Below are 135,959 nucleotides of genomic sequence, written 5' to 3' on the forward strand. Positions count from 1 at the left end.
GACCCCAGCCTCATCATCGCTGCCCTAGAAATGCGTCTAACAATAGTCAGACGGGACTAACAGAGGGTTCCTCTGGCTTCAAACTGTTTAAATGTGGACCTCTCTTTATCAGAACCCATCCCTGCTATCTAGAATAATGTGTCACCAATACTGTTTTTTTTGTTGAGTGGACGCTTTATTGCACTTTGAGAGTCTCTTGTTAGCTTAATGTGATATTTATCATTATTATATAACTGTGTCAGGCAGAAAAAGAGGCCTTGGGGGACATAACAGATCAAAGATTGAAATGAACCGTTATCAACACTTTTTAGCGTAGCGTTATACAGCCAGAGGAGCCATGTGATTGTCCTTTGCACAGAGGGACATGTGCTCTGCGTCTTTAGTTCTGCCCTCCACCAGCTGGACTCTTTTAAAACAGTCGCTGACGTTCAGAGTCTTCCTTTCATTTTAAAAACACAGATGCTTTTAAAGCTCCGTCTGATCTATCTGAAGGTTTGAACCGCCTGGTCTCCTTCTCCTGATGGGCCGTGTTATTTGTGGAGGGCTGGGGGATTTTATTCTTAATATTCAAGGCTAATGTTTGCCTTTTTGCCTCAGCGGAGTGGTAAGTGCCAGCTGGAGGAGCACCAGCGCTCAGTGTCACTGAAAAACTCTCTCATTCTTCTCACCGTGAGCGTCGGTGAGGAGTTCTCCTCGGCCAGCCTCCCTGTCAGCTGAGCAGCAGCTCGGTTAGAGGCGCGGCCTCCATCCTCCTGTGGCTCTGTCAGGCTCCATCCAGCCACTGCAGCGGGAAATGGCGGACCCCGGCGAGTGCAGCATCAAGGTGATGTGCCGCTTCAGGCCCCTGAACAGCGCCGAGGTGGCCCGGGGGGACAAGTACATCCCCAAGTTTGTGGGGGACGACTGTGTGCAGATCGCGGTGAGTGTGTGCGGCTTCCCGGGCAGATTTGGAGCATGGAAGTAGCTTTTTATCAAGGAAAAACCAGCCTGCTACATGGTTAGGCATGGTACCTGTTGGAAGAGTTGATCTGCTGTCCTCCTGATTTTAATTTTTTTTTTAAAGTAGAACTTCTATATGTTGGGTATTTTTAACAAAAGAAATAATATTTAGGCCTCATTTAGTCATATTGTTTCATTAAATGAATTTGAATGTAACTTAATCAAAAACCTGTTCTTGAGAGAATTGATTTATTTTAACTGCCATCAGTGCTTTAACCCAGAAGTTTCTCCTGGGAGGACCGAGTGTTAGACTAAGTTTACTGGATCCTGCTTGACCAACTCTTAATATACCCGCAATCAGTGCATGCTGTAATACATGCTTTTAATGCTTCAAATGCACAAATGTACATATTTCAATACAACAATCTCAGAATAATAATTTTAGCTGTATGTTATATTTCTTCAGTCCATTCATTACAGCTACAGTACCTTACAAAAGTCTCCATAACCTTTGAACTCTCCACAGTTTGGTACTTTACGACCAAAACTGTCATTGTATTTTACCGGGAACTTCCATGACTGGCCAAAACAAGGAGGTCGGTACATGTTTTTAAAGCTTTCTACTAAAAAAAAAAAACATTCTGGTTTACATTTGTGATCAGTCTGTTTCATTCAGACCAGCTGTCCCCAGGAGTGATCTTGTTGGAGAACAGAGTCCAGATGTGCGTACTTTAAACGCTGTTTAAATCCAGCTGTTCTGTGAAGGCCTCAGAGGCATTTTTGGAGAACGCTGGTGAACAAAAAGGATGGCGAAGATGAAGCAGCAGAGCAAACGGGTCAGAGAGAAAGCTGTGGTTTTTAGCAGGGTTAGGTTATAAAAGGAAACCCTAAGCTCTGAACACATGGAGCTCTGTTCCAAGCCGTCACCTGAAAATAGAAAGAGTACGGCGTGACTGCAAGCCTGCTCAAACTTCGCCGCCCAGCGGCTGGGCAAGGAGACTATTCGCCAGAGATGATCAAAAAGGAACCTACGGGAATTCTGGAGGAGCTGCGGAAATACACGACTCAGATGGGAGGGTTGCTTGTGCTCTCCACAAATCTAGGACCTTTTTAATCATCGCAAAGAGCAACGCCATACTGCAAAAACAGAACTAAAAATAAGTAATATTTTCTTAAAATTAGTGTATCTGTCCTTTTGCACTTAAAATAGGAACAACTCATTTCCATCATCTTGTTTCAAGTGCAGGGTATCTATTTATCTTATTTTAGGGGTCAAAATACTCTTTCCGTTGGCAGATAATGTTATTTACCTGCTCAAATCTAGGACAAAAACACACAAAATCCAAGAACATTTGACTTATTTTTAGATCCGTTTTTGCAGTGCATAAGATGGCCCGTTTAAAGACTGCCACAAGCCATGTGGAGGAACAGCACCCATGTGGTAACACCACATGTGTGCTGAACATTCTGACCTACAATCAGGACAGTATATATGGAGACCCTGAACATACAGCCAGTTTTACTGAGGAATGGTTTCAATCAAAGTATATTTAGGTGTTAGAGTGGCCTAGCTAAAGTCCAGACCTAAGTCCAAGGGAGAAGTTATGACAATAAAATAAAGGTAGTGTACTGGTTTGGGGCACTAAACATAAATGTGCTCCTTAACAGAGTTTTAATAGTAAAAAAGACAAAAAAACAAGTGAAAACATGTAGAATTTTTGCTCTGTGTGGGAGAGTGAATGCGTTTGGATCATTTTGCAAGTCACCATATGCTGTTCAATTTCTACTTGCTCATCCTGAAAATGAACAGAATATCAGAGTGTTCTTAATGCTCTTGGCAATTCAGGATGGGATCCATCTGTTTAATGGTATAAAGAAACAGAACCATCTTCTAAGTCACACCAGTATTTAATGTTGGTTTTAATGGTTTTAACTGGTCCAAAACCAGCCAGGATGAAAACAGGCCAGAACTCAGCAAAACAATCTTTCAACAACCCTGCTACAGCTTTGTGCATCACAAGGTTTAGAATCAAGTCATGACTCTTGACTGCAGCCACTCTAGCAGGCACCACAGTGTGAAAAACGATTTTTACCATTACAGATTTCTTCTGTTCATGCTTCCTTCTCCCACCTACATGTCCCAGAGCATCAAAGAAGTGTCTATATTAAGATAACCCAAAGATAACCCGATTTAATATTAAAAAAGCAGTTTTCTTCATCCATCCATCATTTTCTAACACGTCTATCCCCTGTGGGGTTGTGAGGGGTGCTGGTGCCTCTCTCCAGCTGTCAATGGGCGAGAGGCGGGGTACACCCTGGATCGCAGAGCAGTTTTCTTATGATGATCAAATTTATCATAGGAATAAACCAATCCAAACCAACCTGGACCAATACGTAGAAATAAAACCTAATACCAGGTTAGGCCTTCTCGGCGGCAACACCTTTCTTCATGCATTATAGTCTTTGCCATCACAGTGGAGCTCATTTGGCCCAATCTTTTTTGCAGAATTGTTTTAATTTGGCCACAATGGAGGGTTTATGATAATGAACGAGCTGTGGGACGTCACGTCACAGGATCCCAATCAGATTTAAGTCCAGAGCATGGGGCTCCAGAGGGCCGTGGCTTAGTATAAGAGGGCATGGTAGAAATAGATTGGATGGGGCTAATGTTGATCCAGTCTGTCAGAGGCTCAATCTGAATACCATTATAGAGTTAGGACTCTTTAACCAAAATGTGTCAGGGGTCACCATGATAAGTGCTGTCCAAATAGTGCAATCAGTAAAGAAGGAAGTAGGAAAAGCAGCCTGTATGCTCCCTCCTGCAGCTAGTTATGCTCTGGAACCCCGCCACTTCCCTTACCAGCACTAAGATGCCTTAAGGTATCAATCACAGTCATTTGCATAACATGACATAGAAGCTCAGCCTCCTCACAGAAATCAACAAAAATGTCTGGATAGAAGAGAGCGCACACTTTGTAGTTCATTTTCGGAATGCCGTGGGCCCGGATATGACCCGTATCATCCATGTGTGTCTCTGTCACGTAAAACGTCGGAGTTAAAGGCTGTCGGAATTCAGCACAGCAGTCCGAAACTCCTTTCCTCCTCACGATAGAGTTCTTACTGTTTACCCTGTTAACAGAAGCTAGGAGCTATTATTAAGGGTATTTGAAGGGAGCCATAGCTTCCCCAAAGCTGGACCCCGGCGAGCTCTCTCGTGAACTTTTTAAAGACATTTCAGACCAAACTAAGGATATAGAGGCTGGAGTTATTCAACCAGTGTGTGGTAAATTTAAACACGTTATTGAAATTATTTCTGCACTTTCATTGAACTTAGAAAGTGAACAAAAGCCTCCCCTGCATTCAACCAGGAAGAAGTTGTCTTGTCTTTCTCAGTGTGAAGCAGCCAATCAGGCATCCAGGTCACTTTATTCCCGCCCACTGAGTTTGATTTGATTTCAGGATTGGTTTGCTGCACGACGGCATGATATAAACAAACACAGAGTGAAATAATGAAATATATATTCAAATGAATTTATTGAACAAAAATGTCATAATTTGAAAGGCATATTTAATTAATTAATGGCACATTTAACTATATAAATTTTACAATTCATAATTTAATTATACATTTAAGTATTCAATGGACCATTTAATGGTGCATTTATTTATTTAAATTTACATTTCATTATTTCATGGTACATTTATTTATTTCATGGTATATGTAATTATTTAATATTGTCCCCTTTAACCCTCCATAGTTTGGCATTTTGCTGTTTTCTAGTTTTGCTGGGCTTTTCTTCTCCCTTGGATTGTTTATATGACACAAATCTCCACAGAAGTATACCTTTGTCTTGAATTAACTATTTCTAAAAAAAATAATAATAATAATTTTTTAAATCAAACATTTTTTTAACTATTGGGATCGAAACCGTTGTCACAAGAGAACCGGACCAAGAAAGGCAGCAGCACACATCATAGTGGAGAAGACAGACAGCAGTAACAAATCGAGCATTAAAAAATATGCCAATCTAAACTTTAACACAGTAATAATTTAAAATTAAAGCAGAACTCCTGGCAGCAAAGAAAGGGATAAGTTAGCTTGTGCTTTAATAAAGTGGCCTGAGTTGGACTGACACCAAACATTTACAGCCACTAATACCTTCACCTCTCTCCTAACAGTCACATGTCAAACATCATAAAGTTAAACAGTTAAAAAACATAATCGGTGGCTAAAATAATGTGCAGTAAGCAAAGCGGGGCAGCCAATCAGACTGACAGAGAATAAATCTTTATATTTTTGCTGTGCTCTACTAAATTACGCCAAAGAGAGACATTTGTATATTCACACTAATCTGATTCAAAACTATGGAGAAAGAGCTTGGTTAACCAAGGTTATAAACTGCTCCTTGACATCCACATAAAGTGACAGTCAGTGGCTGAGCAGGCTAGAAGATCACTTATTTGGCCATAACAGGCGGAGTTCCACCTACCTGGCTCGTTTTAGATAATGTTAGAAGCCTTTTTATGTACATCGAGAAGATGAATTTGCTCAAGACCAATTATTTTACTGGCCTGGCCCGACTCAACTTGTTCTTGTCTTTGACTAAGAGATTTCCATACCGAGATATTTAAAATCGGTGACAATAGGCTGCTCCCAACCTCCCCCCCCCCCCCCCCCCCCCCCAGACTTAACTCACCTAACGTTAAGAAGCAGAAAGCTATCACTGAACCAGGAGGAAAGCTGGTCAGTGTGCTAAAAGTAAGATGGACTGTCAGCATCTTCCAGGCCAGCTACCATGCCACATCATCAGCATATTTAATGAGTGAAAGCAGGTGTCTCTATGGACAGAATACAAATGCAAGTGATAGTGTGCTATCTTAGGTGGTGGCACAGCTGTTAGCACTGTTGCCTTGAAGCATGAAGGTCCCAGGTTTGAATCTTGGTCTGGGCTCTTTCTGCAGGAAGTTTGCACTTACCCCCTGGGTCCTTTCCAGGTACTTGAAGTCCATAAAACATGATTGTTAGCTTAATTGTTCTCTCCAAATTGTACTTAGTGTTGGTGTGGATGGCTATATGTCCTGTGTGTGTGTTTTATGGTTGTCAGTATGTGAAAAAGCTCAAAGGGTATGGATCATTTTGCAGGGTACTGTAAATTATATTACCGTCTCTAAAGTTATGCATCACAATTAACTGAGCAGTATCTACAGCTACCATGTCATGATAATAAAGAACAAAAGTCTCCCCTACTGATGTCACTTTAAACATGCAATGCCTTTACATGGGGTTTTCCTGGCTTCTCCTGACTTAGAAAGTAGTTCCTCACTTCATTCTCTGTTTTTTGGCAACCAGGGTAAACCGTACTACTTTGACCGCGTCTTCCAGTCCAACACCACTCAGGTGCAGTTCTACAATGCTGTGGCTCTGAAGATTGTCAAAGGTAAGCCCTTGGGCCTCATGTACGAAAGAGTGTGCAGCTTTTATACTAAATGTTGGGGAGAAATCCTGAGTACGGAAACGTGCGTAGACGTGTCACCGCATGCGTTGTCTTGATAAATCCCAAACTGCATGGAATTGGAAGTGTTTGAAGGTGTGTTTCTGGCCACCCTTTCCCCCGCCCCTAATTACATAATGCAAATCAATATAAATAGCCCGAAGGCACCCACCCAGTGTCCAAGTAACTAGTGACATCAGCGACTCATTAAAGAAACTGGCTGAACATGTAAAGTTTGTCTGATTGTACCAGTTTTGTCCTACAATGTTTATCATATTCAGCAGCTGCATTGAGCTTGATGATAGCTTGATGCTGTTCTTTGTAAAGTACACCGAATCATTGTAATGATGTGAATATCCCTCACATAGACGTCCCAGTGGCTTTCAAACCCCAAAACGGATGAGGGCAAACACTGGTTCACCTCCAAGGTCCGGTGCCCCGGGACAAACAGAGCAATGTTTTCTATGGTGTTAAGTGCCAGGAGGACTGTGACCAGTTCTACATCGGGGACACAAAGCAACCACTGGACAAAAGGATGGCCCAGCACAGAAGAGCAACATTAGCAGGAGGCCAAGAGTCTTTGATTTATGCCTGGTTCAAACTGCGAGATTTTAAAACCCCAAGAGACACCACACATAACAATAAAAATTGTAGATATGACAGGTTTGCTTGTCCAGTGTGTGGTGTCTGGCCAAACGGTAAGCACAGCACACCACACAAGAACAGATTTCACTCAGGATCATTCAGGTGTCAGACAGCAAATCTCGTGAAATGTCTCAAGATTAAATGTGAGTTCAGAGTAAATTAATATGGATGACATATTAGAACAATGGCAATAGTTTGTGGATTATTTTTAACAGATTACATATGGAAATCTGCTTCTTGCTGCAAACAATCCACAGTTAAGGGGAATTTGATGTACCTGAGCAACATTAATGAGGCGGTCGCATTGGGCTGTCTTGTGACGGCTCAGGGACGACGGTGAAATACCCGACCTGTCAGTCAGCTCCCTCTGAATAGCTCCGGTTGCAAATACCACTATATTGTTGAAAGAGCACCGGCAACACATGACTCTTCAGAGTTTCCCTGGTCAACGCTATGACCATTTGAATGAAATAACTACCCTGAGCAATCTAAACCCGCTACTCATCATCATGTCTCAGCAGGTCAAGTAGGATCTCTAAACACAAGCTCTGTGGAGTCTTCCATCTGCGATGTCCTCCAGCAGCACCAACAGTGCCATTGTTCCAGAATTGCAATTATTTGCAACTTTACGCAGCTATTTATGGACATGTGTGGTTGTCTCCACTTTAGGAGTCATCAAGCCTGACTTGTTGGGACTTAATCTGCTGATTCCACACCATTTTATTCTCAGTGGGAATGAAAAAACCCCTTTGATAATTTTCATGCATTTCATGCTCCTCAGCGCACAGACCGATTTGCATTAATATCTACATGTGACCAAAACAGTAATATTCACAGTTTATATATGATTGAGGTTCTTTCTATTGTTTGTGTGTATCAGGTTGTTGTATGAGGCTAAATGTGATTATATTTCTTTGTACAGGTTTAACCCATAACAGCTCAAAGTCATGAAAAAAAACACTGAGTTTGATGCTCCTTGAGTTAAATATTCCTGAACTATATTATATTTCAGTGTATTTAGGTGAGGTTTAAAGGTTTTTACTTTGTTATTGTCGATTGAAGAAGTTTGCGTGGCTGCTGCTAATTTTCACTGCAGGTCATAATATTTGCATGGATTACAGTGTCTGTTCATGCAACATTAATCTTTGTTCATGATGAGTTGTGCGTTAAACATTGCGCTACGAGTTCTTTGTGTGTACGCATGCTTCATACATGAGGCCCCCGGTATTCATACAACACAGTCTTGCAAATTCAAGTTCAGACCAGTGTGGAACGGGTTTTATAATTGTTGCAGATGTTCTGGAGGGATACAACGGGACAATATTTGCTTATGGGCAGACGTCTTCTGGCAAAACACACACAATGGAGGTAATGTAACGTGAGACAGTGTTGCAACAATGTTGTTGGACTCCAGCTGGTTTCTTCTGTTTTTGCTTTTCTCGTCACACTTAAATGTCGGAGATCATCCAACAAATCTCAGTGCCAGACCAATATAACCTGAGTAAATACAAAAGGCATAGCAAAGTTGAAATCAGTCTGGAAATGGCAACAACGCCATTTCTTGGGCTTTAAGGCTGCATAGAAGTGAGAGCTATTGTTGATGAAGGAAATATGGAACAGTGGAGAACCTTCTTAGGAGGGGCTGACCTACCAAGATTACTCCAAGAGCAGCGCCTCATCCAGGAGGTCACAAAGAACCCTGGGTAACATCCAAGGCACTGCAGGCCTCACTTGCATCAGTTAAGGTCAGAGTTCACAAGTCCAAGTAAAGAAGGAAACTAAGCAAATATGGTGTCCATGGGACACTTCACTGCTCATCTGAAGAAACACAACTTGTTTATCAAAAAGGTATCTTGATTATCCCTGGGACTTCGGGGAAAATACCTGTGGACTTATGAAACAAAACTGGAACTTTCTGGAAGGCATGCATCCTCTTAGGAGGCACAAAGCTAACACAGCATTTCAGAAAAGTTGAGCACTTTTGCATGTTTTTAAGTTATTTAATGTTTATTAAATAACTCTCAATCTGTTAGGTATTGCCTAGTGAATATCAGCCCAATCAGCTAATATTAGTTAAATAGTTAAAAGGGTGATTCAGGCACTCGCATTCTTTTAACAGCAACTCTGCACACATATAGAATAAAGGAGTGACAACTTCTCTTCAAGTATAATAATTTATTAACAGAAATAAATTCATATTCACAGAACACCGTTTTACAGGGTTAACCTGAATTAACAATTTATTTCAATCAACTCTTCTTTACTAGGCTAGCAAAACTTTATTAAAACTACAAAGCAAAATTAAGATTAAAGATATTAAAGAACTGCGTATACACAAAAAAATCAGATGGATCCATAAAAACAGTTGGAAACCACCATCATAAAAATTATTCAGTGAATCTCAGCTAAAGGTTTAAGTTAGAGAACCTCAGTTTATGTTAAGGAGTACAGAATGAGGTTAAATTAGATTAACTAATTTAGAACAACATTTGGATTATGTTAAACCCATTCACAATGCAACTCTGAGTTAGATAAAATTTTATTTGAGGAAATAACATTTTAAAGAATGATTTTCTAAATGAAAATCAATAACCTTTAGGATACTTGATTTCTATTAATGCAATTATTTCTCCAGAAAATAACTAAGAATCAAATCGGTAACTTAAGAATCCAGACAGAGCTGTAGGTGGAGGAATGACAGGAAATAATGTGTTGGGGCACATCTGGGCCATGTGACCATTAGCTTGATGAGTTTCTCCTAAGTTCCACAAAACATCATTAATCGACATTAATGTTCCCTATTAACGCTGTACTAATGCTCGTAGCGCTATCGGATGGTGGCGGAGCGAAAAACAGGATAAGCGTTATCTGTAACAAATCATAATTATGTTTAACTAGGGTTAGTAGTGCGTTATTAAGGAGGCTAATAAAGGCTAATGCTAGCGGACATTCAGAGCTTAATTAAAAAGACTTTTAGGCTATATTTGGTATAATGAGTGGACCAGAAAACACAAACATTAATGTCCCACCGGTGTAAAACCCTTGTGGAAATAAAGTTTGTCATAACCTCAACACGCACCCAAAGCACATCACATCAGCATGGTTTGTTTCAAAGGTCGCTAGCAGGTAGCTTAGCCTGTGAGCTCCAGACCTTAAACACAGTAAAAACACATTAGAAGTAAACCATTTAAATGCTGTCATCCCATACTAACTTTACCCGTTTAACTCTGCCAAGCCTCTGCTTCTGTTGTTAATTCTGTTGACGTTTGGGCATCCGGTTGGGATGAATTACTGCAGGCTGAAGCTAGCTCTTAGGCAGCGAGGAAGTGGCTAGTTCAGGGTGAAAGCCTTCATTAGGGAACCAGGCCTGGCATCACAAGAGTTTACTTAGGCTTCCTGTAAGGGCCTCTGCACAGCTTGCAGAGGGGCGACTTTCAGGTCAGCTGTTCTACTGCAAAACTGAGATAGATATCACAAACAGCCTATTTTTGTGGCCGTTGGCTGCATAGGATTCAACAATGACTGAGGAAGATGAAAGGTGGTGGGGGGGGGGGGGGGGGGGGGGCATGGCTTTATAGCAGTGGACACCCTTATGTGAGGGGCAGTTTCTAAGGGAGTGACTTTGCAGCAGTCTCATTTTTCTTGTGACTTTCAGCCACAGTCTTTATGTTAGGTTATGTTAATTTATGTTCTTTCCTGGCTTAACCCCAAAGGGAAAAAAAACATAATGATACTGACAGTGAAACATGGAGGTGGTAGTATGATGATGCGGGGCTGCTTTGCTCTATTATGACCAATACAATAATACTTGATAAAACTCTGCTCTAAAGGAAAATGCTGAAGGAGATTGTCCAGCATGCACCTCGTGATCTTAATGTTAAATTCATTTCAGTTATGCAACGGGACAATTAGCCAAAGTACACCAACAAGTCTACTTCTGATAATGGTTTGAATAGCTTTATTTATCCTTCGGTCTACATCCTGTTATTTGTCTTTGTCTAATATTAAAATGAATTTGTTCATCTGAAACATTTGAGTGTGATAGAAAAGCAAAATAAATCTGTGAGAAGGGAAGCACCTTTTCAAAGAACTTTATTCTAAATTTAGCAGCCGACAAAGTTAAGATTCTGCCATCATTCCTCACATTTTATTGAATATTTTCCTCTGAAGGGGAAACTCCATGACCCGGATATGATGGGAATCATTCCTAGAATTGTTGAAGACATCTTCAACTACATTTACTCCATGGACGAGAACTCGGAGTTCCACATCAAAGTATGTAATCGCACAGCCAAACAACCCGCAGCTCACATGAACACAGTTAGTAAAGGTTCTCTTATAGAGCTTTTGTTTGGCAGGTTTCATATTTCGAAATCTATCTGGACAAAATCCGAGACCTGTTGGACGGTAGGCGTTTGAGTTTCTTGCGCTCCATTTTTAAATAAGCGTTCATCTTCTGATGCAGACAGCACATTAACTGCAGACATGTTTCATTTGGCTTTTCTGTACAGTAACCAAGACAAACCTTTCTGTGCATGAAGACAAGAACAGGGTGCCCTTTGTCAAGGTGAGACATTTCCTGGATTCATTTTCCTAGGAATAGTTTGGCATTTATCAGATCAGACAATAAACACTGATAAATACTGCAAAGATGAAGTAATTGGGTCTCTTCTATCTGAGAGTGTGCACTATGTCATTGGCTTACGTTGATAATCATGTCTCTGCGCAGCCCTCGCTGTGCTGTGCCGGGGATGAACACAGCCTTTCCTTGTGATGTGCCTCTGTGTCCGCAGGGATGTACCGAGCGTTTTGTGTGCAGCCCTGAGGAGGTAATGGATGCCATAGACGAAGGCAAAAACAACAGACACGTGGCGGTCACAAGTGAGTTTGCACATTGAGGGCCTTCAGAGCTGCTGGTTCTCATGGGTTCAGCCTCAGTGAGTCTCCTGACTGCCACCACACTCAAAGTCAAGTCGCCGCCTGGCCTCATCGCTCCCACAGTTGGATTCTTTTAGTTTTCCTGACGTGTCATGAATTTGTAGAGATAACCTGGTCTTTTAGATAAAAATGGAATCCTAAAGTATTCATACCCTTCCAACTTTTCACATTTTGTGTTAGAAACACATACCTCAATCCTTTTAGGAGATTTTACAATATGATGGACATATAATTCCCCCACATCATGATGCTGCCACCATTCTACAGTAGTTCACAGTGAGGAGGTATGTTCAGTGCAGTGTTAGCTCCCTACACATGGCGTTTTTCATTTCCTTCACTATTGTGCACTGTTTGTGTTGGTTCAATGTAAAGAAACCACTCGTAGTATTACCTGTGTAGAGTTATTCAGCTGTGCTTATTTTATACACTCATTGCAAACAGCTGCTAGTTGGAGCATAATGCCAGTAACACCTACTTTGCAGTGAGGGTTAAACCGTTTTACATGCAACACCTACTGGGTGGTCAGAGGTTTATTCAGTTCCTCCAACAGGATCCTGAGCGTCTGTTATCTTTTCCACTACTGTTCTTTTAGTTGTCTGGATGATGCTTGTAAGCAATTGTCTCTGTGCACCTCAGACATGAATGAGCACAGCTCGCGAAGTCACAGCATCTTCCTCATCAACATCAAGCAGGAAAACACTCAGACTGAACAGAAGCTCACCGGCAAGCTGTACCTGGTCGATCTGGCTGGCAGTGAAAAGGTACGGAGATTCTTTTTTTTTACTTTTATTTCTAATGTGCCTCTGTCTTCTGGATGTCTCTGTATTTATAATAAACTTTATTTCAGGGTATTTTAGACAGGTTATGGCCGCTGCTAATTAGGCTTTTTGGGTTTGCTTTGTTCCAAGGTGGGAAAAACCGGAGCAGAGGGCACGGTTCTGGATGAAGCAAAGATGATCAACAAGTCCCTGTCGTCGTTGGGTAACGTCATCTCTGCTCTGGCAGAGGGCTCGGTGAGACAGCTCCAGAATCCTTCCATGAAAAAAAAATGGCAGCAAAGTGGTCCAAATGAATGTCATGAGGCTAAAGTGACTCTTACTAACACATGATAGACCTTTTTGGGAGCATATCAGCGAATAGTACCATTACACCATCTGGCATTTGATGATCATGCCCAGCATATATGCACAGTTTAGAATACCAGCAAACATGGTTCCTCAAAAATATATTTTTACCGCTTAACCTTTTCTACACTTTGTATGTCTGGAGTCACTATTGGGGTGAACCTCCTCCTCTTTCTCAAGGATTTTACTGCATCTAACAGGTTTTCTTCCAGGATCGTATGGTATTTTCCTCTCAACTCTAACCAGCTTCCCTGTTCCTGCTAAACGGGGGTGGTGCGTTCAAGGTTTAGTTTTAGTCTATTCTGACCAGAGCACCTTTTTATACATGTCTCCTACATATTTTGGGGAAAACTGAAAAGGGGATGTCCCATGTATTTTGCTCATACAACAGCTTTCATCCTTCTGCTCTCTTATAAAGAGCAGATGTGTGGAGTGCACGCCAGATGCTCCCACCTGAGCTGTTGGTCTCAGCAGCTCCTCTAGAGTTATCATGAGCTGCTTTTCTGAATACTGCTTTTCTGGCTTGGCCTGTGAGATGTTCAAAGCTTTGGATGTTGTTGTAGAACCCAACCCTGCTTTAAACATCCTCACATCTTCCTCCCTGACCCGTCTGTTGAGCTCCTTGTTCTTCGTGAGGCAAACTTCTGACCCAGAGTGAAGATTTTTATTTGTAAAATGAAGCAACATACCAATTTCCTTCCATTTTATTAAAGTTTGTTTGTGCTATTGATGTGACATAATAGAAAAAAAGTTTAAGAGGTATTTGTAGGGCACTGAAAAGAATTTTACCTCCTAAAGATTTCTTCTACTTTTGCTTTATTGTCACATCTACATGTTTCAAGTAAAACAACTATTAGACATAGATATCCTGAGACAATAAAAACATGTTCTGTGTTTTCTCCATTTACATATAATGGCTCTGACTGTAGTTTGCTGTCCTAAAACCTTTAGAGATGGCTTTGTAACCCTGTCCGGACTGATAGATGCAATAACTTGGGGCAGCCTGGGGCAGCATGTGTTGCTGTTTTTCATCATTTCATTAATTTCATGTTGTCAGACAGATTGTGTTTAAGTGATTTCTTGATTCTACAGGCTAGACACCACTCAGGCCTCGGTGTGAAAATGAACTCGTCTGTCCAAAACATTTTGACTTTAGAAGGTAATTAGCTCTTCACATGAGGCCAGGTTGGGTAGCTTTTTTTACCCCTTAATGAACAAAATTGTCATTTAAAATTTGCTTTTTGTCTGACAATAAGATTTGTTTGATGAACTGAAATATTTAAGTGTGACAAAAAGGCAAAAACAGAGGGGCTCTGCAATGGGGCAAACACTTTGGCCTTTAATGGATTTAGAAGAAGGTTTTCTTGTAACTAGCTTCTTAGCAGCTAAAGCCTTTGCTATCAGTAGGGAACTATCAGTTTGTTTCATGTTTGGTTAAAAAAGCAACACTATCTTGTTGGTGGTGTCATTTCATGTCTGCAGCTCTTTTTTTTTTATTTAAATGTGAGAACAAAGGTCCAGCTCCAGCTCCAAGACCTTCCAATATGTCAACATACAAGGATGTACTTCTGGACATATTTATCTCATTGTTATTAGTTGCTTTAAAAAAATTATGCAGGATAAGTGACCTCCATATTCAATGACATTTAAAGTCCAGAAATAATAGCTGCTTCATATTTGCATTTTCTGCCAGACCTACGTACCATACAGAGACAGTAAGATGACCAGGATCCTGCAGGACTCCCTGGGAGGAAACTGCCGGACAACCATGATCATCTGCTGCTCACCGTCTTCCTTTAATGATGCAGAGACCAGGACGACCCTGCTGTTTGGACAAAGGTACCTAGACACACGTAGAAAAGATCACATGTACTGCCTGTCTTGTGTTGTTTGAATGCATCAAGAACTTCGTTTGTTTGCTCATCATGCAAGAAGGTGCTTAGGGAGGATGAATTTTTGGATAGATTTAGCAAGATATTCCCCTTACCCAGAGCTAGGTACTGTCATCACAACCATTACAGAGCTATGTCACTTGTAAGTTTGGCATTAAACCATAAACAAAAGCTATGAAAGCTTTTGACTCAACAGGGCAAAGACAATCAAAAACACGGTGAGTCTGAACGTGGAGCTGACCGCGGAGCAGTGGAAGAAGAAGTGGGAGAAGGAGAAGGAAAAGAACAAGACTCTGAGGACCACCATCACATGGCTGGAGAACGAGCTCAATCGCTGGAGGAATGGTGAGGGCCGGCAGCTCCAAAACACACTCTCCTGTTTATATATATATATATATATATATATATATATATATATATATATATATATATATATATATATATATATATATATATATGCTGCTGTTGGTGTGTAAAACAGGTGGATTAATGAAAGTTAGCATTCATTTATAATTCCTGCATCTCTGTGCCTTTGAAAACATACGCTTTAGGAAATGCTTAGTTTAAAATAACCCAAATGTTAATTTGGAAATGTCCATCAGTAAGTTTGTTGATCTTCGTCACAGAACATGCAGAGCAATCGCGTAGCTTTGTGTTGGTGTTAAGGCATCGTCTGGGAATGTGCTTACACTACCGTTCTGTAAGCTCTCTCAGGATCTGCAGGTGCTCTCTACGTCAGACGTGAATAGGTCAAAGAGCAGTTACAGGCTATTTCTGTGCCTTAGAGTCATGCATAGCATGCAGACTTGGAAACACAGCAGAGCTGAGATGGTTTCTCATTTCATGGTATCATCGTGCAGCAAGTTTCCTGAGTCTGACTCTCTGACAAGTATAGTTTATTTGTATCCATGCCTTGAACCGCAAGTAGCTGTTCCAGTGCATTATGGGATATGTAGTGTTCTTGGTGTGGCACTGGCCTTGAGCCTGACATGTCTGATCTGAACCTAGTCATTGAGTATACAAATAAGCAAAATTAGGAACGAGTGGAAATAACTGTTCGCTACATGGTGGCAAAGGGCTTCCACCACTGTACTTGGTATGTAGAATATGTGCATCAACAGACATCAGTGGTATGCATATTCCACCTTTGCTATGTGGTGGTTTGATGCAAATGTGTCACAATAATCTATGAGTGGCAGAAATTCAACAAAGTCTGTTTTTTGTAGAGTCCCTCTGTGAAGAATGGGGCTCCTTGCAGTCCCCTCCCTAACCCAACAAACTGGGTCACAATGTGTGACCCTATGTTTGGTTAAAACTGCCTAATTTCTGTCTAACCAGCATGAACCTAGCATCCTGGTTTAAGGATTAACCCAGCAGGTTTTGAGGGAGAAGCTCTTCTTCAATGCATTCTAGAGCCGAGTCACACAGTGGTCCTATTTTAGACCCAACAGAAAGACTCCTTTGTTTCCAAGTTAGCAAGTGTCATGAGGAATATCACAGTGGTTGTCCTTAAAACACAGCCGAGGAGATGATGGGGCCAATCTTATCCTCAAACAACAACACACACACACACACACACACACACACACACTTACTTACTGAGGACATGACTTGATTTCCATTGACTTCCGTTTATTTTCAACCTTATCTATGGCCTAATCCTCAACCCTAACCTTTACCAGTATATATCTAACCCTAACCTAAACCCAACTGTATATATATATATATATATATATATATATATATATATATATATATATATATATATATACATACATACTTTGTAAGATCCTGTGGAATCTTTCACATTCCCTTAGTTACATGAGGGAAAGGAAGACTGTGCATCCCAGTTTATGTCTCTGCTGCCCCCTGCAGGAGAAAGCGTGCCAGTGGAGGAGCAGTTCGACAAAGAAAAGGCTAAAGCTGAGGTGGTGGCCCTGGATGCTGCACTCAACAACAATGATAAGGCTGCACCGCAACCTGCCCTGGGCAGCCTGCCTGGTGTGGCTCTCACAGGTGCAGAGAAGGAGAAGTATGAAGCAGAAATGGCCAAGCTCTACAAGGAGATGGACGACAAGGTAACAGCTCTGCTTCACCTGGTGTCGACTACTCATTTAAAACAATCAAAGACCATTAATGAACACAAAACATTGTTTTTTGCACAGTATGATCAAATTAGTAAAGCATGCAGTATCTCTTTCTGACAGCAGATGGCGCAGCTGTTAAGTATCTGTTAAGTAATGGGCTTATAAAAAAATAAGTGAATCACTTGTTTTATATTTCTGCCTATCCTTCATGTCATCCTTTCTCCCTACCAGGACGATGAGATCAACCAGCAGTCCCAAGAGGTGGAGAAGCTGAGGCAGCAGCTCCTGGACCAGGAAGAGGTGAGATATCTCTCTCTCTCTACCCTCTCTCTCTTCAGCACAAAAATATATATTTTTTATCCTCCCCTTATTTCCATCTGTTTATAAATCCAATGACATCTCAGTGAACGTCTTTTTCCTCACCCACCAGCTGCTGGAGTCCTCCCGCAATGACCACGACACCCTGCAGACAGAGCTGAACAGGCTGCTGGCTGAGAACGAAGCCTCCAAGGAGGAGGTGAAGGAGGTGCTGCAGGCCTTGGAGGAGCTGGCCCTCAACTACGACCAGAAGAGTCAGGAGGTTGAGGACAAAACAAAGGAGTTTGAAGCCCTTAGCGAGGAGCTGAACCAGAAGTCTGTAAGGCAAATGTGTTAAATCTGCTCCATGCTGGGACACATTTTACTCCTATTTACTTTCAAACAAGAGCTTCTATCCATCCTCAGAACTCCTTGGCCTCCATTGACTGTGAGCTGCAGAAGCTGAAGGAGATGTCCAACCACCAGAAGAAGAGGGTCACTGAGATGATGTCGTCTTTACTTAAAGACCTGGCTGAGATCAGCATCGCTGTGGGAAGCAACGATATCAAGGTGCCTCTCTGCGTCCTGCAATGCTTTTCAGGCTCCTTAAAGGAGCCACTCAGGGCTTAGCCCCTCCCTGCCCATAAAATGCCAGCGCCAGGCACAAAATGGCGGAGAGCACGACCATCCTCTTGCTAACCGCATTATAAAGTTATGAGTTACTTCTTCGCTGGACATGTTCCTCTTAAAGGTGATGCTGTACTGCTGTGTTTTTATCCTTTGCAAACAGGCTCATTGGAGCCGATGGGTGAGAAGAGGAAATGGGTGCTGAGTGCTGAAGGGGAGAGGCGTGGCTTGATACACCTCTTGTTTTGGTCTACAGACAGGCCTCTAACGCCACCTAGTGGTGAAAACTCGCTTATTGCTCCTTTAAAGCCCCAGTGTGTAAGATTTTCACACCATCAAGTGGTGCGCTAAATGAATTACAAATGACTTTGCTGTAATAACTACTACAGAAGCCTCAGAGTATAATAAGTGTGACAACATGTCCTCCCTGTATTAGCTACTGCTAATAGCTAATAGCTACGGTCATCGTGGTTTTCAGCACTATTGCTAAGTCCATTCGTTTTTTTCTAAAGTCGCTTGTAAATTCTATGTGTCGTGGTTTTGTGGGCTCGTTTCTGAACGTGCTGTGGCTTGTTTGGGCTCTAAAATAAACAACTATAAACACCAGTAAAGAGACCCGGCCGGTCTCGCTGCTGTACTACAGACAATGGACGGGCCGGCCGATATCCCTCCGCGTACCGTACACACATACCCTTAGTCTCATTCTCCCTGAAGGGGAGAGAGACGTCAGGGAGAGAGAGGCAAACAAAAGCACCCGTTTCTGCCAGGAGGACAGAATAATGGCTGGACTACACTGCCCTGTTTCCAACATAACGGCAAAAATAAACTTCACTGTTTATATTAAATTAACTTACCTGTCCAGCAGAAAGCCTGCTACCTCCACATTAGTTCTCAGTCCGCACTCCCCCAGAATTATCTCCACCCGGTAATAATAGCTGCGTGTTTTTTCCCCCAGTTATTACTTTTTCTTTGCATGATTACTTTCTCTTTCCTCTCGCTTGGCAAACAGCAAATAGAATGAGCTACGGTCGTCTTTGCTTGTTTTATACTCCTCCTCCACTGACAGTACATCTTCATAGACAAATAGGGAGAACGCCCATGGCTCACAGTTTGTCCTCTTTTGGTTACTGAAATCAGACATTGCGACAAAACATGGCGCCTCCCAGTGGGTGCACCGATACCTATATATTTATAAACTACTAATTATAAGTTATGAGAACGCATTCATTTTTGATGTGAGGTTATTAGACTTTGCCAGAATATGTATTTAGAAAAGCAATACTTGATTTTTGTTATTTAAAAAAACATTTGTTACACACTGTCCCTTAAATGTTTCATATCATAACAACGAACCTGAATGTATTCAAGAGAAATCTCATTTACAAGACTAACTCAAGGTAGAGCATAATTGTGAAATAAAATGAAAATGATACTTTACAGTAAAATTGAGCAATAAATTTGTATTCTGGCCCCAGAATCTATAGCTCAAACCCCTTTTTGCCACAGTTACAGCTGCAAGTCTTTTAAAATCAGTTTATGAATAACTATTTCCATCTTTTGCAATAGATTCTTAACTGAATTTAGATCTGAACTTTGACTGGGCCATTCTAACACATGAATATGCTTTGATCTAACCCGTCCCATGGTGGCCATGGCCCTACGTTTAGCAGCGTTGTCCTGGTAGACGGGAAACCTTCGACCCAGTCTCAAGTCCTTCATAGCCTGTAACAGGTTTTCTTTCAGGACTATCCTGTATTTAGCTCCATCAATCCTCCCGTTAACTCTCATCAACTTCCCCATCCCTGCTAAACACAAGCATCCACTCAGCATAATGCAGCCACCACCATGTTCTTCTGTGGAATAGTATGTTCTTCTTCCACAACTGCTGTGTTCCTGGCTTGCACAATGAAGATAATTAGATACCCTGCACTTGAAATAAGATGCTGGAGATGAATTGTTCTTATTTTAAGTGCAAAAATCTTATTCCATTAGCAAATAGGCTTATTTACCTGCTCAAATCAAGGAATAATACAATAATTTCAAGAAATTTTTTACTTGTTTTTAGTTTCCTTTTTGCAGTGTGTCACAAACTGCAAAAGTGACTCCTTTGTTGCTTTTTTTCTTGTTACTCTTTTATAAAGGCCAAATTTGTGGTTCAGGACTAATAGTGGTCCTGTCAACAAAGCCTGAGATGTGGACCTATGCCTGTTCAAAATAATGCTCTCTTGATGGTTTGGAGTTATGCTGCACCTTATTTCCATCTCTTCAAGGAATAAATAACACACACGTGGACTCTGGATACTAATCAGCTTATCACTGAGGCAGTGGTTTACACTAGATTGAATATTATGGGGGGACTTGTATTAAAAGTTCAATACAATTTCCCCCATATTTTAAAGATTCTTATCTATAAAAGAAAAAAAAATTAAAACCATGATCATCCTGTTCCTTCAGTTATGCAAAGCTTTGCGTTGATCTATCGCATAAAACCTCAGTAAAATGTTCCACAGTTTTGTCTTTTTAATGTGACAGAATATCAAGAAACTGAAGCATGAATACTTTTGCAAGGAATTGCATTTTCTGGGCCACAAGATGGCGCTCTTTTACCATTTTTCATGCCTTTCAGCATAAAGCCAACATTACACCGTTCACATCAAACATAGAAATAACACTGTTCATTTATGATGCATATTTACATCTGAAAATGGCTCATTTTGGACACAGCGAGGTACGAAAACAAGCACAAATGATCATTTATTTCTCAAAAATGTATTGGATTGAGGTTTTTTACAGAGAAAATATCATGTGGGAGAATAATATTTCAAATCAATTAAAGGAGCTTTGCAAAGTCACAATTCTGCACTTTTCTACTGTTTAATTTTTCTGAAACCTAAAACATTCAGCGTTTAGTAGGGCAGCAGACAGAAGCAGGGGCGTGTGAATGGCTGACTCACTTAATGCTCAGTGTTTGCTGCTCACTGCCGTTATCTCTCAGCTCTAGGTTGTATCAGACGAACGTTGTGCAAGTTTAATTTCCTGTGATTTTGCAGTTTTGTTTTAGACAGTATGCAAAAATCTTTATCTGCAGAGGAGATAATACAAACCTTTTCATATCAGCGCTGCTGCTGCTGCTTCCAACCATCACAGCACATATCCATTAACTCACAATGTGCCATTTCCTAACCATCCAGCAACAGGAGAGCAGCGGTCTCATTGACGAGGAGATCACCACGGCCCGCCTCTACATCAGCAAGATGAAGGCTGAGGTGAAGACCATGGTGAAGCGCAGCAAACAGCTGGAGAGCAGTCAGGCTGAGAGCGGCCAGAAGCTGGAGGAGATGGAGAGCAATCTGACTGCCTGCCAACTCCGCATGTCTCAGGTGGCTGCTCCTGAATTCAAACACCCAACAGCAGTTTGACGAGATCTTTAGCAGATCTTCTTCATGTCGAGTGAAAGCGAACATTCAGGTGTGTTGTTTCTCCCCATCCTGCTGGTGTCCAGTATGAAGCTAAGATCAAGTCCCTGACAGACAACCTGCAGAATTTGGAGCACAAGAAGAGGCAGCTGGAGGAGAACGTGGACCTTCTGAATGAAGAGATAGTCCGGATCAGTGCTGAGGGTGAGCACGACCCACACTGCTGCTGGGCACTGTGCCCTTTGAAAACAGAAAGGGGCCAAGCAACCAGCCCTGTGAGATATCCTGTCTCCGCTCAGCTGATAAGGAGCTAAACAGCTAAGTGCTGGAAAAGCAGACAAACAACTAAGCACCTGCATGGTGGAGGATCTGTGATGCTGTGGGCCCGTATCTCTTCCCAAGGCCCCTGGGAACAGCGTAGAGTGCATGAGTAAAAGGCAGAAAATGGCTTTTACAACAACACACTGAGCCAAAAACATGTGGCTTAATCAACACAGCAAATGTTCAAATGTTAAAATCTCAGAGAAAGTTCTGCAAACTTTACCAGTCAGTTTATTTTGTGTCTTTGCAGAAAAAGTTAATGCCATGGAGAAAGAGAATGTGATCCAGTCTGCTAATGAAGTCAAGGTATTCTATACCACAAAGCTTCCTGTCGTTTAACCTGCTCTGACACATGACAGCGTGTGTGTGTGTGTGTGTGTGTGTGTGTGTGTGTGTGTGTGTGTGTGTGTGTGTGTGTGTGTGTGTCCAGGAGGCTGTGGACAAGCAGATTCAGTCTCACCGAGAGGCCCATCAGAAGCAGATCAGCAGTCTGAGAGATGAGCTGGACCGCAAGGAGAAGCTGATCACCGAGCTGCAGGAGTAAGGCAAACAGCTCTAAATGTCGCGCTCTGTCGTTGGGGTGCGCGGGCCTGCGCTGATTCTGTTCCTGCCGTCTGCACAGTTCCAACCAGGAAATCGTGCTGGAGCAGGAGAGGCTGAAGGTGGAGCATGAGAAGCTGAAAGCGGCCGACCAGGAGAAGAGCCGGCAGCTCCAGGAGCTCACGTAACGCCTTCCGTTCAGTCACAGCGGACCTGTTACTGTAAGCAGGTGCACCTGCTCCTATTAACAAGCTGATTGTTGTGGCGCAGGCTGCTGCAGGACCGGCGGGAGCAGGCCAGGCAGGACCTGAAAGGACTGGAGGAGACTGTGGTCAGTTATTTCCTCAATTAATAAAAGCCCCTCTGCAGCTAAAGGGGCGTGTTCACACCGAGGAAGGAGCAACAGCCTATTTACTTTGTACATAATCAGAATTTATCCGACATGGAGACATTTTATATATGTAGACAGTATCCTGTGGTTGCCATAGAGACCTGGTGACCTCAAGATGCCACATGCATTTGGGCCAATGTATTTTTAGACCGTGCCTAAAAGAAATGGGTCTCTGGGTCACCTCATTTCTATCCACCATTGAATCAAGTCTATCCACAGCTGTTAGAGAAGGATCAACTTCATAAAAACCACAATAATGCTTAGTTACATTTATTTAAAAGGATTATTAGTTGTACCAATGATTACTGGGTCTTAATACTGACTCTTTCTGCCTCTGAATAAAAATGACTACGGATAAATGTAATGGATCCCCCAAAAAGGTAAATTGTGCTACTGCAATAAAATATTCATTGGTGTTGAGGGCTTCTTCACATTTTCTTTGAGATGCATTTAAAAAATGACCGTGAGGAAAACAAATCGATGAATTATGTTGCAAACAGAATGTGTTGTGTGGGCTGTTTAATTTAAACTCACCCCGGACGTTTGATCAGCCAGGGTCACCAGGGTGCACCCAGCTACTCTCCTGCTGACTGCCAGAGAAAAGCAGTGGACCTAGGCCTGTAGAGAGTATTACACAGGTATAGAGGCAGGAAGGGAGGTTAGCTAGGTTGGTAGAAAGGAAGGAAGGAAGGAGGGAAGGTAATAGATATTTTCCTTGGGAGTGCAAATGGGTGATCTGACTGCCTGCAGAGCCCCAATCATGGATTACAGGAAATATTCTGCAACTTAGAATATGGGAATGCTTATTCTTTTCTGTCACCCTCTCCTTTTTTTCTCTCTCTGTCTCTCAGGCGCGGGAGCTGCAGACACTTCACAGTTTGCGGAGACTTTTCGTGCAAGATTTATCCAGAAGAGTAAGAAAGGTAGAACTTGTTATTTTGTCTTTCATCTCTGCAGTAAAACATTTGTATCGCCCTGTTTTTTTTTTAACTGCAGTTAATTATCATCAATCATCAGACTTCCGCCTCTACCTAAAAAGAGGCAAACATCTTCAGATTTTGCACATCCGCCTGCCTGCCTGCCCCGCGCTGCTTAATTCGCACCCTGATGATTTTTTAATGAATCCGGGGAACACAACAGACAGCGTCTGCGATAAGTAGGCCATCTGATTCTTCAAAGGTAGAGGATGTAAATTAGGGGCCTGAGGCTCTAGCATGGCGCTCACCTTCAGTCCTCAGCCTGAGGCCTGATGAGATAAAAAGAGGCACATCCAGGCTTTTCCTGTAACTCGAACAAAATGCAAATCTGCCACTAATCGTGTCCTTTAGCTTCAGATTTAGTGGCCGTGTTCCAGGCTAAGTCTAATTGGATGGATCCTCTGTGAATAGATTTTCTTTCAGACTAGCCCTGCATTTAGCTCCCCTCCATCTTCTCTTCAACTCTGACCAAATTCCCTTGAAATCTTCATTCTGTGGGGATGCTCACGCCGTTTATTGCACCCAGGCTTCTTCCACATGTCTGCTGTGACCCCTAAATCGCTGGTGCCACACTGCAAACAGGATTTCCTCTGGCCTTTTTTTAACATTTCAGAGGATTCAAAGAGTCTTTATTGTCACCGCGTGTTACTGTGGCAAAATTTCTCTTTGGACACTGCGGTTCAGAATACACATGATGAGGGCAAATAGACAAACAAAGGCAATTAACAAGGGTTAGTGTTGTTTTTGTTTATTGTAGCGTTCAACAGAGATTCAAAAAAATAAAAGGATGATTCAAAAGTTGTATGACCAAGCTTTCATGAGTCGCAGATAACAGACAATGAGCTAATAAGGTGCTTATTGTGTAACAATGATTTAAGGCTTCATTTACAGGAATGTGCATTTAGATATTCTAAGATGATGGTGGGCAGGTAGGGAATAACATTAAGGTGATTGTAACATATGAGGAGCTAGCAACAGTTACAGAAGCGTGGGACTGGTGTCTCCCATCAGGGGGCGATGGCCCTCACAGCTCCTGGGAAGAAGCTGTTTCTAAGCTTATTTGTTTTGGCGTTAAGGCTTCTGAAACGTTTACCTGATGGGAGAGGGGCAAACAGTGCATTGCCTGTGTGGGTGGGATCAGTGGAGATGCATCTGGCCCTTCTTTGGATTCGTTCTGCAAAATAAAGTCTAGATCCTGCAGACAGCATCCCACAATCCTCTGCACTGTTCTCACCACCTGTGCTAAGTCCTTCCTCTCCTGAACTGTGGAGCTCCCTTACCATACAGTTAGCTTTCTCCTTGCCTCTCTTCCATAAAGGTCAGATTTTTAGAGCGTAACGCTAATGGATGTTTTGAACCGAGAGAAGCATCATCGACTCACTCATTCATCAAATGGTTTTAAAGATCTGTGCTGTGTTACTCTGGGGTTATACAAGTACTTTTGATTGAGAGTTTGTGCCACTATCATTTTAAAGATATTATTAAGAGTTTAGATGGTCAAAGTTGAATCAACTTCTTACCTAAATCAAACAATGTGGTCTCAATCACTGGTGATGAGTTTGTGCTGGTTTTGCTTGTGCTGGCTTAAGTTTCCAATTTATCAACCCATGTTCTTGGCAGGGATGCATAAAAAAAATGTTTGTAAGTTGTTTGTAGATTTGATGCCAGTTTTGTTAGATTTGAATGATGTTGCTTGAGTGACATAAATCAGGTGAGCTGTGGATCTCTGCGGCTCCTTCAGCGTTCCCATGGGCTACTTGGGTGTATCTCTGACTAATTCTCTTCTTTCTCGGGATGTCTGTTTGGTGTGCGGCTATGTCTTGCTAGGTTCGCAGTTGTGCAAAAAACAAAAAAAAAAGAATCTTTTTTGTATTTTTACATTGAAAATACATAAACATTTGTGATTGCAATGTGTCAAAATGTGAAAAAGTAAGGGGCATAAATGTTTTACCGAGCTACTGTATGAATCAGTGTAAAGATAAAGCGCATTGCTGTGCTTGGACAGAATGGGCAGGACTTGGATGATACAGAGGCCAGCGCTGCTCAGAAACAAAAGATCAGCTTCCTGGAAAGCAACCTTGAGCAGCTCACCAAAGTTCACAAGCAGGTAAAAAAAACATAAAAGCTCCTATTATAAGTAGTCTCAATCAGAAACTTTTGTCTAAAAGCTCTCTTTCTGCAGCTGGTGCGAGACAACGCCAGCTTACGTAGTGAGATCCCCAAGATGGAAAAGCGCCTGCGTGCAACTGCGGCACGGGTCCAATCTCTGGAGGCCGCCTTGAAGGAAGCCAAGGAGAATGCAGCTCGCGAAAAGAAGCGTCACGAGGAAGAAGTGGAGCGCATCAAGGACACGGTCAAACCCAAAAACATGGGCAGGAGAGCCTCTATAGGTATGCGAAAACATTAGGGTCACACCATGGTAATATGTTGATCAGCAGGCAGGGAAAGCTGTAAGGCAGCCAGCAAAGCTAGTAGGTCAGTCAGGTTCAGATAAACTGCATGAAATTTTAAAGCTGGGGTGTTATGCAATTACACCTGTTTTATTATGAAGATTATTATTAATTATAATTGGCAATTCTAATTTAATAATATATCATTCAAAATCACAGGATAGCTATAACGAAAAATTATTTCAAATGGTTGTGATCAAGGGCTATGAGCCTGTAATGATTAGTACTACAATTGATTTATTAATTAGCAGTTATTAACTTATTTATACTGGAAAAGGGTTATCTAACCAGCTGTTGACTAGGATAGACTTGTCCAGAAACATTGACAACTTTAATTATAATTGCAATTGGAGTTTTAATCAATACTCCTTCATCACAAGCCAATGAAAATGTCTCAGTTTATTCAGGTATGAACTCAAAAGGAGATAATTCAGTAACTCTTAGAGACCATTCCTGACTCAAAATAATCACAAACACTTACGATTTGGCTAATTGTTATTTATTAAACTGATAATTCCCTGTTACAGTAATTAATTATTCTGCTTAATAAACTACTAGAAAGCACTACCCACTACCAAATACAACATGAAAAGAAAACAATGAAAAAAAGTTAATCAAAATAGATTAATTGAGAGGTAGCAATGCATAATCATTTCACAGTCGATTAGGAATCTTATTGACATCAACATTAACCATCATAATCAACATGTGAGCATTTTGAAGTAACAGCATTGAAAGAACATCGGCTAAATAGCTCTGAGCTAGCAAATCTGGTGTACTGAAACAGGTCTGAGGCTAAGATGGGGAACGCTTCTGGCAAACTAGCCACTAGCAGTGTTCATACACGGTTAGCTTCTCACTCGTTCTAGTTCAACTTCAAGGTGGCACTCGGCTAACGGTAGCTAATCAGTTAGTGTGACTTCACAACAGCCTGCGGCTAACAGCCTCAGGGCTACTCGGTGTCCCACCCAAGATGGCGACATATGACCTCCAACCTTGCGTGCTGTGAGTAAGATGGCGGCCCCTGATATCATAGCTAACTCACTAGCCTAGCATAAAGGTGAGTTCTGAACGAAGGGCGGTAACTAGTTGAGGACAAAGGCTTCGACAAAACGTGGGAAACCCGAAAGGGGGAGAGAAAGAGAGGAAAAGAAAGAAGTATGGAACAGAAATCTAACTCAGTTGATCGGTGCGTCTCACTCAACAAAAGCAACACAGCAAAAATCACTTATAATGCATTGACACATTAGAAAACAGTTAAACAAACTCCCTTTGAGGTACTTAAGCATTAAAACTATTTCTGATAGGTTCTGCCCAGGCACAAAATACCACCTTATGGGTGGAAAAAGAGAAATAACAGGGTAATCCTTTACGTGGAGTTGCTCAAACAGAGGACATGCTGCACAACCCAGCGTCCATCGATCTTAGCCCGAGTCTCGGGTAGGATTGGCAGAGTTCACTGAGGGGCAGGAAACACTGATTCTCTGGGCGCTCCTACGACGATCTGTTTGGCCTAAACAAAAACGAGTGGATCTTGTCAATCTCTGGAAGATAATGGACCTTCCAGTTGGATCGAAAATGAATTAATGTTAAGTTTAAAGTCAAGACCTCCCTGACTGAGTGCAGGGGAAAAGTGAGGTGGTGAAGCAGGCTAACGCATGACATAACATGTCATGGGTTACACTGCTAACCTTATTTAGTTACCGTCTGTCTGCTTTGTTGTCCCCCTCTATCGCCTCCTGTTGCCACCAACTCTCTCTTTCCCTCTCTCTCCTCAGTTTCTCTCGCAGCTCCTTCTCCACACCTGTGCTCAATTAACTAATCTACCCCTGCCTTTGTTCCAGCTCCCTTCCTCACAGTATTTAAGCTCCTTTTATTGTGCTACTCCAGTGCCCACTACTGCTGCCTGTCACCTTGCCTCATTGCGTGTTCCACCCCAGGTTTACGTTTTGGTTTTTGCTCCTGAGTTCTCCAGTGGTTTTTGTAAGTTTTTTGAATTTTCCTCATTAAACTCACTCATAACTGCTCCCTGCCTTGGTCTCTCTGCGTTTGGGTCCAACCACCAACCTAAACCACCAAACATGATATAACATGGAGTAAAGAGTATCACATCTTACAAATTTGTTTAAAAATTTAGCTTTTCTTGGGACCTCCTGTATCTTTTTCTGGGAAAAAAAGCAACTCGCAAACAATCAATCCAATACTTCTTCAAATCAAACCACTCATATATTAGTCTACAAAACCAACACCTTTATTCAAATGCACAAATACTTCGCCTTCTTTTGCTGTTTAAAACTCATCACACAGTTTGCCTTGTATTCTAGCGGAGTAGGAAGATAACCTAAGTCTTGCTTAAGTAAATAACAGTCCAGAAAGACCTTGATAGATATCTGAAACTGTCACACAAACATCTTAATTATCAGATAAGCCAGGCTGTTTTTAAACACGATGCCCAAATGTCATAGCAATATGACAATATTAACTTCTTAATTTTGTACTATGCTATGCAGACACTCTGTCTGCCCTGAGGACGTTTTATTCACCTCAGCAGACTGAATGCTCAGAATGGCTGCAACTGATGGCAGCCTGACCTACTTTTTTATTCATTCTGCCGCAGTTTTTTCTCACATTGCCCTCTTAAGACACACTCTAATGAACACTATAATGAATTTTCGGCCATAGATGGTGTATTTATTCTTAAATGGAAGGTAATAAAACGTGACATTGATGTCACTGTAAAAGTAACACCCTAAGACAGTAGGACACTGTGTATTCTACATTCTTCACCTCAATACTCACATTATACTGAATGGAAGTGTATCTAAAGGAACAGATTAGATCTTATTAAAAAAATAAACAAGTAATAGGAAAGGTTCTGATTGGTTAATCTTTGCTGATTTAATTGTGATTTAAGTATGTAAACCACTTCTCTTGAATAAGGATTAGTGAGCCAGCTTTTCTTTTTCGTCAAACCCAGTGAAGCCTATCAGACCGGGCCAGCTGCCAGGAGCGTCTCCCTTGATTGGCATTAACAGAGCCCTCCTTCTCCAGAACAGCCAGTCTGATACCATTGGAGAGGACAATGACAGGTACATATTAAGTAACTCTGTGCTTCACTGTTGAAGAAGTATTTCACTTTAGTATTCATTTAGTTCTGAAAGGACCTTGGGGAGCTGTAGTAATTAATTTTCTTTTTGTTTTACTTTACAGCAGCTAAAGGTGGAGACATATTCCCAAAGCTTAAGCCAAGGCCTCAGCAGACCAAACTAAGTCCTGGAGACTGCACAAATCTTCCTGTATGAGAAGTGTATATAATGTATAGAAAAGCATAGCAAGTCTTAAAAACCTTCACCAATAAGCTGCTAATGTAAAAAAAAGAAAAAACAAAAGAAAGAAAACTGTTACAACTACACAGCAAAAGCTGTTCATAATGTAAGAACTTTCTGTCCTTTTCACTGGTACTTTAATCGGTAACTTGTAAAAGAAAGCAAGCCAGAATTGCACCAACCTTGGCAGATGACCAAACCAGAGAAAACTGCTGAAACAGGACTGAACACAACATTTTAGCTCTAATACGCATTTCACAAGGAACTTCTGTTGGATTTGTCTAAATATAATGTACAGCAATGGGGAAAACTAAGTACACGCCATGTTTCAGTAGTTTGTAGAACAATATTTACCAATTAATTAATTTTTTGATTGACTTTGTAGTCTTTCATATCATTGTGGAAGACTTCTTGACTGCTCTTCTTTTAATGTTGCTTCAGTTCATTAAGGTTTGCAAACGCACAAACGTTCCACCACAGCATTTTAATCAGTTGAAGGTCTGGACTTGCAGGCCATTTATAGTTTCCTCTGCAGCCGCTCTTTTGTGGGTGTGTGGTTGTGTGTAGGATTATTGTCCTGTTTATGACCCAGTGTTAGACAGACAGCCTTAGAAGAGTTTGGTTCATCAGGAGTTAATCAGCGACTGCCAGGTCCCAAAGCAAGCCCAAATCATCACCCCTTCACTGCCGTGCTTGATCGTTGGTATGAGGGGTTAGTGCTGATATATTCTTTTGCCAAACATGGTGCTATGCATGACTACAACGATCTCTACTTTGTCCTCAGGATTGATCCAGAAATCTTGCATTTCATTCAGATAATTTTGCTCAAGTACATGCTGCCAACTTCTTTAAAGAAACTGCTTCAACTTGTCCATACTAATGGATTTTTTTTATTGTACTTCTTGAAATTCAGCATTTAACTTACTACTCAAAGCCAGCAGAAATACAAATCATGGGTTCTAATCCTTTCACAGTCTAATGTTTAGGTGAATTTGCTGGGGTGTCCACTCCCAGGTAGACTGGTCTTAAATGTTTTCCCTTGTTACTTCTACCTGCTGATGCTTTTCCCACTTTATCGTCCTAACTCCCCTGAACACCACAAGCCAACACACTGCCAAAAATTTGTGCTTTAATAAAGGCAGTCACACTTGCTGAGGATCACTTAAAGGTAGAGTTGATGATTTTTCCAGAAGTTTCCAAGTCCCTTTTTGAATAACTGCGCAAGACCATCTTACCTGCTCTTCAGGGGGACCGTGTGACAAAAAATCTCCCAAATCCACTCTGGCCTTATTTCTTTCTACTGAGGCCTGCCTCTTCTTCTCATAAACTTGTAAGCAGTTTGCTTCTTGTGACTCTCAGCTATGTTCAAAGTATAAGGTGAGAGTAGCGTAGCTACAATGAATGGCTAACTGCTAAGCTAACCACTAAGGATAAACAACAGAAGTGCACATGTGCAGCCAGCAAGCAGACACTAACGAGGAACGACCACGCACACTGGTGTTAGGAGAGCTCGTCAGAATGATTGGCATGTGGGACAACCAATAGATAAAGTGACACCCCTGGAATTTGAGGGTGTGAGAGTAGGACCAAAACTCTAACCAGTCCCTGCTCATCGGACTCAAATGCAGGGAATGGTCAGAGTTTTTACAGGCCTTCACCTTCCACAGAGATGATTTTTTTTTTTTTTAAATACATAATGTATTGACTACACCCAGGATGGAAGGACCATTTTACCCAGTATAACAAACCGACTGTAGCTTTAATCAAGTGCATTTCATTACCTGCATATGGTTACTTTCTCTCTTAGATGCTCTGGGGCAAGGACGTGTTACTTAGTTTTTCATGTTACTGTGTTTTCAATCCCATTGATGTATGTTTGTGTGTTTCAACATTTGCATGCAGTCATCATCAGCTTTAATATCAGAACAGTTCAGGACTTCCAGTGATTTATTTGAATACTTCTTTTTCCAATGATGTTTTTGTTCCTCCAAATGGACTTAACATTGTTTGCTTAAATGTCTTTTAGCAGGTTGCAGGGAGACCAGAAACGTTTTTAAATTGACATCAACAAGTTTCTGGCATGAGATCTGACTAATATTTAGATCAGAAATGGAACAACTCATTTAAACGGATTGCTTTTCTGAGAGTGACTACTCCTTTAAGCATAGTCTATCTTTTAACCAGAAGCTGAGGTTGAGGCTATTGGAGTAGCTGGATGCTTTTCTGCTTTATCAGTTCCAAACCCAGTTTGGTTGAATGTTTGGTATCAATGTCCTGTTAGAACACCGTTGTGTCCAACCATCTATCCGTTGATTTTACATAAAGTTTCAAATCATGTCCGCACTCTTCGTTTGTCCATCCACTTTGTGTGATGTACCAGTACCATTGAAAGCAAGACAGACCCTGAGCATGATAATGCCACCCCCATGCTCAACAGCTGGTACAGCTTGAAGATTTCATCTGAGAGCTTGACTTTGGACAAGATGCTTCTTTGTTGGCCAGGATGGTCTCAAACCATGTTGATCTCTGTGGACCATGAAGAGAGTCTAGGGACATATTGAGCCTCAGCGGCTCTTCGGTCATTCCTAGACATCATGACAAATTTATTTTTAACTGAGCTGACAATTTGGGTCAGTTGAGTGAAATTCAGCACCCGTCTGTGTTCTAACAGGACAGTGAGTCCAAACACATGCCAATGCTGGTTTTGGACTGGAGAAAGCATGCAAACATTAGGGTCTTGTAATAACCCCAACCTAAACCCTAATTCACATACAATGCTTTATCTGTATTTTTTCTGCAAATGAGGAGACATTTATCTAAATATTACCAGGGGTGTAATTGAGAGTGAAAGGTGCTCAAAGGCATCACTGAAAGCACCAAGATTAGGACACCATTCAGTGCAGTTATGACCGTAAGTAAACTGGAACTGTATGTCTGTGACCACATCTGACAAAGACTGGAACCTGAACAACACAGTGGATAAAAATAGGTTTTATTTTTTCTACCTTCTGTTCTACACATAATAAATTAAATTCTGAAAACTTGTATTGGTGGATTATTTTCTTAAATAAGATCTTTAGAATTAAAGGTATTGAATTTGTTTTTCATGTTTAAGTTTTTCCTGGGATGTCTGGTTGTGACATCCCAGGAAATTGTGCACCAAATTGCAAACTATGCATTGCACAGCACCAATATTTCCTTCCTGGAAAGTAGCTCAGAATGTGTGGAATCTTTTTTCCCCCCCTCATGTCTGTCACTTCCTCCGACCTGACACCAGCAGGCTGTGCTTCTACCCTGGTGGTGCTTTTCATACACACATTCCTACATTATCCTGAAATGCTGGCCACTTGTTCTCTGTCCTGAGGCTGATGTCGGTGCGCCTGTAGCCTGGGTGAGTGTTTTCCACTGAAGACCTGCTGTGCTCTTGGATCATCCACGCATTAAATCATTCATGATCCTGGTCTGATGGTGAAACAAGCCGCTGTGTCTGCCAGAGAGAAGCCAGCGCCGAGGGGAGGGGCCCCTGGGAAACTTTACGCGTTTAATACTTGAGGAATGTGAGGATAAAACCCGGGAATATGTGCTGAATTCAACCTTAAAAGACTTGACTATTGGGAGGACATTTCCAATCTTCCAGGTAGAGCAGAAAAGGTCGTGTGCTGAAGGTGTCGAACCGGGAGGCGGGCACGGCACGCCGGGGCCACGGAGCTCCGGATGCGCTCCATCAGCGCCGACAGACAGACGGGCGGGGTGGGAGAGGAGAGACAGCCCGGTGTCTGCTGAGGGAAGACCACTGCTGCATCAAGCTGCTGAGAGGGGGCCGGGCTACAACCGGCAGCTCCTTCAAAATAAAAGCAACGGTAGACGAAACTTGGAGTTGATTTATAATGTTTGAGTTTAAATTTGTTTTAATGATAGATGATCTTACAACAGACAGCATCACATCCATACCCTCTAACATTTCTACCTTTTGTGACATGAAGACTACCAGCTTCAATGTAGTTATTCAGGTTTAACTTCAGCTAAGATAGTAGGGCTGCTGCCAAGGGCCCCAAGGTTTTGGGGTTTCCTAAACGCTTCCTTAAATGTATGGATATTTCTAAAAACAAATGTAGAAATGTGTGTGTGTGTGTGTGTGTGTGTGTGTGTGTGTGTGTGTGTGTGTGTGTGTGTGTGTGTGTGTGTGTGTGTGTGTGTCCAGGAGGCTGTGGACAAGCAGATTCAGTCTCACCGAGAGGCCCATCAGAAGCAGATCAGCAGTCTGAGAGATGAGCTGGAGTGTGTGTGTGTGTGTGTCTCAAATTGATTTGTACCTATGAGGAATTTTTCCACAGTTTTCGTATAAGCAAGAATGTATGTGAATTTTATGTATGTGAAGTTGACTAAATGGGGGGGGGGGGGGGGGGGGGGGTCAGGCTACATAGGACAAAATAACATTTGAGGTATTTGTAATGTAGATTGGGAAGAGTATGAATGGATTTTTGGATAGACTAGGGCCATTAAAAACGTGGGGCCCCAAGCTGTTTCTGTCTACCTTTGGTTAAAAGGTTTTTATGAAAAACTAATCATGGAATTATTTCTGTTTAGAGAACTATTTAGTCCTGTGGTTCCAAAACTTTTATTAACACTAGATACTATGTTTTCTAAGCACCATCATTATGCCAATATATAACATGAGATGGACTTGTTTTTGGGTTTACATATTAAAAAAAGGTCTATGTTTTAAGTTGGAAAAAAATACAAGAAGGCTGCTGAAGGATTCTAGAGGTAAAGACTGACATTTCTCACCAACCTGATCTCTAAATCCAACATGGCTGCCGCGCATTTAAAACAGTGCTAGCTGGCGTAATAAAAAGCTTGCTTTCACTTATGGCAGATCCTAAATACAAAAAAAAAGAAAAAAGCAGAGACATGTTGTTATCAGCTTGGATTACAGTAATTAGCCTGGTCATTGAGAACAAAAACAGGCAAATCCTACAGGTTCTCTGATTTGCCACAAGAACATGATTAAGTTTGGCTTGATATTATTACCACCTCTAAGTGACATCTTCAGAGGTTTTTGGAGCACAGCAAGTAGTCGACAACATGTCTCAGTTTGCTGTCATCTGCTTCAGTTTATATAAGGAGCTTCCTGAGATGTTCTCCTCAGCACTTCTCTTTAGAGTAGCATCTGTTCAAAGCAAGGATCAGCATGCATTAACCTCTCATATTTTGGGCTTATAGGTCTTAATAGGCTCCACCTCACACCCACTGGTGGTTTAGGATGAAATGCATTCAGGATGAGGGTTTCCTCGCCTCACACACAATCAAGTTTACACACCCCAGAGAAGGCCATTCTGTAAATACAACTATTTTTGCATTATGAAACTTCTAACAATAAACTACTGGCTGGATTTCCTTTGATATAGCCGGGTGGATAGATGGAGCGATGGACAGATGATTATATTTATGAAAAGTTTGATCAGATGCTTGAATATGTAGAGAGAAATTGCATTAGTATTTCAAAGGAAACTTTGAGAATGCCATCTTTCTATGGAATAAAGGTTTCTCAAATGTGTTTTGAATCATCTGTAATCTGTACAGAATAGTCCATTCAAGCTTTCACCTATTTTGTTTTTTAAAAACAGTATGATTTTACAAATGCCAGATTGTGTATTAAAGAATCCCTGATCAGAGCAGGAATAGCCAATCACGGTGGTCATGTGCACAACAAGACTGTGCACAGATGCATTAACGTCCTTTCTGGTTCGTTTACTTCCTTTAAGCGCACACACTAAAATAAACACCCTCTAAGGATGACTCAAACTCAGATAGACTTTAATCTAAATAAGGCAGAGAAATGATTGCAAAATTCCAGTGCTGGGGCCCCTATGCTGCTGACTACACGAGATCCGGGAGGGAAAAGAGGCGGCACAAAAGAATTTAAAAGTATTTATACCCTTGGCTCCCTTCTCTGGTTACATAAACTAGGCACATCCCCAAAGGGGATAGTGCCCCCTCACATGATATTAATAAAATTAAATTAAATGTCGTTTATGCAGCACAGATTCACAACAGGTCATCTCAAGGCATTTTACAATGTCAAATTCAATCAAATCAGACAGATTGGCCAAAAAAGTTTCCTCTCTAAGGAAACCCAGCAGGTTGCATCAAGTCTCTCCAAGCAGCATTCACTCCTCCTGAAAGAGCGTAGAGCCACTGTGGATAGTCGTCTGCATTGTTGATGGCTTTGCAGCAATCCCTCATACTGAGCATGCATAAAGCGACAGTGGAGAGGAAAACTCCCCTTTAACAGGGAGGAAAACCTCCAGCAGAAACAGGCTCAGTGTGAACGGTCATCTGCCAGAGCAGCTGGAGTAGAGATGCCGAAAACCACAGAAGCACACACTGATCCAGGAATCCTTTCTGTTATTGGGTAATAGCAGATCATCCCCCCTCCTGGATGGTGTCACGGCTAACAAAACGCCAGACCAGGTGTACCTACTATGGTAAATAGCTTATACTTGTATAGTGCTTTAAATAGTCCAATGAGCTTTACACTACAGTTAGTCGTTGACTTTTTAACACACACATTCACACCCCAACGGTGGTGAGCTATGTTAATAGCCACAGTGGCCCTGGGGCACACTTACAGAGGCAAGGCTGCCATACATTGGCGCCACCGGGCTCTCTCACCACTAGCAGCAGGCAGCTTGGGTGAAATGTCTTGCCCAAGGACACAACGACAGACGATCGGAGCAGGGGATCAAACTGGCTACCCACCAATTGCAGGAATAACTGCGCCACTGTTGCCCCGCTATGAAGAGAGAAAAAGTACAGAGAGAACATAAAGTTAAAAGATGAAATAACAACTAACAATGCAAATCGGAGAACGGTAGGAGAACTCAGCAGAGTGAGAAAAATAGATGTTGATGTCCTCCAGCATCCTTAGCCTATAGCAGCATCACTACAGAGGTAGCTCAGGGTAACCTAGGCCACTGTAACTATAAGTTTTATATTAAAAAGGAAGGTTTTAAGCCTAGTCTTAAAAATTGACAGTAAAGTAAAGTAAAAGAATGTGTAAAACAATGGTGGTCTTATCTGTTTTTGTGTGTGTTATTCCTGTGGGTGCCTGAGCTGTCTAAGTAAATCCACGTAGCTAAACCACACAGTACAGATGTTCCAGTAATTTCCAGATGTTCCAGTAGTTTAAATCACTCATTGCATCTGTCATCATTTTCAACATTTTATAACTTTCTCACTGTTAAACATGAAACCAAACTGTCTCGGATCACAAACCATCTCGGCAAATAATTGCTTCACTTCAACCTAACCTCCCTTTTGGAACCAGACATCAGGGACGCCTTCCTGATCAGAAAGCCCCCTCCCCCCTTATTAAAGGTTTAAACGATTTTAAACCATTAAGAAGATTTAAAGTAATGTATTCCATTTGCAATATTCAGCTTCAGCTGTTCAACCGTTTCAACAGTGCCCGTTTGTGTGTTTTAATGCAGATTGTGCATCTTGAAGTGTTTAATTGTATTTTAACTGCGGGAATGCTGCTGTTGGGGCCCAATAAAGTTCCATGATATCCTGCTCTATTATAGGTATTACTAAATGACAGGTCTAACTGACTGAACAAAAAGAGAAGAAATCAAATCAAAGAAGCTTTTACTGTGACGGCGCTGAGCGGATGGGGCCCCTGCCGTCACCCTGAACTTGACGGGCCGCGGAGAGGCGGGGGATTGCGAACGGAGCGGCTGCCGGAGGTCTGCAGCGGGACCCGCCGGGGAAACACACGCTTTTCAGAGAGCTCCGGGAAAAAAACACCCTCCTCTGCTCTCCTTCAGCGGTGGACGCGCAGCGCAGAAGCCCACGCCACAGGAGCCGTTTTCTGGGGGGTGAGTCCGGTTTGGGTTTAGCGTGACGTTCCGGCCCGGTGAGAGGCCATTGGCTTCTAACGGAGTCACTTTGTTGCTATGCACGCTGCTGCAGAGCGGCGGGCTGCGACTCAACCTGCAGCGCTTTTGTCCGCAGACGAAACCCCGTGGAATTACCCACGGTGCTGCCCGCGGGCAGTGGGCGACAGCCGAACCGTGTCCGGCAGCACCAGTTTCCTGATGGTAAAAGTTGGGCCAGCTGGGAGATCAAACATAGCAGGTGATCGCATCCTTCTGTTTGCCTCACACCTCCCTAATTGTTGGGCTCGTTTCCTCCCACTGTCCACGGGCCGTTTCAGGTCGCGGGTGGGTGGGGGTCTCTGCCCCTCGCTCCTGGGAATCTCTGCTGATGGGGAGTGGGAAGCCTTTGTTGTCAACGCACCAGGATTAAACTCCTTTGTGTTGGCTTTCTGCAGCCTGTTTGTGGCAGAGGAAGGAATGGACCCTGCCCCCCATCTAAACGCCCCTGGGCAACTCTCACCCATCCCCATCAGCCCCCCCGACCCCTGAAAAATAAATAAAACAGCAGCTTATAAAACCCAGCGTGCTTGTTTACGGGGTTTTTTAAGCAGTTCTGCGATTGTTTTAATGGGCCGCAGAGGCTGCAACACATGTTGGCGTGGATGCTGGGTCACATCTGGTTTGAATAAAGCACAGGGACAAAGGCAGTCAGTCTCAGTGTGTTTGGCTGCTGAGGTAGCGGGTCTGCAGACGGGTGTTGACTTAAAGCCCATTACCCTAATGTGGTATATTTTTATGTCTTTATCCTGATTTCCCAGTCAGGCTTTTATTTAAATGCTTTAACTATCTATAATGTGGCTGTGAAGCAGCCAAATGGCATACTGTTGTGAGGACACTAACTGTGGGATAGAGTACACAGTCTGAGTGACAGGAGTGATGTTTTGACACTTCTACTTGTGCTTTTAACCTTTCATTAGCAAAACACGGATTCATTAGGTGTAGAAAAGTGAGACTTTCAGCTTCTTCCCTTCACTGTCACTGTTATGGGAGAAGCATTGATTTGATTTATTTGATTTATTTAACTACGATATCCATTGAGACCTTTAAGGAGCAATAAGCAAAATTACATTATTTTATATAGAAAGAACTAAAAAATAGTTTTGTAAAGACTTAAAGGTATCTTTTTGGATGACTATGGTTAAACGTCACTCACTATCCCTCTGTGTTGTTCTCCAGTATCTTGTTTACATAGCCGGGCCAGCCGCGCATGTGCATGCACGTATGTCATTGCCAGGTACAACATGGCGGAGAGCACGCCCATCGGATCAAAACGTTCTCTTACCAACAGCATTATAAAATTATGAATTACTTACTTCTTCACTGGGCATGTTGCGCCAAAGGTGGCCTATGGAGCTAAATTGGGGCCAAAAAGTTTTGTTAATTTGAAAAAAAGAAATTTTAATTGAAAAACTTTTAATAAAAATTTCAAAACTGAAATTGAAAACTAACATTAAACTTTAAAGTTTTTTTGCTTAAAATTTCTTTTTTTAAATTAACAAAACTTTTGGCCTCATTTTAGCTCCATACATTTGATATGTGGTGAGAAAACCAATAGCATTGGTTACTAGTATTGAGGTTTACCAGGGTTAAAAAAAAAAAGTTTCTAAACTTGTAAAAAATTTCCATCAGTGTTCCTGTAGTTTAAATTTCGTTTAAAATGCCAGAGAAAGTGGCAGAGTGAACAGAGTTCTCTCTAAACTCTTGAAGCGTACACTTACTCAGTGCCGCCCCTCCCCCACCTGTTATCTAGCACTGCCTTTCTGCTAGCTGCATGAAAGCTAGTAACCTTCTGTCACTTTGTAAAGGTTCAGCAGCCTGTGAATCAAAATCAGAGTAACAGTAAATAGTTGCAATTGATAATAGCTTTATTCTGTATGTTTAGACCATGTTATATATTATTGGTTTGTAAACATTTTGGATTTGTGTAATTTATTTTATAAAGCAAAACTGTGGTGTTTTTACTAAAGGTTTCTCAGCACATGCACACTGTACACAACTTCAAAGTTTGGGTGTTGTAGGCGGTGTCCTTGGGGTAATCATTTTGACTTCTACATTATAGTAGTGCAGATAAAACCTCATGAAACACCACACTATGTAGGAAAGTGAGATTTTCAGCTGCTTCCATTCACTGCCAGTATGCCTGACTATGCTGCTGGTCTGCAGTTGTTGACCTAAGCTCTCTACTTCAGTATTATTTATTTCACTTTCCTGCTTTTCTTTTTCCAGATCAGGTGAGATTGTTCTAATGTAGCACATTTTTCTCCAGATAGCTGATTGGGGATTTCTAGAAAGGAATTTATGATGTAGAGCCGGCAGGTTTCAGAACCACAATGGAATACACCACAGCAGGTTTCCTGGATGTTTTTCTCTGGACCAGGCAGACGGTAATTTGCGCTACATGCTTTCAAATCTCAGCTGAACAACAAGTTGGCGGGCACGCTGCTGGGGTGACTTCACTGCTCTGTGACACCACGCTGCGCGGAGATCTGCTTCTCCTGAAAGTTTACTCACTCGGGACATCTGGCAGAGCGCTCAGACCGCAGAGCATCTGGAAAGAGAAACCCAGCTATCCGTTTATTTTTTTATTTTTTCATTTTTTCGGTTCGCAGGAGCGTGTCTGAAACAGGAGTGACTTGCCGCAGTGGGCTTGTGGGCCCCTGCCAAGGCGAGCGATGTCATGCTTGGATTTCAGCCAGCTTTGCTCTGCTTGCTGAGAATGGGTTTGTTTTTAGTGGTGGTACTGGCTAGGAGCCTCTCTCTGTTAGGGAAGTGTCAGCCCATCTCACCTGATAAGGATCCATGTTTATCCAAGGGAAGAAAATTGATTTGATTATTGCGTCACATTTTCTTCCTCAACATTTGTGGCCTCAGTAAGTCCTACGTCAGTTTGCAGCAGCACAACACGACCTGAATTTCCTTCATCGTGTTACAGCACAGTGAGGTCACAGTGGGGTGTGTCCTGTACTAGTTCATCTCTGCCTCCCCTGCTGCTGCTGCTGCTGCTGCTGTAAAACATCTGCATGATGTTAGAGGTGGACTGTTACAAGATTTGCTCCCAGTTCGTGTGTTAGTTGGTGTCTTGGCTGCAGCCAAGCTGTGTATGCCATGCATGATGGGACTGTGTTTATTGCTGAAGTTTAACCACTAAACTTTTACCACATCTTGTCACATTACAACCACAAACCTTAGTGTATTAAGGACATTTTATGCAGTAAACCAACATAAATTAGTACATAATTAATGAAGGAGAAAATTGACTCATGCAATTTCTGAACAGTAAAAATCTGAAAAGTGTGGTGTGCTTGTGGAATTTGAATCTGTCAACAGAACAGTCATGTATCTCACCTTTAAAGGAAGAGAGACAATAGAGATCAAAGGCAAAGTGATCTTTTGAATCATACCTAGATGCCCTTGGCATTGGGGGATATGGTGGTGGCAGTATTAGGCTGAGGGGATGCTTCTCTTCAGTGGGGATGGGGATGCTGGTCAGGAGCAGATGTGTAACTACGGTAGAAATATACCGGTTGCTGCTGTAACTGATGAGAAAACGGAGTCTATGAAATATTGAGTCAGAATTCAAATTCATGGCACACTTTTCAGATTCTTTTGTAACCCTTTTCCTCCCGCTTCACATGTAGTTACTTTGCATTGGTGGCTGTGGCTCTTCAGCCCCTCAACTCTGGGTTATGGTAACTCCAACCAAAAAAGTATGAGAATTTTATTAATTATATTTAGAGACAATTAGAGGTTAGTTTAATGGTATTATTTTCTGTGTTAGCTCAATGGGATGTTCTCAACAAGATTTCCCAAGGTAATACAATAAGGGCATGGGCTGCCTGTCTGCATAAGAATGCTTAGCATTGCAAAAAATACCAAATATCTAAACGGTTTGTTTAGATCTTATATACAGCTCAGCAGTATTTGATTGGCTGTGTTGGCTTAATATGACACGCCAAGTTTTGATTAGAATAAGAGATGAACCAGTCAGTTGGCCAGAGACTGAAATCCCCCTGCTCAGCTCTGATTGATGATCAGCACAAAAGAACCCAAGTTTCTTTTTTTCCTTTTCAACCAAAAACTAAGAACTCCCACTAGTTTCACCCTAAAAAGTTTTTTTTTTTTTTTAGTTCAATAAAATACGATTAGTTAAATTTTTTTGCAGTTTTTAAGCACTGGTGCATTGCAGCAAGAAGGTCCTGGGTTTGAACCCCGGGTTCGACCTGGGGTCTTTGTGCATGGAGTTTGCATGTTCTCCCTGTGCATGCGTGGGTTCTCTCTGGGTACTCCAGTTTCATCTGTCCTGTATGTCTTTCTGGTGACCTGTCCAGGGTGGACCCCGCCTCTCACCCAATGAACACTGGAGATGGGCACCAGCCTACTACAAAATAGACAGATTCTGTTCGAACTTATGCCTTTTATTAATTTTTGACGAAGGTTAGCTGCGTAGGTCTGTATTCAATTAACGAACGGAAAAAAAATCAACTCAAAGGTGTAGTAGGTTCTTGCATGGGCTGAAACAACGAAAGGTGCGAAAGTGGCCCGATCAAACGCGTTGTTGTCTGCTGCCGTAATGTGACCCGATGGCTAAAGGTTCTAGCTTACCGTTCCGTACACACCGTAGTGGGGGACTATAAATGCTTAACGCAGGCTTCTAAAAGGAACTTCTCCGCTCAGTCTGAACGCTCAGTCTCCTGAGCGGGCAGCCTGCTCTCAGCGCTGTAAATCTGTTCAGGGTGTGGAGCTGTCACTGAGCAGCTCTGTTTGCAGGCTCTCTCCTTCCTCTTATAGCTTCAGCAGCAGGTTCTCACGCCTCACTCGGAGCACCTGCTTCGTGCCGCCCGCTCCACCCGTGCAGCGGCAGCCGCTATCTCTGGGACGAGGAGAGAGAATCTGAAACGAGAGGGATCCACCAGGTAGCCAGACGAAGGGATGCTCTCTGACAGGCCAATCAATGGCGGGCCTAACCCCAAAACAAACCCTGAAGGAATGGAGAGGGGCCCAGCTGCTTCCTGACTCACACACTGACTTTGGACGCTATAGCAGGAAGCTTTTAAGGCGTTCTGACTGAGTCTTGTCTCCACTGATGAGCAACGACGCCAAACTGCAGAGCAGGGTTCTAGTAAAAAGGCCGATGTTGTTTTTGGATGTGGTCTCTTGGGGAATAAAGGCGTTTTGTAGAAGTTTGCATGCAGGATAAGTGTTTTAGGTCCTGTCGTCATCACCTCTCGCCCCACAGAGGCTGGTCATGTTCCCAGGCTGCTGTTCTTTGTGGTCTTATGGGCAGCCAGAGAAACCTCGGTGTGTAGTGGCGGTGATAATCAGTGTGTTTGACTCAGCAGCCATGTACAGCGGGCCATCACACCACAGTGTGAGCGTGTTGCAGCAGTAGCAGGTTGTGGTCGGGGTATTAAAGGTGACTAATAAGCTGTGGAGTCCAAACCAAGAACCTGGAGGCTCTGTGGGCGAGGGGGAGATGGTGCTCATCCAAGGTTACAACCAGTTACCATAACAATGAGAAGTAATGCTAGGAGCTGATGCACAACGCTTCACAATATGTGGTCTGGAACAGCTCCTGCTGCTTGGGTAAATATGGCCTTAGCTGAGCACACTGCAAAAAACGGAACTAGAAATAAATAAAATGTTCTTAAAATGTGTGTATTTGTCCTTGATTTGAGCAGGTAAATAAGATGATTTGCCAATGGAACAAGATTTTTGCACCTAAAATAGGAACAACTTATCTCTGTCGTCTTATTTCAAGTGCAGGATGTCTAATTATCTTATTTTAGGGATCAAAATACTCATACCATTGGCAGATAATCTTATTTACCTGCACAAATGAAGGATAAATACACTAACTTTAAGAACATTTTACTTATTTTTACATCTGTTTTTGCAGTGCAACAACGGCGCGTAGCTTTAAACATTGTGCAGGAGAAAGGTCTCTACAGCTAGCATTGGAATAAGGAGGGCTAGTAGCCACCAGGTGCTAATGGTCAGTTAGCTCCTCGGCACGTGGGAGCGCTGCTGTGGTGCGTTTAGCTGTGCAACAAACAATGACAGTAGCTGATGGAAAGACATCAGCTATGGCCTTTTTAGAAGCAGAAAAGGAGAAAGCTGAAGCATCATTACTGGACACCAGATAGAATGTTTCCTGAAGTGAAAATCCCATCAGCTTCATCTGGAGATACAAAAACCTTTTTCACAATGCCGTATCATTTTCTGATTTGTCTTTACTGTGGGGAACCGGAACGTCCTTCACTCTTGTATCAAACATTAGATATGACGGAGGATGCAGTTCAGCTGTATAATGACTGTACGGTGGCCTCTGAATCATATGTTGTGGAATCGAGCTGAGATGTAACCTCCGCTCTCTGCCTCGTCTTGTGTCCCGCAGTGTTCGGTGAAAGATGAGGAGTCCTCCGGGCCCTGGCCGCTGAGCAGCTGAGGGTCAGAGTCCAAGCGCTTGCTCCAGCAGTCATGGCGGACAGAGAGGGGCTTCCCATCGGCCCGGGCCAGGTCTACGTCGAGGTGGAGTACGACTATGAGTACAAGGCCAAGGACAAGATGGTGAGCATTCGTCAGGGAGATTGTTACATGCTGGTGAAGAAGACCAACGAGGACTGGTGGCAGGTGAGGAAGGAGGAAGGTGCAAAAGCCTTTTATGTGCCCGCGCAGTACGTCAGGGAGGTGCGGCGGGCGCTGATGCCCCCCCAGAAGCCTGCCTTGAGAGCCAAGCCCACCGTTCTGGACATCTGCCGGGAATCCAACGAGAACCTCAACAGGCCTCAGCCGGAGATGTCCAGCTTTGGCCGCCCGTCGCCTTCCTCCACCCCCTCGCCGTCCTCCGACCGCGTCACGCCTCCCGTCCTCCCCAAGGACCCCAACCAGAACCTGGGGAGTCCGCACCACTGCAAGCTGGTGGCAGAGCTAGTTCTCCTCCACAACAACAACAACCATCACCACAGCAACAACTCGTCGTTGCCGCGGACGCGAGCCGATTCGCCTCCGCTCAGAGCGGGGAGCGGCCACAACAAAAGTCCGGACAGCGACAAGAGCCCGGCTCTGAGCGAGGCACCAGGAGAGGGGTCCACCAAGCACCGCAACGACTCGGAGTCCGGGGACGAGCTGAGCAGCAGCTCAACAGAACACATGCAGGTAGGGAAGACTTTTTGATGCTTATCTCCAGGATCTGGTTTCTGAGAGCTTTTAGGATCCTTTGGTTGTTTCAGCAGAATAATCCCATCAGTGTGACTGCGCCAAAACTTAGATTGACAGTAGACGGGGTGTAAAGGAGCAGAGCGCCGTCTCTGCCGGTGCCCACACAGACGCTGCTGAGTTTTATAGATGGCTTCACACCTTCTTGCATTTTAACTGCTTTATTTCCTCTCTGCTCCGTTCTTATCTTGGCCAGCAGCTCTTGTCCCAGTCGGTTCCTGTCCTTTCAATTCAGACCGCAGGTGGTTTTTCTCACACCGCAAACCAATGTTCCTTTTTTAACCCATTCACCATTCGACTGCTAAAGAATCAGTCCACGATTAACCAGACATGGGTCAGCCCGTAAACAAGTGTTTTCATTCCGCTTTAAACATGGATAAATAAAGGCCAAGTGGGCTGTTTGTCTTCTCTGTAGGAAGGTAAAAGATTTTTTGTCTTTGGGTTCATTTAGTGCAACAGTATTCATCCACTTTGAACTTTTTTAGCTTGTCACATTTGAACCTGAAACTATACGTTTTTGTGGTCTACTGTGATGTATAACTGTCAAGTAGTAATAATACATGGTGTTAAATTTTTGACTCCACAGTTGTACAGCAGTTTGTTGCACTTGTTCAAGTCTTGCCACAGATTCTGGGAACGGCCCGGTCCCAGTCCAGACCCAAATCAACCCGACACATGGATGTGCTTTGAGCTAAAGCTTTCCATTGTATTTCTGGCTGCATGTTTAGAGCTGTTGACCCTCTGCCCCGCTCTCCAGTCGTTTCCACCCTCTGACAGGTTTTCTGACAGGATTGTCATGTATGAACCCGGGAACATGCCTGTGTATAAGCTCCCATAAGAAACCAGGCGCCTGAGAATTTAAGCATTTAAAAGGCTAAATCTTAAAACCAATCCTACAATGTACATGCAGCCAGTGCAGGAAGGACCGTTGGGGGGTAATTAAGCTCTACTTTGTGTGTCCGTCACTGACCCCCACGGCAGTCTGTGGTTGTAAATGTGGAGAAGGTGGAGGGATATGAATACTTCTGGGACTCGCTGTAATACCATGAATAGCAAACACAGCTGTGGTGAGCTGTGCTTGTGGGTGACGGTGTCGCCACAGCCATGGCTGGTGCTTGGAGAGAGCCATTATCTCTGCAAGGTGTCTCCAGGGATTGTGATTTCCTAATTCTCCCCCCAATGAAAACATTCAATTAATTTCCTTTCGGTCTCCAGACCGATGAGCCAGCTCTCCTCCCTCCTGCTTGGCTTCCGTCTCATGTCCCTGAGCCTGGGGAACGGCGAGAGGACGGCAGGAACTGGGGTTTATCCTCCTTCCTCTGCTGCGTAGGTGGATAAAAGCAGAGAACAGGAGGAGAGCCGGACACGGTGGGAGTCCGAGCAGCGCCGCCTTCGCAAACTGTTTTACATTGTGGCTGTATCCAGGCAGAGGCAGCTTGTTTGAAAGCTCCAAAAGCTGCTTGTGTTCTTTGTTCCACGCGCTGCTGCTGCTGCCGCTGCTGCTGCCTCCTCCACCGTGGAGAGAACAAAGAACCGGGCCTGAATAGAAACTAGGTCAAATCTGTGAGGATCCTGCGTAGCCCCCAGTCCCCCTGCCACGGGGACCCCTGTGTAAGCAGCAGCATGCCGGGGTGTGGATGCCACTTGTGATGCGGCGTATGAAGCAAAGAATTGTGGGGACGGCAGCACAGTCCACAGCGTCAGCGTCTCCAGTGTTATGATGGCTAAATCATCTGTGGGTCAAAGGGTCCAATCTGAGTGGGAAAAGGCTCGTCTCTGCTGTTGCTGCCGGTCTTGACCAAACTTGAGCGATTCCTTTCATGCTTTGTCAAATCACCGAGGCCAACATTTCACTCCACGCACTGGCAGCTCCGTGGGTCTTCTTTTTTTAAACCTCTTTTTATAGCGGGGTTGCCGGAGCACCGGCAGGGCGTATGTAAAACACACGGCGCTCTGACTGCATTCAGCCAGAACTCCCTGTCGGCTCCAGCGTGTGGGGGGGGGGGGGCAGGTGGAACCCACTCCCACTCTCCTCTGGTGGCTTTGTGGAGTTCTGTCAGGTCATCCTGTTCGGCCTGTTGCCAGGCGAGTGAACGGCTCGGCAGAAAACCCGATTCTTTCAACTTGCCTGCTCTCTCTTAAGAGGACTGCTGCTGCAGTTGAGAGAAATAGGAGCAAGAGAGCTTCCTGCTGCGTTTCTCAAGATTAACGCCCGTTTAGAAGGAAGTCCGTCCTCATAGCAGATATTTATTTCACTTTTCCCTTTGCAGCAGGTTTACTACTCCACACAGACTGGTTACCACTATCAACACATGTCCAGAATCATAAGTCAGTTTCAAAACTACAAACATTTTCCATCAAACTGTCTTAAATTAAAAAAAAAAAGCCTTTTCTGTCTTCCTCGTCTCCATATTTTCTCATATCAATAAGCTTTCCAAGAGTGCTGGAGCGCCAATTATGTCTGTCAGCGGTACGGCTCAGATTAGATCTCATTGGTCGAGCTGCCTCGTGGCGTTCTGTCGGTGTCCGCCATAGCACCAGCGCTAACAACTGTTGTGATGCCGTATATAGAGGGCTATTTCAAGAGCGATCCTCATCCATCAACGCTCTGCTTGCAGCCAATCTGAGTGAGTTGGAGGAGCTTTGATGGCCCTAGACGCACGGGCACAGCAAATCTAGGGTCGGTTGACCGAGATGCTGAAACTCTGAGATTGTTGGTGAGAAGGGCGACAAAGAAAAGAGCGAGGAAAACGGCAACTAATGCTATATTGTCTTTGCAATTCTGTGCAAGAATATTGGAACTGCGTATTTTTGTGAGGTCTTGCATCCCTACTTGGATATTATTCCATGTCTTTCTGCCTTTCTAAACAACCTACCTGAATATGGTTGGATATTTTATTTAAGTTGTTTCGCCTTTTCACAGCTAACAGGAGATGTGATGAGATTTTCTCACCTTTTCCATATTTTTATTTCCTACTTATTTTGTTATGAAAATATTCAGTTTTGTTTTTGTCCTTCTGTAATAATTTTTTTTTCATTTACAACCGACATTTACTTATTTTTTGTCAACAGTAATTTACTTGTCAGCCAAAAACGAAAAAAAAAAACAACGTCCGTCCGTCCGTTGTCTTCCACTGATCCGGGGTCGGGTCCCTAGCAGCTTCAGCAGGGAGGCCCAGACGTCCCTCTCCCCAGCCACATGGGCCAGCTCCTCTGGTTTGCAAGCTGAAGGAAGGCCACTAAACAGCCCACTGCTAATTAAGCAACTAATATCATGTATACTTGTTACACCAACTAAGATCAGCAGTAAGCACTACTACTACTAACGACTATATTTTAGCCTAGGTCTCTGCATCAAAATAAAAATAGATAAATGTAATAATCAGTTTATTAGTTTTGCTGAAGTAAAATATGTCCTGCATTTTCTGTTTTAATAAAAGGATTTGATGATGCTATAGCTTTTTATGTGAATACTATGATCTCATGAAGTTTTACTTTGTGTCGTACAGGCTAGTGTGTATTTAGAGATTGCTGTGCCTGGATGGATGTGTAGGTGGTTTTACTGCAAACACATTGGTGTCTAGGTGTCAGCTGACTCCAATTGATCAGATATGTTGTCTGAACCTCTTTTCTGCACTTTATAAGATCCCAAATCTTATCAGAGCATATCACTGAAAGCCTGTTTTTCACATGCGCTGGCTGTTTAGGAGAAACAAGACTATATCACTAGAGCTCTTTGGAGATTGTTTTGTTCATTTTACAGCCTCCATGTCCATTGACTATGACTCTGATCCCGGATTGAACCAGTGGAGTATTATGAATTAGGACCCGGTCCTTGATCAGACCAGAACTATGAGTTTTAGTCACATAAGGGAACTATGAGAAATTTGTCACCCATTTTGGTCTTTTTTAAACGTTTTGACCTGCTGACACCAATTAATCTGCTTCCAATTTCTCTTTTGGGGATTTATGAGAACATCATTCAAAGAAATATGTCTACCCCTCTGCTGTGATCAGTTAATGATTATTTATATTATTTATATTAAAGGTAGAGACATGGCCTTGCTCCTGTGTGAGAGAACAGACACAATAAATCTGCGTCTACAACAGGCATGTCCACCTCCACCTGCTCCAGCGGGTGGAAAAAACAGTGTGACCGCATCAAAATTCAAATAAAGAGGGTTCAGTAGAGAAATCTGGTGCAGTGCTTGTGTAAAATGGATCTAAAAAGGTTGTAGTTTATGTTTTTTTCTGAAACCGTTTAACCTCAGCTCTGTCATTAACTTCACATTTCAAGTTCTAATAGGAACAGAGTCAGAGAAAAGTGCGAAAATTGAGCATGGTCTTGATAGACGTGTACAAAGTGGGCCTTTTAGTTCTCGTTAGGGATGCTCATGTTAATGTCGACACATCCTTAGTAATCAGCATGTTCATGTTACTAGGATTGTAAAATAGCTCTGAAGCATATCCAAGGCCATCTAGATCCTTATCTGCACTTTAATTTTGTTTCTTTTAATTGCTGCTAACATTTCCAAATGTAGCATTTTGAAAGAACAGCAAAACTCCATTGTTCTCTGTTGGGCCTTCCTCTTATCTCCTGAAGGTTTCACTCTACTGCAGCCAGAGAAACCTGCAAAAATACCACAGGATGATTCTTTTAATTAACACCTTGCATCTCTGTGCTTCCTCTCTTTAATTTCAACCCCACATTCAGACTGAAAGCAGCTAAACTTAAAGGAGCTGTATGTACTACTGACCCCCAGTGGCTCAAAACGGTACAACAACCTGTCACTCACAACAATCTAATATAAGATTATGCTGTTTGTAAACGGTGTAGTGCTGTGGTGAATCATTACTCCCACAGGAGAGATATACGATGTATCTGTTCTGTTTCTGGTCCGCTTCGCTTACTGGCCTCCATGTTTGCAGGCTGCTGTTCTTTCGCTAAGATAAAATACCACTAGATGCTCTCTGTTTTGGCAACCCTGGAAACTCTCCTATGATTGGCTCAGGAACCAGGAAGTGAACGCGGGCTACACTCTTAACCAAAGTCGTTCCGGACCGTACCTCTTAGGTTTGAAAGGAGAAAAACGTGACCAAGACATTGTTGATGGAGAGGACCAGTTGTTTATAGGGAATGTTACTTCCATCCCTGGTGACAGGTGGGAATGGTTTTGGTAAATCTAGCTGTAAATTTCTTACTTATTGCTCCTTTAAGGCGTCCAACCACCTGGTCATCGGCGATGGTCGTTTAAGCTGAAAAAGCTGAAAAATTGGCTGACAGCACCTGCTGTCTTGGTGCGTCTCTAACAATTACTTTATTGGTAGTAGCTATTGTTTGTCAAAATGGGTACAAAATAGCCCCCAAGCAGGACAAAATGCTTTGAATTATACCTAAGAAAGCAGCGTTTGAGAGGTCCAAAGCTAAATGTGTGAAAAGCTCAAAGGGTGAAGCGACCAGCGCCCGTCATCATGTGGTGTCCTTTGCAAGTATCACTCTCGACATGAGCTGTCTGTCCACTTTTCATCCCAGTTCCCCCTGCCACAGGCCCTGTCATTACAAGACGGATCGTTCACTTCCCTAAATTTAGCCGTCGTTCCAACGTCGGACGTCTGGTTTTATTGAAACCTCTTAGAAGGGACGCTCTAAGGACCCCAGTGGCCACAGCAACACGAGCGGCCTGTAAGTGCGTCCAGATTGTGAAAAGGAAACGGCTGAGTCGAGGCCAGCGTCTGGCTTCCGTCTGCCTGCTGTGTGGTCCTCTTACTTTCTGGCAGTGCTTGAAGAGGCACAGGGTGGGTGGGGGGGGCACTCTCAGTCCTGTATGGGCTTTCAGAGGCCAGACGGATCTATGCTTTTCATGTTTGGGTGAATTTTGGAGATTAGCTGCAGCCTCTGAGCCGCGGATGCTGGAACAGCTGCCAGGGAGGGAGAGACGAACGACTTGTTGCAAGGTCGGCGTTAAAGATGGAGGAGAACAATAACGCTGCAGGGACATGAATGTCTGAGCATCTCTTCAGGTTTTGATGGATTGCCCATCGCCCTGTGAAGAAACGCAGAGCGAACACAGGCTCCGTTTGGCCGCCCGCCGCTGATCAAAGACCCGAGTGTGTGTTAGTGGGAATATATGAGCGTGTGGGCTTGCTGAGGCTCTCTTGCGGCACTTTGAAAATGCTTTCTCTCCCGGGCCGGGCTGATCAATTTACTGCTGCTCTTTAGGCCCAGCGAGCTGGATCGTTATTGCCGTGCGACGGGAGCTTTCTCCCACGTAAAGCAGAATGAACGCATTGTTCACGTGCGTGTGAGACGGCAGTTCACTGTATGGACACGGTCTGTTCCTGAGCGTCCAGTGCCACAGTACCGGGCTAATTGCACGTTTTGCCCAGTGGATTCTGTCTGTGGAGTCAGGATCTGCCGTCTTACAGCCAGCGTCTAAATAAGCTAAGATCTTCTAAGGCGCGTCCAAGAAAGCTCCCGCTCTCTCTCGTATTGACTGAGACCTCGTAAATCCCTCCAGAAACAAGTGTTTTGGGCTGGAACGCTGCTGAGTCTCTCTGCGGCACAGACTGAAGAAGAGGCCCTAGCTTGTTTTCCAGTGCATACTTGGCATTCCTACCTCCAGCCCTGCCTGCACCCGAGCACTCATCCAGTCAGCCAGCAGGGGAGCTCGCCCAGAGGAGGCCTGCTTTACCTCCTGAAGGGCAACGCTGGAGCTCTGTTAATCTAATATCGAAGTTGAGCAAACGGTGCATCCTCTCTGATCATGTGACAGTCTGGCTGTTTGTCTGCCTGTCTGCATTCTTCCTCTCTGTCCTCCTCCTGGGCCTTAGCATGTCTCTTCAGCTTGTCTCCGGCACTTCCTCTGCAGCCGCCGGCCTCGTCTTCCTCTCTGCCCACCTGTCTCCGGAGCTCAGCTGTAATTTTACAGGACGCTGTTCTCCTCCTCACATCTGTCTTGGTTTGTGCCTCTGTGATACCGGCCTAGAGTTTAGCCCATAAGCCCCATCGAGTGCTCGACCGGAGCTGACGTTGACACCAAGCTCGGGGTTTAAAGAGAGTCACGTTCTCTTAGCAGAGTGCAGGCGAGAGGTGAGTGAGAGACATTTTTCACGCTCACGCTTTAGGCCAGGAGCGTTAACCAGATCCAAGCGGGGTTGAAGCAGCCAGTGAAGCTTGTAGATTTAACAGGATATTTAGTTTTCACCTCAACGATGCAATGGCAAATTTAAACTTAGACAGAAAACAGCTGATCTCAGCCGACTCCCTGTTCTGCTCTCTATACATGCTTTCATACATACAGCAGTTTGTTGCACTTCTAATTGTAAGCTGGAATTTTAATGTCTTGGTATCAGTCCAGACCTACACCCCTGCCACCAGCTCCACCACACCAACCTTCTCCCTCGCTCTCTGCCTCGTCGTCGTGCTTGGATATAACGAGGTTCAGACGCAACACCGCACCGATTGACAAAATACGCTCAGATCAGTCATCTGTCCAAGAAGCTCTTCCTTCCATCTCTGGTTCCTGCTGAGCAAACCTACGTTTGTTTACTCCAACACTGCTGTGTGTGGAAAGCCTGTTATGTCAGGCTAAGTAAATCTGGTACCGACAGTATTCTGCAATAATCAGCAAAGTTATTAACAACACTGCTGAGAGCGGTGTAGGCAGGGCGTAGTGGTGCGTGGGTGGTGCAAACATATCATAGTGAACAACTGGAGTCCTCTGAGACCTGTTTGGGTTTCTGATTATTGTTGTTTTTGCTCAAACTCTCTGATTTCCAATTTCCCCCCCTTTTTTTTAAATTCACAAAAAAAGTCACCAGAAGCATGCAGACTGATGAATTTCCTGGATCAGGCCGAAGACAGCAGTGTCATGTCATCTATGAAGTTGGGGATGTCACAGACGGGTCCACTGAGTCACAGCAGAAGAAGAGTGGGGAAGGAACAGTGCTAGGACTTTTACCACTTGTGTGGTTTGCTTGTCTTTGCAAACTATTTATTAGCACTTCTTATATTCTTCATCTTCTAAATTCCCTAAACCCAGTGGCACACATAGCACCGTACGGCCTCTATTTGTGAACATCTTCCTTTCAGTGATTGAACACATTCAATGAAAATGCATTTACTGCTGCCTGTAGTACTTGCCATTAGAACAAATAAAATCTTACTGTTTTCCAACTTGTTACTTGAATAATGAGCTCAACTAAGAATATTTTCAGCTCAAACATCTAAAACAAACTGAATCGAGCATTGCAGCAGTTCCTGGTAATGCTGCTGTTATCACTGTTATTGCTAGAATCCAGGGCTAGTCAGTGATCAGTGTGGAGGAAAACCATTTTAGTAACTTGGTATGTAAATAAATTGCCAGAATTTAATGAATACTTTAAAGGAAATCTGTTTTACTTAAGTGCTTGAAAAATCCTAGGTAACAGCTAAAATTCACTTTTGTCCTACAGTATCAGTGCTCCCATGTGTTTTTTATGTGAGAGTAAATTAAGAGTCCTTTTGTTTTTGTAAATTTAAGGTAGATGATATAAACAAGCAATTCAAACTCTTTAATAATGTGTGGTCATCTATATCAGTGTTGGCATTATGGCACCAGTCCCAGTGTTCAAGAGTAGAGATGAAAAACATTTGAAAATGTAATGTTTTGATTATTGTTCAAATTTTCATGATGGGTACCATCTGTCACCATTTGGTTACAATCTGTTAATGGCATCATCACTAGCTGAAAAGATTGCATCCAGTAGCATTAATCACTTTCCCTCACCCATAAAGTATCATTGTTATCATCCATCCATTGTCTGTACCCGTTTATCTACGCAGGGTGAGGGATATTTACCGTTCACAGCACTGAATGCATGCGTCAGGCTCTTACTGTGATGGTTGTTTCTCAGTTCATTGTTCCATTGGTGCTGTCAAGAAAATAAAGACACTCTGCAAACAGTTTAAGGCATAATGACTCATATTATTGAGGCTGTCTTGTTGAGCGGTAGGAATGGCCTTTGCTGTTGCAACCATAGTCTATTTAAACTGATGAGGAGGTGACAAAATAAAGAGAGAAAGATAAGATAAGATAGTCTTTATTGATCTCACAATGGAGAAATTCACTCGTCAAAGCAGTTGCCTGAACCAGAATGAGAAGTGTCGTGAAGCTTTGGTATAGTGACATCTCACACATTGAGATCTCCTTACACTCTAGTTGTTCCCCAATAAATTAAGTAATGAAGTCATCTTTCACCAGAATACCGATTTAAGTTTTTAAATCCTTGTTTTACCTTTACTGAGGCCCTGCGTTCTCCGCCTTCTCTGCTGCAAAAGCAATTGCAATGCTTCATGGGACGGGCAGTCAAAACACTATAACTGTTGTAGCTTGTAATAGAGTACAGTTTTTATGGTAATTACATTTAAAATTGTACTGTCATATTTTTCCAAGGTAACCATTAAAAAGTGCTTGATCCCTGTTTACCAGGCTACGGTCTCTCTTTGATCTGGCCTGTCTCTGTTTTGATGCCGTATGTGCAACTCCAGCCACCACACAATCGTCAAACCTGCCATTTGACTTTCCCGTTGATCTCGACCAAAATGTAGAGAAGAGGACACGTAATTAGCTCCAGCTATGCTAAGGTAGGACAATGGATGTATGCTGTCGTATAAAGGCTGAAGAACAGCAGGCGTGGAGCTAAATAACGCAGCCGTCAGAGCAGAGACGTCAGGCTGGTTGTTGTTGTTTGCAGCTCTCTTCACCCCAGCGCCATAAAGCGGCTCGGCCTGTCAGCCTGTGATGCAGCGGGCCGATTATTCCCAGAGAGCACGGCGCCATGCATCACCTATCTCATTTGCTCTCCTTCGCCTCACCCCGCTGCTCGCCGCCGTTCCTCCAGTCCCTCGCCTGTCTCTCAGCGCCGCTCTCTCTCTCTGGGCCCGGCTCACTCTGGTAGCTTAGGGGACTGGGACAGTATGTACCCTGAGAAGGGAGGGACACCAAGCTGGCCTGGTTCTGATAGAACAGCTCTCGTTTGTTCCTGAGCCCTGGGTTAAGCCCCGCAGCTCCTCTTCTCTCTCTGTTCTCCTGACTGGGTCCAGTCTCATGGTGTTGACCCGTCTCTCTCTCCGTGGCGTTTCACCTTGTAACTTGGAGACTGCCAGCTCCAGCAGTTGTGTGTAATGTGACCCTGTGTCAGATACTTCAGAGTGTTCAGCGGGAAGCATGGCCGCCCCCTCCCGTTGAGCAACAGGTCTGTGTTTGGACACAAGCGATGATGCTCAGGGCGCTCAGCGTACTGTTACATAACCAGCGCTAGCTGTGTCCACAACCTTTCTCTGCAACAGCTGCTAGCCATTCCTCTCAGTGGAGGCTCCCTCTCTAAGAGGTGGACGGTGATAGCTGTACTGAGCTGATCTGAGAACAGACGTCAGGTTTTAGTCCCTTAGCATCACCAAGTGCTTCTTGTCTCTCCTCTTTCTCTGCAAAGCCCCAAACTTACAAAAACGTTGGCGCTTTTTTTGTTCCTGATCCAGGAACTGTGGCTGCTTATTCATTGTATAACACTAAATAAAGTGGTGCCATTATACAGCTGCTTTAATGAATAAGATCGAGTATCTTTAAGGTGCCCAGGGTGGTTCTGGTTTGTGAGTTCTGGCAGCTTGTTCTCTGCATATTATCTGTAGAGAACTTTGTTCTTGTGTGTTTTGCAACAAACGATTTGAGACGTTTGATGGTGTGGCAGAACAGCAGAGGTGTTGCCATCCCTGCCTATTTGCTTTTCTGGACTTCCCAGGAGGTCTTCATTAGAGTTTTTCATTATGTGTAAAATGTCTAGCCAATGGACAGTTATCAGTTCATGAATCAACACAGAAACCACCTATCATGATGTTGCTCGTATCTTGGAATATTTATTAGCCTTTTTTGGAAATGTTATTTAGCACCAATCATCTTCACATCAACATCAACCGGTTTCCCCATCCCTGCTGAGGCAAAGCATCACAGCAACATGGTGTTGGCCCAGGGTTTAGTTTTGGTCTCGTAAAGATCACCTTCCTTCACATGTTTACTTCTTCCCCTGGCATGTGGCAAAGAAAATAACCCTTCTTACAGTTTCAACAGAGGCATGTCTCATTGGCACCCTTCCATAAAGTCCAGACTAGCAGAGTGAATGGTTACCAGCTGTCCTGTCGACAGAATCTCCACCTGAGCCATGGATCTCTGCAACTCCTCCAGAGATCTTGTGGGCCTCTTCTCTTTATGCACAGCCTGTCCTTCTAGTCTGGGTAGGTTTGCAGTTGTGCCATACTCTTTCATCGTCGGATGGCGAATCGACCAGTGCTCTGTGAATTGTAATATGTTCCGGGATAATAATAATTGAACTTTATTGATCTCACAATGGATAGAGGTGAAGGGTTCTGAAAACCATGTACTATTTGTCCTCCAGTTCACCGTTGTGTTTCGTCATATAAAATACGTAGAAGTGTGATGTTGTGGCATGTAAAGATCATTCCTCATTTATAAGGTGTAGATTTCTGACCATTACAATGTTAAACATTAATTCTCATTCATTTGGATTTTTCTGCTGCTGCGTGTGTTTCCTGCCATTGCTTGAATCTGTCTACTGTGTCAAACTTCTCTTTGATCTTTTAGATCCCAGAGCAAAGGTGTACAAAACGATCGTGTCGCGGCTTGTGATGCCTCGTCTCGTCGTGGTTCTGCGTTTTCAGATTTAGCAGTAATTTGATGCAGCCGTGCGGCGTGCTGTTGCAGGTCAGAGGCGTGGTTTGTGAGCCTTTCCACCGTTTCTCTGCTCTGGCCCGTTGGTCTCAGGGGAGATGGAGCTGGATGCCAGCGTGTGGGAGGACCGCTGGAAGCATGGGCGCGTAGGAGTCTGGAGCCTTGGAGGGGCACGTATTGTCTCTGTCATACGCCTCTGATATCCTTAATTATGTGCTGTGGCTGCCAAAGAGACAATAGCTGAGCTGAGAATCAGTCAGGTTCCTGTAGCGGCTGTCGTTTACCGAGGCCATTGGAATGGGTTCGTCGTCGTCTTGTTAGCAGCTGTGGGTGGAAAGGTGTGCTGCAATGTGTAATTAACGTCGCTCATTATTTTGTGGTTTCAGTTTTTATTTTAAAAAGATGTGTTATTGACTTTTTTTTTTTTTTTTCTCTCCAGAACCTTTGGCCTTTTCTATGGCCTCAGCACTTTCCACCAGCATCTGTTGCTGAGCAGAGACGCTATAGATTAAAACACAAAAGAGGATACAGAGAGAGTGCCCCATCCCAGTCTGGATGAGTCTGGGCTTTTCTGCTAGCTTTCACACAGGAAGTCCACTTGTACCACAGCGTCAACAGACTCGTATAATAGCACTAGGGATTTTCATTTTAAGCAATACAATGTTGATTTTTTTTTTTCAAACGACTTGAATTATTTGTTTTCTTGTATTTAGTATTTCATTTGTTTTGTTAAGCAGTTACATGAAAAATCAGCAGAATGCGAGCGTTTTTAACCCGGCTACTCGATTGATCATCAGAATAATCAATAGAACACTCCATTACTGAAATAATCATTAGCTGAAGCCCTAAACAGCACTTAGATGAACTTTCAGCCCAGTGAGGAGTCCCTGCTAAACTCTGCCGTTTGGGGTTATTGTTTCTGTCTCTGTGCTTGCTCTCCAAGCGGGCCAGAAATAGCCTTAGAGAAAGAACAAACACTAGAAGCAGGATGAGAGTTCTCTGCAGTACAAAGCCTGCAGCCTTTCAGTGTCCTTATGCCTGACGGGCAGAGAGGCTCTCCTGGTGTCCATTAGTGAAATGGATCTGCCAGCAGGAACGGATGGTGCAGTGTTCCCGCCATGCTCCGTCGGCTCTACAGCACCATTGCCTGGTTTCATCACCTCTTTGCACAAATTGCCAGTTTGAAGATTGGTCTGTCCGGGAAGGACGGTAGAGTTTCAGTTCTCAAAATGGACAGCAGATTATGTTTGAAGAGACGTTGGCAAGGAGAAACTGCTGACCAACACTGTAAAGTGAATGATGATGATGATGATGATGATGATTACTACACGTCAGGTTAACAAACTGTTCCTTGTTTTTTTTTTTACAAATTTTGTCTATAATATTCCCTTTAAGAACTATAATATAAGTCAGTATAAGATCAGCAAAGGAAAAAAAGGTATTTTAGGTTTCCTGTCGTGAGCATTCATCAGCTGATGGGTACAGTAGGTGTGGAGTTGAGATACTGCTGCTTGTGTGGGACAGCAATCACCGTTAAATGGTGGTTAGTATCACTAAAACAGACGTCTTGTGTGTATATTATGTAAAATGTGGAGCCTAACCTTACTCTGACATTTCAGAATGCAGCACGTTCCACACGTGTGGCACGGTAGGCTATAGTTATTGTGGAACTAGTATCTGGAACCCGCATCAGTTCCACACATTCATGGATCTGTAGAACCTGCAAAAACCTGATGTCTTTTTATTACCATTCCTCAAAGGTTGATTGTTTTTTTCCTAGTCATTGTGAACTTTGTTCTGATTAGTATTGTCTTGTTTGTAATTCAGTAAAACAAACAGACATATGGTTGGAGTCAAAGTCTACAATAGTGCTTTTTTTCCTACATGCTTAATTTAACTGAATCTGATTTCAGACTTAAGTAGAAAACGGTCAGTTCTTTTATTGGAAACATATTAGGAACATTTATGAAACTTAATTAAATCAAAATCTAATGTTGTATAAGCCAGCAGTAATGACTTCACTTTTTATTAACACATTTTTTCTGTAACTGATGTGATTTTTTGCCCACTGCGGGAGGTTGACCAAACTAAATCCTTTTTGCTCATTTCCTCAGCTAATGAAGTTTTGTTCTACCTCATGTTATCATAACCATCTGCTCAGACAGACATACATTATTGTTTCTTTTGATGGCATTTCCGTCATAATATGCAGTCCTGACTATCCAAAGCTGCTCCTTTTTTTTGTTGCTTTAAATGCCTAGCTCTCCCAGTGTGTTGTTGTTTGGTCTGACATTGTGTGAAGATTTTGTTTAAGAAGTATTAAACAGATACTCAGGAAACCGAACAACAAGGATTAGTAAGGCAAACTCTTGGCCTTGTTAGATTTCTCCTCACTAAGTTACCAAGTGAGAGCAAGTAACTTTGAACCGATTTATTCCAACTAAAATATACGCTACAAATTAGGTAAAACAAAGATAATGAAACTTTCTCTGGAAAGCCTATATTCTCACCCCATCCTTTTATCCGTGTTTCCATGGTACTGGGCACCAAAGTGAGAGAAAAAAAAAAAAGAAAAACAACCAAAAACAAACACAAAACACAATTTTAGTTTATGTTCACAAAATATGATTAAAACCCTTCGCAACCTCACCCATGGCATCTAAGTATTTGCTTCATCTCAGCACACCACTGTCCTACTATGGTAAGGGAGGGTGATTTTGCCCTGGATCTGAATAAAAATATGTGACAAACGAAATGTTTTAACATAATTAACCGTGTTTTAAAATAGTTATCCTCATCCAAATTCATAAGACATTTTACATATTACATATGTTCACTTTATGTTGTTCATTTGTTTGTTTTGGTGGTGAAGAACGTTGGTTGGACTAAAGTAGTGGGACGCAAGTACAGTAAAAATGAATTGGATGCCTTGTTGGTAATCACGATTAAGTGTAACTTAGTAGAATTTTTATCAAGTAGCAATGCTTGAAGCAGTAACATTACATTTCTTCAATTCTAATGAAATTTGGTTGACAATGGAATTAGTTAGTAGGCATGTAGAACTTAACCAGAAACATCGGACTTCCTTGTTTCGCCTGTGAAGCTTTACCTGCACCATCATAGCCAACATGAGCTCTCGCTCACAGCCAAATGTTTTTCATTCAGGTGATACTGTAGGGTTGAAGTACTGCGAGACTTAATGCTCCCTGTTTTTTTATATATATCTATGCTGTGGTATCTAAGTTTGTGCAACGGCAGAACTGCAAACCAGGGAGAGTGTGGTTTTCCTAAATATAAGGACTGTTTGCAGAACGTTGCTTTGCATGGATTAAACCAGAGACGGTACGGTCTATGCTGCCATAATCGTCTGAGGAGTGTTACAGGCGTCACTTGATAAGCTTCATGCACCAACAGCTGTGGGACATAGTTCACAGGTCACCCCGAGCCTGGACAGGAAGCCCCCCATCATAAATTCTGCTCCTCAATCTTCTTACAATTCTGGATTAAGGGGTTGTATACAGTACATTCCTGTGTTAATACCAAACCCCTGCTACCCGCCGACCCACCCCCAGCTCCTCTTCATCAGACACTAGCATGTCCCGACATTTCTCATCCTGTTGGATAATGTGCTTATCTTCTGTGTCCGGATAGAGCCCCTTCCCTCCCCCTGCAACACCTCCATTCTTGTGTGTTTTCACATAATCTAACCAATTACTGAAAAAAGAGCATTCTTCAAGTGGGTACTAAAGCTGAATTTTGATGGTACCAGTTATCAATGATCAGATCATAAAACACAAACAAGTATATACAGCTACATGTTGGCGGGATCGGTGTCATAGTGGTTAGAGCCGGGCGCTTACATCCTGCTTACATCCCATGTTTGAATTCAACAGACTGCAAACAATGTATTTTTTTTAACATCAGCAAATATTCCTACTGCTGCACACATTATACAGTTACAGTTCTGATAATGTTACCTATGCCATTTATTACTGGTGTAATTACACAAAAGTCATGGTTTGGTATGTTTTTGAAACATTTCTTTGATTTGTTCTTTGTCATTCAGCATTTAGAAAAATGACACATTTTCTGACAATAACTATAAACTAACTATAAGTATAAAAATAGAACAATGAAACCTCTCCAAAATGGTCAAGGTTGTGGTTTGATAATAAAAACAATAAAATCCCTGTGCACCTATTTTGATATATAGACACTCCATTGTGCCATAGAAGCGCTTAAAGAACAGTTAAAAGCTCAAAGTTGATTTTACATGAAATAAGCCCTTTAGAATAACGCAGCATCACTTTATTATACGCTAAAATTGTATGGATGAATGCACATACCACTACACTATTAACATTTATTTATTACTATTTGAGTGTTGTTTGATCTTAAGTGCAAATATTGAATTAACAGCAGCTAAATTTACCTGGGGCTTCAAATCACTTATTTAATTTATTATATGGTTCTGCCATTCTGCTCATTACACACTTATGCAGCTTGGTGATACAAATATATATAAATATTTTTCTAGGCTATAATTTTTTTCTTTCATCAAACTGTTAAATTTGTCCACTGGAAGTGAAGGGACATTTTCCAGCCAGCTGTCAGGCGTTGTGCAGCAACAAGTGGAGGAGGGGTTATGCTGTGTTACTATATGTTCCATACACTATAGATGGATGATTTACCCATAATAAAGCCTCTTTCAGACACGTAGTATAAACACTTACAGAGCTTTCAAACAGTACCTTTAAAAGACATGGCAGAAATGTTAGAGTCTTTAAAACACCAACGTTAAATTGCCTTCTCCACGTCTTCCACTGTTAGTTTTTCTAAAAGAGCTGTTTAGTTCCAGCTGATTGTGGTTTTGTTTCTCAAACAAAACCCTGAGTGATATTTGAAAGGCGAGTAATCTGGTGTTCTTAGAGCGGGGCTGATGTGGCTGCTTGGGTCAGGAGCCCCTCTAAGCACTGGAGAAAAAGTCTGTTGTCTACGTGCCAGCCCATCCACAGCTTCTTTAGCCATCACTGCTTTGAGAGGAAAGTGTGTTTGAAACCATGGTTACACGTTTGAATCAGCCAGGAGCCACTATTGGGCTGTTTCTGCTCATGTTGGCCATGTTCTGCCTGTGACATGTGAGTATAATGTTGGAGGTAAGCCACTTTAGGGGACAATTTATCAACTAATTTGTGCCATTCCTGCTGTTGCACACAGGATGCCTTCCCCCACCTATTGCTACAAGCTCTCACCCAGTCTGAAAAAAATAAAAACTTTTTCCCTCTTTTCCTCCTTTTCCTGTTTTAAAAAATCCGTGGCTTGGAAGTTTTTTGTGGAGATGTGTTGTGGCTTTAAAGAAACCCTATCAGTCTTTTTTTCTATAGGAAATAAGTTTTAAACGCTTTTATCAAACTATAAGATCTGTCTGTGAAAAAAACTATTTCTACACTTTTTTGCACATCATCCTTAGACTCTAGTGATCAATTATGGTTCATCCATTGATTGTCCCTAACAGCACCTCTATAAGGGGTAGGTCCTCCCAAGTATGTGTTACAACCTAATATATTTGGTATTGCCATTAAAATCTGTGGCACAGCAAGGGTGCTTCAGTGTATGATCAGCTCTTACCGGTGAGCAGGGAAATCCTAAACATTTAATATTTTTCCTATTAACGACAAAGAATCTGGAGCAGGGTTTTTATAAAAATCTTTTAAATGTACTGGTCCTGAGGGGGGGATTAAATTGATTTACAAAAAAATGGATCAAGACTGACGGCAAAGAGAACCAGAGCTCTGCCTTAGCCAGGAAAAACCTGAGTGATGCATCTGTAATTTCTAAAAATGGGAGGAAAAATAATCTGGAGTTGTGTAGTTGGGATATCTCTTAATAAACTGTTGAACGGGCAGTAGGAACATCTCTGAATCCTCTCAGTGGCTCATTTGGGTCCATTTCCTCTGTAACTGAAGCAAACCCGCTGACCCTGTCAGGAACTCCTGATTAAGTAGCGGATAGCCTATCGGCACCCCTCGGCAGGAGAGGACCACCTCTTGGCTCCAAGTTACCGACGGCCCCGTTTCTTGCCCTACCCGGTCCGCATTCTGTCAATGGCCCATGGACGGTTTGGCAGGCAGAGTTGCATTTTACGTGCTCTCGCTGTTTGGACAAAACAAAGGCGCCAGTCTTGTTAATGTGGCAAAGCATGGCCAGTGGAAATTGAATTGCTTTCTACAGAAGCAGCTCTGTAACAATCACTTAGCCTAGCGGGACCCTTTTATGGGTCACCCTGAGGACGACTGACAGCAGGCCCCTTTGCTCAGAGGTATTAGAGCCTGGGAAGCTGTTGCTGCCTGCCAGTGGGTTCTGCTACCACGGTCGTTTCTTCCCACTGATCAGTCACAGATGAACGGGCATCTCTGGACAGGTTGTGAACGGGAGCAGATGTTTGGATCTGACAACATGTTGATCAGTATGTTCAGAGGTCGGCGTGTGGTCTTGTTTTTCAATCTGGAATGCTGGCGATGATAAACTGATGACGATGATTTCTCTAACAGCCCTAAACATGCGATTAGCCTCTGTGGCTGACGAGGCTGCCCTCTCTGCGACGGGGACCGTACGAACAATGCCTCTGACAGTGTCTGGGCTCGTACTGGAACTGTCGTCTGGATAGAGTCACAGAATGATGGGAGCGGTGGGAAGGCTGGCCGGCTTGCCAGTCTCTAGGCTGTGGGCCGAGCGATCCGTGACCCATGACACAATGGCATCTTTCTGTCACTGCCACTCCACCCCCAAGTCGCACAGCTGAGCACCCTGAGTCATGATATGTGGGCCAGTGAGTAGAGGGGCCAAAGCTTTCAATATGCCCTTCCAAGTGTGTGTGTGTGTGTGTGTGTGTGTGTGTGTGTGTGTGTGTGTGTGTGTGTACTTATACTTGCAGCTGAGCGAGAACTTTTATTTTTTTTGCTCATTTTACTAATAAAGCAAGGACTTTGTGAATTAGGTTTATGTTAGGGTTGGTTTTAGGGTTAGACCATAGAAAGCTTTGAAAATGAATGGAAGTCAAAGCACAGTCCTCACATTAAACGTATGCTTGAAGAAACTCTTTCTTTCCACCAAGATCTGGTTTGTATTCTTGCTGATTTGTTTCAAGTGTCTTTTTTTTTTCCTTCCAGAGAAAGTTGCTTTACCATGCTGTTCCTGTTTAAGTCAAACTATCGAAAGGTTCAGTTAATGTAAGCGTATTTAAGTATCTTGTGTTTACACTAAAGGTGAAACATTTTGAGGTTTTTGGACCTGCTTGAACCTGCTGATGGTGACTGTAGCCAATTTTTCGATTTCTCTTTAGGAATGTAATTAGATTGAACTCAAAATTGAGCACAGGATGCCATCGTGGTTTCTCGTTCCGATCTTTTCGGGGTGAAACATAGATTAGAAGAAGGTTTTTAGCTGGGTAATTATCAGGCTTAACAGACATGCCTCTCATAACATGACTGGAGAAAGCTTACAATCACTTCAGCACTTTCACTGACATCTCATTAAAATGACCTTAAAGCATAGGAACAGTCTGGTGGACACTTATTAAAATTGTGTTTTCTTTGCTTTTTTTTAAACAATTATTCTCACACTTTTCTTGTTTATTTATGCTTATCCTTTGGTCATTGGTGGCAAATGCTTTTGTTGTTTTTTAAATGAGAACTCTGCTTATTTTCTTCTGCTTGGCCAATTAAACTGGATCAAATACCAATAATGTCGTTATAGTTTGCAGCAACGGCAGAAATGTGTGTATAGAGCCTCTGTGGTCTGTTGGTGGCATACTGTTCAGACCAGTGCTAGTAATGCAGCATCCTTTTGGCCCCCGTACTGAGACACCTTTCACCTCGAGCCGAGGCAACGCGCTTCCTGATTCAGAGTGTGTTGAGTGGTTGAGTGCATGTGTGCTGTTAATCACAGGCTGCAGGTTGGCAGTTTCCGTTTCCAGTGTTGTAGGTGTTGCGTGTTGAAGGGGCACGCACCCCCCCCCCCCCCCACTTGTCCTACAGCCTTGCTGCGGATTGACTCAGCATTGTGATAACGGTGCGATAACAAGGAGGGGCTAATCATTAAAATCTGGGCTGACATTCTGAAGGGGCCATCTGCACACCCCCGCATCTCTTCCAGAGGCACCATGTGCTGCTCCCCAGGAGTGACAGATTGCAGTGCAGGAGCAGTGAGGAGGACGTGTGAGGAATTCTGCCACTCACAGCTCCGGGGTGGCTGGGACCTGGGTGGCTCTTATCTGGGTCACATGCTGGGGAGGGGGGGAGATCACGGGCTTTAGAAGTTCGTTACGTGAGTGGAAATACACTGATGCACATACATGGCTCTGATGCACACACCGCTTTCTGCCATCTTATTCCGGCTGAATGTTTCCGTGAAATAAAAGCATTCCTCGCCGTACATTGGGCTTTTTCAATCAAGCCCAGTTCTGAGGTTAACAGCCAAATATCCCGTAATTGTGTGCTCTGCCGCTCCCTCCGAGGAGCTCTGCCTCTGCTCCTCTGTAATGAGTCATCAGGAGTTTGAGTGCAGACAGAAACGCGTGTCTGTGCGGTCTAAAGATGTTACGCAGAGACCAGGGCACTAGCTCTGAGGTAATAGAAGCTCTGAAGCTGAATGTTTCCTCTCACATCGCCGGATGTGTCAGCTTGTTGAGGACTCCTGAACAATGCACGTATTCTTTTCCTGGATATTTTAATCTTGCCATGCTAACTTTTCCAGTAACCTAAATATAGAAAAGCTTAAGAAGGTTAAATTTTCTTTTTTCCCCCTGCCCTCAGTGACAATATCATCTACAAATGGATGCTGTAGAGATACACAAACCTCTGAATAATGTCAGTTTTCACTTATAGACAAATGCGATTAATTAATTAATTTTCCTTACCTCACTTTCTTGCTTTTCAAGGTTTAGAAGTAAAATGTGAGAAAAGCTTATATTTGACATCTTTAAATATGCAACCATAGTAAGAAGTAAGTACACCACCTAAACTATGTTTATTAAGTATTTACCTTAAGAGCTTCTCCTCCTTTGAGTTTGACTGAATATTTGTTTCTGGAAGCTAAACGACGTATAACTTTTTCGCAGAAATTGAACAAGCCGCGTGTTTCAGCACAATGGTTGGGGGGGGGGGGGGGATCACAGATTATCTGGCCTTTAGAGAAGATTGAAGATTGTACTGCACAAAACAACCTTCACCAGTTTTGGACAATATTGAACATTTTATTCGATTTTCTTAAGCATAGCAATTTGGACATGGATGGTTGGATTAATAAGACATCCGACTGAACCGTTCTTTTATTTCAAACTATTTTACATTATTATTAAGTTATTTTTATGTGCCTGGTTTATATTGCTTAGATACAGTGATGATGTAGTTTCCTTTGACTATAGTATGCTGGTTTTTGTCACAATAGATATTTATCTTAGCTTTTGGAGGCCACATTTGCTTTGCTATCCTGCGGTATTGCATGTGTCTTATAATGTAATGTTGTTGCATTGTTCTGTTATTTATTATGTACTTTAATAAATTAATAGATTTCCTGCTGTGTTTAGGCTCAGCGTTCTGCTGATGACCCAGTTTGGGTCAAGCTTCAGTTGTCCCACGGATGGCCTGACATTTGACTGGAGTAGTATCGCATATGGTCAATACACTGATTTGAAGGTGGCCAGAAAGCAAGCCCAGATCATCAGCCCTCCACCACCATGGTAGACAGTTGGTATTAGGCATATATGCAATGTTCTTCTCCAAACGTGGCATGGTATTATGGCTAGGCGCCTTTCTGTTTGCCCCATCTGTCCAAAGGACAGTGATCCAGAATTCCTGGCCTTAATTCAGAGGAATTTTTTTAAACCTAACTTCTGCTGCCATATTCTGAGAGAGGGGCGGCTTTCTCCGGGCATTCCTTCCCAGCTTGCCTTACTTGGTCATACTGGTGAGATTTTTCCAATAGTACTTTCATGAATTGCAACTACTTTTGTCAACTTCTGTACATTCATCAGCCTTTCTTCTGATAAGTGAAACATGTGGGTTTTCTGCTGCCAGGTCTACTCATGGGAGGATTGGCAACTATCTTAAATGTTTGATACGCACTGCAGAATGCTGGATGTTGCATTGAATGAGCTTATAACCCTTGTCAGACTTCTGGGCAGAAACAGTTGGCACTGGGTTAACAATAACTTTAACCCTCAGAGCAGCAAGCTCTTAAAAGTCCTGCTGAAGCAGAGGTGCCTAGGCTGATGATGAAGTATTTTAATCAGCAGCACATGGCTGATGCTTTCCCATTGAATCTCTTTGGAGGCAGCGAAGGTCTACTTATTTTTTTCATACACAGCTTCTGGATTCCAGCTTCATTAAAAAAAAGGTTAAATTGTTTGTTTTAAGCTTGGGATTAATTTCTTTCTATACCTGGTAAATAGCAGATTGTTTCTTTATTTTGTTTTGATACCCAACACCCTAAATGTGCAAGAAGTTTTTTCTTTTTCCTACCTAATGACTGTATTTGTGCAATTGTATTGGTGGGATGGCAGTTGATGTGTGTGATATGGACTTTACATTTTATCACGGAAATATTCTGGTACTATTGTGATAACATTAAACAGAATGATAAACGACTATTATTAGCTTCTTGTAGTCTTTTTAGGTAACTTTGTGGCTGTGACTTCATCGTAGCCCCATAAATACAAACACTGTGCTTAAAAACATTTAATAATGTAACATCTATTAAAACAAAATATCTTTCATCAGGACATAATTTACATAAAGATATTAGATTTTTAGCAATTTTTGAATTTATGGACATTTATTGATGCTCTGAAGAAACCAGCAGTGAAGAAAATAGCTAAAATAACAGTCCTGACAATACTGGCAGTTTTTGGTATTTTCAGACAATACTAATTGGAATTTATGATTGTCAAGATAAACCCTAATTCTTAACATGATAATGAAAAAACGATACGATGAAGGCCCAGCCCTAGGTGGCAGCATAGTGCTAAATTACTAGTCTCTGACCTCAAAGGCCAAGGCTTTAGGTTAACAGCTTTACAGTAAAATTATCTGGTTTTGTTTGCAGAAATAATAAAAAAGTGAATTAGTTGGCAGGTTAGTTAAAGTAGTGAGTGGCAGAGCTGTTCCGGTGGATGGATTCTGCATCCCGCGCCTTCCTGTTGTTGCTTTTAGCCTTCAGTCAGTGTTAGGGCTGGGCGATATGGATTAAAAAATAAATCTCCGATTTTATCATACCAAATCCGATTAATCGATTTGTTTCCTCCTTTTTGTTAGGGTTAGGGTTAATTATTTTAAAACCTTGCTTTTTATGTCAAGTAAAAACAAGCAACTAAAAACAAGCTGTAAAACAAGATGGCAGACGTGCCATTATAAACAATGAAAATATAACAAAACATTTGCTGCTAGTGGTATTACACATTGAGCTAAGAACAGGCTTCACTGCACTTGAGAACTTCAAACGAAGTTTTTTAAAAAAAAAAGTAAATAAAGTACCTCGTATTATGGTAAAAAAAGTTTCCACTTAACAATATTTTGACAATACATTTGCCTAAACATATATCCAGCATCACATGCTGTTCTCTTCATGGAAACCCAATGAGTGTATTGGCAAAATAAAATCCAGATTTTCCAAAAATGAAATCTTAAAGAATTGTAAATTCGAATTAATCGATTAAATCGATTTATCGCCCAGCCCTAGTCAGGGTCTACCTGTGGTTTTGGATTGCATGCTCAACATTTTCCACTGAACGCATATTCATAATCCTGCTTACAGTGGTAGCAGCTCATTTCTGTCCTGCTGTTTAAACGTCTGACTGTGTGTCAATGTGCACTCATAGCGGTGTGATGGTGTCACTTTCACAAAGGATTACGGTCTACGGTAACAGTGCCGCGTCAACACTCTCGCTGAGTGTTATCGTCACCCGGCTCATCACAGCCAAGCCCGGGACGGGGACAGAAAACTCCTCCCCCTAATCTGCCCCCCACCTAACGAGGAAGGTAACTGTCATCGTCTTCATCTGTTCTGGCTGACCCCTCCGCTCAGAGGCGGCTGCTGGGATCAGCTGCAGGCACTTTGCTCTTGTACACAGCTGGTGACGCACTCCGCCACCCTCCAAAATCCAATCTGGGTAATCTTCTCCCGACACCCGCCTTCTGTAGCCACGCAGAGTGGAGTTTGGCAGCTTGCTGACTGCAGCCCCCCGGATGCTATCAGCTGTGTGAAAATGGTTTTCAGGTGGCTTCCACAAACCACCGCAGACTGTAGAGCCGCTGAGCCGCTGCTGCTGGTGTATTTCTTAGTTGCCGTTGGGACAGATTTAACCACAGCATCTGTCACTGTAAGAAGACCGTGTGAACCACAGATGTTGTGACCCAAGGAACATGAACTCTGACCTTTTCACAGCCCTATAGGATGGCTCCCGTTTTCAACCTATCCAGACTGACTCTGTTTGTTTCTGTTCATCTGACGCTGTGGTATCTGTCCCTCTGTCTGTGAAAGGCTCAGGTCATTCAGCGAATGAGTGCTCCTATTTAAGGCCAGCTCCACTGCCCTAAGTAGATCTCTTTAAGATCCTTTAATCGTCCACAGAGGCCCCTCCTTTCCTATGGGACGAAGTTCTGAATGCGACAAGACTTTGTCTAGCAGCAACATCCACATACTTGCACGGGACACCCCTGTCCCCCTACCCCCAGACGGACCTGTGTCCTGTGAGCTGGACCATGTTTTCATACCTCAGGAGCCCACATTATATTGTAAGTAGTTGGCCTTGTGCCATCCAAAGGAAAGCTCAGATCATGGAAGTGAACGTGTGGAGGCTTAGGCTACTTGGCTGCTAGATAAGTAGAGCAGGTGTTAGTGGGTGTCGGTTTACTGTCATGATAGCTGACATTGTCTGCTACCGTTTTACTACAGAATCCTCATCCATGTTTTCACTCACTTTTTTCTAGTTGGTTTTATCTTACTGTTTTTGTCCTTAGATTATCATGTTGAACATCCCCTTAAAGGGGCCAAGTCACGTTCTGTGACTTTACAAATGTCTATGCCAGTAGCTCACTCTACTTGCATACAAAGGATTCCGATTAAATTATTGTGTCCTGTTCATTTATGATTTATTGTTTTACACTAAGTAAACACCATCAGGACGAACGCTTGGCATATATTGTTTTATTTGAAGATGAATACCAGCCCATTTCAGCATAACGGACTGTTACACTGAAAGATGTCAAGATTACGCTGAAATTAGACCGTTACGCTCATGAGTATACGACACGGATGTTTGAGAGCGACGTAGAAAGGTCAGTAAAGCTCTTGAACATGCATCAGCGCAGCTATAGACCTCTGGAAAAGCATTAGCTAACGCTAGCTGTTATTAGCTTGACAAACAGCCCGCTTCGAGCTGCGCTACTCAACGCTCTGCTGCGTGAGAACCTGCTGAACTGACTATACCAGACTATAGAGCCAACAGCGATAAATAGAGGAAAAGTAATTTTACACAGTGGGCCATTTTAAGGGCATGTATGGGAAAGAAAACTTGCATCAGATTTGAAAGACTTGATTTTAGCTAATTCAAATTTCTGTTCAGGAACTATAGTTAAGAGTTACAAGTAATTATTTATACAAGGGGCAGAGGTGATGTCACACTGTGTGTGAGAGATACCATCTATCTATCCATTTATCCATTAGCTACACTTGTTTATCCTTACAGGGAGGATAAAGGAAGATACGGATAAAGGTTCTACAAAATGTAAACTGCTTTTTTAAGTTATCTTTAGAATCTGTAAACACCAAATCTTTGAATGTCCTCAGACTTTCTGTTATCTCCTGAAAGGGGGTATGGGTCAGTTTGCCTCTTTGCCAATTTAACCCAAGCATCTCCTATGAACTGAAATTCTGCTGCAGACGTCCTATTTTTATACCCAAAAGAAATCGGGTGCAAAACTACTAAAACTGCTTAAGGAAGTGAAACGACCAGCATCCGCTGAGGTCTAACAGCCTAATTTCAAAGTGTCTCTGTAGAAAAACACTTGTTTTGAACTGGCTCCCTAGAACACCTCGGTGAAACTGAAAATGGCTTTCAGTCTTCTTTCTTCAACCAACTTCCCTACTGGGGAGTCTGACATTTGGGTATGGTGCGTTCAGTCAAAAATCCGATTATTTTTTTTTTAGTCCAATATGGCCAGACTGAAAGTCATCCAATTCTGGTCACCAGCTTTTTTTCTTTGTGCGTTTTGTAGATTTTTGTCCTTTTTGAGAAACTAATTAAAATGGCTGCTGATGGACCCAAAGAGCTGAACTGTAGCTACTTCTTTGAGTAAGAAATGATCATTAAAACCAGTCCAAGCTGTTTCAGTTATTTACCTGAAAAGTTAAATAACTGAAACAGCTTGGACTGTAGATTACTTTGACCAACCAGCGTGTTTAGAGCAGAACAAACTAAAATTTTACTGCCAGTCATTGCCCAACATACAATTTAATGTGATTGTGAAGTGTACTTCTATGTGGTTAGTATGTATATTTGTTGAACTAGGAGGCAGCATTATTGTGCAACAGAATAGCTAGACTTAAGATCAAAATTAGAGGCTACAGTTGTAGAGATACTAAAGGATCACACACGGTGTTGTGGGGACCATGTGTCTATATGGAGTTTGTTCCTGGCTGAACTGAGCAGGCTGGAGCCTGGGAGGCACTTCATATATTATTTCTGACAAATAAATAGACTTCTATAAGGGTTCCCTCACTGCATAACTTAGAAAATGACCACAGCATATGGGGCTATAAAACTACCACCATGTCCTGCACCTCTGAGATTCTGGCCTGTCCTCTACCAGAATTCTGCAGCTACATTGGTTATTTTCATCATTTCTGTTTGATAGTTTATGACTGGAAATAAGGAAAAGACAAATGCCTCACAGATTGCTTCTGCACTACGTCTTGGTTACCAGGGTGATGATTTCTGTCCGTATTATTGGTCACCTGAAAATGAGATGGTCTTTAAACTGATAGCACTAACAGATGGACAATAGATAAGGTGGTGTTATCTAAGATAAAACGGAATACATGATTTAGTCTATACTTAGAAAACTGTCAGTGCAGGACCTCAGCTATGTAATTCTAACCTTTGACCGTTTTAACATTTAATCATGTAGCAACCTCAGACTTCTTGCAATGGGAGGTGATAGATCAACACAAAGCAGTGTGGCATTTTGCAGTGCAAGGACAAAGGAGAAGAGAAGAATCTGAAAAGTATAGTGTGCATTTGTATTTAGCCCCCTGAGTTCAATTTCAATATTTATACCTATGCAATATCAAATTGACAACCTGGTTTCTAAGATGGCATCAGTTTTTATATGAACTGAAGGAACAGGTTAAAATAAGCGTTATTAATACATTGATTTTGTAAACTTGCCATAAGCCAAACCCCCTAAGTTTATCTATTACTGCTAAAGAAGTAAAACATCAATATACACTTTCTTAACAAATGGATAGATTTATGTAAAATATATATTTATATATTTTGTACATGCATAAAAAGGGCATATCACTGTTTGTAAGGCTACCTTTATTATCTGTCTTATTAAATATTAAAGCCTACCTTTATCATTTATAGTCATTTACTGTTGAGTAATTGCTTAATTGTCCTCCTTTTGTAGAACAACTTTTTGCGACTTCTACAGCTGGAAGTCTTTTAGGGTTTGCCTTTACCAGCTTTTCCATCTAGTTAGGGTTAGGGTTGTAGCTCTGGCTCGGTTCTTCAGGTCGTTGTCCATCTGGAAGATGGGCGTTTATCTCAGTCTTACGCTTTTTTCCAGCGTTTCTTCCAGGATTGCCTTGTCTGTAGCACCATTCATCTTCCTGTCAACTCTATCTTCCTTTTTTCCTTCTGAAGAAAATAATTCCCACTGGACAGTGCACCTTTGTGTTCATAGAGGAGATGGTGGTTTTGGGTTTTTTGACATACATTTGCATGCTAGCTAATAGATAAAGTTCTGGGCCTTCCACAGTTGCTGTTTCCCTTTCATGGATTGTGGCAAACTGCTTCCATTGGATTTTATTTGGGAATGTCAGAGTACAGTTTTTCAGTTTTCTTTTGTATAAAAAAAAAAGAAAGAAAGAAAACGAGAACCACAGTAGACATATTTTGGCTATCACATAAACCCTAGTAAAATATATGGATGATAAAGTGTTAATAGCTCATAAGAGTTGGCCTTTGTCTTTTGGATAATCTGGCATCGATACACTTTAATAAAACAGACCCGCCTGATCTGATGCCAGCTTTACGGTTTGACGGCTGTAATTCTCCAGCTGTTTGTGAGCGAGACTTCTCTGCTGGAGGTAGCGAAGACTCTATTTTCCAAAAGTCACACTTTTCTGATGGAGACCACCAAGCAGCAAAGCAGGAACCATAACAAACGCACTGTAATCCCCCAGACCTCGGGCCACGGTTCTGCTTTTTCCTGTAATTTGCGTCCCATTTCTGGGACTAATTGACTGGCGCTTGTTTCCACTGGGCTGTGGAGGAGTAATGGTGATGGAAGCCTCAGCCGGCTGTCTGAGGTTGCAGAGGATGCTGGGAGTTGATGGTTTTTTTGCAGTATTTAAAGATTCTGAGGCGGCGTGAAGAGGAGCTGACCTTCATCTCACTCGGGGCCAAATGCAGCTGAACCTGAACGGTCTCCTGACGAGCACAGGCTCTGTCATTGAACACAGCTGATATTATGGGATGTGACGGTGCCTTTAGGTTGAACACTACCTCTCCCGTCTCTACGCCCGGATGATTGAAGCTTTTCTTAAATAAGAACAAGCTGAGGTTCTCTCCCCTCGGCCATGTCTGTCACACTCCTCCCTAAGAATGAAAGAAGGAGAATACAAAGGTTGGAGCCCCCCCAGCCTCCCATCCCCCTCGTCTCCTCGGTAACAGCTCTCGGCTCTACCCTATGAGGCTTGCTTATTCTCTATTGTTCCCTCCCTTCCTGCCTTTGTTTCTGTTTCTGCACATTTGCTGTCTTTTAGTGGAGGTAAATAAAGCCATGTGACACCTCACACCTCTCATTTACCCACCCTTTGAGTCGTCCCCCCTCGCCTCCACCTCTCCTCTCGTCATTGTGAGGCAGCCAGCTGTTGTTGTTGGGCTGACTGACTATTGTTTTCCTCCGTACCAAGAGCCCCTCTGTCCCAGGCTGCCTCTGCACTTCATGTGGCGCAGCATCAACAGACCTCAGACATACTGCCGCGAGGGCCCCTCTGGCCAGGGCCCGCTCAGTCAGGCCCGTCACCCCCCGACACACTCTCTGAGTCACTGACTGTGAAAGGATTCAGTGTTAAGACATTACCTTTGCTTTGGACTGATTGACTGCTGATAGTTTTAGTATCTGAATCCTTTTTAGGCGCGTCCTTTAGTGTTTTACAGTACTGCAAATAAATCCTCTACAGAGCTGTTTTTTTTTTCTGTTTGTAGTCATTTTGTTCCCAGTTCTTCCAGTTTGTGCAACAAAAATTCCAAGTTTATTGACATAATTTCAAATCTTGTCAAATAGCTGTTTCATAGCCGATGTCTGTGAAATGCACAGACATCATCTAAGATAAGATCAGAGATTTCTTTATTGTCCCACAGTGGGGAAATTCGGGCGTCACAGTGGCATACATACAGATAGTTATACACAATTATTAGCAATGAAAAGGAAGAAAAACACAACAAACTAGTTTAATCTAGAATTAGCTCTAAGGAAACACTAAGAGTAAAAGATAAAAAAGTAAATAAATATTGCACAGTGGAAAAGACTCCGTCCTCTTTGCATAGGCAACGTGCATGCTTGTGCAGCAGCATCCATAAGTAGCTCAGGTGGGTGGAAGTTACCTTAGCATCTTGGAACAGTGTAAACAGGTAATGATCGGATCAGAACCTGTGCAACCAAAACAGTCACTGAGTCTGTTGTGAGCAGCAGAGATTCTAAAGTCTAGCAGCAGCTGGGAGGAAGGACCTGCAGAAGCGCTCCTTTGAGCATCTAGGATGCAGCAGTGTGTCACTAAGAGCTCTCCAGCTCTGCAGCAGCTCCATACATGGGGTGGGCATGTAAATATTTCTCATAATGGCAGAGCACTTGAGGAAGGTGTGGTGTCCATGTCTGCAGGGACTATGGTCTGCTGGTATGATGAATGCAGACTGGGCAAAGCTTTAATGGCAGGCCTGCTGCCATCCATGAGCTCCTAGAACACAAGAACGGTGGAACCGTCTGGCTACCTTTGACGGTGAGTGGAAACACACTGGGACCACCACGCATATTAGAAATAGGTGATTTAAACTTCAGCTTTTAGTGTGATAATTTGTAGATTTTCTTTAGATAATGATAAAAGTGATGATTAAAAATATTTAAAACCTTATCCCAGTCGTGCGCTCTAAATTTCACTGCACTCAAATAAACAGTACTCTTAAAAATAAAACCTAACCATTGTCAAGTAAGCTTCTTCCATATGAACTCCCATTAGGTATTGGAATCGTACCTCCAAACAGCATACAGTGATTGTGTTTGGTAATACCTTTTTTTCAAAATATATTTAACGATGCTGTCATGGCAACAACAGTGGTTAACATAAGCTGTGATTTTTATTACAGTCTTTTTCCCTAATAACTAGCCTTTGCTGGGGGCAGAATTTCACACATATAAAATCTCACTAGTAACACACATTAGACACGTCACACTAAAATGCAGAGTCAAAACAGTTCACTGTATTTTAGCCATGGGAGGTTTTATTTTCACAGTCTGAAGAGCTCAGAAACGGAAAAAGCAATGCTAATGAGAGCGTTCACTGGCTGCTGTGTGGTGCAGCGCTGGTCACACCTCCACTTTTTGTTACATTTTCTTATGTGTCAAACACCACAAATGAGCTTTTGTCTTAACTGTCCATATAGTTAGCATCTTGCGTTCATAGGTTTTCCATTTTTAATTACTGTTTAGTGGTGTATAAAACACATTGGGAGCAAAAGTACAGAAAGAGAGCTATGAAATAAAATCTGGCACATGCCACTCTTTAAAGACCTTTGCAGACATTTTGAGTTAATAACTGATTAAAGTGCGGCACCAGGTGTCTTCAACATTGGGCCTTTTCACAATGTTCTAATTTTCTCAGATACTGAATTTCCATGCCAATTAAAATAAATATTTGAATTGTATCCATCTGTGTGTGATGAATGACAATATTTCACAAGTTTCACTTTTTGAATAGAATTACTGAAAAATTTTTTTTCATGAAATTCTGATTGTATGACCAGAAATTGTATAAGTTCAGGTTTGACCTGTCTTCAGTGTTTTAGATTAGATGTTAGAAAAGGATTAAAAGTATTTCCAAATCAGGTCTTTATTTGAATCTACTGTGGTTTGAGGCCTGCACACTGGTGCAGCTTTGATAACATGGATCATAGAACCTGAACTTTAACGGCTCTGTCTTTACACAACGGGGCCTGTTTAGCAGCACTGCTGATCCGAATCCTGCATACATCTCTGGTTACAAACATTATAAACAACTGGCCAAAATGGAAGATGGGAGTATGTGTGTGATTGTCTGGCTCACTATGTGCAGATGGTGCCACCCTGAAAAAATCAGTTTGATTCCTGTCTTCTGGTTTTTAATAAGGCTGTCAAACCATTACAATTTTAATCTTAATCACAGGATTGCTGTCAATTCATTCAGTTAAATTCCTAAATATAATTCATATTTCCTGTGTATACAAGTTAGAACAAAAGGATAAATGATGAAGCATATATAACATGTTGTTTTTTAAAGAAAACAATGGATTTGTCTTTTGATGAAAATATTTTTCCAATGACAAATCTAACAACTACTAGCTTAGCCATTGCTTTTTCCCTCTTAAACCTCACCACATATGGAGGGTCTTCCTCAGAGACCTTCATCACTTGCCACACACCGGCTGCAGAAGGCGGTTAGTGCTACTGAGCAGCAGATATAGGCCTCTACAGCCACAATCTCAGTCACATACCTGCAGCAGAATAACCAGCAAACAGCAACACCCATTGATATATTTCCTTGACATTATGGGTGCATTCCTTACCTGCGGGGTTCTGGAAGGAGTGCTCAGCCTCAGCAGTTTGTCCCATTCTGGCTTTTATTGCTGCTTGATTGCGGTTCAGAGGCTTTGATGGTTTCCAGCGCAGAATTCCACGGCGCTGAAGCGTCTTGGATCCGCGGCTCCTCTCCGGCTGCTGTCCCAGCGCCGCTTGCCGTGCTTGAAGCGCCGCGGTGTTCGCCTGGCCGTGTCTGGAGCAGCCAACAGTTTTGCGACACTCGGCCAGAAGGGTTTAAAACTCCGGATTTTCTAGAAGCAGATGGGCGAAAGCATCTGTGGCTAATTTGTTCTTTACGGCTCTTGGATCAGATGTAAACATTTGTATTTGATTTGAACTCTTCATTTGCCTATGGCTCTGTAAAGCTTGTCTTATAGCTGGGCAAAAGGTTACAGTATGAATATGTTTGGTCATGATTGAAATGTTTTGTAATTACTTACTGTGTGATTTTATTGGAGCGGTCCCTCTCTGCATCCTATGTCTTATTTCTCGCCCTCATGGCTCTCCAGAGATCTTTGCGTCCCCTCAGACCATTTCCAAGTAAACAGAGCAGATTTCAGGAAATATTCATGTGCTGCTGAAACCCGGGCCAGCTGCAGCCCATACTAGCTGGACAGTGAGTGAGCTTACAAAGACATTTAAGAGTGATGTCTTGCTTTAATAAGGTTGTTCTGCCTGCTTATGTTATCTCTAAAATGCAGTCATTTGTAAAGCATCAAATGGGAAGTAATGCTACAATAGAAAAACCATTCCAGGTTGAGCTTAAAGGTTCTGAAGTTTAAATTAGCTGGATATGTGCTGCTGAGCGACAGTGTCTCCAGTGAGACGCTGGGTGCTCTTTGGTTGCTTTTTAGAACTGCTGGGGGTAGCAAAGAGACTTTTCTTACTTAATTAGCCACCAGTTGAAATAAATTGTTGTCTTTACTCATGTTCGGGCCACTTGAATCTAAATAAATAATGACAGATGAGGACCCACTGGGATCAAACCAAAATACCTGGAAACAAACTCCTGTTGGTAAATATCAATTTGAGTCACATAGCCACATTCCTTTAGAATGGGCTGTAAGTAATTATTAGGATTTCAAAGATCTCTGAAACATACTGCTTGTTGAATCGGTTATGAAACGACCAACTGCCCAGGTACACATCGATTCTTTGTAGATCATCCAGTAGGTAGCTTAATCTTGATCTTCCACTTGTATAAATGTGGTATAAATTGACCAAAACAAAATAAATGAAATTCCAACCCCTCTCCAAAGCAGAGCCTCTATGCTTGGTGCAACACACAGCACCTATAATGATTTTCAATGATCTTCAATGATCCCGCTCTATCAGTTAAAGTGGGAGCTGAGCCTCTTTAGAATAAGACTTTATTGAACTTACCATAAAATAAAACCCTCAACAACGGCTTCAGGCTGTTGTGACTTGTGTCCAGTTTCCGTTGGACTTGGTTTGCCCCTCCACCCAAGGTGCCAGCCTTTACCATCATGCATGTTTGATTTAATAAGGATGGGGACTGGTTCTGGCATGGCATCAGGACGTTAACCACAGCTCAGTTCAGGCACTTCTACTCCTCTGGTCTTTGGGTATTTTTGTAATCGTTCGTAATGACACAGTTTTGATTCCAAGCAAAGTTAAAAACTGCAGGATAAAGCAGGTAGAACCTTTCAGTAACTTCATGAAAGCCGTCGCTCCACAGGTCCACTCAGCTTCTGCCGTCCCCCCTCCAAACCAGCCAACCAGCAGCCAGAGAACGGAGCTGGTGTAATTAGCTCCAACCAATCCCACTGAAGGTATTAGGACAGGATTATCCATTAACTGGGGAAGGGGGGGGGGGGGCTTAGCTGTCAGCTGTGGAGGAAGTCTACTAAGCATGCTCTTCAGCTCTGTTCTCCTTGCAATGCATAAAAAAAGAAATCTGAAAGCCAAATAGTTCCTTAAATACAGTGGCACAGTCTGCTGCTCTGATCTGTTAATAGGCAGAGCCGAAGGCGGATAGATCAGACAGCAGCTGGAAATGTCTGTCATGGCAGCCTGGCGCTGCTCTCTTCACTCCCTCTGTGGCGTGCTGCAGTAATACGGCCTGCATGAAGCATGCTGAGGAACAGACCTGGACCGGGCGCACCATCTGCGCCAGCATTCATTAGGCACGTTCTCACGGTGTGAAGTGTCAGCAACTAATGATGTTTGGTGCTTAGCATGGACACTTTTTTTTTTTTTTTTTTTTGGGATGGAGGGAGGGGGGGAGCTGCGACAAATCCCCCCGACAAATTTCAGAGTCTTTTACTCTGAAATAAAAACACTGTAAATGAGAAATGACGGTTTTGTTTGACGCTGGTCTCGCTAGAGCAGGTGAAGGTTCCTTCGTCTGTTCATCATTACGTGTTCCCCTTAAGCTCCTCTGCTGGTAAACAGAACAAATAGCTGCTGTCGGGGTTCTGGCAGCTCATCTGACTCCTGCCGCCAGAATCCGTTCATCGGGGCCCTTTCTGCAGGAGCCGTCACGCCCTGTTCCTGCGCCCACGCCGGCTGGTTGTGCCGGAGTAACAGATCGCAGCGCAGCTTTGCCGTCCTGTCCCACCGACGTCAGCGGCAGGCAGAGCGCGGGTCCAGACTCGTACCGCTCAGAGGGCCCAGGCTGCCGCAGGCGTCCGCTTTCTCTGCGTACGTGTCGGCTTCAGCAGGTGATGCTTCTAGCGGATCATTAGTGCCGTCCTCAGGCTGCAAATAATGGGGCTGTGAACAGATCTGGGACAGAGCAGAGCACGGTGGGTGTGTTCCAGGGAGCGCAGGACACTTTAAACCTGGGAGAGGATGTTCATCGCATCAGATTGTGTCAGAAAGCAGCGCGTGTGGAAACAAAAGCAGCAGCATGAGCTTTCCTATTTTGTCTCATTACAACCGTAAACGTTCATTTTATTTCCTGTGACCGTAAACACCATCTACATAGGGATCTCTGATACATAGATAAGCAGGTCAGAGATGATGGGAAGGTAAATGGATGTTAAATAAAGAAACAATCCAGCTAGGAAGCCAGGGATGAGGGTCCAAAAGATTTGAGGCTGTGTTGGAAGATGACAGTCCAGCATGGCAACATCCAGCCGGTACTAAAATGGTTTAGATCGAAGCATAGCCATGTGTTAAAATGGCCCAGTCAAAGCCCGAACCCAAAATGCCCCGTGACTCTGTAACAGCAAGGCTTGACCAGGGCTGTTTACAGACTGACTGAGGTAGACTTGTAAAGCTGGTAGAGATGAAGACTAAAGGGCTGTAGCTGGAGAGCAAAGGCTGGGATGAAAATGGAGACTTTTTGTGAGGAAAAACAAACAAATTGTAAACCAGGCATCTTCCTTCAGTCTTATTATGTTAATCTAAATACCAGCAGGACACAAAAATGTGGAGAACTCCATGAATACGTCTCCCAGGCTGTGCATTTAAAACGGTTCTGGGTTGTCTTCATGTTAAAAGAAGGAGCGAGACATAATTGGGGACGCCTGGTTGACATGGTGATGAATTGGGGCTTTTGTGATCTCAGCGACTCTCTCCCACATGGAAGGAACCCCCGTCACAACATGAGTGGATGTGTTGGCCCACATTCTGGTTTGGTCTCCCCTCCTCGGCTCAGCGCAGCAGCAGGCACACGCGTGCTGCAGAACACGCGGCGCAATGCATCACACTGCGTCTTCCCCGATAAGCGTGTCCCCCAGCATGCACGCCAGGCCGAGCGTGGCTGCAGCCCCCCCCCCCAACCTCAGATCCCCCCCTTCTCCTTCTTCGTCATTAACATTTCAAGAGGAGAGGCTTTGTTCTGCGCATCTGTTCCACCCACAGATGACATGAAAGATCTGAGTCGCTGCGTCTCTCTCAAAGGATGTCAAATGCATCATTTTTTGACACAATGGCTTCAAATCATCTGTCGATCATTTCTGTTTTCCGGCACCGCCGAGCCGAGCTTCTTTGTGTGCGATATGAGAGCTGCGGCCGCGGAGTTGCCTTCCACTCAGCTCCCGGCTCTTTGTCAGCACCGGCAAGTTTTTCCACAGACAGAGTGACGTTTCAGCCGAGCGTTATCAGCGCCGGACCAGAAGGTTAATTGCTTGGATCTCCGTCAGCCTGTGAGCCTGAGCCAATCCTCTGATCCTGGGAATGAAAGTAGCTGTCACCACACTTAGGGCTGAAAACGTGCTGATTCACGCTCATCTCAGAGGTTTTTTGTTTAAAAAGAATATTCTGCTGTCACTACACACTCTGCTCCCAAAACGGCAGGAACGCAGATGACGAGTCCTTTTCCTCGTGTGCCATCTCCTGGGCTCAGCTTCATGCCTGACGCCCCTCGGCCTGCTCTGGGGGGGGGGGGGGGGGGGGGTGTGTTGGACAAATGTGGTCTGACTGACACCCAGCCATGTGGAAATGTAGGTTAATCTGGTCATATGGACGCCAACGTCGTCTTCACCCGTCCTACCTCCAGGACCGCAGCGAGGCGGGACAGGCGGCAGCCACAAAGGAGAGAAAAGATAATTGGCAGAAGAAAAAGAACGAGCGAGCAGCCGGAGGATGAGAGGATGCGGAGGAAGATGAGAGGGTGGAGGACAGGAGAACGGCTGAGGAAGATCAATGCTGCTTTTTGGAGGTGGTGTCCTCCTCATCCCCCCCGCCCTCTCTTCAAGCCCTCCTCAATGTGAGCACCTGATTGGCTGAGTGTCTCCATGGTCCCCGACCCAGTCACCATGCGGTGCCACACTTCCCTCGACCTGCTTTTGTGTAATGCAGTTCCACATTGTGGACGTCAGGCTGAGGAGGGACGCATGGTCAGGCCTGTGACAGAGAGCGACCACGGCACCGAAGGTGGAGTCAGACACCACGGCTTGGCCGTTATCTATTCAGATTCTGCTCATTATTATGAGAGACCCGGTCACCCATTTACAATTTCTGATATCTCTAAAGCTTTGGCCTGTTCATACCTGATTTAGTCAGATTTAGAAAAGATATTCTCATTCTAAAATATTTTGCTGCTCTGTCTTATGTTATTTGCAAAGGTGGCATCACATTATGTGTAATTTAGCTGCAAAGCAGTATTTGTCCTTAGTAAAGCCGTGGACTCCATGTATATTCCTTGAAGATACAGATCCTTAGCTCAAATGTGAGATTTCCCAACATTTCCCTTTCCTGTGCTGAGTGCTGAGATCTGGATCTAGGATGTGGCCTTTAAAAACATTTGGACCGTCTGTGATTTATTTATTGATTACTGTCAAACAAGTGGAGTAGTGATCTAATTTTCTTAGACTAGAGTCGTAGTCACTGGTCCTCAGCGGATTGTGCATAAACTCAGCAGGACAGGGTACCAGGGGAGCTCTGTGGCGGGAGGCATCGGTGGCTGACCTTTAACCCCCAGTTGAACGCTGTCAGTGCAGCCTGGCTCATTTAATCAGATAGATGGTTTGTTAAATGTGCCGCAGTGATGGAGAGCAGACATGATCTCTGAGAATCTGAGCTGGAGGGTGGCTGGGGCTGGCCACACCAAGATCTCAGCCCCTTCCAGGCCTGTCAGAGCGTCTGTGTGGAGCATAGAGCGCGGTTCTGTGTGTTCTGCTGAGCAGATGCCGCGGACCGAGCCGCTGCAGGCCCGGTTGCCATGCTCACACTGGGAGGAAACCCTCCCCCTCGCTCCTCTCTCCTCTCTCCTCATGGCCACATTCATTAGATGGAGACTCCCACCTACTAGCCAGCAGCCCTGCTCTCAGCACTGCCTCCTACACTTTGGGCACCACCTAGTGGCAAACAGGAGGTACTGCAGCTCTTCTACCCTGCTGCCCTCACGCTGACCTTTACTTTTTTTTTCCATACAGAATTATTTATGGTTTAATTTACCCATGTGCCACCAAGGACAATGGTTTCTAGTGCTTGATAAGGGGCCCTGGGTCAGAAGGCTGAATAGACTGAGGGGGAGCTAATAAACATCAGAAGTACAGCGAGCTAAAGAAAGGTCTGCACTAATTGAGCCTCATTTATAAACCAATCAGTGCCTTTGTTTTCTGCTCTGTCCTCATCTGCGTTTACGTTCTCCGCTGGTTCTCCAGGCGGACACGTTTCCACGCTGTGTGGGACTACTCGTTCTCCCACTCACACAATTTGCTCGAATGCAGCTTGGCCTGGACCAGCCTGAAGCCTGAGAATGATTTATCACGGCCATGCAGGCATGCAGCTGCTGCGAAGCGGACGGAAACAGCTCTGCACTGAGCACGTCTCTGTCCCTCCTTTCTAACTCCATCAGATCCGCTGGGGTCTGCTCAGTTTCTAATCAACTGTGGAGGACCCGAGGACTGCACCCCTGCATCCCTGCACTCTGTCACGTCTTGTTCTCCTCAGATTGGTTGCCTGCACCAACACATCGTGGGCTGAGGTTTATAGTCATGCAGCAGTTCAACGGTTAAGCAGCTCCTGTTCAGATATTAAAAGATAAAAAAATATCTGATTCTAGTAATTCTTGGTGGGATTAGGGTTTTGTGCATGTTTGGGGTGTTTCAGCAGTATTTCCATTAACAGATATGAGATAAAACTCTTTATAAGAGCCTCTGGAAACACTTTGCATGGCAAAAACCTCTTTGTAATGGAAACGTTGCATGAAGTGGTTGGGTTAGGGTTACGATCTAATTTAAAGTACAAGATATCAAAAAAAGTAGCCCGTGTTCCATGGTGGGATGGATGGAGGCATGGTTTGTAGGGTTAGGAAAGGTTGTGACCTGAGGTGATATTGGTGAATGCTTCAATAAAAATGGCATTAAATGGGTGACTGGACACAGTTGGATAAACACTAGGAATGGATAGATGCATGCTTGCATAAAGGGACAAGTGGAGGCATGGTTGGCTACATTATTAAATGAAGGGATAGGTGCACGGATACAAGCTTAGTTCATTATAAGGCTGTTGGATGCATGGTTGGATAAAAGGATGGATGATATATGCATACATTGTAAGATAAAACAGCGTCTGCTCAGACAGAAACAGGTCCTCGCGTTTGCAGACGACGTTGCGTTTTTCGTCACTGTTTTTTTTCTGTCGGGGAATGATTTTAAATGGAGCACTTCCTCTATTGTCTTTATTTCTTTCCTCCCTTCTGACAGAACTTTGTCGTTTCACAATCACTCATAAAGCTCTGGTTCATGGTGAATAAACGAGTGCGCCACGCTGCTGGTGGTTTAAACTACTCAGCTGCGCTAGGCATGACTGTGGAAGAGCGTGATTTGCGGGGAAACGCTCTGGCCTGCAGGTTTGCTGCCAGCACTGCTGAACGGACCTTGCAGCACCATTTCCTCTTGTGTTAAGTTTGTCTGAGGTTATAAGATCCTCTTCCTCCTCCTCCTCCTCCTCTGTCACAATCAGGCTTTGCGTCTCCTCGCCTCTCTGACACGGAACGTTACAGAGCGCTAGAGAAGAGAAAAGCGTGTGAGCGCCTGGAAGCCGACTGGCCTGGCGATGCGGCGCGCGTTCAGTGTGTTCAGGGGTTACAGGAGAGCTGGAGAGGATGACGACGACGTGTTCGTGTGCAGCCCGGGATGCAAGGTGACAACCAGGACACACAGAAATTATCATGTGCACGCGCTAGGCTATCATCTCCACCGCTAGTTTGGTTTCTCTGCGTCCGTCAGACACAAGGGGTCCGCTCCGCCAGCACAGATGGATTCTACGTCCTCTGAGGAGTCATGCCTCCGTCCCGTTCTAGTTGGAGAACTTTTTTTTTCCAGCTCTGGCAGCCTGCGACGCCTTTGAAAGCCTGAAAACGCTTGAATGGCTTTCCAGGTGGTGTTTATATGACGTTAAGCAAAGTTTGATGGGCTTAAATGAAGGCGACCGCAGTCTGCCAGTGAAAGACTTTATGTTGACATCAATTATTCATTCAGAGACGGTTCCCCGCCAAGTGTCAGACGGCCTCAGCATATGGTGTGGATTGCACGAGGCTTCTCTTTTTCACACAGAGCAGTCTATTTATAAGCTAGAGAATAAAAGGCGGCCTGAAACTGAATGAAGCACACAGCCTCTGTCGCTGCTTCTAAGTGTGTTTGTGGTCGGTTGTCTGATTTTTTTATTTTTTTTTCTCTGTAGCCCTAGAATTATATTTATCACTGCAGTCATGCGTCCGTTCTGTTGTTCTTGCTCTAAATATATACACTGGGGCACCACTTGGTCATATAGTTCTCTGCACAATAAACAAGCAAATGCTAAAGCAAGAAGAGAAAGACAAAAAAGCCTAAATATGCAGCTGCAGCAGGCGTTGCAGTGCTTTTCTTATGCAGACCAATTCACTTCTTTTTACTGTTTTTATATTTTGCATTTGAGGGATCAAAAGCTAAACTAAACTCTATCTAAACCCGAGTGAGCTAATGGATCGGTGAACGCATGCACGAAACAAAAAACTCCCAAATATCGGCCCAAAATATCGTCCGGCCGATGTATCGGATGAACTCTAGTCCTTATTCAGCTCTAGCACTAGTTAAGCACAGGAACCGGTTTGATATGAAAGGTCCTGTCTTACAGTTTGCTTTTCATCCTGTAGAACCATGTTGTCTGCTGAATGTCCATGCTCACTATTTCCAGACAAGTTTGGGTCACGCAGGGGAGCTGAAACGCCGCTTGTTAAACTTAAAAGTTGTTCACCTGCTTTATAAAGACAGCGCCTTGCTTTGCACAGCATAACATCTTTTTCTGCAGACAATAAATGGGAACTGCTTTGAAAAATCGTACAACCTAAAGGACCAAACTCAGCTAAACGGAATAAACATGCTAGCATTACACAGTAGCATGAGAGCTGCATCTTCAGTTGTGCAAATACTCAATACATACATAGCAAGAATGCATTCTTAGGCTAAAGCCGACTAGTCACTAAGTGAAGGTTGTTTATCGTTCAGGTCTCTGGTCCACTCCCAGTTATGAGTCATGTGACGTTGCAGCTACAGAGAATGGGTCATTGAGCTCTCTATAAGACAGCTACTCATGGGTCAGTTACTGATATCAATGTATAAGAGTTTATTTTAAAAACCGAATGTGTTATTATACTGTTCATTTTGATATTTTAAAGTTCTTTTAATGAGATCCCAGATAAAGCGTTTATGTGCCGAAATCAAAATTGCAATAAATAAATGTTATGAAGCACTTTTGACTAATAGTCAGCATGTTTTATTGTCTGAGCAGAAAAGGAGGGAATTCTTGCTTTTCTGCCTAATAGTGATCAGATCATATTAGCCTTTTTGTCTTACAGATATCAGGATAGATTGTTTTCTTTTTTACTAATTCCCACATTGAGATGATCTTGTTTTTTAGATAATAACTTTTTGGCAGCCAGACTATTTGAAACTGCTCTAGCTCAATAATCCCAGAACCTTTATGTTGATTTTGTAAAATGTTTAAATCCTATGTGGACATGGAATGTTTTAGTGCATATTTGACTTTCAGATAATGGTGCAAATAAAACGGCAGGTTGAGTGGCGCAATTTCCTATTTGACCCGTACAGGCAGCGCTCCTTGAGTTCTGACTGGCCTTCCTTTTTATATCCAGTAATTTCAGGTGTTTATAGCAATAAAAATAACTAAAGTGCATCAAGAAATACATTTTGGGACGCGGCCCCGAAACGACTAATATGGGCTGAAATAATCTGGACAGGTGTGGTGCAGCATGCTTAGAAACAGCAGGGCCTTGTCCCTGCACACAGTGCGCTGTGTCCAGAATGGTGTAAATTGGTCTGGAAATGCTGGCGTTTAACTTTGGTCTGAAAGGGCTGAGTTTGGACTCTTAATAGCTTTAACTCCCTCCTCATTTCTCTGTGTAGATTTGATCATTACCACGTTTTTATCTCCACTGAAACTCCAGCGGGCCGTCTCCGTCTTCCTGCTGATGGATGGGTAGTGTGCGCCCACCCTGAGCCCGACCAGTACCTCCCAGTGCTGTGGCGCATCGCTCCGCCCCGTATCTGTGCGCTGGGCTGAAAGGGAGAGGCCATGGGACTCCCAAAGTGGAAACAGCAGGACGTCAGCGCTGCCCTGGCATGTGTGCAGGATATTAAACAATCATTCATGTGGAAAAATATTCCCTGCATTCCCAGGAAGTCCCATCTGTGTGCTGAAAGCAGCTGAAGTCTCCCCGTGGCTGAAGCCTGTTGGCCTCTCCACATTCCTCACCTGGAACAAACCCCAGTGTGAAGGCGCGGTGCCGACCCGGCCTCCAGGAGGACCTGCTGGTCTTTCATCAGAGCGATGAGAGACACCAGGCTGGCTTCAGTGTCAGAGACTGCGCTCGGCTCCAAAGAGCTCTTAAATCAGCCTAAGATGCAAAGAGGCTCTGACGCATTTCCATGGAAACGTGGCTGTCCGTCCCTGGTGGAGTGACGTTCTGCTCCCGCTGGGTTTACAGAACCCCCGTTTACAGAACGGGTTCTCCGTGTATGTCACTGTTCTGTTCTGTTTGTGCTGAGCCGCTGATTTTATTTACTTCTGCTTCATCTTGCATTTGCTCCCAAACATGCAACTTTTTTGCATGATGGCTTCATCCCCCCAGCAGGAAGTTGTTGCACAACTTTTGGCAATGTTTACATGCAACGGTTGCCAAGATAACAGCACAACCTCTTTCTGCTCTCATGCTTGTGATTAACTGGACCACTGACATCCTTTCTGCTCCTCTGGCTCATCTCCTGCTGGTTCTAAAACACCTGGTCCGATCTTTATTCAGAGGCCTTCAATAAACCTTAAGTAGAGATGCATAAATCAGAGACTGCTGCTCTCCTGTTGTCTTAAAGTCTGACCTGCCTGTTCGGCTTTTAGCAGATTCTGATAGAACCGTGAATAACAACAAAATACTTTTTTTTTTTTTACTTTCTGGATATGTTTCTGATCATCATGTTGGGTTAAAATAAAACAAAGATTTCTGAAAAACACAGCTGTCATTGTAGACTGGTGTAGTCGGGACCGCCTGGTCCAGACTAAGGCCAGAGCAGCTGAAGTTTTAAAGTAAATGATATTCATTGAATTAATTCTATACAACCCACAGAATAGTGTCTTATGGACCTAGAGCTGCTGCTGACAGGAGTTTAGGTCTGAACGCTGATAGCCAATGAGTCTGCATCAATTTAAATTTAGGACTAGTTTAAATCTCTGGGTGTGGGCCCTTTAAATTCGTCACGGTCCAGTCCAGCTTAAACCTTACGTCACTGTGAACCTTTATACTATTTTAAAACCTTTTTATAGTTTAGATTTAAATGCTGCCCTTATAAAAATAGCATCGTCTTCTTACCCTTTCTGTGCCGATAGATATACGACTGGACAAGTTAAAGTCCATGTGGTGAGAGGAGTCTGGGATGGACTCAGATGCTTTCTGTGAGACACATGTGGTGAAGCCGGATGGGATTCAGCAGCTGCCATTCAGGGCGTCGGACACTCGCTGCCCTAATCTGTTCTCTCCATGACACACTTTATAACCAAGGCATGGAGCGGTGTTCATGACCGTAATGGTCCATTTTATCCAACAAGTATCTCATTCAGTCATATACCATAACTCAGGACACGAGATCTGCTGAAGGGTCCATCTAATGCTTGGATCCCAGTACATCCTAGAGCATTTCCATGGGTTCCTCTGGTTACAGGGCTCCTGGAATATCACTCTCTTCTCAAATAGGAGCTGAAACCATCAAAACCATAGACACACAAGCTTCTAAAATCACTAACGCAATCACCCTGCTCCTCTCTTCCTCTCCAGACAACGTCACCCACAGGTCCGGGCCGCTCAGACTCGCCGGTCTACACCAACCTCCAGGAGCTGAAGATCTCTCAGTCCAGCCTGCCGCCCGTCCCCGCAGGCTCCCCGCTCCACGTCCTGGGGGACTGGGAGACCCACAAAGACCTGAGCGGCAGGTACTTCTACTACAACCGGACCAGCGGAGAGCGCACCTGGAAGCCGCCGCGCTCCAGAGACACCTGCAGCAGCACCAGCAGCGTCCGAGGAGAGAGCCAAGGCACGGCGGAGAGCGAGGTACGGGAGGCCGCGTCCCACCAGATCTCAGGGGGCTTTACCTTAGATGACAGTCTGTTGCAAACTAGTACTGCTTTAGATTTTGCACAGTTTGGCACATTACAATCAAAAACCTCCATGTAGTGTTTTAGGACTTTCTAATTGATTAACACAAAGTAGTACATGAATTTAAAGTGGAAGGAAAGTATAAATGGTCTTCAGCTGGAAATTTGGAGCAGAGGTGTAGGACACCACCTGAGCTAAACTCTGGCAGGAAGAACATGTCGGTAAGGCACCTCTCTAAAAAATAACGTTAATACAGTAATGTTAATCTATTAGAACGCCTCAAAATACTCTATATTATATGCAGTTATTTGACAACATCTCTATCCTGTTTAGGCGGTCATACTGGTGTATACTGTGGTATTTCAATAAAGACTTGACAGTATTTAAAAGAAAATGGAGGTAGCCTGTTTATAGGGTACCATTATCTGTGAACTCAACAAAAGTGAACACATTTCCCCCAGTGAAACATGGTGGTGGCAGCATCATGCTGCGGAAATACGGTTTTACAGCAGGAACAGGTCGGTGGGTCGATGGATGGATGGAGGTAAAGACGTTGTACTCTGGGAGGAAACCTATTAGAGGCTGCAGAAGACTAGAGACTGAGGTGGAGGTTGTCTTCCCAAGATGAAAACGACTCTTAACACACAACCAGAGCTACAACGGAGTGGTTTAAACACACGCCACACATTTCAGATTGGTATATGTGGAAATCTCTATAACCAGTGTATGACTGTTCATGAATTACACATTATTTACACTTACATTAAGATGTGTGGTTGAAATGTGACAAATGTGGCTTGTAAAATGTGTTGTTTATATATCAGAGAGACATGTATTAGTTATAAAGTATTATGCTGAGACATGAAAACGCAGTGGTGAAGGTTCGGTGCACCCCAGAGATTAAAAAAAAAGCTCTTGTGGCTTCTGAATGGAGGAAAGCCACAGTACCTTTGATGTGAGGAAATCATGGCTTCCTGTCAGGTTGTTCTCCGCAAATCATCCAACACTGCCCCCGTGTGGCGTTATCACACACAGCAGCTGTATTTCACCTAATGAGGTTTACACCAAGCAGCTATCATTTTCTACTACTGACTACTGACATGAGGACTAAACAATATCTTTCACCTTCCTGTAAGAAAATCAAACATTTGCTTCTGTTAGCATTTTCAAGGCAGCAGTGTCTCCTTATGTTTTCTTGTATGTGTAAACACTCCTCATGCTTCCATCTTTGTCTTTTCCTTCATCCTCCTCAGCCGCTGTCCTCAGAGGAAAACTACCACAGCACCCATTCCAGCCAGTCTGACAGCCAGTACGGATCGCCCCCTAGAGGCTGGTCAGAGGAGCTGGATGAACACGGACACACCCTGTATGTGTCTGAATACACGCAGGAGAAGGTGGGGAAACGCTCCGCCGGCTGAGTGCGTTTGCTCTGTAACTGCTTCAGCATGCTGAGCCGTGTTTGTGTCCGCAGTGGATCAAACATGTGGACGAGCAAGGCCGGCCGTACTACTACAGCGTTGATGGATCCAGGTCAGAGTGGGAGCTGCCAAAGGTGAGATTATTTGATCGGCGTCGGCTGTTTGTCTTCCTGTGGATAAAAACAGCCGTTACATCACCTAACACCACACATTATCCTCGTCCTCCTGCTGGACTGGTACCTTTAGAGCGTTGTAATAGGATAAGGGTTTAAGGTTCACAGAAACAAGTTTGAGAAGGACTATTTGTGTCTTCATCCTACTAATCTGGAGGCTCTAGAGCTCATCGAGTAGACTTTCTGATTCTAAGAATCAACAATCAGTGGAGTAAAGCAGCCGTGGCCACATTCGCTGTACACTGCTCAATCCCTTTAGATAAGGATGCCCACTGGGTCTCTGTCCAATGCTGCTGTGGCTAGTTAGGGGAGAGGTAAGGTGGCTGAAACTTTCTGAAGGACCCGCTGGAATCATTTTTGCGAGCTCTAAACCTTCTTCTACGTCCCTGCAGTACAACATCTCCCCTCAGTCCGGAGAAGTTCCTAAGAGTCGGAGTTTGGAGAGGAAGCAGCCAGATCCCATCGTCCTCACCAAGTGGAGGCACAGCACCTACGTCTTAGACCTCAACGACAAGGTACGAGGGAGACCCCTCTTAGGTGGGGAGTGGCAGAACAAAAGGTTGAAATCTGGGAGCTGGTTCTGTTTTTCCACATCAGAATCTACACTAACTGTAGAGCCAGAGTGCCGTTTCATACCGTCTTATCACTATACTGTCTGTAGGAGAATCCACGCAGAGGATTTCAGAGAAAGGAAGATAAATGACTTAATGCACTAATGAGCAAGTCATGATGCTTTTTTAGGACGCAAAGTTAAAACTGCAGCTGATGTGCTGTTTGAGAATCATTGATGGGTATGATTATAGTGTGAAGTGTGCTAAAGTAAAAAAAAAAAAAAAAAGAAAACATGTGGGTCTAAACATTTTGTGCAAAATCAGATTGGGCCAGGTCTCTAAAGTAGTATTACAGGTTTTGATGCGCTCCCATTCTGAATGATTTCTGCATAGTTGAAGTCAGACATTAGTTTTCTGTCACATTTGTTTTATTCATGTTAAAGGATCAATGTAAATATGTTTCAGTACAGTACTAAGGCCTCCTATGCTCAGATAACACTATACATTGGCCTGGTTACGTACTGTGACTTCACGAATTGCTACACCAGTGGCTCACTCTGGTTGCATACAAAGGTTTTAAGTTTCAACCATCTCATATCCTGTGATGTTGTTGTCTAGTCATCTCAGAGCTGCATTCATTCTGTGGCTGCTATCCATATGTGGGGTATACAGTTTCCGACTTCAGAGCCAATCAACTTGCACATTGTCTAAATCTAGAAGAAAGTCCATTTCTGAGTGTATCTCTACAGCTAATGCAGACTGTCTAAAGATAACATTACTAACGATTCTGTTTATTTAACACTGATTCACAAAGAAAGTGATCTCAGGGTAACCTGACTCTAGCCATATGGATGTCGCTCCGCCTAGCTCCACTCACATCCATCTGGGACATCTTCCATAGAGAGTGATTTCTTCAACCCATTTTATTGTCTAGCCAATCAGGACGCAGGGCAGGAGTTTCATAGATGTGACATAGTGGAGAAGCGACCATGACGTAAGACTGTTTTGATAGCAATGGCGGCTCGTTGAGGAAGCAAGGGTTAACATTGATGCTGCTATTTCTTCCGTGTTGTCCAATCTACTTAATATTGTTTCATTAAAAGAACATCAGAGAACGCCTCTGAAGGCTTTTATTGGTGGAAACGATATTTTTGACCTTCTCCCGACCGGATTTGGCAAGTTTTGTTTTCCGGGGCGCGTCCGCGGCGGAGCGGTTAGCCGTTAGCGCGAACCATATTAGGAGGCCTTTAGTCCTCGACGCGGTCGGCCTGGGATCGACTCCGACCCGCGGCGCTTTGCCGCCTGTCTTCCCCCCTCTTCCTGTCAGCTCACTGTCAATAAAATGCGTGCCTCTAGAGCTGCAAACACATAAAAAAAAAAATAATAAGTTTTGTTTTTTCCTGCGTCGCTCTCATCAGCATCTCGGGTTAGCTTCGGTGTGAGTGGTTGAAATAACACGTCGATAAAGATGACAGACAAGTGGCTTATCCAATCATATGCAAGGATTTTTGATAAGGCCCAGCCTTCAGTAAAGGCAATTCCTATGGATCAGTCCCAGATGGATGAGTGGAGCTAGGCAGAGCGAAATTCATCTGGCTAGAGTCAGGTTAATCTCAGGGTACTTTACAAAGCAAACAGATCCCGCTCACATACAGAAGTAACTAGTCCATTCAGTCCAGTCATGTAGACAGAATCATAGTCCATGACATACATTCCTGTTTGGTCCTAGTAATAACACAGGTTCTGTCAGGTTCTGTTTTCTATGCAGTTTATTACAGTTGATTTCATTGATTTAGTTAACTTTGCAGCCATCCCTCATACTGAGCATCAACGCGGCGACAGTGGAAAACAAAACTCAGTTTAAACAGCAAGAACCCATCAGCAGAACCTGGCTCAGTGTAAATGGCCATCTGACAGACAGAGTTCTCCTGGCTAACATTAAGCTGTTTATCAGCATCGTTGTCATGGATTCAAAAATGCTAATATTAGTGCTTTGGGATCTCATGACAAAGTTATATAAAATAACTTCCTATGCAGGAGCCAATGGTGGGCATGTTACAAAAATAAGTAACCCAAAAAGTCCTGATTTATTTCACGTTTGTTAAAGAGTGATGACAACAGGAAAAAGGGACCTCCAAAACACTCACCACTGTTCCAGGCTTCCTGCAGTGTTGCCACGTCCACTAATTATAAGCCACTTTATGTTTGATCATTTATGCTGTTTACGAGGTAGAAGTAAAAGAGCTAGTTGCTTGTTTCTCTCGCAATAACAGGCAACGCTGGCGTAGCTTGCAGCCTCTCACCGTTTTCTTTAAACAGCTGCTGTCTGAGCACAGAGGGGAGGGAATATTCTTCTCTAATGCATCCACAGTTGTGGACACGTTTTTAAATGTCATTCATCCTGAACTAAAACGCCTATCCCTTTAAACACGCTGCGCACGTTGGTCATGTGCCGTGTGTGCGTACAGCACTCTTTATCTGAAGACGTATGACAGACTGACAGCTGGTGGGTATCGGTTAGTGGCTAGCGTGAGCTTCTTCAAATTTCCTTATTTATCATTGTTTTAACGGTAGCAAAGCTAATAAATGTATTTGTAGAGTGTACATTTTTGGTTAGCTGTGCCCAGCACTGGCAGGGCACTGTAGAGATGTACAAAGTCAGCATGATGCCATCTTGTTGTTCCTCTGTTATATCAAACCAGCCGGTTGACTGTTAGAGCCTTCACCATTTTGGATTTTGAGTTACTGATTATACTCTGCATCTTAGGTAGCCTTAATGAACGAGGGTCTATGTACTGTTTTGGAGTCTTCATTGTGTTCTGATTGAATGCAAGCTTATTTAAAACCACCATTTGTGCTTGGAAGTGAAGCATGGCCGAAAAAAAAAAAAAAAAAAAAAATCTGATCTGCCAGTGTGGGAATTCTGACGAAACGCTCACCCCCAAACCTTACTTTGTTTTGTTATTCAAGTTGTGGCTTTTCCTTCTGAGCGACGTAAAAATGATTGCACCCCTCTCTTTGCTGGCTTTTCAGAAACTTGGTACCGCCCAGATCCCCTACAGTTAGTTATGAACCGTTCCTTCATTCTAATTCGGTGTCGTTCAGAGAGGATATAACAGGCAGGATCCATTCCCTTGTTTGATAAAGGCTTACACAGAGGGAGAAGATCACCTCTCTGGATTAACATTTATTCACCTAACATCCTAACCTGCCTTCTGTTTACCCCTAATAACAAGTCATCATTCTCTTCCAGGTTTTGTCCTCCTCACTAACCTCAGATTGCCACGTGTCTTCCTGTAGTTGGCTGCTAGTTTTTAGCCGCTCATCATGTTGTGCCTTGTGTTGGTAGGAGTGTGCTTCAGCGCCCAAGCAGAGCTCTCCAGACTCTGACTCCTGCCCATCATCTCCCAAGCACCCTTCAACCGTTAGTATCTCTTCTCACCAAGCGCCTTGCATCAGCATCCCCCTCTCTGTCCCCGCTCCTCTGCTCTCCGCTGCATGCCACCTCTCCCTCCTAACTGCATCCTGGCTAACGCCTCCGGGCAGGGCCGCCATCTTTTAAACCGACAATGACCGGTTTCATTCCAAGCAAATACAAGGACTGCCTATGTACCGTGAGAAGTTCTGTGTGAAGCCTGCACCCCTACACATTTTTTTGCTTTTGGCCTTATTGTCACACTCAAAGACTTACTTTAGTGCCAAAACGAAGAAAACCCGATTAAATACAGTCAGTTTTCATTTATGAAAGAAAAAAGCCATCCAAGAGAGAGAGGGTAGATGCCTTCTGAAGCTAATAACTGTTTGTGTCACCCTTGGCATCAAGAAGTCCTATAAAACGTTTGTGATTTCTTTTATTTTTAATTTTTTTTGACATTGTTATGAGGAAACTTTGGCCCCCTCCTTCTTGCAGACCTGTTCTCATTCAGCCCCACTGATGGGTTTTTGAGAATTGAGGACCTGGTCAAGGTCGGGATTTAAGTCGCTTCTAAACCTTAATTTTGGTTTTAGTTATTTTAATCCATTCATATGTGGACTTGCTGGTGTACTTCAGACATTTGTCCAACTGCAGAACCCAAGTGTACTTGAGCTTAAGGTCAGGAACTGATAGACGGTCTTTGTTCTTCAGAACCATGAGTGCAGAACTGGTGAATGTGAAGATAATTGCAGCAAGTCTTCCAGGTTCTGAAGTGGCAAAGCAGTCCCAGTCCATCACACTACCACCACCATGCATGATGTTCTGTTTCTGGAAAGCTGTTTTATTTCAACACCAGATGTAGCGGGACGGACATATTCCAAAATATTCCATTCTGCCTCATCAATCCACAGAAGATTTGTCCAAAAGTCGTAGGAATCATCAGGATGTTAAAGAAATGTGGTTTGGACCTGGGAACTGACGGTCCTGAACTGGAACAAGCAGGATCTGCCGTTCTTCAGATGCAGTTCTGGCTCCTTTTGTGCCTCGTCAGTTCCCTCTTATAGTAGTTCTGGTCGGCCGTCCACTGGCAGGAAGCTTCCCCACTGTTTTCACCTTTGTATTATGAACAGCTTCCTCTGTGGTTCCCTGGAGTCCCAGAGCTGTAGAAAAGGTTTTCTAAACCAGGCTGATGAATAATTAATCATGGTTAATCCATGAGTTAAATGGGGCCAGATTCTTTATTTATTTGTTTTTTACTTAAGGTTAGTTTGGCTAGCCTTTTTTCCTAAATAAAAAAACACATAATTTGAAAAGTATTATTTACTCCGGTTAAGGTGGGTTGTTAGCAGGGCAGGACTGGTGGGAAATATAATGCAGGTTTTAACAAACACTTATCTGACTTCATTCACTCACAGCTCTCTCTGTGACCCATGTGTCCGCAGAAAAACTAGGGCTTTAAAGTTCAGAAAATACACCAGCCAAAAGGTTTGGCCACTTTTATTTTATAGGCTACTATAGTGGGTTTTGATCTGGCCAGTCCTTTTGGATGAGAGTTGTGTGACTTAGCATTATAAAGCATGCCATGCCCCTGAGCTTCTGTCTGCTGTATGACGCATTAGGCTGCCATCTGCTGGTAAACATCAGACATGACAATAAGTACCAGCAGATTGAAGCCATCAGCATTTGCTTGTAAAACATCATTAGGTGTGTGTGTGTTGGTAATGTTTCAGCCTTTAACTGTGTCTGTTTCTTCCTCTTTAGCCCTCAGAGAAGTGCGGAGTCCTCAATGTCACCAAAATCACAGAGAACGGAAAGAAACTCAGGTTGGACAGAGATGTTTGTTGCAAAGCCCTGAACTTTCTCATATTCTGTCATGTTACAACCAAAAGTGTGTATGTACTTAGGCTGGAGCTAAATCAAGAGCAATCCTGTCAGAAAAGCTTTTAGAGGCTTTTAAAAAACTAGACCTGAAACACGCAGCCAGAGCTACAAGGGAACGCTTTAGTCCAGAACATTTTAGAGTTTTAGAGCGGTCCAGTGGGTCCACTGCAAAAACAGATCTAAAAATAAGTAAAATGTTCTTAAAGTTAGTGTATTTGTCCTTGATTTGAGCAGGTAAATAAGATTATTTGCCAATGGAATGAGTATTTTGACCCCTAAAATAAGATAATTAGACATCCTGCACTTGAAATAAGATGATGGAGATGAGTTGTTCCTATTTTAAGGTCAAAAATCTTGTTCCATTGGCAAATCATCTTATTTACCTGCTCAAATCAAGGACAAATACACATATTTTAAGAACATTTTACTTATTGTAAGTTCTGTTTTTGCAGTGTCCAGACCTAAATCCCTCAGAATCTGTGGCGAGATATTAACGTTGATGTCCACAGACGCACTCCGTCCCAACTTTAGATCAGCAAAGCTGACGGAGACACAACCCAAAAGACCTGAAGCTGTAACTGCAGCGATCAGTTTCTACAAAGTATTGACTCAGGGGGGCTGATTCCTAATACGGCTCACTCTTGTAGATTTTCACCAGTAAAAGTGTTGGAGTATCAAATATTATGGAAGGAAATGCATAAAAGTTTGTGTTAGTGACATGACATGTTGCCAGCGTTCAGTGGCTTGGCAGCACTAAAGGCCTTTGTGTTGTGCTGTGACCAACAGGAAGAACTGGACGTCTTCCTGGACCGTGCTGCAGGGGTCCTCCCTCCTCTTTGCAAAGGGCCAGGGGGGCAGCACCTCCTGGGTACGTAACCGTCAGCATGCGCCGGCAGTCCTAGCCAGCGTTTCCCTTCATCTCTCTGACTGGTCTCTCCCGTTTATCTGAGCGATCTTCTTCCAGCCGTCTGTGCTGTGCAGCGTGTCGTCCATTCACGGTTCCTCTCCTCTCTTCTCCTCTCCTCTCTGAAGTCTTACTACCGCAGCGGCTCCATCCCAGAGCTGCTCCTCACTCTTCTTAGCAGCTGGAAGCGCTCAGTCAAGCCCCGCCCTGCTGTCTCCTATGTGAACTGTCGGCCTGTGCAGGCTGCTGCTGTATGTCCCCCCCCCCCACCTCGGCATGAATTAGCGCCTCGCTGTGTCCTCCTTAGTGTGCCGTTCCCCTCCTTTGAACTGATTAATCTGTGTGTTTGAGACCCTTGACTTTATCTCATCTTATTGTAGTTACCTAATAAATTAATACAAAATGAAAGCGCCCCTATAAGGCATGTAACCATTGTCTGACTTTGGTGTACAGTACAGTGGCTCTTAATGGCGTTTAGAAACTTTTCCCAGTGTAATGTATCGTGTAATGTGGCGTATATCCCGTAGATTCTTGCTAAAAGCATTTAGCTTTCAGAGGAAATGTATGAAAGAACCCATCTTGTGCTGGAGCGGTACAAGATGGGTTCTTGTGTGTTTGTGAATGCACAAATAACGCGAGAATTAATTTTGCGCACGGTTAGTATCGGCTAAGGGCTGCATGCACCTGTGCGACCAGGTTAATGCAGCAAATTTATTTAAATACTTTTTAGAAGATGTGTTTGTTTTTGTAAATTGTACAGGATAAATGTCACTTTTCAGGAAAAGTTTGACATGTTTTGTCTTCATCTCATTTTCTAAGCCATAAAAGCGGGTATTTTACCAGAGGCGTTCGCACTAAAAGCCACTGTAGCCGCTCCTTTAAGCTCACATGGTTGTGCATCTGTCCATGAGTTATCGGACTCCAGCAGTGACAGCAACATGTACAGGCTGGGTCCTGGCTTCTGATTTCAGGTTCGGTAGATGAAGTCTACAGATAAAGCCCAGCAGCTGCCTAAAGGCTGGTTCACACGGCAGGATTTTAAAATATCCGCTTGATTTTCAAAGCCAGAGAGACACCACATGTAACGATGAACAAAACTGTAGCTAGAACAGGTTTGCTCATACAGTGTGTTGTGTTCAGTTAACAGCTAGCACTACACATCACACACCAACAGGTTTCACTCAGGACATGGATGACGAGGAAGAATAGTGGCAATAGTTTGTGGACTGATTTTAACAGAGAAATGCAGAAATAGAAAAGGCGTTGGTTAAAGGAGTGGAGACAGCGCAAACTGTTTTATTATTTCTCACGGGGTTTCCATGCTTTCTGATTGGCTACACATCACATTCAAGAAGCTGCCTGCTTGTTTGCACTCGGGGAACACCCCACACGTTAGGGTATCGAGACAAGACAATCCAACATGTTGAATATCCCTGATTTGAGGTCAAAGTGGACCAGATCACTGTAACACAGCACACATGACAGGAATGTCTCTTAAGATTATCTCAAGAGACACGCTGATGCGTGTCAGAAGGGGAGGATCGGGGCTAAACTCAGGCTAAAAATCTTGCCGTGTGAACCAGCCTTAATATGCCCCGCCTTGGAAAATTATTCACACCCATTTTCCCATTTTCTCACCTATAAACTTTAATGTATTTTATTGGCATTTAATGTGATAGACTATCACAACGCAGAGCATAGCTGAGGAGTGGAAAGACAATGACGCATGCAATGAAAACTTGAGGGGTACTAGAGGAACGGAGGGGGGGGGGGGTGTGTGAATGTATTTGAAATTTTAAGAAAGAAAACAAAAAGCCATTTATAATTTCCACTTCACAATTATGCCCTTCTTTGTGATTTCTACTACAAGAAAAAAAATCTCAATAAAACAGATTAAAGTTTCTTTGGAAAAACGTTCGGGGCGATGGGTAGATGAGCAAGGCAGTGTAGAGCATGGTTTATGCTAACAAACACTAACTAGGCACACAAAACAAGCCAGTGGGCAAATCCTCACTGATGATTGGTCTAATTTGTGAGCCAACTTAACCACTTGGTGCTGACGTTTATTTTTTCTCTTAATGCTAATAAAGATGAGTGTGAAATACAGGGAAGTACTACTTAATTTGTCCAGTAATGCCACTGTGGAACGCAGGAGCTGCTTCCCATCTTGGACTGAAACTCTTCCCTAATCCTCTTTCCTTGTCTCTAACTGGACTAAATCCTCCTGGAAACACCAACTTGTCGTGCAATAAATAACGCTCAGGGCTCATTCTGTGCCTCTGCTGTCCGTTCCAGAAGTTTGGCAGCAATCAGTCCAAGCCCGAGTTCACCGTGGACCTGCGCGGCGCGTCGGTGGAGTGGGCTTCCAAGGAGAAGTCGAGCAAGAAACACGTCATCGAGGTACGGGCCGCAGGAGCCGCCAGCCTCAGCTTTTTCACATGTGTTTGTGATCCAGCTTTCATCTACCATGCCCCCCCCCTTTCAGCTGAAGACCCGTCAGGGCACAGAGCTGCTGATCCAGTCTGAGATCGACAGCGTCATCAATGACTGGTACCGGGCCCTCACGGAGGCCATCAACACGCATGTGAGTGCCTGTCATGCCTGAGTCTGGGCCGCGGCCCCAGTGACCCGCTGTTCTAATAAATGTCTCCTGGGGTCCAGGCGTGGGAGTCTGATGAAGCCATAGAGGAGGACATGCCCGAGTCTCCGGGAGCTGAGAAACAGGACAAGGAGAAGGATCACCGCGATTCCAAGAAGAACAGAGGTGGGTAGGATCCTGTCTGATCTGATCACACCAAGCAGCGGTGCAGAACCGCTTCCTGAATGAGCCCCACCAATCAGCCGCTTCCTGAATGAGCCCCACCAATCAGCCGCTTCCTGAATGAGCCCCACCAATCAGCCGCTTCCTGAATGAGCCCCACCAATCAGCTCAAATGAGACTCCCCAAACAGGAAAGTGATAGAAAATTTGTCTAAAATGTGTTTTTTGTTTTTTACCTGGTGCTGATGTCGCCCCTCTTTCTGATGTCACCTTGGACTAGTGCCCATGTTGCCCAACTGTAGAGTTGTTTCTGACGCCATGTGTGCTTGAGTGTATCACCGCCCTCCTGTGCGTCCACAGTGATGAAGACCTCTGTGAGCATGGACTCGTCAGACCAGAAGAAGACCAGGATGAAGCTCAAGAAGTTCCTCATCAGGCGGCCCACCTACCAGGCTGTCCGAGACAAAGGATACATCAAAGGTGAGCGGCCAGAAGCCCCCCACTGCACACGTGTGAGCGCTCCATGCTGCTGAGAGCTAGCGTCTGTCTGTCTGTCTGTCCACAGACCAGGTGTTTGGCTGCAGTCTGAGCAGTCTGTGTCAGCGAGAGAACACGTCTGTGCCCAACTTTGTCAGGATGTGCATCGACCACGTGGAGAACACAGGTACAGGCACCGGGGATCACTTCCTCCGCTGCAGACATGTAGAGATCAGTGCAAGGCAGCGTTCCTCAGTGACCGCCCAGAGCCGTACGTCTGGAGGAAAGCAGATCTGACATCAATGCAGACGCCTGAGCATTTCTGATCTTAAAAAAACTGTAAATTAATTTCTTAAATAAAAGAAGCTATTTTTAGGTCTCTCTGACTACAGATAGAAGCTGCAGGTCTTGCAGAAATACACACAAGTCATTTTGTTTAAGACCTTAAAAGTAAATCCCTTCCCTTCCATCTGGTAAGGTGCGTTCACACCAGTTGCGAACGAGATGTTTGGAGCGAGTGATTTACATGTCATTCCTACGTAAAGGTGCCTTCAGGAGCGGATTGATGCTCTGCGACGCAAACAAGGCGTTTCGAGAAATGCGAAGGGAATTGGGCAAATACAGCGAAGCAAAACTGCGAATGGAGCAACAAGAAACTTTGCTCGCGTCTTGTTAAGGGTGCTCCTCGTCCATTTAGTTAAGCACAGAAAATGTTTTTTATGTGTTGCATATGCAGAGAGTGCAATTAGGTTATATGTCTATTGAGCAATGATGGATTTACTGACCAAAGACGGCTGTAGTTGGTGTCCCGGGGGTCGATGCGTGCCCAACGTGGGGCAGCAGCTCCATTCTGGGTCCTGGAAAGACGGACTACGGGAAGCGACCGTGATCAGGACTCAGCTACAGGTGGTGGTACTCAGCCCACCGGGTGCGTCTGAACCAAAAGCCTTCAGCACAAAGGACTGAGTCAGCTCTTCACTACACACATGTCAGCTGTTCCTCAGAGCTATTGATGTTAAGCTGCTCCCAGTCTGCGTTCCCTTAAGTTCTTACAGAACGTTCCAGTGTCCAGCGTAGGTCAAACCAAACAAACCCAGCTGTTTCTGCCATTAACAGGCATCTTTAGTGATCATAGGGGAGACATTACCAGTCATTAGGATGAATGTCCCACAATTACTTCTAATTATACGTCTTTAAACAAAGTAACACGCACATATGTTTGAAAGGTCTTTGCCAAGTCCACATGTCAAAGCCCCCACAGCAGAACTCTGTGGGCTGACTGGAGATCTGTTGATGTCCTGCAGTATCTCCTGCCTGACTTTTGGATGTGTCCCGCCTCTGCAGGTCTCAGCGTTGACGGCCTGTACAGAGTGAGCGGCAACCTGGCGGTGATCCAGAAGCTCCGCTTTGCTGTGAACCACGGTAAGGCTCGGTTGGGCCCCACCTGACCCCCCCCCCCTCCCCCCTGCCTCCGTACTGATGGTCTCTTCCTTCTGTCAGATGAGAAGGTGGAGCTGGACGACAGTAAGTGGGAGGACATCCACGTCACGACCGGCGCTCTCAAGATGTTCTTCAGGGAGCTTCCTGAGCCTCTCTTCACATACGGATCCTTCAGCGACTTTGTGAACGCCATCAGTGAGTGGCTGCAGTGCAACACCACCGACACGTGGCATCGATACGTCCGAAAAGGGGCGTTTGTTCAGGTTTCATGTGACAGACATGAAAAACCCCTTTTTCAAACAATTTTCTAAATAAAAGTCTGAACAGTGTGGTTAGTTTTCGGTTGCTGAGTCACTGTTTTGTAGAATTTCTTTTTTTTTGTTGCAGTTTCAGCTGCAGGTATTTTGGGTTCGTCTCTACCAGCTGTGCACACATTAAGACGTTTGCTCATCCCTCTGCGGCCAAAGCTCGCTCAGACGACACGAAGAGAGCAGATTCCCTGTTGTATTTGGGTCTGCGCTTTGACTAGGCCATTCTAAGACATAAATATGCTTCAGCTCTGGCCCTATGTTTAGGGCTGTCTCATGCAGCCTCTAACAGGCTCGTTTCCTGGGCTCCTCCAACTCTGACCGGGTTCCCTCTCCCTGCTGAAGAAAGAGTTCCCACAACACGATGGTGCTAACACCATGTTTCAAATCAGGGATGGGGGGTTCTGGCTGAAAACGGACTGAAAACAAACCACACTGTTTGCATTTGTTAATTCCAAACATTAAAAGAAAGATCCTGGGTCATTTCCCTCTCACTTCCTTATGCACTCCTGTGTTCTCCAGTCACATGAATTTCAGACAAAGATAGATGCTACTGTGCAGGTGTGCCGTGGCAGATGTGCTGAACTCGCTGCTGTGTTTAAGATCCTTCACCTGTTAAACCATGTTTTAGTTTCCAGTGCCCCCACAGGAGGGCGCTCTTGACACGTTTCTCATCTCTCTCTCTCTCTCTCTGTGCTGCAGAATGCTCCGACTACAAGCAGCGAGTGAATTCAGTTAAAGACTTGATCAAGAAGTTGCCAAAGCCCAATCACGACACGATGCAGGCGCTGTTCAAACACCTGCGCAGGTAAGACGCACACTGTAGTGATGCATCACATGCATCGCTACGGCATGAGGATAGTTGAGCTGCAGCCTGCTCCTTCCAGTCCTGATCCGGCTCCCAGCGTGTATTCTTAGCCCAGCGCAGCCAGCGGCTACATCATACGTTCACAATGACATTTCCTCAGCTCTCCAATTTGCATTTACATGCCGCTGTGTTTGCTGTAATTCAGCGCCTATGAAGCGCTGTTTTCTCTGGGAAATTTATAGCATGACATTCAGCGTATGGAGGTTTGCGTACATCAGCAGGCGGATTTAATCTACCCCCCCCCCCTCCACCACCATCCATGAATATGTGATTGTTTTGTGCTCCTGCATGCAAGGATGTAGATTCTATTTAAAAACGCTATTATCCTTTGGCCCGGAGCGTTGCGGAGTGTTTGTTTGCCGCCACGCTCCATCTGAAGCCCCGTAGCTGTGTGTGAAGGCAGCGCCGCTGTTTTTCCTCCACAGAGCCTTAAATCTGCGCTCCAACCAAAACACCGGCAGACAAATAGGATCACCTAAAGCCATTTGGGACTAATCTAATCTGTGGGTCGGCCCTTGTTCTAACGCTCCTTCCCCCCGCAGGGTGATAGAGCACGGAGAGGCCAACCGCATGACCACACAGAGCGTGGCCATCGTCTTCGGGCCCACGCTGCTGCGGCCTGAGACGGAGACCGGGAACATCGCCGTCCACATGGTCTACCAGAACCAGATCGTGGAGCTGATCCTGCTGGAGTATGACAGCGTGTTTGGGAGGTAGAAGAGGCAGCGCCTCCCCGGACTCCCACACGCACACCTCCTTCCCTCCTCCCTTCGTTTGACTGAGCTGAACAGTGCCGTGGACCAAGCAGCGGAGGAAGACGGAAACACGACGGTTTACAGAATTGTTGCACTTACAAAGAGTCTGGGGACGAGTTTAGGAAATAAAAATAGATGTATAGATGTCGCCCGTTTTTCCCCGTTTTATTTTATTTTTTTTTCCCAGTTGCCATTCCTGCTGCGTGTAGCGGGCCGGGACGAGGGGCAGGCTTTCCGAGTGTTGCCGTGGTGATGTGTGGCCGTCTGTGTGAGTTGGTGAATTTTGAGTGTTTACACATACACTGGATCTTTGTGGCCAGTATCTGGAAGCAGAGCCTCCTTTTTAACTCCTGGTGGGATGGGGCTGTACCTGAGAGGGTGAGGGAGAAATGATCGGTGCTGAGGGGACGGCGTTGTGGCGCTGGGGCGGCCCACCCTTAACCCTCTTTAACAGCGTGAGCCATGAACTCTGAATGTTGGAGATGGACGGACTCGCCCTGAGCGGTTACCAACCGTGTCCGGCTGCTGTGGAGTTCCAGCTGAGCTCCTCGCCCTCTTCCTGGACTGACTGGACTATAACAGAGAGCGGATCATCATGAACAGCGGATCTCCTCCTCGCTAAGCTAATATTAAAGAGCATTCAGAGAAGCGTGGCAGCGGATGCTGTATGGGTGTGTTAAAATAAAACTAGCCTTTGAACACATTTCAGAGCAATTGTACAGGTCGTTGTAAAAAAACAAAAAAACCAGATGTGTTCCTGTGACTGAGGTGTGTATGCTTTGATGGTGAACCAGTGAAAGATTGTGAATTTAAACATATAAAGCATCAAATGTGGGGGAAGAAGCGCTGATGGACTGGTGGTTTTGTTTGCAGGTGTATGTGAGGTGTTTGCGCATGGTCAGCTGCACATTTTGAATGTAATTTTCCGGCTAACTGCTGTTTGTGAATTGCTATGTCTAATAAAAGAGACAAACTAAATGTTGGGGTATATTTGTGAGCTACATCTCCAAAGCAAAGCTGGCATCAAGGTTTGCTTGAAGGTTTTACAAAGTTACAGCTTGGACCGCTTAAGTCTTCCATCATACTCTTCCTGCAGTTTAAAGTCGTTCTAACGGCATGTCTGAGGAAGTGCTAAAGTGATCCTCTGGTTATATCCAATCTGCAATAATGCTGGGCTCCCACTTCCCCAGGTGTTGCTGCACACTGCAGGTTAGCTGGCTGAAAGATAGTCTGCCTGCACATGTTGGCAGCCTTATATGCCTGACTAAAAAATACATTGTAGATAACAGCTTTGGTCCTACTGTGTCTGGTGTTCAGCCACATGACAACGCACCACCTGAACAGATTTCAGTCACAAACATCTGATGATCTAGAGTATCGGGCCAAGACAATCCAACATGTTGAAAATGTCGGAGCGGTCCTGACCTCCTTCAGAGGAGATGAGATCACTCTTAACACGCCACATAGTGCAGGAATATGTTAAGATCATCTTAAGAGCCATCATGATAACTGGTGTGTCCCTTATTTTGTTAAAAATCAACACAATCTTGCCGTGTGAGCCTGGCACTGGAAATCTTTTGGATCTACATTTTTTAGAATAAGTAAAGAAGGCTACACATTGTTGTTCTAGTAATGCAAACTGCACCGATTGCTTGTACAAGCTAACAAAAACAGCTGTGATTTGATACCAAATCAAAGTTAGTTTTGAAATCTGTACACAGATTATGCTACAGTTCTTAAAGAGAAATACAAATTTTGCCAAACTTCATCAGTAGCACAATTCTTGTAAAGTCCACGTATCAGAAATCGTCTGCTAATCTCTGATGGGTGTGTGGCTGGTTAGACGGAAGCAGGAAGGCGAAGGTTGGGGCCCTGTTTAACCTTCAGTCAGCTCCATAGCTTTCCCTCCCCCTCAGCTTTAATTACATAATTGAAATAATCCACTCAGCACGGAGATCCTGCTTATTGAATTGACTGATTAAGCTTTCACATCTTAATCAATTATTTCCTCTACCTGTTAATTATAAAACCAACTGCACTTTATTTCTGGAGATTTCTGCAAAGCAGCCACCAGTCTGCCGCCGCTGTCGGACGCCGCCGCTCGTCTTTGCTCCGCAGGTCAAACGTGGCCATGGACCTGGAGGCTGTGGATTAATTCATGTCTAATTAAGTAATTGCCACAGTGCCAGTTTTGATTAAGAGGTGAGTGCTAGCGAAGCGCTCGCTTGGAGCCAAATGCTGGTGTTTGTGTTTTCTGTTGGTCTGCCACTAATGGAGCCTGTTTCTGGCAATGAAAACAGCAAAATGTTGGGGAGCGAGGGACGTCTGCTGGTTTTAATATAACGTGGTTAGTGAAAAATGGTGGAGGTAACAAATTGGTTATCAAAATATTAAGTTTTAAATCTTTTTTTAAATGCAGAGAGAGAGAAATTTCATCATCTGCTCTCTCCCTTGGGCCAATATTGCTTTGTGGGTGGAGTCAAACCAAAGCCAACGCCTACATAATGAATTGTCACGTTTGCACTTGGTTTATTATTTCACCACTTGGAGGAGCTAAAGTCTAGAATGGATCAGGGCCTCTCCCCAAGCTGTTACAAACATGTTTTATGTTTTATTCACAAGTTTTAAATATATAATTTTTTTGCCTATCAGCTTTAAATGTATAGAGAAGCATCCCCAGAGCCTGATGCAGCCACATCCACGTTTTACCGCAGAGATAACATTCACACTGCAAAAAGAGAACTAAAAATAAGTAAAATTTTCTTAAAATGAATGTATTTCTCCTTGATTTGAGCAGGTAAGTAAGATTATCTGCCAATGGAATGAGTAATTCTACCCCTAAAATAAGATAATTAGACATACTGCACTTGAAATAAGATGATAGAGATGAATTGTTCCTATTTTAAGTGTAAAAAATCTTATTCCATTGGCAAATAATCTTATTTACCTGCTCAAATCAAAGAAAAATACTCTCATTTCAAGAAAAAGTTCCTTATTTTTAGTTCTATTTTTGCAGTGCATGTAACTGTTCTAGAGTTCTCCTAGATTTTTGATCAGAGGTTTTAAAATCAGTGGCATCTTCAAAATAAAGGAGAAACGTTCCTCCTTCTGCTGTGATCCACGTTTCTCTCTGCTCCTCCATCACCTGACGGATCCACCCAAGCATTAAGTGTCTCTCTGTGTAACACACTAAATGAATTAGTAATGTAGCTTCAATGCAGGATGGTTTATACCATCATTCATACAGGACTTGTTTCAGGTATATACCGTCTGCTTGGTGAAGAAGGTAAAAGCTGTAACCCTCCTCATCCTCAGCCTTCAGAAAATGCCCAGAATACTTTAACTACGCTCTCCTCCACATGTGTTCTGCTTTAATCCCGAGCTCCGCTCCCCATCCCCATCTGTTCATTTACTACAGCAGCTTCGCCTCGCACCTCGGCTCCAGGTTCGCTTTGACAGGACGGACCACCTTGGATCCAACAACCGAGCTGCAAGCAGGCGGCAATGAATCGTGTACCCCTCTGAAAACCGCAGGCTGTTAAAGCCGAGAAGGGGAGAGAGGGGGGGGGGGGGTTCCAAATGAGAAAACAATTAGATCATTTCTATAATTCATGGGTGCCACCGCAGCTCAGGGCCCAGCGAGGCTCTGAATGTTTGAAGCACTCCATATGCTCACGGTGGGCCTGACCCGCTCAGTGCTGGCTCGGCCCACTCCGTGGAGACTGAGGTGTGGGCAGGTGATGAGCAGGCCATTATGGAGCATAAAAGCTTTATGGATCGGCAGCAACCCCCCCCACCACCACTTCATCTGCAGGTTGGCTGTGGGCAGAGCGGCTGGATGGGAGGCTCTACCACTTTGTGGTGAACACGTTTGTGTTTTAGACCCCGCTCTCCACCAGCAGCCTGATGAGCGCCTGATTGGCTCAGAGGCTGATTATAAAACAGAGCTCGTCTCCGCTGTAAATGCAGAGATAATGAACACGCTAACAAAAGCTCCCAGAACTCCATTAGATGCACTGGTGCTGAATTTGTTTAGTTTTTGTCATATTGAAGTGTAAAGCTGGTGTTTTCTCACATCTGGTTCCTAATGGGTGAATTCCAGGTGGGAGCGGCTAGGCTGGCTGTTTTTATGGCTGCTCTCTGATCAGCAGGACGGATGTTTCACAGCCTTCTCCCGACTACTAACACAGCTGTGGAGGCGAGCCCGGCACTGATCTGCTGCTGCTGGGTCCCTGGTGAAAAGACGGGACTCTGTGCTGGCGCTCCTTCATGCAGCAGGTCTGAGGTACTTTTGAGGCTGAAGACCCAGTCCTGATGTCCAGCAGCTGCTTGTTCCTCTGGAAGGAAGCTCTGCACTAAATCTGGCCGGATGAATTAAGATATTAGACTTTTGACAGCCTTCCTTTTGAAATTAGTTTTTTTGTTTGCATATCATACCTGGTTTGATGTACCACATTTTAAAGGTGTGAAGAAGCATGGCTGTTACAGAGTTCCCACTGAGCTTTGCTCATCATGAATGGAGTATCATGTCATCAGTGTAACCATTTATTTCCTTTTCATCTCACTTTCTGCTCAGCATCTCACAGGATACTCTAATCAAAATCATCTATATTACAGCTTTGGTTACATAGCAGAATACACAAAATAGGAAGAAGAAAAGACCTGACAAAAGGAGAATACATGCACATGTATTGTTTTAAGGTTAATACTATATAAAGTTACATCTGAGGTAACATAAGATGAGGATTTTTTTTCCTGCTATCCAGCTAAAAGCATCAAAATCAGTAACAGGTTTCTTGAACGACCTTTAACCCCTGAGTATATGCAAGGCGATAGTATTTCCAAGTGGGCCGTGGGTTTATGGAACATATAAACAAAAACTATTTCAGCATAGTTATTAACGCACCTAGAGTTTGACTTAATTATAACAAATACCTTTAGACATATCCAAACAATGAACAGCAGATTGTACAGTTTCCACCTGTAAAAAATGAAACACTTCAACAGTTAGAAATTAGCTAGAATAACAGCACATGACATGCCTGTTCAATTCCTCAGTTATCCGGCTCATCGCAACAGCAAACTGGCTTAAATCAGACGCAAGCAGACTTTCATTCAATTTTGTTAACGTTTTGATTCCTCTCCAGGAGCCTTTGTCAATTCTGGTAAGTTTGGTTACCTTTTGGTTTTTTGCCTTCATTAGAGAAGCACTGCAAGGAATGAGTATGAACACAGGAAGTTTTCCAGTCATTTAATCTAAAAATAACAGATAAAAATACAAAGTACAGCCCTGGTCTCGGCAGGAGATGTGTTGCTTTTTGATCATTGCCTGAGTTATGGTACAAAGGAGTTTGTCACATTTATAGACCGATCAATTCATTAATATAGACAACAGTCAGTAGCGCTGTAATAAAATCATCGTTTATTAGCTCACTTTGTGGACTCTTAGTTATTTGATAATAAGAAATTAAAAGAATCATCAATCACATGTGGTGTTCCTCTAGGCTCCATTCTTAGGTCTCTGTTTTATATATTCATATATATATATATATATATATATATACATAAATATAATTTATATATATATAATTTATTTTAGCTCTGGAGACTGTGATCCAATGTTTTGTCCCTTCAGGTTTTTCCATGGTGCAAGTGATATAATGGTACAATAGAAAAAAAACAACATGCATACAGACATAATAATCTCTGTATGAACAATAGTACTGCCACACCTCTAGGCTGGTGACACAATTTTCTATTTTGCCATCACATGACTGTAGAGCATATGTAGTTTCATTATTGGAATTTGGACATTCAAAAAGATGGGCATAATTCAAAAAGAGAGAAAATCTTGTTTTAGAGCGCAAAAACAAAATTAGTGATCATAACAAAGTATTTTGATGAGGCTGTACTCCCCTTTGTTGGAAAGTTTTGCTTGTATTAGAATTTGCACCAAAGGCAAAGCTTTTATATATTTAAAAAGAATGTATGCAGTCATTTAGGGGAGCAGGTCTTTTAAAGCGACCGTAGGAACATCAGGGTTAAAACAGTGCAATGGCCATTGAGTCAGAACAGCTACTTAAGCCAATACCTGAAGGCCTGCACAGTTCCTGCACTCCCCTCTTAACACAGTTAAAGAGCAAGCAAACACTCCCAAGCATCACGTCCTGAGTGAGAAGAAGCATCACTTTCTGCTACAGGAGGGATTGTTTGGCTCTGCTCTCATCCTTTTTCCAAATGTGCTGTCAGAGTTGTGTTCCTGCATGCATGGCGATGCTAAGCAAGCGTGTAAGTATTCCAAATGTCAGAACGGCTCGGCGTTGTTATTAATGAGCTTCGGGCAGCCGGAGTGGATCATTTTCCATGGAAATTCAATGCATTTTAAATAGCAGTGGATCAACATTCCGGGCCAGGATTTACATAAGGTAATTGCAGGATGCTGAAAGCACCTTCTAGCTGGCAGTGATCCCCCCCTCCTTTACCTTCAGTAATACAATCAAGTCCATTAAGTAGGCAATAAATACAAGGCAAGACTGTATCAGCGCTCCGTGACAGATAATGGCCCTTCTCCAGAATATCTATTTATTTAGCCGTGGACAGCTCCGCACACCTCAACAGTCCGAGGCGGCTTCCTCTTCCTCACCTGCTCCTCCCGCCGTCTCTGAGTATTACAATGACTCTTTCTGATAAAAAAAAGGAGGAGGAGATGAAGCCACGATGCGCCTCTCCGAGGTCTACCTGCTGCAGCTGCTATGAGGGTCTGGGGAAATTAACACTCAGACAATAATTTGTGGTGTGTGTCTGTGTATACAGGAGGTGGAGAGGAACTCTGGAATTTAAAACCTCATCCTCCAGACTCATATCAACCCTGGATCATCCCGAGGCTGCACTCTAATCTGTCCTCCTTTATGGTTATCATTTGACTGAGTTTTGGGACTTGTTATGCCACCATGACACTTTGATTATATTAGGCGGGTTTCTTTAATTTGGAGAAAAGGTGACGTTTTTGAAATGGGGGCATCAGTAAGGCCCGGATCATCTCTGACGGCGAGGCAACGTGAAACTAGGTGCTCTGATTAATCTGAGAAGGTGTTGGGGGGCGGGGCGGCGGGGCTCCCTGTGTCTCATTAACACCGTTGGCTCCAGGATCTGTTAGCTAACAGCGCATGTACTCCCCTGCTGCAGCCGGGCTCCACCGAGGCTGTAATTAGGACATTTCATCCGTAGCCTTTTCAGCACAGCTGTCTGATTGGAGGAGAGCTCCACCACACACACACACACACACACACGCACACACACAACCACCCACCCTGTGTAATTACAGAGGCCCAAGACCCCTGACGCTGTCGCAAACAAGAATTCAATTAGGGGATCACCAGCCACACACGCGGCCATCTGCATTTGATGTGATCATGTGAGCCTCTGATGGGAAGTTTTCCCCGCCACTTCCACAGGTTCCATCCTTCGGAGCGAAGGCTGGACCAGGTTGCCAGCTCTCTCATAAGCCTATTGGATTTGCTCCCGTGCCAACGTCTTACTTAATTAGCCTGCACATTTTTACGGGCATAAATCGCTTTTACATCACTGCCAACGGAGCGCACCGCAAAGTGGGTCGATCATATATTACGTTGATCCTCCTCTGGCGCAGTCAAAGCCATACATTACATTTGAATTTGTCGAAGAGCCCAGGGCCCCTAGCATCATTCTTCTTTGTTGTGCTGTCAGCGCTAATCTCTCCCCAGGGGTCTCCGCTCCTGCTCTCGCTTTCTTTCTCCTCGCTGCCCCCAGATGGGATGAGTAAAGGGACGTGGGGGATCGAGCCGAGCCAGGAGGGCACCCACTCATCTCTCCGTCACCTCTCCGCAGCCCCCCCTCCTTCCGTGTGAAGAAGCTGCCCACCCTCATGACTTTGACGGGCCTAAACCTGGAGGATTCAGGATGAGAAGCATGCCATACACTCTCTGTTGTGTTATTGTTCCCCACGTGTTTGACTCCATAACTGGAATGTAATTGTTTACATTCTGTTCAGGAGTGATGCTGAAAAACTGGTCCATGCATTTGTTACTTCAAGGCTGGACTATTGTAATTCTTTACTATCAGGAAGTCCACAAAATGCAGTTCAAAGTCTTCAGCTGATCCAAAATGCTGCAGCAAGAGTTCTGATGAAAATCAACAAGAGGGATCATATTTCTCCAATTTTAGCTTCCCTTCATTGGCTTCCTGTTTTGGTCCGACTCCCAGTTTTGGTCCGTGAGGCAGACACCCTGTCTACTTTTAAGACTAATCTTAAAACTTTCCTTTTTGACAAAGCTTATGCCTGGAGTGGCTCATGTTACTCTCAGCTACCTTTATAGTTTTACTGCTATAGGCTTAGGCTACTGGAGTATATCAGGATCTAATTTTCTCACTCTATAGAGTTCTACTGTTCTTCAATTATGCATTATGTGTTGTCATTTCTGCTTTAACTTTCTGTTCTCTCTCTTTTTTCTTCATAGTAGGTACACCTGGTTTGGCGTTCTGTTAACTGTGACATCATCCAGAGAAGACGGCTCACCTGCTACTACCATTTAATGTAGAACAGATTACTAGATCAATGTGTGCTTCTGTGCTTTTTTGTCTCTCTTGTTGTGTCTCTGCTCTGTCTTCTGTAACCACCAGTCGGTCGAGGCAAATGACCGTTCATACTGAGCCCGGTTCTGGTTCTGCTGGAGGTTTTCCTTCCCGTTAATGGGGAGTTTTTCTTCCCACTGTCGCTTCATGCTTGCTCAGTATGAGGGATTGCTGCAAAGCCATGTACAATGCAGACGACTCTTCCTGTGGCTCTACGCTTCTCCAGGAGTGAATGCTGCTTGTCGGGACTTTGATGCAATCAACTGGTTTCCTTATATAGGACATTTTTGACCAATCTGTATAATCTGACCCAATCTGTATAATATGATTGAACTTGACTTTTTAAAGTGCCTTGAGATGACATGTTTCATGATTTGGCGCTATATAAATAAAATTTAATTTAATTGAATTATTATTTAATGACCAACTCCAGTCCTCCAGAGTGGATTTTTTGGCATATTTAAAATGATGGCTCATTACCAGGCCTGTGCAGGGCTTGAAGACATGCTGAGGAGATGGTTTAGCCAAGACTCCAGCAGGTTTGGAGGGGGGGCGTCTCTAAAACATGCAGGGCACCAGCTCTGAGGACCAGAGCCGGCCATCCCTGCTGTAGAGCTTCCCTTATCTCAATCTCAGTTTTCTACAGAGATGCAAAGAAGAATCTGTTGACTGGAACAAACCTTCATAAATTCATGTTTTTTAGTCAGGGAATGGATCATAGACAACACTCCTCAATAAAGATGCGGTTACTGCAAGTAGAAGATGCTTTGCAACGTGAACTCTCTTTGTTTTAAAGCGAATGTGAATGGCCTGTTTTACAGTGACTGAGACGTCACCTCACAGTATAAATAACAACACGAGGGCCAAAACATATATTTTCCCTGCGGTTCTTGTATCTTCTTATAGTTTTTAAAGAGAAATTGGGATTGACTAACACAGCATCAGCAAGTCAAAGATTTTCAGAAACTGGAGTGGAACCTGACGATCAGTGAACACCAGGTTTTCTTTATTCTGTTTTGGTGAAATCTAAATTCCATAGTCTTAGTAAGCCACTGTAGTCAGGACCTAATAAAGAATATTTTGGACCTCACAAAGTCTTAAAATGAGAAGAATTGTGTAATAAGTGACAAGAAGCCACACCGTATTACATTGTAGAGTCAAGCATTCACCATAAACCATAAAGTCAACATGTAGAAGCACTGTATGAAACGGCAACTATACAACACAGTGACATTTTAAGCAGCCGTAGTTGCAATGATTTGATCATCTTTTAATTGTTCTTATTAATCTCTAATGTTGCTGTGGAGGAATCTGGACCCGCTCTCCCTTCCACATTTCTCCAGTTCACTGAGGTAGCCACACATTTGTTTCAGCACAGTTCTCTTCACGGTTGAGATCCAGGTTTTAACTCAGCCATTGCAACACAGTCATTATTTTCTTTTCCAACCACTCTGTTTTAAATCTAAACTTTGAATCTAACTATGAACTGTGTTGGTCCTCATTGGGCTCCTGCGCTCCGGGGGCCCTTTGGGACGTCTGGGGTTCTCGTCTCCCCGGTGGCTTATGGATAAGCCGTAAATACACAAGCACACTCTGAACTCTCTCTAGATATCAAGCAGAGCACTATGGCGAAAGCAGTAATGCTCCACTTGTGAAAGTAAATCTGTTGGGTTCTCTTTGCCATTAAGACACAATTCTTAATGCAACGCTGACAGACCGGACACGGTAAGAAAAAACAACATCTAACTGTGAACTGAGGCCATGGAGCCTGGGTTTTCCAGTTTATATAAGCTTTCCATGGTCTCACCTTAAGTTGTGGTAGAGGATCTGATGGCGATAAAAGTTACTCCTCAGATCCCCCTGACTTTCTACACAGGCTTCAGACAGAGCAAGCTGACCAGCAGTGGCAGCTTTGTTTGTTGGGTGTCCAACCAACTCTCCCTGCAAAGGATGGAGAGGCCAGAGAGCAACAGGAATCTACCTCAACCCATTCAGAATATTGAATGGAAATGCTGTTTGACCTGAACCCAGAATATCCCCCACCCACCCTCACCAGGGACTGCTGCCCCCTGAAAACACGTCCAGGAGCAGAACATCAAAACCCTGTAACAGCGTTTTTTTCCTCGTCCACACTGTACCGTGTTCCTGATCTGTTTCAGACATTGTTGTTGTGCAGTATTAGTTGATGCAAAGCTTTTCCAGACAGATGGGCACCAACAACTGTTTCCTCCTGGTCATTGCTGATGACTTTCCTTCTTAACTTGCAGACCTAAAACAGTTTGTAGGGCTATGCCATAAAAACAAAAGTAGGAAAAAAGAGAAATATATTTACCGTTCAGGCCAACTGTATTCAGACTGAGGTTTGAAGTAAACTTAAAATTTTACCAACATGTTTCATTTTGAGGGGAATTAATAGTAACATTTTCAGGTGGCCCAGAATCAGGAGTCCGAATTTGGTTCTGATAGTTTGTGGTGGAGCTAAAGATTAGGGCGATTCAAAAGATTCAAAACTGATGCTCCTTTTAGTTCTATCATCCTTTGAGAGAAGAAGCCGGTCTCATGAGGAATGAGAGCAGCTTTTCCTCTTTTCCCATCAGAAACAAACTTATTTGTTGAATGAATGAAAAATAAATCTGTAAGGGGTATGAATACTTTTGGCTGAGCTGAATCTGTTGGCACAGTGTTCTGCAGCTTAGAACCGTGGTTGTAAAGCATTTGGCTGGAGTTTTTTTTTTTTTCTGATGTGAAGACCTGTCATCTGAGACTTCTTTTCACTTTTACTCGTTCGATTTGACAAAAATCCCATCTTTAGCTCTTTCAGTTGTTTTTTTCCTGTTTTCAGAGAAGAATTTCAGACATTTATTAAGCTCCTGGTTCATTGTTAAGGCTGACAGCATTGGCTATAATGAGAAGAAGGCTGTCAGATATGCTGCCTATTCCAACCACAGGTTCATGCTTCCAAATATTGGAATTTACTCAGAGGTCCCAGCAGTGTCTCTCCTTTCCCACTAGGGTGTAGTGAAGAACATGGATTCATCCTCCGCCCGAGCGTCCCAGTTGCATTCCTGCTTCAGGCTGCGCTGTTTATTCTCAGTGGATTAACTTCCCCAAACGTCCACCCTCCCTCCTCTTCATCTTCCTCCTCCACACAGCGCAGGGAAAAACAACTAGAGATGTTTGGCTTTAAATCAGCTCTTGCTGAGCTCCTAAACACACACACACACACACACACTGACTCTGACTCTGACTAAATCAAGCTTTTCCACAATTTCTCTCCACTCCTTTCTGTATTAGCATGGAAGTCATCCATATTGATGCTAGGTGATTCATGTCCTGCCAGCCTCTTTGTTTTATCTTTTCTTCCTGCGCCCCCTTTACCAGGGCTAAGCTTTCTGGGGATCATGGGGGTGATTAAGGCAGGAGAGGTTGGCCGAGGAGCCCACCGCGATGGGGGCAGTGGCAGGCAGGTTTGTAGCCCTCCCCGGGTCCCCCCGGTGACGAGGTGGGGCCTAATTGATTTGTCAACATGGAGCCATCTGGCACAGAACGATGGAGCTCAACCTGAACAGGGGGGTGGGGGGGTCGGATTACACACTTACGCGACACGTCTTCTTCTTGGGGATTTTATCCCATTTTACCAGTCGTACTGGTCCACTAAGGGATCCTGGGTCAGTTTCCAGTGCCGTCCATCCACAGTGAAATGCTAGCGAAGGATGATGGAGGCAGATAGGGGGTGCAGTCTGTAGGTCAGAAAAAAAAAAGTCTCCTCTCCAAAGCACAGAAGGTGGGGGTCCAGTGGGCACGGATCAAAAGGTCAGAGGTGGAGTGGGATGGTGGCACAGAAACGAAGCCTCCGTTGTCTTAATGAAAACAGCTTGAGGAAACTGGGACAGACAGAGACAGATGGAGAGAATGGAGACTGCCTATAATGATTAGTACCCCTCCTCATCATCTCCACCTCTTCATGGCCCCCTCTGCCACCTTCCCCTCTGTCTCAGTGCTTCATCTCCCCTGTCGTTTTAGAGGTTTTGACCGAAAACTTGGGAGATTTGGAGTGGCTCCAACCATTTCCACAGACTGTAACCATAGCGGTTACTCAGGATGTGTCATAGGGAAAAAAAAACTCTTACTTGAATCTTTGCCACTTTTCACTTCTGTGGAAGCAACAGAGGTGAGATGAGCCACTTTGGCATCCTCAGGGCGAGATAATGGCTCCAAGTGGAAGGCTGCACATTATTGCTAAAATTAACACTTTTAAGTTGCACAGGATGACTGGGAAATGTGGGCGAATCTTAACTTCACAGGAGGCGCTAAAGTATGGGAGGCTTCGTTTCTGAAGGAGATGCACAGTTGGAGCAGGTAAATGTCTCCATGCTTCCTACACCATCTGCTAAAACTGGAGTTTCACCTAGGCTGCACCTGCATGTTAAGTTTCTGTATCTAGCAAAGACCTGAGAGTCCAACACTGTTATAGAATTTCTACGTTATTGTCCCTGGGGCCAGAGATGTCCAGACTCAACATTTTGGATCAGATTGGGACACCCCTAAAGATTAGCATTAGCATTCCCAAATCACGTCAATATTAAAGAAATCTGTATCGGAGTCCACAATTAAGATCATCTCCTGATTACTGATGTACTGTCTCAGATCTCATGTCTGCCATGTCCTCTGTGAGCTGTGTGGTTATAAGTTGCTTGGACACTTTGTAAAAAATTACAGACTATTTTTGTGTATATTCTTTAAAATCAGTATCCTTGTTTCCATCCAATTATCAGACGAATTTTGCGCAAACTTTTAAATTGCTGCAAAAAAGAAAATACTAATCAGATGTGTTTCCATCTACTGGTATACAGTGAAGTAACCAAGCCCAATGTTGTCATACGTTGATGTGACCGCTGCAACAACCAGGAAGTAGAGGTTGCAAACTAGAATGGATCACAGATCATTTTTTTGATGGATGTACCTGTTGTTGCTTCCAGACCTGTTTTTGAGCGTTATTTTGCTCTTTTTTTGAGTTAAAAACCACCTCAAGCGAAAGTAAACCCTCTTTTTTGCTAAATTTAGTGTATTGATTTGAATTTATCTGTTTCCATCAACCTATTCTAATACTATACTTCGAAATACACATAGTAAAAGGTTGATGGAAACACGACTCGTTACTCTTACCAGAAGCCGTGTTTTTAACAGGAATTAAAATATGTTATACACCTCCTGTAAGAATAATCATTTGCTTCATTTTATAATCACCAAATGCACATATGAGGATAATTTCTTTTGACCCCCCTCAGACTAGCTGTTAGCTCTAGCCTTTTGGTCCAGCTGCTTCACTTATGCTAAATAAAGACACCCGGAGAGTTATTATCTACATTTAGGACATTGACTGATTTTAACATTTTAACAGAACCTTGCCTTAAACATCCCAAAAGTATCCGTTTAAGTACCAGACATTTCATACGCTTTTCTACAATTAGGCTGCAGAAGATCTTTTCACGCCACTGTAAATTAAAGAGTGAACCCCTTGAGGTTGAATCTTAGCCACACCAGCAGCTCAGCCAGCGCTGTTAGTCTTTGCAGTTTTAGAGTGTGGAGGGAACGATACAATGAGGTCAAAGGTCATTACTGTCTGGGGAGTTGCACCTTGGGAGGAGCAGGAGAATCACGTCGTGGACACATTTCAGACAGGAGCCGTGGTGGAGGATGAAGCTGGACAGATTGGCAGAACGATTCTCAGCAGAGAACGTGAGAAGGCTGAGAGCTGACTGATCTAAGTCTTGCTGCCGATGGCGACGAACTACTGTTTGCTACAAGATTTGTTCCTGGAGCCAACAGAGAGCTTCCTGCCTGCTGTCAAGGTTCTCAGTCTGTCAATTTGTGCCAATAGACACAATGATGTAAACATGTTATGAATAATTTTTCTATTAAAACCCATTGAGGGTCCAGTGGCCTCTGGGGTGCCAGAAGTGGATGATTTCGCTTTCAGAATGTTTCCGTTGAGCTATAATGTCCACCAGACTCTCCTTTTGATTGTCACCTATCAACAGTGTCCAGGTGGCTAGGTCCTCAATCTAAATAGCGTACCGCGCACGTGACGTCACCGACTCAAGAGCAACGCCCCTTTTGCTGCTTAGGTAGGACATACAGGTAGAGAACGCCCGTAGCAACCAGCTATTACACGCGCAACAGAAACAGCGATATGACCGACTTTGCAGCCATTAAAGTTTCCCAAGACGATGTTCCAGGCGCACGGATTACTGATCGACTGTCGAAGAACACACCAACCTTCAGCTCAAACGATGGCTTGAGTGTCGAGGGCTTAAAAAGACCGGAAAACGGGCCGAGTTGATCGAACGGTAAGCTTTGGTTTTTTTTTCCTGCGCGGCGGTCATGGCGTCGTCGGCTGTTTTTTTGTTTGTAATCACCGTCCAGGGATCGGTATATGTTTAATGTTTGTCTTATTTGAAATGTTTTTGAGTAAGCTATCCTGGTAGCAGGGTATCATGTTAGCGCCTGCTACCATGATAGCCTATATGCTATCATGGTAGCAGGCGCTTCATTATTAACATGTCGGCCACCAAAATACTCTTACCTGTTCACTACTTGATGCCGCTGGAATTGGGTCAGGATGTTCTTCGGTTGTGCCCTTTCCTCCGACAAAATGCTTGCTACATATGTAGGTGAATTTGGTAACCTTTTCCGGGTTGAACTGTTGTGTAGGCCGACCGCACCGGTGTACCCAGCGCACACATTTCTCCTTGGCAGTCTTGAAGAAAACATTCTTCATATGCGGCCGATCAGCGTACCTCGAGTCACTGTTGCACGTTCCGTAGCAACAATGTTTAAAAACCATGGTTTTAGATTTGGAAAAAGCAATCATTTACCGAGTAAAACCTAGGCTAACGCACGTCTCTTTTACAGCGAAACAGCGGCGGACTATGCAAGCTTGCCCTACTGCGTACCACGTGATGTGACGTCATCGTGACGTTACGTTATTAAAAATAGCTCGCTCGCAGTACGCTATTGCAATGTGAAAGTGAACTAATTCAAGTAAGAGCTTCTCATTTTTCGGCATTCCAAACTTAGGTGACTTGCCTGTGGTAAACACGCAGCAAGGTTGAAAGTAATGGTTCAGAGGTGATAACGAAACTAATCACGGTTCCTGAAACTGGTAACATGGTGATGAATACCACTGGAGGTGGATGTCATGTTAGCAATGATGCCCACAGCTATGCTAGCTGGTCTGTGTAACTAAACCCTGATTCACATGCTCTTCTTTTTCGCACTTGTTGCACCAGTACATTTCCATCTTGCTCCTTCATCACCCTTTATCCTGCTGAACATCCATCCCATCTCCGTATTTCTGCTTCTCTCCCTCTTGTCCAACCTAACATACTAGTCACTTTATGCCCTTTGTTTGGCCTTAGATACCTCTACCTTCATTTTACGCCACATCATCCTGTTCGCCTGGCGACTCTCTTCAGTTCTCAGTTTTCCAGTTCTTCTTCAACCCAGTCTCACTGAAAAACATGTAATATCTACGTTGGTCCACAGGGGGAAACGTAGTATTGTCACAATTTGGCTCCTCAGTGTGTTTCAATCCTACATTTTATTTGGCCTGTTCATTGGCATGAAACCAGGTCCTGTGACTATCAAGTTTCCCCCAGTGAAAAATGAACATGGCTGACGTTGCCCGTGGAAAAGTAAACATTGCGTTTATATGCATTTAGATGACATTTCTAGCAAGAAGTGTGCATATTATTTTCAGAATCTTTGTTCACAGAAGGTGAACAATCTTTCCTTCATTGGTTTTGCTGAAGATTTCAGTGCATTCCCGAAAGACGTGACAGTTATTTTGCTATGCCAGTTGCTAAGAATACAACCATATATGTCACTGACGCACGCCGAGCTTCTGCCTTCATAAAAAAATATATTTAACAAAAACATCGCAGTTGTATGCATTTTGATAAGATCTCATAACTGAGTATTTATAGAAGCTTTTTTAATGACATGCACCTTCTTTCTTGAGCCATTGTATGCAATGTTGCATGTAAACCAGAGGTTCTGGTCAACAATATATGAGGATAATTTATGATGATATGTTAAATAATTTTTAAAGGAATACACGAGTCACATAACTTGATACATTGTTGTGCCATGTTTTAAGTTATTTATTGTTTAATAAATAACTCTTGGTGTGTTAGGTATTTTCCAGTGAATATCAGCCCAAACAGCTGATATCAGGACAATAGCTGAAAGATGATTCGACCACTGGTGTTCTTTTAACAGCAAACTCTGCAAACATACAGAATAAATGAGTTACAACTTTTCTTCAAGTTCAAGAATGTATTAACAGAAATAAAAAGAAAATCCAGAGAATGCTGTTTATCTGAACTAACAATCAACAAATCCTCTCTACAAGGCTAGTGAAACTTAACTAAAACTACTAAGCAAATACAAGATAAAAAGAAGCCCCCTAAAATAGTTGAAAACCATCATAAGAATGACTCTATGAATCATGGTTCACTGCAGATGTAAGTTGGAGAACTTAGATCTGTTTAGATCATTCTTAGATCATTCCACATCATAAAGAATGTGGAATGAGGTTAATTTAGCTTAACTAATTTACTACAATAACAACATTTGATGTGTTTCAACCCATTCACAATGCAAATCCTGAGTTGAACAAAACATTACTTGGGGAAATAACATTTTAAAAAAGGACTTGCTCAGTAATAATCAATAACTTAAGGACACTTGATTTTTATCAATGTCATTATTTTCCAGGAAATAATTAAGACTCAAATTGGTAACTTAAGAAGATGAAGGGTGCGGTAGTGGACAATTGACCATCAGCTTGATGGGTTTATCCGGAAGTTACACAAAGACCATTAAATGGACATTAATGTTCCCTATTAATGCTATAATAATGCTTGCAGCACTATCAGACCATGTTGGAGCTAAACAACACAAAAACTATGTTTAAACACACCATAGTTATGTTTAACCAGGGTATTAAACAAGTTATTCGGGAGGCTAATAACTTTTAAGACTTTGAGACTTTTAAGTTATATTTAGCTGTAATGAGCGGACCAGACAACACAAACTTTAATGTCTCAATGGTTTATAAACCCTTATGGAAATAAAGTTTGTTATAACTGTAAAACCACACCCAAAAACATGTCAGCAAAGCTTTGTTTCAAGAAGGCTAGAGGGACGTAGTCTGTAAGCTCTGTCTGACAGATTTATACGTCAGAAGCTCACTCTGGTTGCATACAGTTTTTATGAAAGATTATCAGGTCCTGCTGGCTTATTAGTTGTTATTATGGTGTTTTATGCTTTGTTCTTGCTCAGTTTGTTAGCAAGTAACAAACTGTGTTTATTTACCATTATTAACGGAAGTACGTACTGCGCATGCGCAGCAGGGGTTAAAACAAGGGAGTGGTTAACGACTACAAGCATCTCCCAGCAAAACAATGAAGAATGGTCCAAAATTCAGTGCAAAAAATTGCTAAAAGTATTATTCCAAGAGAAAAGATAATGATGCTCCAATAAATACTTATTTTTCTTTTTGCTGTTTTGTTGAAGAATGGCCTTTGACCATTGCCTTCTCTTTGACAATCGTAAAAATGGAATATACAAAGCACGGTATTAGCTGACTAACATTGCGAACTAGCTTGCGCAACACACATCAACCGCTATCTTGCCATCACTGAGATCCTTCAGGATACATCATCGACATGTAATCCACCTGTGTGCTCCTACCTTTGCTTATGTAGGTCACTGTGTTCCTGCCTCTTTTGGAAGAAATGATGACAGCCATTTCCATCCTTTGCAAGGTCTACCACCATCTGTATTTCTGTTGTGGATACCAAACCTGTCACTCACTTCCTCATCACCACTGCTCCCTGATCTTGTGAGAACTGCAAAATGAATCAGGATTCCAGAGAATAGTGACATGGTGATGAACTTCATGGATGTCATCTTAGCAATGATGCCAGTAGCCATGCTAGCTGCTCTGAAACTAAGCCCTATTTAACAGGCTAATTTGTTCTATTAACAGATGTTAAAAGTATTGCATTAAATATTTGCATTGTTTTTTTTTATTTTTTTACTTTGATGCGATAAGACAAATTAACACAACAATTAATTAAAAAAGGTCCTCTGCATTGTCGTATAAAGCAACGAAGCAAAAACTGTTGGAGAAAGAGCCATATTTCACTCTCACATGCAGGGATTTGACTTCTGATCTCAATGACATGTCACGGCTCACTTCATTGGTAACTGGTGTCTGCATTCCTTTGCATTAGCTATGAGTAAGTCTACCAAGCGCCACGATGCAGTGGTATGTGCGTGGGACATCCAGGTTGTAGCGCAAGAATGGACGATAGAGAAAAAGTTGACAACGCATGGGGCAGCCAGTGCTGGAAACTTGGCAGCAGCCTCCTTCCATGTGAACGTCGGCTTTGCACCGCACACGCTTTTTAGTGAGCAGCCACTGTAACTGGGTGACAGTGGAGGACGCTGTTTTAACCACATCGAGCACAGCCCATCTAATTCACAGCTTTATAAAAGTATGTCAAAGGTTAAAAAAACAAAACAAAAAACAATAAAAGTCCTTTTTGTTGAATTGGTGACTTAATAGGTGACTTATATTATCTTTATTATAAGCTGACTTAAATTTTCATTGATCATGATTAATCACAATTAATTCTTTACCAGATAATTTATTAATTTTTACTAATCGAATAACAGCCCTAGTTAGAATATGAGTATAACAGGTACATTTCCTGCTTCGGCTTTATTGTTCAACTCCTAAATGATGCTGGACCACAGTGTAAGAACTTAGAACTGGGGCATATATGCTGAATAAAAAGAAAACTAAGTTGGAGGTGACGCACCACTAATGTAACCTGACTCCGCCAGATGTATGTCGCTCCGCCTAGCTCCACTCATACATCTGGGACACCGCCATAGGAATTGCCTTTAATGAAGGCTGGGGCTTATCAAAAATCCTTGCATATGATTGGATAAGCCACTTGTCTGTCATCTTTATCGACGTGCTATTTCAACCACTCACACCGAAGCTAACCCGTGACGCTGATGAGACCGACGCAGGAAAAAATTTTTTTATTTTTTTTTTATGTGTTTGCGGCTCTTGTGGCACACGTTTTATTGACAGTGAGCTGACAGGAAGAGGGTGGAAGACAGGCGGCAAAGCGCCGCGGGTCGGAGTCGATCCCGGGCCGACCGCGTCAAGGACTATAGTTTGTGCTAACCGCTCCGGGGTGCGTCCGCCACGGACGCGCCCCGGAAAACAAAACTTTCCACAAACAAAAGCCTTCAGAGCCATTCTCTGACGTTCTTTTAATGAAACAATATTAGGTAGATTGGACAACACAGAAGGAATAGCAGCATCAATGTTAACGCTTGCTTCCTCGACGAGCCACCATTGTCTGAATCAAAACAGTCTCACGTCACGGTCGCTTCTCCACTACGTCACATTTATGAAACTCCAGCCCTGCGTCCTGATTGGCTAGACAATAAAATTGGTTGGAGAAATCACTCGCTATGGAAGATGTCCCAGATGTATGTGAGTGAAGCTAGGCGGAGCAACATACATCTGGCGGAGTCAGGTTACCACTAATGAGCTTCCTGTGTGAAACACTGACAAAGGAACATGTAAAGCGTTTCTGATCAGAGTACCTGGCAAGGAAAATGAAAGGTAAAATTCAAGAAGATAACAGCACCTTAAACTGCTATATTATTTACACCACTTAACTTTTATTTGAGGTAGCTCCCCTGGCTGGAAATGCTTCAGCTCCTTTCTCAGTAAGTTTTAAACGGGGAGGTCATTGGTGACAAACTTTCTCCTACCTTCATCTCAAATGCATATAATCAACAACTTCTCCATGCATGACCCTCCAATGGAAACATGTTTGTTCATAGATTAGTATTCATATGAATGGCCACTGATGAATGAGACAGGAGTTGTGGAAGTCTACTGCGGTCTTGCTGTAAGTGTAGTTCTTTGGGCTTCATCTTCAAGGACCAACCCATCTGGAATTAAACTAAACGAAGACACCAAGACAGCTCCCTGATGCAGATAAAACGTAAACGTTGTTCCGTTTAAAGACATCATGAACGACTCGGGTGTCATTCACTCCGTCGGCCAACATCAGCTCAAGAAAAACAAATGCAATGAGATACACTGCTGTCCTTCAGGCTCACTGGCGCTGTGAGGACAAAAAGGCGAATTTTAAGGAGGTGTAAAGAGCTGTAACACATTTTTATTAGCTAATCCACTGACCTCCAGCAACCAATCAGGTGGCAGCTTTGGAGATAGCCCATGAGGAGGACCAGGCTCCTCTGAGGAGAACGCTATAATGGGATTACACACACAAACACACACACACATCAGAGACTCAGCAGAAGGAACGTTTTTATTTCCTCATGGATGCTTTCCTGTCTGTGTAGGACGACCTGAGCACACAGGAGTGGGTAGCTGTGTGGAGGTGTGTTACAGGTTATGATGGTTCTCTGTGTGTGTGTGTGTGTGTGTGTGTGTGTGTGTGTGTGTGTGTGTGTGTGTGTGTGTGTGTGTGTGTGTGTGTGTGTGTGTGTGTGTGTGTGTGTGTTCATGCACGCTGGCAGGTGGGTGGTAGCTTTTCAGAGAGCAGGCCGTCTAATTGAATCTTGTGCCTTGCCTTGTTATTCCAGTCATGACTGAGAGCTGTTCCGTGTTGTCCTGGCAGTGTGGGAGGGCCAGTGGTACCTGCAAACACTGCCTGCTTCACGCTCACAGTGTGTGTGTGTGTGTGTGTGTGTGTGTGTGTGTGTGTGGAATGAGCCAATGTATGTGAGGTGATTGTGGTTGAGCTGGTGTTTTTCTAGCGCAACACGAGTCCCAATGTGGTAACGAGGAGGGGAAGTGGTGAAAGTCAGCCCTGAACCTCACCCTGAAAAGAAAGTATGAAACTGCTATAGTGCTTAATGTGTGTGTGTGTGTGTGTGTGTGTGTGTGTGTGTGTGTGTGTGTGTGTGTGTGTGTGTGTGTGTGTGTGTGTGTGTGTGGAGAGTGAGAGAGAATAAGTGAAAGTCGGAGATTTGAGAATGGGTTCACGTAGAACTTTGGAACGATTGTCCTTGTTGTAAATCAAGCTGAACACAATGAATCAAGACAAAATAATACGTTCTCCTCGCCGATTACAAGGAAAACAGTTTGCTGATAAAATGAACAGTCTCCAAACTACAACAAACTTTAAATCGGATGCATACATTGTATTTATTGATAGATTTCCCTGAAGCTCATTAAGAGAAGAGCTGTAATACGATTCAGCCAGAAGGCAAGAGGAAAGATGTGTGTTTAGGGTGGAGAACGGCCTTTATTTGGGATTAAAGTGAATGGAGGAAAGGTGACCAGGACGCAGGAGAACTGCTCCCTCCTCAACAAGGACACTGGAAACCTTGGAACATGTCAGCGTGGTTAACGATTGGTTTCATGTTGCTGTGGCTGAAGGGTAATTACGAAGGGAGACGTTAAAGCAGCTAGACAAATAAAGGACAATCCAATCAGAGCTTCGCTACACAAAAGGCCTGCCTGTGCTGGTGACCCTACAGTCCTCTGACTGCTGATCATGTGGTTCAAAGACAACTGTATAGAGCAATAACCAGCTCCTCATGGTCTCCGCCCATGGTGGGGATCTATGGAGCCGGGTGGAAATGAATAGGTACATGCATCTTTCTATTTTCTATGCTTGCCTATGCCTGGCTCGCGGGTGGTGCTGGTGCAGTGGTCGACGGACCAGAGGCAGTATACACACGGCACAGGTTGCCACTCCGTCACAGGGAAACACAGAGATGTGTTAAACCAGCCATGCAAATAGATCTGCTGAGATTCTGTGTGGAGTGTACAGAAGGCCTACAACACTCCCAGAGGTGGGAGCTCTCTGTCACCATCTTCTTGCATCCAGTGCAAGCAAAGTTGTTCCCCATCATGGTGTTAACTGCATCAAATTCTGCTGAGCTTTATATTTCTCAGGTCAGATGGTCGCTGGAAGACCCTGCGGTGCCTTCGGCTCTCTTTGCTTCCTCTTTTTACATCACTATTTCACACTTGTTCTGCAATGTTGTTTTACGCCAGAGTCTGTAGACATTAGGGGTGTGTTACTAAATGACAAGATGGATCAATTGTGCGATATCGGTGGGTTGACTTCAACCCCCTCCACTCCATCTCTGGACCTTTCAGCTGATTTTGAAGCACAAGAAACACATGTTGATAATGACAAAAGGGAGTTTTGGAGGAGACTTTAGATTTTCTCAAACTTTTTTTTTGCTTTCGTATGTCCATTGATAATGATGATGATGATGATGATGATGATGATGATGATGATGATGATGATGATGATGAACTTTATTGTCCCAAAATAACATTTTTGATACAAAAAGGGACTTTTTTGTATCATTAGGTAACTTTACATCAAAGACAACAAAAATCACATGTGGGGTTCTCCAAGGGTCCATCCTGGGTCCCCTCCTCTTCAATATCTACATGCTCCCTCTAGCTCAGATCATAAGAAACAACAACATCAGCTACCATAACTATGCAGATGACACACAGCTTTACATCACCATGTCACCAGGTGACTATGAACCAGTTCAGGCACTGAGTAAATGCCTAGAAGAAATCAATGCATGGATGTGCCAAAATTTTCTTCAATTGAATAAAAACAAAACTGAAGTAATAATCTTTGGACAAATAGAGGAGAGATCAAAAGTTAACACACAGCTTCAGTCACTTCAGCTAGAAACCACTGATCAGGCCCGAAACCTGGGTGTAGTGATGGACTCAGACCTGAACCTTCAAAAGCATCTAAAGACAGTTACAAGGTCGGCTTTCTATCACCTGAGGAACATTTCCAGGATTAAAGGACTAATGTCTCAGCAGGATCTGGGAAAAACAAATCCATGCGTTTATATTTAGTAGAATTAGATTACTGCAACGGTGTTTTCACAGGTCTGCCTAAAAAGTGGATCAGACAGCTGCAGCTGATCCAGAACGCTGCTGCCCGCGTCCTCACTAAGACTAAGAAAGTAGAGCACATAACCCCAGTTCTAAAGTCCTTCCACTGGCTCCCTGTATCTCAGAGAAAAGACTTTAAAATCCTTCTGTTAGTCTATAAATCCTTAAATGGCTTAGCTCCTAAATACATTACAGACTTGTTATCAGTGTATCAACCCTCCAGACCACTCAGGTCTTCTGGCTCCAGCCTACTCTGCATACCTAGAACCAGAACTAAACAAGGAGAAGCAGCATTTAGTTCCTATGCTCCACTTATCTGGAACAAACTTCCAGAAAATTGTAAAGGTGCTGAAAGCCTGAGTTCCTTTAAATCAAGATTAAAAACACATTTGTTTGGAGTTGCCTCTGACTGTTCTAGTTTAACTGTTTTAATGTTCTTTTTTGTTTCTACATTCTATTCCTTCTTGCTTTTATTCTGTTTTATTTCCCTATATTTTAATCACATAAAGCACTTTGCATTGTCTCTGTACTGAAATGTGTTATATAAATAAATTTGCCTTGCCTTGCCTTGCCAAAGGAAATTTGTCTTGGGTACAGACTCTGGCTGCTACATAGTCATAGTCACTATGTGTCACACTGCATTCACACAGAAAAACACTACTATAGAAATTCCATTATAAGAAAATAAATAAATACATAAAGAAGCATGTTACATTATATTCACAATAAAAAAAGAAAGAATAGAAAAAAAGTATAAACTGTGTTGAAATCTTGGTATCTGATCCTTTATGCCTGAAAACCCTAGAACTGACAGAATGCATGCTTTGCATTTTATTCTTTGTTTTCTATCGATGGTAGCACTTTGAGATTTGTTTAAAATGTAAAGTGCATTACAGATAAAATCTATTATTATTATTATTATTATTATTATTATTATTATTATTATTATTATTATTATTATTATTAATTATTATTATTATTAATAATAATAATAATAATAATAATAATAATAATAATAATAATAATAATAATAATAATAATATAATAATTATTATTATTATTATTATTATTATTATTATTATTATTATTATTATTATTATCCATTTTCTGACCCGCTTAATCCCTCATGGACGCCCAACCCACCTCACCTGACCTGTGGCTGCATTCCAAGCTCCTTCTGGTAGATAAGGCTTCCCACATTATTTCTAATGGTAAACCCATTACTGAGGAAGCCCATTTCAGCTGCTTCAATCTGGGATCCCATTCTTTTGGTCATTATCCATGTGTTCTGACCATGGATGAAAGTTGCAATATGTAGATTGATCGGTAATCCAAGCTCCTCATTTTAGCTCCTTCGTCACCACAGTGGTAAGCACCTTTAATACTAGGGATGTTACCAAAACAATATTTAAACACCACAATGTTTTCTGGTAAAGTCAAGGCTGACTTAGGAGGCCCCATCCAGTTGCTCTCAGCATAACTGTGTCTGTGAGGCAAGTATAAGCTATGAGTAGGCTTTGGATATATAAATGTGTGCTTTATGTTTGTACCTCTGTTTGAGACTCTTATTTTGAAGTAAGATAGAAAGTTCTTCTTGAGTTACACTGAGAAGGTCATCAGCAAGGCTACCACTGCCAACAGCTTGATGTTCTCTTTCCATAGATGATACACTTTTCCCTGTTTTTCCATTCCATTCCATCTTAACCATTTCTCTCCTAGACTTGGCTTTTAGCTGAGGCCTCACTGCCACTAACTGAATGTCCGCCTGGATGTTAATGTAGCCACAGTGGACAGTTGCTTGATAAGTGTGGTTGACTGGCTTTGCAGCAATCCCTCATACCGAGCATGCATGTAACGACAGTGGAGAGGAAAACTCTCCTTTAACAGGATGAAACCTCCAGCAGAACCAGAACCAGGCTCAATGTGAACATCCATCTGCCACAACCGACTGGGGATTCGAGAAGACAGAGCAGAGACACGAACAGAGCCCAGAAGCACTGATCCAGGCTTCTATGTGAGGGAAAAGTAAAATCATAATATCAGTACTAGCTCCTTTAGGTGTTTCATCTAGGGTAGAAACACAGCCAAGCTCTTTGCCAGTTTTCAAGTCTAAAGGATGCAAGTCAATGCTGGGTTTCCTTATATAGAAAACTTTTAACCAACCTGTCTGGAGTATTCGACTGAAGTGAGTCTGTGAAGGACATTGAGGTGACGTGTTGTGAAATGGCGCTATATGCATAAACTGAACTGAGTTACTGTTGTTTTGAGAGAGCCGGCCAATAAAAGATGCACATCCTTCCCAGTACTCGTCAACAACAAGATCCTTAAGTTGTTCTGCTGTGGGCAGCCTCATCACCATGGTGATATCGTATTATTGCTCTCAATCACATTGTGACATTTTTTTCTGTGTGGAGTGTTAAAGATGACCTTTCTTCTGTTCTGGTGAACTTGAGGTTTGCCTGTTGGCCTCTGATTGACAGCTGTGCTTGACAGATGGTTTGGCGCTGTCTCACTTTGCGATCTTCAGTAGAAGGTGCTTCTAATATTTTTGAAGTTGCAGTGCTGTGCTACTAAAACTTTTCCTGATAGCCCTCACACAGTGGGAATTAAACATCACCAGAGGATCACAGGCCGGCTAAAGTGGCTTGCAAAATTTCATGAAGGCGGAAATCAGCTTTGTGATTGTGACTTGAATGTGTAATTATTTGTTTGACAGCTCTGTTCGGCTGTAAAGACCGTAAATTTATTCAGAACGTCGGCCTGTGTGTGTCACCGGTTATTTAGTGCAGACAGGTAAACAGATTTTCTGTTATGTATAGGCTTCTGCTGACCGCTGTGTTAAAACCGAGCTCTGAAACAGCCATTTGTCACATGAATTGACATATTAACTTGCCCCTTTACACATAACACAGACACACACACACACACACACACACACACGCTCACATGACACCGCGGTGTTCGCTCTGCTATTTAATGCTTGAGTAAATGAACATGATATTTAAGTGACTGCTATTTCCTGAGCTGCGTTTTTTTTCCCTTTCCTCCTCCGCCTCCTCCAGGCTTTTCTCTAAATTTCCCTGGGGAGCCTGAGCCCCCTGGGTTTGGCTCGGTGTCACAGTCCCGGCAGCCATGATACTTCATCAGGCTTTTGCGCCATTATTGGCAACGGCACTGCATATCCTCTTAGCGGTTATAGCTTTTCAATTTTCCTTTGAAATGCTGAGCCCAGCAGAACATATGGCAGTATCTTGGCTTAAAGTCCTGGATTGGGCCAAAAGCTTGTAAAAGAGCTTTGCATTGTGAAGGCACATGGAGCCAGAGCCTGCACGCCGGTGACCTTTGTGGAGTTTCAGCGCGGAGCCTCAACCCTTCTCTCACAATTGTTAAAGACATTTATAATAGCTACAATTACAAGAAGCTGTTGGACACTGAAATGCTACAGTGTGCTCTGTGCTATAAAGTATTATTTCATCACCGACTCCCCCCCCCCCCCCTCCTCCTCCTCTGTACATGTCTCCAGGGGCCCATTTACCACGATGACAGCGTGAACCTCTCTGTCTGATCGTTCTACTGTTCTCTGTCAGACAGTCTTTCCCCAACACTTGCTCACATAAACTCCTTTAAGTGCAGCCCTGTTATTTGGATTTCTTCCACCTCAATCGATGGACAGGGAAGCCATCACCCCCACTTGTCATCAGGTAAAACGAACACACTGAATCAGCAGCAGTATTATGAAAATAATAGAGCTTCCCCAAAAATTCCTTCAAAGTGTTCTCGCGACTTGAACATTTATTTACGTTGGGCTTTTGGGAAAGCAAAACAATGATGGAGATGACAGTAAAATATGTTCTTCAACCAGCGAATCATTTTCTAACTCCTCCTCAAACAATGGATTTTTGGTTCCTGCCATTACTAATTCATGTTGGTGAGGGTGGGGTTGGGGGTGTGGTGGTTGGTGAAGGAGGGTTGGGGGTCTGGCTTCTGGAAACCTAATCTGGATCAATAGAGTTGACCTTGGGCTGAGCTGCTACCCGGCAGAATGGACTGAAAGGGTCTGCGTGATCAAAGAGGACTGCGGATAATTAATTATCATTTGTCTATATTGTTTGGTTTGCCTGAGCATGGAAAGTGATATGATGCTTCTAGGATAAGAGGAAAAGCCATTGATGACGTGATTCTATCAGAATCACGTTAGGAAGCTAATCACAGAGACATATCTTCAAAAGACAGACGTTATTATTTGGGGCTTGTTGTGCCAAGCCATGGAAGGAAACAATGACTGAACTACATAGAGGGAACAAAAGAAACTGGTAAAAACTCTGAATCCCAGAATGCAGAGTAATATCAAGCTACCAAGAAGGAGGAGTCACAGCTTCATGGTGCTTAAACGCTTGAGAGTTAAAAGGCCACTGTGCCAAATGCTAATAATATGTTTAGCAAAGTTAATGATGGGTAATGGGTGACTTTACTCCTGCAATGTGAATTTCTTCCAAGCTTTATTAAAATCTGTGTTGTCCTTTCACCTCCTCTCACTAACCTGCGTAAATTGTGGCCCTTTAGTGTGACCCTTTTAGACGGGCTAAATTGTGTCTCCGCTACCCCTGCTAATGCTAAAAGCTCTGCTAATGCTAAGGCGGTATTAGGTCTGCTGTGTTTACGACACAGCTTCTTGTGTTTGTACTGTCATTGGCTGTAGCACGGCGCCAGCACTCATCCTCACATTATTTATATTAATGGTACTCAAAGGTACACGTGGGACTTGGAAGGGTTGCTAAGTAGCAGGGGCGTGGTACCAGATTCTGGGCCCTGTACACTCTCAGTGTAAGTGGGCCTTCATCCAGGCAGTGCACGAGGCGTGTGTGCAAAAAAAGGGTGTATTTCTTTAAAATAAAAAACATAAATAGGGTTTTAATCAGATCAGATTATATTGATGAGTGGTTCTTTCATTCACCAGGTCCCTCTTTTAGAAAGCTGGGTTAGTGGATATCCAGAGTAATTTCTGGGTTAAATTCCTGCATACCCTGGCTTTTCCATTTCAGAAAGTTCAGAAGCCTTTACCCTGAGTCAAATTATGACAAAAAAATACTCTTTGAAACAACCCTGCTACTGAGCAGAGTTGTTTGGGCTAACTGAGTTTTTCCTACGTTTTAGCTGAGATCTGAACAAGGAAGTGTTGGAAAAGGTGTGTCCTTTTCTGGAGGAGCCTGTATGCTGGAGCACAGAAATCTCTGTCAGGAGACGCTGATAAGACCACGATTAAATGTCTAATCATTTCTGGATTAAAATATTTTCAAGCATATTGTTTTTCACTACTGTCAATGATTTAATATCCTCAGTATGCACACATCGCTCTTATAATGCAATGAGGGGATGCTCTCTAAGTTCTGAACAATTTCTTTATGCCAACAGTAGCTTTTTAATAACAGACGCAGAAAATCTTTCAGAGGCAGCTGTATGGAATCACGTCAGGAATGTTGCTGTTGCACTCGGTTATAGTCAAGTTTAAAGGTGTTCCAAGGTCAGAGACCCATAAGAATAATAAAATAACTCAACAGAATGAAATATTCTGTATGAAATGTTGACACTACCAGCTCTAATTTTCCATTCATATATTTTAGTTTCCATTCATAGAGTTTTCCTCCCAACACTTGTACGGCTACAGTACAATCACTTAAATAATGACACCTTTACTTCAACTTAAAATATAAATATAGCCTATACATAATTTATATAAAGTGAGATTGGCACAAATTATACGCCTATAAGGAAAATCAGTGTCAACTCATTTATTAGAAGGATGGGTATTATAACTGGATCTTACCTGATTAAACTGTATTTCAAGGGTCACCAACCTTTTGGAAGTTGTGAGCAGCTTCATTGGTTCTGTGTGATACAAAGGGTTACCTGTACTGACCTTTAAACGACAACAAGAGTCAGAGCTCACCTTAACTTTGTGTAATATAAGCATGTTTTTAAAGCATTTATCATTTTAAATCTAGTACATGTATGATTAAAAAGGAAGAGCAACTAAATAAAATAACATTTTAGATGCAGCTCACTGGAGGATTGTGGGGGCACCACATATGGTCCTCTAGGGCTACCTGGTGCCCACGGCCACCATGTTGGTGACCCCTGCTGTACTTTCATACCTTTCATACCTCATCATGATTTTTGACCACATCTCCTGTTTACACCCAGACACGTAATTAATGCCTCCCCCTACGTCTTTAAACTCTCAGCCACATTCAAAGTATACGGTGAGAGCAGCAGAGCTACAATGAACGGGTAACACCAAAGCTAGCCGCTAAGCTAACCGGACACATAAACACAAGAAATGCGCAGCCAGCTAGCGGGAACTACCAGGACGAACAAGAACGAACACTGGCGTTACGTGAGCGCGTCAGAATGATTGGCATGTGGGACAACCAACAGATAAGGTGATTCTACCAGAACCTGAGGGACGGAGGGGGGTGAGAGCAGGACCAATTCCTGCTCTTCGGTGCAAAGAGCAGGAATTGGTCATTGTTTTCACAGGCCTGCAGCTCCCACAAAGATATTTTTTTCCTTCTTCTGCTGAAAACATAATGTATTGACTACTTTCAGGATGGAAGGACCATTTTACCCAGTATAACAAAGAGTGTTGCTGAACAGGATCACCGACTATAGCTTTAAATCTGAGTGTAGATTGATGTTACACTTGTCGCCGGATATCCAATGTGTTGAGTGGTATGTGACATAAAGTTAATTCTCTCACTTTATTTTATCAGTATATTTGAAATAAATGATGATACTAATTAATTGGAGGGCCCAGTTCATTCAAAATAAAAACATCATTAAAAAAAGGCTTTTCATGAGCCCCTCTCCCTACTCGGGCCCTGGGTAGTCAGGTCCACTTTTCCCCCACTACCACACCCATGCTAAGTAGTGTCACAGCTAACATTTTCTGTGTTGGTAACCTGAGCTGCTAACTCTGGATGTGACATCATCATGCCTGTCATCCACTAAGCCACCATTTTAGTCGTCCATCTCTTCCTGTGATGGCTGGTTGACACATTAGAAGTTTTGTTTTATAAGGTTATCTTATTAGAATAATGTTTTGTTTTCCCTTCTGTTTTGCATTTTGAACTGGATGCTTGAACACATACCAGTTGCTGTCCTTAAATAATAAGTGTTAATTTGAATCTTAATTGTTCCCAATTCCTCCAAACAGACCTGGTTGTTTAACACGCATAATCACACTGAACTGTGAAGTCATTGCATCGCTTCATGGGTTTCGCTTTTGTTCTTTTCGTTTTTACTTGGTAGTTTAGTTGAACATTGGTAGTCTAGTTAAAAGGTTTGTTGACTGAAGCATTTTAACTTAATTTCAATTATTAAATTCTTGTGTTTTGTAAAGAGGTTGTTTGCATTTATTCTGGATATGTGTGCAGGGTTTGCTATTTGAGAACAGCAGTTTGCAAATTCCCTCCTTCATCTAGTGTTCTACAAACCACACCTCACCAGGTAGTTATCAGACAATAGCTGGCAGACACTGACAGCTGTTTAGCCGCTGCTTCTTGATAATCAGGTGGAGCCCTGACATAGTAGTTTTCATTAAAAATGACTAACGCTTTAAAAAAATTGCCTTAGGCACTTATTAATAGTTATTCATTGCCAAACCTATTGTTGCACACCAGTGTTGTTTTGCTGAACGGCATCTGCGTTACTATGTCTGATTATGTTGATTGAGTCTGTTGGCTGTATTAATCAGCCAGATTAACGGAGACTGCTCTAGCTGCATTAGAATGGAAAAGGCTTTTGGATTTCAGACTGTTTGTTGTGCAACAGTGTCAAACATGGAACGCTCCTCTGCTTTCCAGGTCTCCCCCAGATCTGCCAAATCAGCTGATGAAGTGGAGTGATACAGCATAAATCTGACGAGCTTGTTGGCTTCCCCTACTCCAAGCATTTATTTACTTTTCCAAAGAGCTCACAGTGATCTGAAATCTTTCTGCTCTAAGGCTAGCAATTACAACGCCACAGAACCTCCCTATCCAAACTAACTTTTTAAGAACTTCTTTGGGGACTGTAGGACACGTCTGCACTGATGTACATGAAATATGAAAAAAATTAAGTAATGAAATAATTAATTTTATCATGTTTCCTGTACATCAGTAAAGGTCAGTAGTTAAGTGGCAGTGTTTAGGTCTTAAGATAACACTTCTGTGTACATTTATTTCAGTGTTTAAGGAACCTTTCTAAGTCTTTTAGTACCCAATATTACTCAGCTTAAACACTGAATTGCAAGGAATCCAATAACAATATTAACATGCCTTAATAATTGTGAAAAACATGTTTAAGTTCTTTGCTACTGCTGGAATAATGCTTTTGTTAAATGACACGTTTCTCTTCGGAACAGCCAGTTTTGCTCCTTTACCAACATTTACTCAAACTGTGCAAGACAGTAATTAAACAAAAGGACATGTTGTCATGTCGACCTCAAGTCTCCTCCTGCACTCTTTTTGCAAAACTAACCGTCCAATCGTCAGCCAGTAAAAGGAAACATAAACCCCTTCTCATTGCTTTTGAGAAGTCTGGGACTTTTCAAAAGCACAGGTAGTGTTTCCAAACACATTTGCCCGACTGATTTCACCTTACCCGCGCTTTATTCCTGGGGCTTTGATCCCCCGCCCAACCCAGTATTTCTCTTCATTCTCTGGGCTTGTTGATGGCACGCGGGCTGCGTGCAGTAAGAAAAAAACATGTAAGGCAAATAAGAGAATGAAAAGGTTCCTAAAAATGTTCAATGAACTACTCTGACCTTTTTGAACTGAGTTGTTTTAGGAAGATGAATGTTTCCTTTATACTTATTTTCAGTTTGAGTAG

The 135,959-nt window shown here is 43.3% G+C and overlaps 2 protein-coding genes across 10 annotated transcripts; both read left to right on the plus strand.

The window, feature by feature from the left end:
- Window positions 1–718: 718 nt before the first annotated feature.
- Window positions 719–29,481, plus strand: LOC118556960 (kinesin-1 heavy chain-like). Its single transcript, XM_036125730.1, has 26 exons — window positions 719–919; window positions 6,290–6,377; window positions 8,371–8,444; window positions 11,247–11,351; window positions 11,435–11,483; window positions 11,588–11,643; window positions 11,870–11,957; window positions 12,651–12,775; window positions 12,923–13,027; window positions 14,832–14,977; window positions 15,227–15,375; window positions 16,906–17,108; window positions 17,349–17,417; window positions 17,548–17,754; window positions 17,841–17,984; window positions 21,233–21,421; window positions 21,544–21,661; window positions 22,029–22,084; window positions 22,209–22,318; window positions 22,401–22,502; window positions 22,589–22,649; window positions 23,561–23,632; window positions 25,692–25,793; window positions 25,869–26,076; window positions 29,114–29,225; window positions 29,347–29,481. Exons 1-26 carry the CDS (start codon window positions 794–796, stop codon window positions 29,351–29,353), a joined length of 2,871 nt encoding a protein of 956 aa, XP_035981623.1. The 5' UTR covers window positions 719–793; the 3' UTR covers window positions 29,354–29,481.
- A 7,727-nt stretch (window positions 29,482–37,208) lies between these two features.
- Window positions 37,209–104,443, plus strand: arhgap12b (Rho GTPase activating protein 12b). 9 transcript variants are annotated; one of them, XM_036124804.1, is made up of 19 exons: window positions 37,209–37,341; window positions 43,797–44,557; window positions 88,198–88,470; window positions 89,769–89,909; window positions 89,987–90,067; window positions 90,499–90,621; window positions 94,007–94,081; window positions 95,834–95,895; window positions 96,740–96,821; window positions 96,986–97,108; window positions 99,153–99,257; window positions 99,343–99,441; window positions 99,519–99,621; window positions 99,978–100,097; window positions 100,183–100,281; window positions 101,439–101,516; window positions 101,595–101,729; window positions 102,545–102,650; window positions 103,253–104,443. In XM_036124804.1, the coding sequence occupies exons 2-19, from the start codon at window positions 43,880–43,882 to the stop codon at window positions 103,425–103,427; spliced, it is 2,658 nt and encodes an 885-aa protein (XP_035980697.1). In that variant the 5' UTR covers window positions 37,209–37,341; window positions 43,797–43,879; the 3' UTR covers window positions 103,428–104,443. The 9 variants fall into 9 exon arrangements, with proteins under 9 accessions (XP_035980697.1, XP_021176490.2, XP_012726647.2 ...); XM_036124805.1 differs by lacking the exon at window positions 37,209–37,341 and adding an exon at window positions 37,479–37,601; XM_036124806.1 differs by lacking the exon at window positions 37,209–37,341 and adding an exon at window positions 37,479–37,597.
- Window positions 104,444–135,959: the final 31,516 nt, after the last annotated feature.

This window comes from Fundulus heteroclitus, chromosome 21, assembly GCF_011125445.2.
Source record: "Fundulus heteroclitus isolate FHET01 chromosome 21, MU-UCD_Fhet_4.1, whole genome shotgun sequence".
In the NCBI taxonomy this organism is placed as follows: Eukaryota; Metazoa; Chordata; class Actinopteri; order Cyprinodontiformes; family Fundulidae; genus Fundulus; species Fundulus heteroclitus.

What these genes read in the sequence shown, in the direction of transcription:
- LOC118556960 (XM_036125730.1), top strand. Translation starts at nt 794, where the DNA reads ATGGCGGACCCCGGCGAGTGCAGCATCAAGGTGATGTGCCGCTTCAGG. An exon ending in AATCCGAGACCTGTTGGACG is followed by an intron (nt 11,484 to 11,587) that starts GTAGGCGTTTGA and finishes TTTTCTGTACAG; the next exon opens with TAACCAAGACAAACCTTTCT. An exon ending in AGTCCGGATCAGTGCTGAGG is followed by an intron (nt 21,662 to 22,028) that starts GTGAGCACGACC and finishes GTGTCTTTGCAG; the next exon opens with AAAAAGTTAATGCCATGGAG.
- arhgap12b (XM_036124804.1), top strand. Translation starts at nt 43,880, where the DNA reads ATGGCGGACAGAGAGGGGCTTCCCATCGGCCCGGGCCAGGTCTACGTC. An exon ending in AGGGGGGCAGCACCTCCTGG is followed by an intron (nt 96,822 to 96,985) that starts GTACGTAACCGT and finishes TCCTCTCTGAAG; the next exon opens with TCTTACTACCGCAGCGGCTC. An exon ending in GCAAGAAACACGTCATCGAG is followed by an intron (nt 99,258 to 99,342) that starts GTACGGGCCGCA and finishes CCCCCCTTTCAG; the next exon opens with CTGAAGACCCGTCAGGGCAC.